The sequence below is a fragment of the Mytilus edulis genome, chromosome 6 (assembly GCF_963676685.1).
Source record: "Mytilus edulis chromosome 6, xbMytEdul2.2, whole genome shotgun sequence".
In the NCBI taxonomy this organism is placed as follows: Eukaryota; Metazoa; Mollusca; class Bivalvia; order Mytilida; family Mytilidae; genus Mytilus; species Mytilus edulis.
The window spans coordinates 39,611,646-39,755,824 of NC_092349.1; the positions used below are offsets into that span (position 1 = coordinate 39,611,646).

The window sequence follows — 144,179 nt, forward strand, 5'->3', positions numbered from 1 at the left end:
ACCATGTAGTGGTTGTTAGTATTTTTCATCCTTAGTTGTCTCATTGGTATTCATACCACATCTCTTTATGTTTATCTTATGAGCTCCAACAAATTTCTAAAATAATATTTCTCAAAAATAGGTAAAAGTAAATACTACCTGCAGTATCAGGGAAACAAATAACAAACTCAGAATTCAAAGGATAATACACCAAGAAAATCAAAATCAACAATATTGTAGAGACAAGAAACACATATAAAACAGAGAATGAATGCACAAAGGTATTTTCTGATAATACAAAATCTTTACTAAAAGCTCTTCATATGCTCTGAAAAGCTTAACATTTCCTGCTCCAAAAATGAATGTCAAATTAACAGATATATAACATGAAATACCAATGAGGGATGCTGATGGTTGGAGTAAAATAAAGGCGAGAAGGATTTTAAAATTATTTCAATGACATTTTATTCTAAAATTTATCAGAAGACGTGACAAGACACATCTTGTGATGTGTAAATAAAGTCTTTAATAAAATATAAAAAAGAAAAAAATATATATCACAACTCAACATTACTACATATACAGCATTATGTACTAATTTTTCAATAAAAAAAGGTTATATTATTAAGCTGGCAGTACATACATGCATACCTCAGATCATGTATACCATATTTGGTTTAAAGGGGTATAGTATAAAAAAACAAATTATGATTTTTTTTTTTCAAACATCAATAATTACAAAATTGTGAAATTTTTATTTCACTGTAGGCAGTCAGTTTTGATTTGATAATGTCAACATTGATGATGTATTATTGGCTTGGGAAAATCCCATTCATAATTGACTTATTCTGTCCACAAAAAATTGTTTAATACAGGTAAAAACTATGATTTCCATATTTCTTGTAATCTATGACATGAAATCAAACAGATCTCCTATAACCAATAAAATTACTGAAATTATTTTGGAATAGCCCTAAAACTTACTGTTTAAAAAATACATACAAGTTTTAATTTTTGTATTGGTATATATAGTGCATACCAGTGTATGGTGCATAAAATTGAGGAACTAAAAGTTGTATGAGCAGAGACATTTCAAAAATACTCTTTTCATAGTTATTGTTTTGATTGATCTTATAATTCACAAATGTTTCATATAATAACATGATAACAATAATTATTGTCATCCGCCATTTCTCCTGGTTTGTTGAGATCTGTGGAATCAATGAGCCCCCAACCATAATGAAGTGACATTTTCATTTGTTTTTATACACAATAATTTAGTAAATGGAAATGAGTCTAGGTTTTTACATCTATCATGACCATGCCTGTTTTCTTCCATGTTGCTGAAAAGAAAAGTGAACATGTTAGAAAATCAATTGACTTCATCACATACCTATCATATTGACCTAAGAAAATATTTGGTTTTCTTTCGGTCTGTCCTCTGGCTAAGGTAATGTATTTAAGCAAAAGACTTGATCACAATGGAAATATTATAATAAAGTGATCTTGTTGTCAGATACCTTCATCTAGTAGAAAATGGTAAATGACAAATCCAAATTTAAATTGAAAGTGACATGTGTTTTATGTTTTTATATAGCATCTTAGTTAAAATTTAATAAAAGATTTTGTAAAATAGTACTCTCTCTCATCTATGCTTGGGAACCATAGCTATTTTAGTCCTCATTATATCTTTTCATAATTTTTAGACCAAATTAGGTACAGTTCCTCTGTTATATCACCAGGAAACATAATGAATTAGAGTTTTAAAGAAACTATTTTGGTAAATTTCAAAATCTTCAAACTTGACCTGCATTTCCTGCATAATTTTTGAAGACAAAAAAGGTTGATATTGTTTGTTATTGGTACAAATTTATACCACACAAAAAACAAGAGCTAAGGTCCAAATGCTTTTGCTGGTAATTTTTGTGCGTCTACTTGACCAGTATTTTATAATTGATGTGTTAAAATATCACAAGATTTAGTCAAGTGGTACATTATCCACAAACCAAACAAATGCCCATTTATATAGTGACTGTGGGCATGATTGGCCAAATTCTTGACCTGTTAATGTTAAAACCATCAAAATCTAGCTTGACCTGTATTTCAAGGTCAACGACATTGTGTTCAAATTTCAAAATATTTGGTCAAGAAGTGTAAAAAATTCTTAAGAAAACTTTATGATGTCTGAGACAAGTGCAAAAGTTAAAAAAAAAAAGAAAACATCACAAAATATTAATAGAGTTTTAAATAAATTAAACAAGTTTAAAAGTTGCAGATGTTCTTTGAAATAAGTATGTGATAACCATCTTGTATTCATCTTCACTTTTTGCACATGTTTATGTAGCAACATACAGTATACTAATAAAACATGTATATAATAGAGTGAAACAAAAAATGATAAAAACAAAGTTTATGAATAAAGAAATCACCAAACATAAAAAAACCTTTTTCGATGTCACAGATTTGCTTTGTTAAATTTTCATGTAAAATGTAATGCATTGTTGATTTTTATACAGATAAGAGTTATAACTCAGAGAAGACAAATTTTAAAAGCTTAAGGGGGTTTGTATGCATGAAACCAAACATATTGTAAAATTTGAAAAAGATGAGTCAATCATCCTACAATGCAAATATGTCAAACTTACTCTAGGTGTAAATCCTTTTAGTCTCATTCTTTCTGTTTCTTGTCGTAAGAAATCATCATATTCTTCATCTCCTTTTTGATCTTCATTAAACTCTAAAGCGTCCCTCTGTTTTGCTCTCTCATCTTGTTCACGACGTGCTGTCACCTGTAAACCGAAATGAAATTTGTCTAATTTATAAACAACAAAACTGAAATATGGCAAAGACAAATTTATTGAATTATCAGCAATGTTTACTAATATTTATGTTTCTATCCTCATTTGAATCACTTTGAAACACAGTCTAGAAACAGACAGTGTTTCAGCTGTATCATTACAGCTATATCCTAAGTTTTAAATAGTGCATAAAATTAAAGTTTGTTTACTGTGAAAGTACTTTAATTAGTGGGTATCAATTTTCGTGGTTTGAGCAACATTTACATGTTCGTCGGTTTTTAAATTCGTAGATTTAAGTTTTCTATGAAAAAAAAAATTGAAAAATTGAAGCCCCTAATGGCTTCAATTTTTCAAATTTTTTTTTCATAGAAAACTTAAATCTACGAATTTAAAAACGAAGGTGACAAGTTGTCTGGAATGAAGGAAATGCAAAGTAAACATTGACCTGTCTAAATCGTTGTGACCACACTAATTAACCCGAGATAGAGTGATCAACAGACTAAAGATAATTAAAGGTGTTGATTAGGTCATAAGCATGTCAACTAAAGAAAACAATTACATAAACAAATGCTTTAAACGTATCTTGAATTGTAAAATATGTTTTATCAAAAGCCATTTATTATTTCATGTATGTACAAGATCTAGAGTTATGAGTATATAAAATGAACACTTTATCATAGCATATCAATACCGGAAATCTGTCTTTTATCGATCAAAATATTGTTTTATTTGATTTAAAAGATCAAAAATTGTACAGCTAAGGTTTTAAAGATTAAATGGGTCTAATCCTGCCTGCAGTTGTAGTTCATAGTGCATTTGCCCTGTGACAACTATATTAGTACTCTCAGATTTGGCGATGTTCAATATGTTCTCTAGATCATATCAGAAGTCAAACCTACATGTGGATATTTCCATGCCTCGATTTTGACAATGGTTGGTTTTTTTTCGTTGGACACTTAAATTCGTGGATAAAGTCATCCACGAAAACCACGAAAATTGGTTCCCCACGAACAAAAGTACTTTCACAGTATTATGTTATGTTAACTGTTTGCATATCATATAAATGGACATAACTCAACAGTAAAAGTTAATTTGTACTTGATCTAAATTTTGTGGTAACAAGTATTCCATATGCATTTCACAAAATAAGGTTGAGGCAAACTTAAGTTAGAGAACCAAACGCCTGAAACGGTAAAATTCAGATTTTTTTTCCATTTGTAAAGGGACATTACTTTAGAATGATTAAAGTGATGCCACAGAATTTTTAGTTGATCTTAGTTTTGTGGTAATAAGCATAGTGTATAAAGTTCATAGCAATTAGTCAAGGCAAACTAAAGTTAGAGAACCAAAACGAAAATTTAAGAAAATATTTCAATTTTAAAGGGCCACAACTCTAGAATGGTTAAAGTGACGTCACTGTAATTCACACTTGATCCATGCTTTGTGGTTATAAGCACTGTGTATAAGTTTTCTAACATTTTTTAATAATTTAATTTTGGATGTAACACGTCTTCTGATTGGCTGACGTTATTTTGTTATGAGCCCATAGACATAATTTAGTCATGTGACCGTGACGTCATCAACGTTTTTTCATGGTTTTCTACAGTTTAAAATGAAATTTAGAATTAAATTATAAGAAATGACTGTAATATTTTTTCTGTCTATTCGAAATAACATAAAAAATGTGGTGCACACTGTTAAATAACCCGCTACACGCATTATTCAGTGTGCACCAAATTTTTTATGTTATTTCGAATAGACAGAAAAAATATTACAGTCATTCCTTAACTAATTTAGTTAGAGGAGAAACTATCAAATAAAGATGTGCATTAACCTTGGCCTAAATCTTCTACATATAATTGTTCTATCCTAAAACCATTTTAAAACCAACAATGGCTGTCTAATGATGTAATAATTGTTTCTGGTTTTAGCCTTATGTGGCGCCTTGTTGACAATATAATTTTTCTTTGCTGGTGATCCAATTCTAAGTACTGGTACACATATCTCTCATAGCTGTTATCCTCTTGCAGTGACCGCTCTATATTCATTTTTTTAAGGCTTGAAGTCACCATATACTTTTGTAACATTGGGATCAAGTATATTTGAATATATAACTAGAGTGTGTCCATAGCACATGAATGATCCACTCACACAATCATTTTCTATGTTCAATTGACCTTGAAATTGGGGTAAAAGCTCTAATTTGACATTAAAATTAAAAGATCGTAGTATAGGGAACATGTGTACTACCTTTCAAATTGATTGAACTTCAACTTCATAAAAAACTAACTTGACCTAAAAGCTTTGACCTGAAGTGGTGAAGACAGAGGGACAAACAAACATATGCAGAGACTGAAAAACATAATGCCCCTAGGTGGGGCATAAACAGATGTGTTTTTTCTCTTACATATTATTAAGCTCTCATTCTCACTTTGACTTTTAAGTGCTTTTTGGAAATTTAGCTCTTCAAATGTTTTGATTCTTATACATCCTTGGCTTTCAAATATACAGCTTTAAGCGTTCCTGATGAAGGTTAATTCAGAAAATCTTTATGGACACATCAAATTTAAAAGTTTTATTTTCACTTTTTTGCTTTTCCTCTTTAAAAATAAATAAGTTAGATGCTCTTCCTTTTAGAATTCATTTTGTGCCCGCCCTAATTTTGTGTGGTGTTATCAAGGTTTAGGAATGTTAAAAACATGTGTTGGATTTGAGCCAAACTTTTATGACAGAAACAAGTCTTAATTGTAAATTCTGAATTATATACCTGTTCTTTCAAATTTAATTTAAGTGCTTCTTTTTGTGCTTCTGTCTCCTCTTTCTCTCTGTGTGTCATCTGTTGTGCTATCTCCATCTCACGAATTAACAGCTCTCTCTGTTTTAAAGACTCTTCCTGATCTATTCGGTTTTGTTCCATTCTATCTTCAAGTTGCCTTTGTCTGTCATCCATCACCTGTTATAAGTAGTTTCATAATTCAACTTTCATTATAAGCTGGCTTTAAAATATTTATTTTTTATGTGTTTCAAGTAAAATTTAGATGGCATTTTAAACAGTTGAAGGTTAAGATAATTTTCTCATTGTTGAAAGTCTTGGAACAATGCCTTTCCAAAATACTGAGCAGTAAATCTAACACAATTCCATATTTTTTGTCTAGTTTTTTTTTCTTCAATTTTATTACATGGGGTAATAATTTAACCATTTCTTTAAGTATATAGTTCTTACTTCGTGCATCAGTCTTGCCCGAGCTGCTCGTTCTTTCTCCCATTCAGCTTCTCTCTTGTGCCACATTCTAGCTGCTTCTTCTCTGTGTAGACAAAGAAGTTAATATATTAGGGACTCACAATCTACTATTCTTTGTTTATGCTTTATCTACTTTTGAAATCATTTTTATTGTTAGGCCAAAATATCAAAATTGTTCAAAGAGGATGGTAAAGGGTTATTTTTGTGCAATGTGTTTTGCCATTTTTATTTCATGGCACCCTATTTACACCCCTCTTCAAAGACATTCTAAACTTTTTACCCGATGAAAAGATTTAACAAACCAGTAATTTGGCTTCTTGAGCACTTAGTTCATTTAGGGTAACTTTCATTAAGAAAATATTTTTTACATATAATATACATTTTGTCAGTCAGATTATTGACTTGCAAAATAATATCTACTACCAAATAGAAAGTCAAAGTTGTTTTCAATTTTATGGTACATGTGTACATTATAAGAGCAAGTTATGAAGAATGACATGTCAGCATAATAAAACACTAATTCAATATAAACCAGATTTCTGTTCCGAAAACCTTGTTAAAAATCTTTTACATGAAAAACCAAAATAGGAGTTACAAAACAACATCGAGTAAAATTATGCGAAAGTTTTACAAATTTTGTCAAGTTGTTCAAGAGCAGTTGCAACATTACTATTTACAGTCTGCTTCAACAAGCGATGGAATTTATATACTTATATTTTCCAAATAACTAAATCTTAGAAAAGATTAAAAAAATAAAATAAACAATAAGATACTTTTTCTTTCTGTTGACTTTAAATCAGTAGAGGAAAAAGGCATATATCTAGGCAAAAGAAAAAGCTAAATAAAATTCTTGACATCTTTGCAAAACAAGAGGCTGTCACAACGACAGCAAACCGGATTTATTAATATTTATTTGTGTCCTGGCAATATCACAAGAACCATTACTGATGAATGGTGAAAGTGAAAATCGTCAATATCAAATTTGACCTCCATTTTGTCATCAGTATCAACATCTTAAAATTTGAAAAGCTTAGATTGAATGGTTCATGAGTAAATGCAACAACGTGAATGGAAACGCCATTACACAATCTTTCAAGAACCATAACTCCTGAACGGTAAAAGTCAAAATCGTCATTATTGAACTTGACCTCTAATTTGCCATCAGTAACATTATATAAAAATTTCAAAAGCTTTGGTTGAATGGTTCATGAGAAAATGCACGGACACGACTGGAAACACCATTTTTCAATCTTTCAAGAACCATAACTCCTGAACGGTAAAAGTCAAAATCGTCATTATTGAACTTGACCTCTATTTTGTCATCAGTAACAACATATTAAAATTTGGGAAGCTTTGGTAAAACAGTTCATGCGTAAATGCACGAACACGACTGGAAACACCATTTTTCAATCTTTCAAGAACCATAACTCCTGAACGGTAAAAGTCAAAATCGTCATTATTAAACTTGACCTCCATTTTGTCATCAGTAACAACATATTAAAATTTGGGAAGCTTAGGTAGAACAGTTCATGCGTAAATGCACGGACACGACTGGAAACTCCATTTTTCAATCTTTCAAGAACCATAACTCCTGAACGGTAAAAGTCAAAATCCCCATTATTGGACTTGATCTCCATTTTGTCATCAGTAACAACATATTAAAATTTGGAAAGCTTAGGAAGAACAGTTCATGCGTAAATGCAGGGACACGACTGGAAACTCCATTTTTCAATCTTTCAAGAACCATAACTCCTGAACGGTAAAAGTCAAAATCGCCATTATTAAACTTGACCTTCATTTAGTTGTCAGTAACAACATATTAAAATTTTAAAAGCTTTGGTTGAACGGTTCATGAGTTAATGCACGGACAACATTTGATTCCCGCCCGCCCGCCCGACCGCCCGCCCGACCGCCCGCCCGACCGCCCGCCCGCCGTACATCCCCAAATCAATAACCGACATTTTTGTCACAAAAATCCGGTTAAAAATGGACTAAAACAAATTTTGAAATCTCTTTTGGCCATAGTTCATGAAATATATGACTATTGGAGGTGTTTGTAACTTAAAGGTAAACTTTTTCAATATAAGGAATGTCCAACTTACTGATAAAGCATATCAAGTTCTGCTTCTCTTGCCTTTTCTAACTTTATCTGGTCTTCAATAACCTATGCAAAATAGTAAATATATAATATACAACACATTCTAAAGCATGTTACAAAAAACAAGGCCATTTATGTTGATTTTGGCAAAATAATTAAATGTTTGTTTCGAACTTACAAATATACAAAGCCCAAAGTAACTGAACAATGATTGAGAAATAAGGCAAGCTTTAAAATACTTTTGAACATTATACTACACTATCTTTTTACAAAAATTACAACGACTAACGAGATGGTGAGCTTTGGGACCACATAAGCCTATCAACTGACCAAACCTTAAAACTGTCTTATTCAAAGTTACTGTTGTCAAAGTCATTAAAGATGGAATTTTTTAGGGAATAAATATTGATTCAAGTCAGAAATAAACACATTTATTCTCAAACAAGTCATTTGCATGATACAGGTTTTGTTCTTCTTGTATGTTTAATAATATCAGATTATTACATGGCATTTTTCATATCGCATGTATTATCAGCCCTAGGTTCAATATCAGCCCAAGAGCCGCATGGCTCGAGGGCTGATATTGACCGAGGGCTGATAATACATGCGATATGAAAAATGACATGTCATGATCTTTTTATCATATGCTTCAACAGTAGAGAAAAATAACAGATTCATTTATTGATCCTTTTACGTGGTTCCCGAAGTTTAAAGAGTAAAAAAGTTCACAGCCGTCTGACCCAAAAATTGATACCTTTCTATCATATGCCTCAAAAGAGAGAGAGAGAAAAAAAACATTTTAATATGTACGAATCGACAAAAAAATAATTTAACAATATACATCTAATGATCATTGTTTGGAAAAGTCAACTTTTTAAAGAAACTTTCTAAATAATGTTTCAGAAAAACTTAAAAAATGTATTTATTAAATAGTTTGTTTGTTTTTTATTATTATTATTATTTTATTATTTTAATCTATATACTTTCCAGTATTCAAGTAATTGTTTTGTACACTACTTTCTAATGTTTTTCACTGAAAACGTAGCATTGAGGTTTTTTTTTTCCGGAATTGGCAGAGTATTACCAGAATGCCATGTGATAACGTTACGGAAAGGCATGTGATAACAATCAAAGCATGTGATAAACTTTTCATATCAGCCCGCTAAGCACCAATTCGAAAAATATGGAATTTACGTCAATTTAAGGCTATTATCATACGGTAAAATTTATATGTTATTTAGTCTAAGTATATGATAATGATATAATATCAAACCTCTAACAGGACTGATTGTGCTAGATTTTCATATGATGAATATATACACAATCTTTCAATCAATTTAATTGGGGTCTGAAGCTTGCATGTATGTAACTGTTAGTAGTCTGTTGTTAATTAATGTTCATCATTGTCATTTTGCTTAGTTTTTACTGTGACCTTTTCTAACATTGTACTAAATAAACTCCTTATAGACTTCTTTTAAACTGAATTCTACTGTGCATATTGGGGGGTGTTTTTTTTTAAATTCCACTTTAGCTAGAGGGGAGGTGAAAATATCCAAAAACATGTTTAACCCCACCACATTTCAGGAACCTCTGGTTTTGTTTGTAAATTTTGTTTTTTTCATTTTGGTTCATTCATATGTTTCAGAGTTTAGTGTGATGTCCATTATTTGGTGAACTGATATATATTTTTTAAAGCAGCTGAAAATGAAACAATTTGACATCCCTGCAAATTGTTTCTCCACCTTTCATCTCACCATGACTACGTCAAATTCAATGTACCACTTTCAGTACTTCAGTAATTAATTTCTGAATGAAAATTGTGCTGACGAAGCCTGCCTTGTAGGCAAAACATGTAGACCATAGCAAATAAAATTGCAGACCATTTGAAGTGTTGTTGATAATTTTGAGTATTATTTAAATGTTGCATTCATTTGCATAATTTGACAATAAAATTGAGAAAGGAAATGGGGAATGTGTCAAAGCGACAACAACCCGACCATAGCGCAGACAACAGCAGAAGGCAACCAATGGGTCTTCAATGTAGCGAGAAACTCCCGCACCCGGAGGCGTCCTTCAGTTGCACCCTTAAACATATGTATACTAGTTCAGTGATAATGAACGTAATACTAAACTCCGAATTATACACAAGAAACTAAAATAAAAAATCATACAGGACTAACAAAGGCCAGAGGCTCCTGACTTGGGACAGGCGCAAAATTTTGGCGGGGTTAAACATGTTTATGAGATCTCAACCCTCCCCCTATACCTCTAGCCAATGTAGAAAAGTAAACACATAACAATACACACATTAAAATTCAGTTCAAGAGAAGTCTGAGTCCGATGTCAGAATATGTAACAAAAGAAAATAAACAAAATGACAATAATACATAAATAACATTAGACTACTAACAGTTAACTGACATGCCAGCTCCAGACCTTAATTAAACTGATTGAAAGATTATGTCTTCATCATATGAACCCTGCATACTAAGGTATCCACTTCAGGGACTCTATCGACATGATTCACACAGGCATTGGTGCATCAAACAGAGTTTAATTCTTTTTAAATAATGTATAACAATGTATTGCTAATTATATAGTATGATCATCAAATATAATCTTAGGTAAACACTCAAGAGAAAAGAATGTCATAAATCAATAGTGTTCAATGACCAGAATTTACTTACAGTTGTACTGTCAGATTAATTTGTAAATGAATTAAAATCTCAAGAGATCATGTTTTGACATTTTTGTAATGGTTCAACTATAAATAATGCAATGAATATGATTTTGTTAACCTTGGGACCATAAATCTATTTTGAGATAAAAAAAAAAAATCAACTCATCAGGAGTATAAATACATATAATTGTATGGAACAAAGTTCAGGACCCTGTTGAAATTTCTGCTTGTTCTAAATTTTGAGTCAACCAGGTTTTGGACAGCAAGAGTTAACAATTTATAAACATTGAAATCCATAAAAAAAATTAACAGTTCTTTGAAAAATATGAAGTGTTACAAACCTGTTTCATCCAAGCTGCATCTGCTCTGGCTGTTTCTTTCCTTGCTGTCTGTACTTTTTCATCTTCCTGTTCTTGTTCCGCCATAGCTTCTAATATCTGTCTGTCTTGTTCCTAAATTTAAATCAGTTTAATCAATGCACTTATAAATGTTAACAAATTTTCTTAGAAACACAATATCTGAAATTAATTTCTTAAATTCTATGCAAAGTCTTTAACTGTTTAAAAATTAAGTTGATACGAGTTGAACCCTACAGAAAGAATCATTTTTATTTTGTATTTTCAATAAATCAACAACTTATACATGTATATCCATGCATACATTGGCATAAGGTCGATTTGACTTATACATGTATATGTATGCATACATTGGCATAAGGTCGATTTGACTTATACACGTATATGTATGCATTCATTGGCATAAGGTCGATTTGACTTATACATGTATATGTATGCATACATTGGCATAAGGTCGATTTGACTTATACATGTATATGTATGCATACATTGGCATAAGGTCGATTTGACTTATACATGTATATGTATGCATACATTGGCATACCGTCGATTTGACTTATACATGTATATGTATGCATACATTGGCATACCGTCGATTTGACTTATACATGTATATGTATGCATACATTGGTATAAGGTCGATTTGACTTATACATGTATATGTATGCATACATTGGCATAAGGTCGATTTGACTTATACATGTATATGTATGCATACATTGGCATACGGTTGATTTCTATCCAACACAACTCATTTGTTAATAGATATGAACTCAATCACTTTTGTCATGGAAGAACAATTGAGTATGTAAAAGTCAATGCATGCAGCCTCATTGATCAACTCCTATTGTATGAATTGAATAAAATGACCTTCTAATTATAGAGGCTAGATAAATATATTTTAAGGTGCATGTGCCAATCAAGATGACAACATTCAATTGTAATTTAACAGGTATAAGTATTTTTTTAGTCAAATAATTTCAGACAGAAAACTTAAAATGAGATATTAGGATTTTTCTGGTAAAATATTTGCTATCCATCCTCTTTGACAAATCATCACAAATCAAACTTTAGTTATACTTTTTAACACTGTTATTTATTTATAATTCATCATTTGTCATGGACAAATAGAGAGACTGACAGCAATTGTCAATGAATGATAGATGAACAGACAGTGTGGATCCTATCCTCAATGTCAGCACCAAATATTTGTGGGTGGGGAAGAAGGGGTATAATAATAATTCTTTTTACCAGTTCTTCTAAAATTCTTCTGGACTTTGCCATCATCTGTGTCTTGTGTTGCCTAAGCAGCATCTTTCTATATAACAATAAAATAAACTTATTCTATGAAATCTTAAAAAAGACATAATATGATCTATCATTCCTCCCCTACAATTGAAAATAAGTACATGTTTATCTATGGTTTTTTGTTTCTATAAACTTTTTTTTTATTGCCAATTAAAGACATTTTCACTACTCAGTGAAATAATAAATGATATTATTTGAATATTTATAGAAAAATGGTCATGCTTTTTGTTAATCTTCTGTGCTTGACATCCCATTGATGTTTATTTCACTGTTTTATATCTGCTGTATGGATTTGATAAAATAACTTATATCCCTAAAAATTTAAATCCCATCATAATTTTCAGAAAAAACAAGCTAGAAATTAAATCTCTGCATGATTTGAGATATGCCAAATACAGTGATTTTTCTAGTTTATATGTTGTTCTTTGTTGTTTGTGCATTTTGTAAAATTATAGTAAATTTTGCTGATCTTTTATTGTTTAAAGTTTATAGAATAATTATCTCTGTCTATCTAATCAATCAACATGTACAATTGTTTTCTGCTTTCCACATTGCTGGTGTACTTTGTGCAAACAATTAGGCTTTTAAAAAAATCATAAATACTATTCAATTGAAATAAGTAGCTGATAAAATATCTTGAATATGAACAATTCATATCGATAAATGACAATTAATTATTATTCTAACTAGATGTGTCAAAGCGACACGAATGGCCCCGTCTCAAGAGGTTGAAAAATGTGCAATTTCAATAACACATGTGGACACAAACATGATGGTAGTCTCACATATCAAGAATCAGCTCAAAATCTGGAGGCGTATAGAAAAAAAGTCTGTATAACTGTGATTTTCAACAATTTTTAATGTTATAAATTCATAATTTTGGCCAAAATTAGCAGAGCATTAAAAAGTTGAAAGATCTGCAATTTCAATAACACATGTGGACACAAACATGATGGTAGTCTCACATATCAAGAATCAGGTCAAAATCTGGAGACATATAGAAAAAGAGTCAGTACAACTGTGATTTTCAGGTTCAATCCACCATTTTCTACATTAGAGAATGCCTGTACCAAGTCAGGAATATGACAGTTGTTATCCATTCGTTTGAATGATGTGTTTGGACTTTTGATTTTGCCTTTTGATTTTTGATTTTCCTTTTTGAATTTTCCTCAGAGTTCAGTATTTTTGTGTTTTTACTTTTTTTCAACAATTTTCAAAGTTGTAAACCCAAAATTTTGGACAAAATTAGCAGAGCGAAACAAAACTTAAACTTGATCTGTAACTAGTCATGGTTTGCTCACATACTAAAAATCAGCCCAATATCTGAAAGCATTTAGAAAAAAGGTCTGTATAACTGTGATTTTCAAAAATGTATCATAGTCCAAAGGCCGAAATTACAGCAAAAAATTGCAGAGCGGAAGGAAACTTAAACTTGATCTGTAACTCATCATGGGTAACTCACATACCATAAATCAGTCCTATATTTGAAAGCGTTATGAAAAAAAGTCTGTATAACTGTGATTTTCAACAATTTATCAAAGTCCATAGCCCCCAATTTTGGCATAATTTAGCCAAGCAGAACAAAACTTAAACTTGATCTGTAACTCATCATGGTTAACTCACATACCAAAAATCAGACCAATATTTGTAGGCGTTTAGAAATTTTTTTTGTATAACTGTGATTTTCAACAATTTATTAAAGTCCAAAGCCAGTAATTTCGTCAAAAAATAGTGGAGCGGAACAAAACTTTATCTTGATCTGTAACTCATCATGGTTAACACACATATAAAAAATCAGCCCAATATATGAAGGCGTTTAAAAAAAAACTCTGTATAATGGATTGTTGCGGAATGACGGAATATGGGAATTTCGGACAAAGGTAAAACTATATGGCACCGACATGTCTTCAAATAAATTTTCACTCAACTGATGAAACTCACCCTACTTCTCTTTGTTTACGTTGAACTTCTCTTTCCTTTCTTTCTTCCTCCATGTTTTCTAACTCCCATTGTTCCTTCAATAACTGATCCTGTTCTCTTTTTAACATCCTTGCCTGTAATTATAGCATGTGTCTCATTTAAAAGTAAACAATTTACAAAGTTAATTTGATAGGATTTAAACATGTTAAAAAATATGTGTTCCACACCCAGTCAAACAGTTCATCAGGAAACCTATAAGTTGAGTATCATCTTGGTTATCTGTTGGACATTGGAAAATATAGAAAATAGTATTTGAATTTGTATTAATGTAATAATTTTATTAACTGAATGAAAATAACTCTTCATTAATTATATTGTGTGATCAATTCAAGTGCCTATTTAAAATAACCTTCATTAATTATATTGTGTGATCAATTCAAGTGCCTATTTAAAATAACCTTCATTAATTATATTGTGTGATCAATTCAAGTGCCTATTTAAAATAAGTTGAGTATCATCTTGGTTATCTGTTGGACATTGGAAAATATAGAAAATAGTATTTGAATTTGTATTAATGTAATAATTTTATTAACTGAATGAAAATAACTCTTCATTAATTATATTGTGTGATCAATTCAAGTGCCTATTTAAAATAACCTTCATTAATTATATTGTGTGATCAATTCAAGTGCCTATTTAACCTTCATTAATTATATTGTGTGATCAATTCAAGTGCCTATTTAAAATAACCTTCATTAATTATATTGTGTGATCAATTCAAGTGCCTATTTAAAATAACCTTCATTAATTATATTGTGTGATCAATTCAAGTGCCTATTTAAAATAACCTTCATTAATTATATTGTGTGATCAATTCAAGTGCCTATTTAAAATAACCTTCATTAATTCTATATTCTTTATTAACTTTGAGCCTTACGGCTCATCAGTATAATCAAGTACATGTACAGTGTATATACATATGGCATATTACAAACAATATAAACAATATGCATATTAAACAATAGATGACGTCAGAAGTTTCATCAATACAAAATATCTTTTATTACAATAAACTGTTTCTTAATTTAAAAGAGAAATGTATATACTTTCCCAAGTTACAAAGCTGTTTTGTGTGATCAATTCAAGTGCCTATTTAAAATAACCTTCATTAATTATATTGTGTGATCAATTCAAGTGCCTATTTAAAATAACCTTCATTAATTATATTGTGTGATCAATTCAAGTGCCTATTTAAAATAACCTTCATTAATTATATTGTGTGATCAATTCAAGTGCCTATTTAAAATAACCTTCATTAATTATATTGTGTGATCAATTCAAGTGCCTAATTAAAATAACCTTCATTCATTTTTGGAAGAATCAGGTTTTATTGGCAGGTCTTTGATTGTTTCTGTTAAATTCACACATTCTTTATACTCAGTCGAAATATTTTATTTCCTCAGACACAGCAGGTACAAGAGGTCAAAACATAATAAAGTATACATATAAATCGACAGCAGAGTAGTGTACGATAATAGCACATGATTTTCATGACATTGAGATTATATATATTACATATTGAGTTTAAAGGATTACATATGTACAGAATTCTTTCTTATTATTCAGTGATTGTGAGTTCATAAATTTATATAAATATATAAAAATTGCATCTACAACTAATAAGTAATCTTTCTAAGGAAAGTACATACTTTCCTATACACCTTTATGTTGCAAAATGAAAGTAAACCGATTAATTTCTGCCTTGAAGGATATTGTAAGTAATAATTAGGTACAAGATTTTGTCTAAGAAGTGATACACTAGGATGAGAACAAACACACAAATAGTGATATTCGTCGCCAATATTTTGATTACATAGATGACATATCCTATTTTCTTTTAAAATATTTTTCCATCTTCCCGTTTCAATTGGGAATTTAAGATTTGAACATCTAAATTTAGCCATATACAATCTATCAGTATTTCCCAATCGAAGTAGATAGGGTTCTAATTCAAATATACTTTTGAATTTACCATAGAATTCCCCTCTTGAAGAATTATTAATTACAGAAAACCATTGTTGTATAAACTGATCAACAAGTTTTTGTTTGACAAGAGATTTCAATATTTCTCTATTCATAGGTATTGGATCATTCCATATAAAAGTAAGACCACATTCATCAAAAATAGATTTAATGTACGTAACCCATTTAAAATGTGTGGGTTTACTCTGGTGAAGTAGTATCATAAGTCTATATAAAGTATTAGATAATTCATTCTCACTTGAGAACATATCATTCCAAAACATAACCATAGATAGCTTAATAGTAATATCAATGGGATAGTGACCAAGTTCCCCGTAAACCATAAAATTTGGCGTACTTTTCCTCACGTGCAGAATATTTTTACAAAACTGAAAGTGCATCTGTTCCAATCCCTGTTTATTTTCAAATCCCCATACTTCACTAGAGTAAATCATTATAGGCAGGATAAGACAATCAAAAAGCTTTAGCTGTATATCTACGGGTATTGCAATATTTCTTATCTTTCTATATAGTGCATACAATGCTTTATTGGACTGTTCCAATAATTTCTTTCTGTGTGCTTGATATATATTTTGTAGACTGTGGTCTATTGATGAAGAAATGTTGCCCTCTAGTTTTCAAATAAGAAAAGAAAAAAAATATTGCATAAAAAACATAAATTACCTCATGTTCCCTTTCCTTTAATTCATACATTTGTTCTTGTACAATATCTTTTATCCTTATTTCTTCTCGCAATTTTTCTTCTTCTTTCTGTCTTTCTGACGCTAAAGCCTGTAACCTCTCCTCTTCCATTTGTTTTTCAAACTTTTCCTTTTCTCTTCTCTCTTGATCTAATTTCTAAAATTATAAGATGTTAGTACTTTATAAATACACATGTTCTTTATTGAAACTATTTCATATCAAGTCTTAAGCATTTTTTGTCAAGGTTTAACTGAACCTCACATGATGGTCAGGACAAATATAATTAGTATATACATTAACATTTGTTTCAAATGATTAACCAATTTACATGATAGCATCACCATGGAAATATCAATGGTTTGAAATTCTTTATCTGCACTATTAACTGTTGTGAAACCCTAAAAATCTATCGACTCTAATGGAAGAAAATTGTCTATTTTTATTTATATAATATAAATGACATCAGAAGCTCACAACACTACAGTTTTTTTCTACATATTTCGATTGGATAAAAATTGGTTTCATGGATAAATAAAATTTATCCTTGCATCATATATTTTATGTTTTGGCATCCCAGGTGAACTTATCCCTTATTTTGTAAAAAAAAGTTTTAAATGAAGTTTCAGCTTCTGTTTGATGATGGAAAACAGTTTTTTCCAAGAAAACGACCACATAAGATTTGAAATTACCAGAGTTTTCTTAGACCTTTTTTAACAGTTTTTTTTTACCTTTTACCTGAAATTTCGTGGGGAAGTGGGGAGCAGACTATGTACCAGTTTAAACTATACAAGCCCAATTACGGTATACCTTTCTCATTTTTTACTTTTTATGGTGTTAAGAATAATGTTGTTACAATCATGATAATGGTTAAAGGATTCTTGATGAAAAAGTGGTAAAAAAAAACTGTTGATACTCCTTTCAGAAAAACATAGTTTGGGCTGTTTCTGATCCTGAGTACTTAACATTCCCTTATTACTTGGTCAAAATATAATGTCTGTAAGTGGAAATGTATAATTATAAAGATATATAAAATACCTGTTCTTTTTCTTCTACTTGTCCACTCCATTTACCAACCACATGATCTTTTAACTGCTCTGACTCAATCTGTTGAAAAGTAAGTAATTTTTATCAGTACACTTCATAGCTCAATTGCAAAGCCATTATTGTTCTCTTTGTTAATGTAATTTTTCATTTAAGATTTCTACTTAGAGCTCACTTGAACTTTAAGAGCAAATTCAGAAATTAATGCTCGCATTTATCATCGTCAATCATTGATTAATTAATAAATTGACAGCAGCTGTTAATCACTATAAGCATGGACAGTATAGAACTATACTGTAATTTTGTTGTTGGGATAACATGTCCACTCTGTTTTTTTGTTAGATGTATTTCTATTTGAATCCATCTGATGAGTTAATAGATATAGGAAGATGTGGTATGAGTGCCAATGAGACAACTCTCCATCCAAATAACAATTTAAAAAAAAGTAAACCATTTTTTTTATCTAATTTTTATATTCCAGAAAAAAATAATTGCGGTCATATGTTGGTATCACATCATCATCCGTGTCGTAGATGGTGCATGTCATTTGGTTTTTGCACAATAACTTTAGTATAAGTAAGTCTCAAGATTTTAGAAATTAAAAAGAAAATTTCTTTAAATCTGTCTTTTTTTTTTGCGAAAAAAAAGGGGGAGGTGGTCAATTTGCAACAGCATAGTGTATTTCACAAAAGCAAAAAATTGAATATAAATTCAGATCATACATGTATAACCATTTTCAAGTTCTTTGACTACAGTTATTCTGTGTCAGAAACCAGTTTTGTGTCAAATATTTAATTACAATCCAAATTTAGACCTGTATTAAATGCTAATATTGTGTTCATTTTGGACCCAACTGTTGAGGGTTGGATCTCTGTGGTCGTATCGAGCTGCGCTAGGCGAAGCAATTTATTATAGTTTATTCTTATTTTGTACTGTTACACCACTGTCCCAGGTTAGGGCAGGGTTGGGATACCGCTAACATGTTAAATATACACTCGCCACCTGTATGTATGTATGTGCATGTCCCTAGTAAGGAGCCTGTAATTTAGTGGTTGATGTTTGTTGATGTGTAACATATTTATTTTTTGTGAATTTTTGTACATAAATTAGGTTGTAAGTTTTCTCGTTTGAATTGTTTTACATTTGTCATTTAGGTTTTTTTTTATAGCTGACTACAAGGTATGACTTTTCTCATTTTTGGAGGCCGTGCGGTGACCTATAGTTGTTAAATTCTGTGCCATTGGATTTCTTGCAGAGAGTTGTTGCATTGGTAATTTTACCACATCTTCTTTTTTATATTCCCACATAATCAAGCCAAATGTCATTTTCATAAAAGGGGTCCATGACTCGTTTTCAAGCTAATGGTAACCAGATGCTCCACAGGGTGCAGCTTTATACGACAGCAGAGGTCAAACCCTGAACGGTTGGGGCTAGTATGGACACGACATTCAAACTGGATACAGCTCTGAATTTGGATTGTGATTAAATAGTTGACACAGCATAGGTTTCTGACACAGAATGAATGTGGTCAAATGAACTTAAAATGTTTTTTTTTTGCTTTTGAGCAATTCACTATGCTGTTGAATATTAATCCTTTGATATTTTAAGAAATTTTCTTTTTCATTTCTGAAATCTGAAATAAGAAAAATTGAACCCCACCAATTTTTTTTTCACCTCCCCCTTTCCCTTATTCCAAAAATGATCTCAATTCAAATTTCTAATGAAGTTTTCAACAATAACTACTCATTTAAATACATCATAAAATATAAAATGTCATAGTAATGATTTAAGTTGATTTAACTACTATTCTGGACAAAGAAAGATAACTCCAATGCAACAAATTATATTGGCAAATTTCCAATGAAGTTCATTAAACTAAAGTTTTTGGCAAATTTCCAATGAAATTTATTAATAACAAAGTTTTTGGCAAATTTCAAACATACATAATTTAAGAGCAGTTTAGGTGAACTATTAAAATGAGTTTCAATTACCAACCTTACACTGCTTTTAAATTATGTTTTGTACTTAAGGTGGTACCTAACACTTTCACTAAAACTAATTTGGCTATGATGTTTAATTTTGATAAAATTTTGACAAAGTATTTACTTTGACCCTTTAACAAAAATATAAAAATTTCAAAAATTTTGAACCAACCGTTTTATCAGAAAAATTACACTGGTTATACAGCAGTTTGACAAACACCAATTTTGATCTTTCAGAAGCTTATTATTCCCTTTACAACACAACGTTATTAAAACGTTTAGGCTGATTTTACAGAGTTATCTCCATGTAGTGTTAGGTACCACCTTAAGTAATTGTCCATTAACTTGGAAACCCTTTTCCCCCTTTTTTGCACCTTATTCCTTAATGGTTTGAGTCATAACTCCCAAAGACAATTATTACCATCCCTTTGTGGTATTCCAATATCCAAAATCTAAATACATGGTTAGATTCATCATATCAAAGAACCCCAAGAATTCAATTTTTGATGAAATCAAATAAAGTTCAATTTTGCACCCTTTAGACCTCAATGTGGACCAATTTGATAACCGGTCCTAAATATTAAAAATCTAAATAAATGGTTAGATTCAGCATATTGAAGAACCCCATATATTGAATTTTTGTTGAAATCAAACAAAGTTTAATTATGGAACCCGATTTGGAGCAACTTGAAAACTGGGCCCATAATAAAAAAAACTTCATACCCTTCTTAAGTCTGGATTATTCAGTTTCCAATATTCATACAATTTTTCTTCTGCCAACTGTAATGTAAAAGTAATTGCAGATTATAGAGAAACAAATGAAACAACAAGTTAACAATCTTGCTAAGTGGATCATAGACTCTAACTATCTCATTCAATTTGGGATGCAAGAGAAAATTATAATCTGGCATATTGTATAAAAGTAAAAAAAATACTGTAAATCTAAGATTTTTTTAAAAATGCTTTTATAATTGCTGAAATTATGACTGGATACATTTTATCAAACTATTTGAAATATCACTCTAATTTTGATACAGACAGAAGAGGGGAATATCAGACAGGCAAAATAATAGAAGGATTCACAAGACCAGAAAGCGTAATGGCACTGCTACTATCATAGCCTACAGGGTATCACAATATCCACTGGTAAATACAGAGTTGTGGCTTAGGCCAGATAAAATTTTCTGTGTAAGATCAGGGAGATCAGAAATAGTATGATTGAACAACATTATTCAATAGTAAAAGACACTAATTTAAGATTAACCAACTGTTAATAACAGAAATTTCCATTGCTTGACTTTTTAATTAAAATTTATGACGTTCACTGCAAAGAAAATTAATAAAAAAAAAACAACGAACAAAGTGTGTTAGTAAAAACAAATGATATAATTTATTATAATAACTGGTTAAACCTGTTTTCGTTTTTCTTCCCTAGCACTTCTCAAAGTATCTGTTCTTTCTTTCATGTCTTCTAGTCGACTATAATTATCCCTGGAAAAACCTTTCAGTTCTGCCTGTAACATAATAATTTATTAACATAAACATGGTTTGTAATGACTGTGTAAAATATCATACTCTTATTTTCAATCTGAATGAAATATTCCTTCTTTCTTTTTTTTTAACACTTGAATATAAATTTATTGCACTAATGGAAATATTCCTTAATGGAACATGTAAACCATAAAAATAATTCCAAATAAATAAATTTCATCAATGAATGTTTGAACAATCTAACAGTTCAGTCAGGGCTTTAAACATGTTTCAATGTAGCAGTAAAATATATGAAAGTAGCTTAAGAAATCTAGTAGGTTCACTTGTACTTGTTATGTCTGGTGGTGTAGAGCAGGGCTGTAGATGTAAAGGACAAACTTGACATTGCTCTTCTGTTTCTCTGTGAATTCACTAGTAAATCAAGTGACAATCCAAATAAACTAATTGAAAAAAAATATTCTAAAAGGTTATCCACTTAATTTGAATGTAGTTAGACCTTTGAATAAAGTCTTGATTGTACAGGAATTTCATACAGGTGCATGTAGTTAAATAGATAAACTACTGTTATTATTGTGGATTCATTATTATTTGTTGGCTACCAAGGTTTCATGGGTACAGGTGAACCACAATTTCAAATGATTAATGAATATCATATTTTCAATATGCTTTGCATAGAGATTGACACAAGAGTGCACACGCTGAAATGTCTCGCCTTCTATATTAATCATTAATATTATGTTGATAGTCCTAAGTATCAGGGATCTCCATGGATGAAAATTGAACCATGGAGGAACTTTCACCATTACAAACCGTGTCTACGCTGTAGTGTAGCGCGATCGGAAGTATTTTATCCCTCCGTACAAGGAATGGTGAACATGCTAATTCATTGCTTATTTAAATTATATTTATTTGAATTTTCATTCTAGAATTAAAGTATCAATATGTTCATTTATTGCCGTTTTTAACCATTCAAATGCCAAGTCTTCATGGTCCCCCCCTTAGTCGAGAATGACCAAAGCTGTCATGAAGGTCCCCATGTAGATTTCTTGTATTTTTTGGTAATTGTTATGGGGGTTAAAAATCATATGATGTGGAGCTTATTTTTCGTGGACACTGTCAAATTCAGAACTCATTACCGGTATGGCTGATTTGCAGCAACAACAAAACGATTCGTACGGGTTATGTAAAAGGTTAAAGAGATTTGTAAAGCAAATGAAAAGGTTTTTAATGACTTTATCTGACATATTGATGCTGTGCAACATGCATCTTTCGAGTCTGAATAGAAACCGGAAACGCGGATGTATCAATTTGATTGTAATATACGAAATGAATTCGGAATTACGATACGATATTTCTTTACAGGAAATATTTATAAGTTTTTACTTTTAAACTTTTAAAGTCATTCTAAATTATTGTTACAGCAGTACTCGAGTTATTTGTGATGAAATAATATTTACTGTTTTGCGTCTTATTTTGTACTTCTTAAAAAAGGGGGATGCTGATTGCGTAAGTCAAAATAAAGCACGTGTTCGACTTGTTAAACTATTTTCTTTGTAACTGGATTATTAATTTATTTATTTAATCTAAATTATCATAATCATTTGCTGAACTTAGTTGATTAATTCGACAAATGGATCGTCTATCCTCAGATAGTATTCTCCTGCCCAGGAAACACATGACGTCCTTGCGACGTTATGTATTGGTCGCTGGAAGGTCATGACTGACGTTACGTTAGTACGACGTTGTTGCAACGTTGTGAGAATGTAATTTTACGTCACGTCAGATACGACGTAGAACCGACGTCAGGACAACGTTATTAGGCAGCAACCATTTGATTTTCTGGGGGGGGCTATGGTTTTTTTTGGAAAAAAAGTTTGTTTCCAGGTTTTGGTGAAAAAAATAATTTGTTTTGGACCCTGAGTAAAAAAAATTGTTTGTTTCACCCTCAGCTGCCACTATATGTAATGCTAAAATTGAAAGAAAAAAATTGTCTTCGGTTTGTCGCTAAAAAAATAGATTGTTCTTCGCCAAAGGCGAAAAAAAAAGTTTGCACAGAAAAAAAAACCATAGCCCCCCCAGAAAATCAAATGGTTGCTGCCTTATTGTTTTTAATAACGTTTATATTACGTTGTTGCAATGTCATATTGCGACGCATCTGTCACGTATCTGTGACGTTATAGCAACGTCGTCATATTTTTGGTCGATAAAATATTAAGTTGATTTTTACGCTATAATAAAAGAGGAACCATGTTTTTTGTCATCAATAATACATCGGAATAATAATAAAAAATAATAAAACAAGAATGTGTCCAATGTACACAGATGCCCCACTCGCACTATCATTTTCCATGTTCAATGGACCGTGAAATTGGGTAAAAAATATAATTAGGCATTAAAATTAGAAAGATAATATCACAGGGAACATGTGTACTAAGTTTAAAGTTGATTGGACTTCAACTTCATCAAAAACTACCTTGACCAAAAACTTTAACCTGAAACTCGCACTTTCATTTTCTATGTTCAGTGGACCGTGAAATTGGGTCAAAAGTTTCATTTGGCTTTAAAATTAGAAAGATCATATCACAAGGAACATGTGTACAAAGTTTCAAGTTGATTGGACTTCAACTTCATCAAAAACTACCTTGACCAAAAACTTTAACCTGAAGCGGGACAGACGGACGAACGAACGGACGGACGAACGGACGCACAGACCAGAAAACATAATGCCCCTCTACTATCGTAGGTGGGGCATAAAAATAATTGCAATATGTACTGTACATCGATCAAATATATCACGTAATTAAAACGTTGTAGCAACGTAATTGTCGACATCCGTAAAATTTACAATAGCAAAATTTCTTCTTTTATTATGTACTAGATTTAATTTGTCTTGTTTGTATTGGTAGAACTAATGAACAATATTTGATATGAGGCAGGCATTACCTGTGAAAGGGGACGAAGTCTGTACGAATTTATTCATGTTAAAAAAAGATACAGAAATACCGTAACGTTTCCGATTTTGGTTCCGTTGTTAGGGCTTTTAGTTGTGACGCTATTTAAGTGATGACGTCATATTCAAAGTAAACGCCATTCACCAAGCCACTACACTTAGATTCAACGTAAGTACATTTTATCTGTATTCTTTAACTGTTGTTTTTTTCTTCTTACTTTTTATAAAGTTTTTATTATAAAGAAACAGAATGATGTTCCCGTAAAGTTTTGACGTCATAAAACAAAACATCTGACGCCACAATGGAAAAGTGATTGTCAAAAGTTAGAGAGGCCGGTATATATGTCAAAATACAGGATTTGGTGTTTCAAGCATGATTTTTGTGCTCCAAGCATTATCACTACCAGCGACGTCACAATGTGCAAAATGATGTGAGAGGTGAATTTATTTGACAGCAACGTCACAATCGTGACAATGCGGGTTTTCTTCGTATAAATGTCGGAAAATATCAACCGCTCGTCAAAAAGGTTCACATTGTGCCTTGGGGCTGATATTTTACGATGTCAGCATGTAGAAACCCGATAATTTATACATATCGCACCACTATTCTGGTTTTACGTGCATGATGTAATATATAAAACCATTTTAGAAGAGAGACATGATAGGCCTAGATAATAAATTAAATTTTGTTGTACTCTTGCTTTATAAATTATTTTTACAAAAAACTTTTGCTCATTTCGTCTGCAGAAACCTTACACACGTGTAGCTAATTTGATACTAATTCAGGTCAGGATAGCAAGCTACCAGTTGTATGTATTTGCCATGTCATGTTAACTTTATATACAGACACAGTGATGGCATACCTTGAAAATAACTCAAGTGTATTTACAATATAAAGTCTTGTGCATTGAACTCATAAACTAAAGAACTGATAAAAATTTAGTATGAATAAATACAAAAGATTTTTTACAAAAATCAACTTTGTAGTTTTTAAGTTCTGTGTCATTTTGGTCTCTTGTGGAGAGTTGTCTCATTGGCATTCATACCACATCTTCTTTTTTATATTTATATTTCTGTTTTTAAATTAAGGTTGTGTTTTTTTTAATTACATATTTTAATTTTTATTATTATTTGAAAAATCCGGATAATTTTAAACATTTTTGACATTTTACTATGTTTTACAATTTGTATAAATTTGTTAAATAGGTACACTGTATATATTTGTATATAGTGTCTCATAAGCCTATGTAGGCTGGGTATTTGTCTTATCTTACTATTGTGCAATGTATATTATATATTATCGCTATTTTGTGCATTTTTTCTTTGATCTTTTTTTGTGATAATTTTCATATCATGCTTCTCGCTTGAGATGGAAAAATTATCGCTAGAAACTAAGGAGGCCACGTGGCGTTGCTAACCAAATTGACATGAAATTGACAACGTCGTCATAGGTAAAATAGCGATAAACAGATTATCATTAGTCATCTCAACTCGATTGCTTTTCTCACTTTCGCTGTACCAGCTCAAGCGAGAAAATCAATCTCGTTGAGATGATCAACGATAATCTATAATTATCTGTATGTATAAACATCAGTAGACGAGTATGTGACACTTTAATAAAATAAATTATTATTTATATTTATTTATTTTTGCAAGGGACAATATAATTTACCAAAAAATCATTCCACTACTCCTTTAATTATTATTATTATATGTATATAATGATTGAATAAATAGTCAACGATTAATCTGTATTATATATATATGTTCCAGACCGTATCTATGAGTTTTTGGACCGTATGCTTACTTTTTCAAAATACTCATACGGTCGAACTAATATAAAGAAGTTGTTCAAGTTTAATGCAAATGCATATATAAACAGATCAAGATAACTTAACTCTCAAAATTTATATAAAAAAGTTCAAATGTAATTGAAATAAAAACTTTATATTTTAACTATTTAAAAAAATCACGCTAATTAAATCTGTTAATTTCTTGTATGTCTTATTTCACATGTCGACCAGTAATACATTAATTGAATTATGTGGCCACTGAAATTGAAGATATCGGAAGAAAACATAATGTGGAAGGACACTATTTCATATCAATTTTAGAAACAAATATGTAAATGCAAGGGAACATGCATAAACAGCAAACATTTAAACGCAAAAAAAATACGTCCATCTAATTGTAATAATAACAATTTGTAATACTAAAAATAAAGATTGTTCTAATGGTTGTCTAAATGTAAACCATATAATCCAATAACATGTATGGTCAGCTCGTACTCGACAATACGCGTATACTCATACGGTCCGACCGCACGCGTATGGTCGGACCGTACGAGTATACGTATATACGGTCCGGACTGTACTCGTACAGTCCAAATACTCAATGGTCTTGAACATATATATGGCAAATTTGTAAATGTAAAACATACATTTATTGATCATAATTTTCAATTATATATTTTTTTTTTATTTTGGCAGTGGCTTATTTGCCGGTGAAACAGTAATTATGATCTGATTATAATATCTCGATTAAAAGCAAGCTATAAATAGCTTTACCATAATTCATGGAGTTTTTTCTTCAGATTTCCAAATTAATGAAACAAAATATTCTGTTCGAGTACAGGACAAAAAATATTCTGAATCCAGATTCCACCCATACCTTTAATATAGTGTTAGATTTAAAAAAAAAATTTATTGATATCGTTGAAAAATTAAATAAAATTGTTTGCACTTCACTGACTCAAGCAAAAACCATGACCCTCCTTGAAGTTAAATTGTTGCTCCCTGACAGTCTACAGTTTCTTTTTAAATTATATTTAATATCACTATGCAAATTTTATTAATGTCAATTTTTGTAGAACTACATGTACCCCTCAGCAAGGACATCAGATATTGAAGAATTGATTGAGGAAACCCTAAAACATACACCCCCAAAACCAGGCGGAACACGCTATAAGGTAAGAATACCCTTATTTCCTCCGTATAGTGCAACCTATATTGGAATATTTCCCAAAATTATTATTGTTTGTATTCTATGTTGTTGTTTTTTTTTTAATTCAGTACGAAATTGTTATAATAGATATGCATTTGTAACTAGCATTGTGAAGATCAAGATACTCTTTTGGGACAATAAAGGGTAACATTAAATTTAACTGAATATATACATGTAATTATGTGGTTTATGTATTTTTCAAGGAGATTTGGAAAAGCCACGTCTTACACACAGCTACATAGATCTAGTATTTATTTGCATTAATGTTTGACCTAGAATAATTACAATTTAACTTTTTGTACAAATAAGTTTTTGTATTGTCATTGCAGGAACCAACTGTAAGAGGATAATCGCAACAGCTACGGAAATACCACCACCAGGGACCAAGGATAACATTTAAAATAAACAAAGTTAACGATCAATTCTTCACTTTTTGATATACAGATATAGGAAAATGTGGTGTGAGTGCCAATGAGACAACTCTCCATCCAAATAACAATTTAAAAAAAGTAAACCATTATAGGTCAATGTACGGCCTTCAACACGGAGCCTTGGCTCACACCGAACAACAAGCTATAAAGGGCCCCAAAATTACTAGTGTAAAACCATTCAAACGGGAAAACCAACGGTCTAATCTATATAAAATTTAAAAAAACGAGAAACGAGAAACGCGTATAAATTTCATAAACAAACGACAACTACTGTACATCAGATTCCTGACTAAGGACAGTTGCAAACATTTGCAGGCATTATTTACTTTTCATAAACCTTTTTTTATAACTTTCATGGGTGGGTATTTAGCTATCCAGATATTATATTCAGAACGTGAACATGCTTAATGAGAAATGTATACTACGATGAAATAAATTAAATATAAAAAAAAGAAGATGTGGTACTATGATTGCCAACGAGACTCTCCACAGGAGACCAAACAAAACAGAAAATAACTAAAGAGGTCAATGTACTGCCTTCAACAGTGGGCAAATCCCATATCGTAAAGGCAGCAATTAAAGACGGGTTAAAGAGACCGGGGCAACATCCCTCTTATAGAGTAACATATATGATAAATGCATATTATTTTTACAAGCACTATCAAAAACTGCATACGAATAGGCAGCCACTCAGCTATAGATGACCCTAGGATTCATTTCTGTTATATCACAATAACTGAAAGTTCAAACAGTAGTTCGATTGAAGCTACAAAAAAAAAGATGATGATGCAGAATATACAATTCCTTCAGAGAATAACACCAACATATATCATCTAGAGGTCACCTCATGGTCCCAAACACAGTTGATACTATGTGTGTGTATATACGATCATTTTTTATAGCATAATATAAAAGTGCAAGTATATTACGTCGACGTAATGTGATATTAACGTTGTAGAAACGTAATTTTACGTCACCACAACGTTAATGTATGATGTTTTGATAACGTTATATAAACGTTGTTGTAATGTCAGGAATAACGTTGTAGAAACGTAATTTTACGTCACCACAACGTTGATGTATGACGTTGTGACAACATCGACATAACGTGATATAAACGTTGTTGTAATGTCAGGAATAACGTTGTAGAAACGTTATTTTACGTCACCACAACGTTAATGTACGACGTTGTGACAACGTCAAGAAAACCATACACTTTTACGTAAATACAACGTAATAACCTGACGTCAATGCGACGAAAACATGACATTGTCACGACGTAATTATGACGTAACATTGTTAGCTGGGTGTCTGGTTTGTTGATCTACCTGTGCAAGCTCAGGTACAAGTGATTAGCGATCTTAATCCGGATATCCCTCAGGCGTTAGAACTATGTTGGATTATAACATAAAAAGCCTAAGGGTTATGCAATTACATGCATTTGATTATAATTGATAAAAAAATGGCGTCGGGCTACAAAAATGATGAAGTTTTGAACGATGGCGGAAGACAATTTAACGATGGCGCAAGATAATTTAACGATGGGGCGAGTCATTTGACGATGGCGCAAGACATTTGAACGATGGCGGGGCGCCATCGTTAAACAGGCCATGGAGATCCCTGAGTATAAAGCTAAGCTTTAATACAACTGTCACATAAACTTAACATTAACCAAGTCCAAGATAACTAAACAAAGACCAATGAACCTTGAAAATGAGGTCAAGATCAGATGAACCATGCCAGGCAGACATGTACAGCTAACAATGCTTCTATACAACATATATAGTTGACCTATTACTTATAGTTTAAGAAAAATAGACCAAAACACAAAAACTTAACACTGTGCAATGAACCGTGAAAATGAGGTCACGGTCAAATAAAACCTGCGCGACTGACATAAAGATCATAAAATATTTCCATACACCAAATATAGATGACCTATGGCATATAGTATTAGATAAAAAGACCAAAACTCAAAAACTTAACTTTGACCACTGAACCATGAAAATGAGGTCAAGGTCACATGACATCTGCCCGCTAGATAGGTACACCTTACAATCATTCCATACAACAAATATAGTAGACCTATTGCATATAGTATGAGAAAAACAGACCAAAACACAAAAATTTAACTATAACCACTGAACCATGAAAATGAGGTCAAGGTCAGATGACACCTGCCAGTTGGACATGTACACCTTACAGTCCTTCCATACACCAAATATACTAGCCCTATTGCTTATAGTATCTGAGATATGGACTTGACCACCAAAACTTAACCTTGTTCACTGATCCATGAAATGAGGTCGAGGTCAAGTGAAAACTGTCTGACAGACATGAGGACCTTTCAAGGTACGCACATATCAAATATAGTTATCCTATTACTTATAATAAGAGAGAATTCAACATTACAAAAAATCTGAACTTTTTTTTCAAGTGGTCACTGAACCATGAAAATGAGGTCAAGGACATTGGACATGTGACTGACGGAAACTTCGTAACATGAGGCATCTATATACAAAGTATGAAGCATCCAGGTCTTCCACCTACTAAAATATAAAGCTTTTAAGAAGTTAGCTAACACCGCCGCCGCCGCCGGATCACTATCCCTATGTCGAGCTTTCTGCAACAAAAGTTGCAGGCTCGACAAAAACCATGAAATCAAATATCCACGAATATACAAGTTTTCAGCAATCCACGAAAATTGATACCCATGAAAATAAATGAATCTACAAGTACTATACAATTATGTTAGAATAGCGGTGTCACTTACAACTAGTTCATACTTATTTTTAGTCCTTTTCTCAAGCCTGTGAATGATGTGTTTACAGTGTTTTTTTGTTTGTTTATTGATATTTACAGTAAAAACAAGGCCACATGTTTTCTCAAATTTTGCCATCATGTAGCTTTTCATATAGAAATAGGGTTTTGCTCATTGTCGAAGGCAATACAGTTACCAGAATTTGTCACATTTTAGTAATTCTACCACATTTCCTAATTTTATATGCCATAATTATCTATAAAGGGGACACCTAAAAAATATTAATGAAGATAATATAAAACTGACCTCCCAACTGTTTCTTTCTTCTCTTAACATCTGTCCTAACTTTAATCTCCTTTTCTTTAACCTTTCTGTCTTCTCATCTTTGTCCTGTATAGCTTTGTATTTGTCCATGCTGGAAATTGATTTACTTTAATAATTATTTTGAAAGGATTAGTCTGTCAGACAAACATGACAAAGAAGCAACAGTAGTCCTCAGTGGTCCTAAAAGGAATGTATACAATGCAATCATTTGTAGAATATAGATCATATCCTGACCAATGTTATGGTCAGAGACATCTTCAATGGAACTCAACAAATCATCATGGGCTGCGGCATCAATGTGCCAAATATCAAAAACATATTTCAAAGGAAAAAACAATAATTTAAGAAATCAAAATGTAAAACTAGACAAAAAGATGTCCCTACACACAAATCTGAAGTAATTGTATTATAATAACAAAGTTAGGACTTTCTTTGAGATATTATTGTGTCTGGGAGACACAAATGATGCCCCACAGATGCAAAGATTTAGTGTTATTTTAAAATATATGATTGAAGGAGGAGTCATCTGGATATGCTATGTGTTATGATATTGTAATTATTATATTTATTTATGTTGGCCTAATAGTTGTGTACAAAATAATCTTATAACTGTAAAGTTTAAAAATCACCATAACAACCATAGATACTGATGGAATGATTGGAACTTTCAATTTGACTTTACATAACGATTCCAGAATTATCATGATGCGTTATTTAAACTCCTAACATTGTTCTAGAAACTTCCGTTTTACAGTTTTCTAGAACTTTTCTTTCTACAGTGTTCTAGAGACTTCCGTGACAACTATTTACAGACACTAAAGTTAAACGTTCAGACATAAACATAGACAAAGATATCGATAGACATGAATATTCTCAGCAGTTGGATTGACACCTTTATATTACAAACAACATCATACTAGATTATGACCTTAGTATTGGACTTGGATTGGATTCCCGAGAAGATTTCGGGATGAAGAAAAGATAAAAGATTGGACATACTTTGACAGCTAAGTTGACATTTCTTTTTGTGTAATACTTCTTGTAAACTTGTGTATAATAAATTTTGTTAAATTATATTATTGATTTGTGTCTTTTTTTGGCTACAATTTAAGTGATTCTGGCCGTAGCATACATGTACGGGTATGCACCTTATGAATGCAAGTACATGTATATACTACAAAAAACGACAAGTTTAACTATCTCCCAACAGAGCAAATACCAATTCCCAATCTTAATAGTCTTATTGCATGATTGCTAAGAATCTTTTATTTTGAACCTTGTGTGAGCCTTGTCAAATATAATGAATAACATAAGTTTGCTATAGTACATGTAAGGTATCTTTTTAAGATCTATAGTGGCCTTGATTCAATATGTTACAGTATAGTATATACCACACAGGGCCGACCCCACGCCATCTCTATACCGAGCAAAAAACGAAGAATTCCAAGAAGCCAACAAACAACTGATACCATCAATTACTGCCAAGAAACCACCAAACAAAAGGAAACTTATATGAAGAACAAACAGAGGACTACATTCCTACAACAGGACGGCCAATATATCAAGATTTATATGTACCATCATTCTGTGCCATCAGAAAATTAAATGTAAAATTATTTTAGTGTGAAACCTTAAAAAGGATCTTTCAAAAGTAAATGGAGATGACACAAAACAGCCAAGATAGATTTCCAGTACTATTTAAAACCTGCAGGAAATTAAAGTTAAAAGAAGTAAGATACAAAGAACATAAATCCTTACCACCACCATTTCCAGTTCAACCAACATTGCCAAGAAATTTTGCGACAGTAAACCACTTTACAGCATTCCCGACGCGATTGGAAGTAGTACCTCCGGCCAAAGGGAACCCAGTTGAAGTGGTAGGGGTGTGCCCTACATTTATAAGTGTTGTCCAAATTAGGAAGAAACTTTATAAAACTGTACACTGACATTGTACTTACATTCATGTTACACAAATTTAATTTCTATTTAAAAACACATTTTATTTATACACTTACCATTATAATAGTTTACAACCATTTTAAAGTTAAAGACAATTCGAAAAATTATAGATTAACTCTAAATTTAGTAACTTCATTTGCATTGTACTATGTTTGATTCATTTTCTGTTCAACATTACGAGTATCCCATAGCAACGTCAACAATGGACAATTATGAAGTCACATACATGATACCATTTTTTTGTACTTCAGGGGTTCTAATTTTTTATACTTTGTCCTGATGAAGCCGATCTAATCGGCGAAACATGTCGACAATAAAAGATGCAGTTTACTTAAGTGTTGTTGTCAATGTAGCAGTATAGTATATTGTATAATCTTCTAATTATTTATTTACCTTGACCTCATGCTTTGTTCAGAGCCCCAGTTTGATTGCTTTTTAGCTTCCATGTCAGATTTCTGAAAATAGTTAACAGCTGTACCCCATCTTTCCCTGAACTGGTCATTGTGGTCTCTGTGTCGTACAATAGCTTGTTCATAAATATTCTTTCTTGTTGTCCAGTAGCGAGGAGTAGTTGGTAGTGCCATTATGAAAAATCAAATTATCTAACGGTACCTACAATATTTGAAAACATTTGCTTCAGTTTATTGTATGAAAAAAACAAAAGTTTGGCTCAATTCTTCAATGTTTATGTATGATAAACTGGGCTGGTGATAAAACTGCCAAGGACTACCTGTGTCAGCCAATTTATTAGAATATATATATATAGACAATCAGAAAGCTCAGACATTGGAATAAAATCTAACAAAACTCAAAAATGCAACAGAGATTGCAAAATCAGAAAATTGCTCAAGACACAGAATCAAAAAGGGAATTTTTAAGGGCATACAGTTACAGGGGAGGTAATGATGTTGCTAATGTAAGTTGTTATTTTCGTGACGTCAAACTATGACTTATCGGGAAAAGATTTAGTTTTCGACTGATTTTTATCATTTAAACTAATTTAACTTGAAAACGAGTCCCCTCTTTTTTAAAATGCCATTTGGTTTAATTTTGTGAGAAGATTATGTGTGCCAATTTTCATGAAAACATAAATAGTGCAATTTTTATAAACTTGATAAATATACAGCAAACAATGATGTTTTTTTTCCTACATTCATGAATATTTGATAAATATGAGTTATTTCTGAATAAAAAATGTATAAATTTTTATGATACTTATAAAATACAGAAAATACAAATTATTTAACAAAAAAACAATTAGTTTTTATCTTTTAAAACAAAACAGTTATGTCTTTCTTTAATCAGGTAAAAAATAGTCTATATTGAAACTTTTATCAAAATGTAAATACGGGATCAAAACTGTATGGTACATGTATGCCCTTAACAACTAAAATTAGGTGTTCCAAGTTTGTATACATGTAGTTATAATTTATATTATGATTTTTTTCCACAGTTGCTTACAAATTATAAGTTTTTAAAATCTTTTTGCTCATCAGTTGCTTACAAATAAATTATAAAAAATCTTTTTGCCTTTTTGCTAATCATTCATTTCATAATCATGATCAGTTGCTTACAGATAAGTTTTAACCAGATGCTCCGCAGGGCGTAGCTTTATACGACCGCAGAGGTTGAACCCTGAACGGTTGGGGCAAGTATGGACACAACATTCAAGCTGGATTCAGCTCTAATTTTGGATGGTGATTAAATAGTTGACACAGCATAGGTTTCTGACACAGAATGAATGTGTTCTAATGAACTTAAAATTTTTGTTTTCTCTTAGAGCAATTCACTATGCTGTTGAATATTAATCCTCTCAAAAAAATGTTTGAAGAAATTTTCTTTTTTATTTATGAAATTTCAAATGAGAAAAATTGAACCCAATTTTTTTAATCACATCCCCCTTTCCCTTATTCCAAAACTAATCTCAATTAAAATTTCTAATGGAGTTTGCAACAATAACTACTCATTTAAATATATCATAAAATATTAAGATGTAAAAAAACTGCTTGTTATCACTTAATGGTAAAGATTATTTTAATTTATCAGTTGGTAGTAAAAAGTGAATATACATTGTATATTGTATATAACAAAGATTTAAGTTGATTCTGGACAAAGAAAGATAACTCCAATTAAAAAAAAATCTTGCTATTGCACAATATTTTGCAATTAGATATTTCTTGCTTACTATTCTGGACAAAGAAAGATAACTCTAATTAAAAAAAAATTTGCTATTTCACAATATTGTGCAATTAGATATTTCTTGCCATTGCGCAATACTGTGCAATTGAAAAGACTTGCTATTGCACAATACTTAATATAATAATTTTAGATCCTGATTTGGACCAACTTGAAAACTGGGCCCATAATAAAAAATCTAAGTACATTTTTGGATTCAGCATATCAAATAACCCCAAGATTTCAATTTTTGTTAAAATCAGACTACAATGTAAGTTTAATTTTGGACCCTTGGGACTTTAGTGTAGACCAATTTGAAAACAGGACCAAAAATGAAGAATCTACATACACAGTTAGATTTGGTATATCAAAGAACCCCATTTATTCAATTTTTGATGAAATCAAACAAAGTTTAATTTTGGACCAACTTGAAAACTGGGCCAATAATCAAGAATCTAAGTACATTTTTAGATTCAGCATATCAAAGAACCTAACTGATTCATTTTTTGTCAAAATCAAACTAAGTTTAATTTTGGACCCTTTGGACCTTAATGTAGACCAATTTGAAAACGGGACCAAAAGTTAAGAATCTACATACACAGTCATGACAGTTAGATTCGGCATATCAAAGAACCCCAATTATTCAATTTTGATGAAATCAAACAAAGTTTAATTTTGGACCCTTTGGGCCCCTTATTCTGTTGGGACCAAAACTCCCAAAATGAATACCAACCTTCCTTTTATGGTCATAAACCTTGTGTTTAAATTTCATGGATTTCTATTTACTTATACTAACGTTATGGCGCGAAAACCAAGAAAAATGCTTATTTGGGTCCCTTTTTGGCCCCTAATTCCTAAACTGTTGGGACCTAAACTCCCAAAATCAATACCAACTTTTCTTTTGTAGTCATTAACATTGTGTTTAAATTTCATTGATTTCTATTTACTTAAACTAAAGTTATTGTGCGAAAACCAAGAATAATGCTTATTTGGGCCCTTTTTTGGCCCCTAATTCCTAAACTGTTGAAACCAAAACTCCCAAAATCAATCCCAACCGTTCTTTTGTGGTCATAAACCTTGTGTCAAAATTTCATAGATTTCTATTAACTTAAACTAAAGTTATAGTGCGAAAACCAAGAAAATGCTCATTTGGGCCCTTTTTGGCCCCTAATTCCTAAAATGTTGGGACTAAAACTCCCAAAATCAATCCCAACCTTCCTTTTGTGGTCATAAACCTTGTGTTAAAATTTCATAGATTTCCATTCACTTTTACTAAAGTTAGAGTGCGAAAACTAAAAGTATTCGGACGACGACAACGACGACGACGACGCCAACGTGATAGCAATATATGACGAAAATTTTTTCAAATTTTGCGGTCGTATAAAAATCTTTTTGAACCTCATGATTTTTAGTTGCTTACACAGTAGTTACAGATACAGATACATGAGGTGGGCAAATATTTATTTTGTTCCAAAATGTTTTCCCACAATTATCAAAGGAACGTCACTTAAGTTCTGGTGAATATAAAATATTAAAAACGGTAAAATTTAATGGACTCAAATTTCCGGAACGTTCGATTTACATTATCTGGAAATTCAGGTCTGTCAAATTTCGACTGATTTAAAATTTTATATTCACCGGAAGTGAGGTTTCTTTCATAATTGTGGGAAAACATTTTGAAACAAAATAAATATTTTCCCACATCAAATGGAAATGTACCTTATTTTATCTTTTCTTTTGAATATTTCTGGAAATATTTTACATCAATAAGCACAAAAAAGGTAGGACTTTGTAACTACATAAAAATTTCTAACTGGCTATAAAAATTTCATGTCAAAAAGTTCCCCCCCCAAAATTTGCTCTCAAACTCCAGACGTAAAAAATGGCTTCACGGCCTAGCCAAGATCAGATGTGCATTTCATATTAGGTCTATATTATAGGCTTGTAAAGACAAGAAGATAAACTTTACATAAGTAATACATCTTTGAACTGAAGAAGAGAATGAAGGATTTTACAAGGAATATCAAATATCATGTATAGGTGTTACCGTTTTGAAAAAAAAACACTAAAATACACGCTGAAAATTGGCAAAATTTCACGTTATGTTGTTTCATTTAAAATTTTACTGTTTTTGTCAATTGATAGTTAATAAGTGAACTTTATTTGAACTACATTATTGGTTCCCTGTTATAGACAATTTATTCATCTTTTTTTTACTGGTTGTTGCAACAAAAAATATTCAGTGGTTACAAAGTTATGATAAAAAGTTGAATACTATGCGTTTGTTATGAAATTTTGTACTTTTGTTTTCAGCTTGCTCAGTGTAGTGATAAAAAAGAAAAATAAATCACATTTATGCTATTATGTGTTTTGTTTTCTCTTCTAGTATATACATTATCAAATTCTACCTCTTTATCAAAATTGCAGAACCGTAGCTGGAGATATATGTGATCAAAGTTGGATATACAAATAAAGTGAAAAAATGTCTTGTCCGTAGACATGCATTCCCTACTAGTAAACTGGAAGCATAATAGGGCTCTTCACGGTTAGTTCGGCCATATTGGATAGGGGGCAGATTTTCATAATAGAGGTAAAAATGGTGTGAAAAATACGGGAAAACATCATTAAAACAGAGCTGTTGCTTGGAAACACACATAGGATTTCCCACTTTCATACCATTTCCACCTCCTTCCAAAAAATCTGCCCCCTATCCAATATGGCCGAACTAACCGTGAAGAGCCCTATTACATTAATGTTGCATTGCTAAGTTCCTGTTCTTTTGTAGATATGAAAACACTACTAACATTTTTTTCTACCATCTATTAATAGAGGGAAAAAAACAAAAATATGTCAGAATGTCTTGTCCTTAGACACATATCTTGTCTGTGGACATGTCTTGTTATCAATATTGCTTAGCTTTATGGGTCTTAAGTAGTCCTATGAGTTGTTTAAACTTAGAAATATCTTATTTTTAAAGCAATCACTTAACTTCTTGTTGAAAAAGAAACATAGAAGATAACAATTGGGTGCGAACGTGTTACGCGTAAGGTGTAAATGTGGTTTTGGAGCGAGCGAACCCGATACCATCATACATGTGTAATCTTGTTCTTTTACACTTACACTGGACTCGAATTCGTGGATTTCACATTTATTTCAATTGGGAATTTGAAACCATTAGCCCAATTTAATGACTACTGTACGGAGTTTCATAAATAAAAGTTCATGATTATTTGTTTAATCTTATTTCTTACTCGAAACAATGTCAGTTAGGAAATCTGTAGCGAATGTCAACAGGAAATGTCTTTCTTGAAAAACAACATAACCACGCATGCGTTTGATAGTTAATATTCAAGTCATATCGGGCGAGTTTTGTATCTGATTCCGGATACACAAGACAAGAAATAAATTTGGGTCATAAATCATTTTGTAAATTGATATGCTGAAAAAGGCAATGTTTCTAAATTAATGATTTGAAACGAATAACATAATATAGATTGGCTATGATAATTATTTCAGTTTACAATTTTTCGGGGGCTTGTTTTTTCGGATTTTTCGTTTTTACTGACTTCAATTTTACATTGTTTTTTTATTTCATTTTTTCAAAGTTAAAAATATTGATTGCATGTTTACTTCAGTTGTGGATAGGTACCAAGGAGCACATCGTTAGTAATTGCATCCTTGAAGGCTTCTGTAGTTGTGTTTTTGCCCAGCTAACACATAATATTTTCATGATATTATTGACTGGTTATATATATGTTTTTCAAAAATATTTACCAAAAAATATTCTAAAGACATTTTTTTACATCAGAAATTATGCATTAATGATATTTTAACAATAATATTTCGTCCCAATGTTTGATTGCTAATATAAACACATTTTTTGTAAATATTTTTTTATAACGAATAATAAATATTCTTTGCTGATGTTTTTAAAACGTTAAATAGACAGTTTTATAAATGAGAACAATTGTATGTCGAGGAGATATTTCTTTGCAATATTCAATCAATATCTGATGGACATTTTTATATTACATTTAATATATATCTTTTTTAGATGTGTAAAAGAAATATTTATAAAACATTTTTGATTTACATCTATGTAAAGCATAGGTTTGATGTATAATAAAATATCTTTTTGATGTAACATCAATATACTTTTCTTGTCCTAATCAAAAATATAAAAATGGTAATATCTAATGAATATTTCAATAACATCATAACAATATATTTTTTCGATTTTATTTAGAAAATATTTGTAAGATACTCTTCAATTGATAGGTGGTAATCTACTGAAGATATATATTATAATATCAACCAGTAGAATTTTTGAATTGACTTATAATCATTCAATTCAATGCCTCAACTTTTTATTAAAATGAGAATAAGGTTGACAGACTTTATTTAAAAAAAACATTAGGTAGACCTCAATAAAACATTTCCTAGACATTAGAAGAAAATTTTGTCCAGATGTTTGAAAGATGTTGTCTGGATATTTTCAATAGAAACTGAATTATATCAAAATTATGTTATTTCAATATAAAATTAAGATATTTAAAAATAATGCTCTTTAAACATTCAAAACAAATATTTCCAGAAAATATGCTATTCACATGAGTACAGCCAGACATATCACGTCAAAAACATGTTTTTGAATGATATTTTGGTGATATTTTGCAATATATTTTAAAAATATCAATAAAATGTTTTTGTGCTACCTGGGTGGTTATGTCTATAACCATGATAACAGCATGATCGACACCGAACAACCGCAATATATAACAAAATGCAAGATTGAGTGGGTTAAGCTCAAACTTCAAACAGCACAAGACCTAACCGTCGGCTCATTTTACATGCCACATAGAAACCACTTTCACTAGAAGAACTTGAAAAATCCCTTGAAAAAAAATCACAGAGGAAAAAAAACAGTAACATCATACTAGCAGGCGATTTTAACTGCCCAGACATAATGTGGGACAACCTCACCATTAAAAAAGATGCGCAAGATCCAGAAGTTCAAATAACAACTCATAAACATTACAACACAATTCGGTCTTACACAATTCCAATAGGAACCAACAAGGGAAAACAATCTACTGGACCTTGTACTTACAACAAATCCGTCGCTAATGAAAACATCAACGAACATACCAGGTATATTTGATCACGCCATCATCATAACCGACACTGACATCAAACCGTACTACTCCAAATCCAACCATCGAAAAGTAACTTCACTTGGGCAAGAGCCAACTGGAATGAAGTAAATAAAGACATCGACTCACTGACAACTCAAATACGGAATAATATCCAAAACAATCAAAATGTCAACGAAGTTTGCTTGACATTCAAAAAAACACCTCTTTGCCAGCCTAGACAAAAATATCCCATCTAAAATAATCAAGTCAAACAACAGACTACCATGGATAACCCACAAGATTAAGAAAATGCATAAGAGAAAACAAAACCTGTACAACCAAGCCAAAAAAACGAAATATTGGACTAATTATCGCCATTACAAAAAAATCCTGCAAGAGAGAAATCAGGAAAGAAGAACACAACTCAAAACAACGCCATAATAGAAGGAATGAACAAGAACAACTCAAAATCATTTTGGACATACCGAATAGAGTATTAAAACAATGCGCCGAACATCTGGCACCAATAATGACTTCAATATTCCAGCTATATCCTCAGACAGTTGTACACTACCAGATGACTGGAGGAATGCCAACATCTCTAGTATATTTAAAAGGGGAGACCAACATGCGGCTGAAAATTCCAGGCCCGTCTCACTGACGACTTCAGTACCCTGTAAGCTACTTGAGCACATAATATGCAGACACATGCTACTAGAAAAGTATATAGTAAAGTATTCATGGTATTGACATCATTAAACCACGGCTTCAGATCCGGATATTCCTGTGAGACCCAACTTGCCATCACAATCCACGATATGCTTCAGTCATACGACAAAGGAAACCAGGTATAACCATAGAAATCCTGGATTTCTCCTAGGCATTCGATACTGTACCTCATGATGGACTCCTGCACAAAATAAACCAGTACGGAATTAGAGGATACATACACAAATGGCTAACTTCATTCCTGACTGAAAGACAAATGCGAGTCCAACTTGATGGAGAACACTCAACTAATGCATCAGTCGAATCTGGATTCCCCCAAGGAACGGTACTAGGACCAATCCTCTTTCTATGTCGTATAAATGATCTACCATAAGCAGTAAGCTCGTCAGTCGGACTATTTGCAGACGATTGTTTACTGTACAGAGAAATCAAAACCAAGGCCGACGATGATCACAACAAACTACAAGAGGACCTTAAACATGTTAAATCACTGGAAAAATGGGCAGACGATTGGGGTATGCGCTTCAACGCCAAAAAATGCTATATGCTTAGTCTGAAAAATAAAAGCCTGCGGTTCTACACCCTAAATAACCACACTCTGGAACAAGTAACATCTAATGCTTACCTAGGGCTACAAATTCAAGAAGATCTTAAATGGAAGGAACAACTAACAAACACATGCAACAAAGCAAGTTCCACGTTAGGCTTCCTTAGGAGAAACTTACAACATTTTCTTAGGGAATGCCGGAAAACAGCATAATAGGCCTATAGCTCTCGTAAGATCTATTATGGAGTATGGATGAATTATTTGGGACCCATGCATATACCTCAAAAGACATCGATAAATTGGAATCTATACAAAAAAGAGGAGCGAGATTTATTACTAAGGGCTACAAGTCAAGGGACGAAGGATGTATGACCAAAATGCTATCAGAACTTCAGCTTCCGTCACTACAATTAAGACGACAACAACAACGACTGAGCTTCTTTTTCAAAGTGGTTGAGGGAAAGATACCAGCGCTTCCACCAGACGATATTATCAAATTCCACAGACCCAAACGTCAAATAAAGGTAAACACATTCGATAACTTTGTAACCAGGAACATTATAGACAAACAAGTCCGTAACAACAAACGAGCGGTCATAGTTCCAAACAGACTGACCAGTACAAAAAACTATTTGTGCGCACTGCGGTCGATTGGAACCACCTAGAGGATTCGGTAGTGTGCGTCACTGCAACCGAGGAGTTTAAATCCGCACTCCTCAGCAAGCGCGACTAACTTATGCGCAGACCAACCCGTCACACAATAGCCGAAAGGAATCTGTGACGTACTCATCCATATGTATACAGAAGTGGGAAATCATGACAGGTACAAATGTTGCCGGAAGCCGATAATTCCTAGCTGGCACTATTATACTAAACGTATAATTATCAGGAGTCTCAGACAATTTGTTCCAGTCTTTAATACCGGTAGTTGGACAAAAGAAGAACAATTTGTAGCTGTCTTTGTTGCTTTGGATTTGACGGTTTGCATCTTTATTGGTTGATCTTGTATTTAAATTTACTGACTCTGCTGATTTTGCGATGCAATGGCAATCATTTTCATTTAGAATTTTGTGGAACATTAGCCTTGTCCTGACGGTAACAGGCGTTCATATCCTCTTGAAAATGCACACTGAAGCTACTAATCTGTTTCTGTTTGCCCATTTTTATGCTCAGATTACATGAAACAACTAACGGATGACTGAGTACAACAGGACCGTCTGTATACACTTGTTTTTGCAGACAGTGTGGAATACTTGAATGCACTTTTAATCCCAAGAGGCATATATATTAATCTCTTACTATCATACAAAAGAAGAGACAGTATGTGAAATGAAACAGCACAAAAGACATAGCAAAGCGCTTTTTATACTTAGGGAAATGGCTGATAACCGTTAAAATAGCCCCCCCCCCCCAAAAAAAAAAAAAAAAAAAAAAAAAAAAAAAAAAAAAAAAAAAAAAAAAACTAGGACCCTTCGTTCAACTCATTTTGCACATTATTCTGAGTTAATCTACTTTTCTTTAGATATGAATAATACAACTACTGACAACTGATTTCCTCTCTTAGTCTCTTAGGCGCCTGAGAATACAGTTATTTCGCAAACAAAAAAAATATAAAAAAATATAAAAATTAAAAGATAAAAAAGAATATTTTTTTATAGATATAGTAATATAGGAATAGGTGTGGAAAATGAACAAGACGAAAACGTTGGAAAAATACATAAATAGAATTATCCGTAACATTACATCCCTACCTATATATTTTTTTTATTAAATGTAACATATGAAAAATATTTGAAAAGTTAATAATATATTTCTTTTGTAACAGTCAGCAACGTGATAAACCAAGAGCATAACTTGGCAATTATATATTCTCTAATATAAATCATTGGTTAATAGTAAATATAAAAAAAATAGTCATTAGCTAGTATCCATTAAATAACAGGTTTCAAAACTTTCCATACGGGAATTGTTATATTCAGGATTTTTTAAAAACTTTTTACATCTATCATACTGTCAGACAGACTCTAACTGCACTTACGGATATCACATATACCCCGTTGCTAGTTCAGAGATATCTTTCAGATTCATTTTAATAGCTTGCAATGAGAGATTCGTTGTCAAACATCTAGAATTATACATTTATTGTTTAATATAAAGAAAAAAAAAACCATGTTGTAGGGGTTGTTGGGGGATATATTGTACGGTACCAGTCTCCAAAAAGAAAGTTTTAATTTATGCATTGGGAGACGTATTTCACCAGAAATGAACCAGTCATCAATACCCTGTAGAAAATGCATTTTGTGCAGTATTCACAATTCCAAAAGAGATGTTATATAGACTCGTTTACTGTTTTCCAAAATATACATAAAGGATAAACAGTAAGTTTTATGTTTTCTAATAACTAGATACTGTTTTGTTGCAATATTGTTCAGTCAAACAAAAAAGAGTTATCTCTCTTTCCAATGATAATTCCCATAAGAAATTGAAAATGCTGATTTTGAGTTTTAGTCGAGTTAGATTTGATGGGACTTTTTTCTTTGTATATTTGGGGCTTATATATAATGCTATAGATTACTGAGAACTAAAACATTTTCTGTTGCGATTACTGTGAGGTTCAAATGCAAACTTATAGTTTGACTGGACAACATAGCTTGTAAGATCATTTAGTGAACGATTTTGCTGCCTCCTTCACCATGTTCACTACCGTATGACACTGTTAAATTTTAGAAAATCTGTTGTCGATGTTGCTTAATTTGGTCAAATGAAACATATAATCGATTTTGGTCTATTAAATCAACTTCAAATCTAAAACCAACTTTGAACCATTCATGATAAAATACTGGTTTCTTCAATTTGAATAATAGAAAACAAAACTATATATCAAACGAAACATACTAGATATAAAGTGAGAAACAAGTTTTTTTTTTCATTCGTAAGAAATACTGCTTCATTGCTTATTTCAGAGTTCGAACCCTACACGTGGTAGCTAGGTTACAATCCAATCTAAATTGACTAAGATTGACAGTTTCCTTGTCGAAGGTCGGTGGTTCTCTCCGGGCGTCCCACCTTTTTACACACACAAAATGCTGGGCGCCACGAAAAAGCAAACAATGATAAAAGGGGCATCAAAAACCAACAATGAATACACCAATCATTGTACATCTTAGAAGTTTCACAAACAGACCATATTTGTGTTACCCGCGAATCTATTAAGTTATTTGAAATTGAATTTAACAATAGCAATTTTCCCGCATCGTATAATGATGAATCTGGATAACACTGTAATATGCGCCGCTGGACATGAAAAAGTTTAACCTTTAATAATTTTGATTATGCAGAAGAATAGACGAATTTTAAAGCAGAACTATTTGAAATTTCAGTTAGCTATTTAAGAGGACTGTAATAAGGGGACAACCATTTAATATTCTATTACAGGACTGTAGCTTACATAAAGGCAAACGCCTCATGTAGGAAATTTCAAAAGCAAAAACTTGTCTTCTTATCAATTTTCTTTTCTGTTCATCCTCTGACGCGTTCGTAGCCCCCGTTTCTCATGTTTCTCATTTATTTTTAGTCAGTTTTAGTGGTATTTGTCTATTTGTTGTTTTGAGTTTTATCTGTTCTCGGGTTTGTCTTCTGTTCATTGATTCTCCTTCTTTATTCTCTTAATGTTGCATTCCAGTGCAATTTAGTAATTTTGTTTTAAACTTGAGTTTTATTTTATTTAAGGACTTTTTATCTAATTTTACAAACTTTAAGTAAATTGAATCCCAGTTTATATGAACTACATCAAGTTGTAATTGAAATGTGTTATAAAAACTTAGCTGACATAGTTATATCAATGATAATCAGACACCTCTTTACTTAATTTGGAGAAAAAAACTTGACTAACAAATAATTGACAGGTCATGAAAGATTTTCTACAAGCCAAAACACCACTAAAACTTTAACAACAGGCACATACTTAACTTTGTGAATTACATTTTTTGCTTTATCCTAAATATTGTTTTTTTATAATGTCCCTATTCGGCTAAAAACTAAAATGCTTACACTGAATCTATATATTTTGCTTTGAGACCAAAATATCATGTCGAAATAATGATTAAAAAAGTACTAGTGTTTCAGATCTAGAAATAACTGAGAAACGCGCAGATTGCATGATTTTGCTTCATTTTTCTATAGCTTCTTGTGCCTTTAGCGGCCCCAAACACTTCGCCGAATTATTTTTCGGCCCAGCTTTGATATTTAAAAGTGGCAATCTTTTTAGAAAAGCTATTACTTGTAATAATTTCCAGTCAGTAATTGATTATCTCCCATATGTGAAACTCTTCAGACATGGCTTCGATGAAATTATTTTCGGTTTGTCGATCTGGTAAATTTTGTTATTTCAAGTCATTCTTTTTCCGCTTGCACATATGTTGTGCACATGAATAGTGACACCTTTACAATTTTTTTCTGGCAGAATTCTTTTTAGACATACATCTTCATCAGCAGCAAAGGAGTTTCGCATAACAGAAAAACACTACCTTGAAGTTCACCTTCATATAAGTTTATTTAAGGTTCATCATAAAAAAACGGACAAATATGGCTGTGTTTACATGCCAAAAACTACTCTCAGACTTACCTGTAAAGTTGGGAAAGTTTTAATGGTTAGCATCCACTAGATATATAAAAGTTAAATGCATTTTATGTTTCAGAAAGATAAAATCTCTTTTGGATTTTGATGGGCATTTTTTTCCTTCATGCATAAGGTGTGAAAATGAACTAAGTTGAGGTACACCTTCGAGATGCTCCCTCATGTAAAAAAAGGGTTTGTATTGTTTTGATTGTCCTTAATTGACATGGACAAGAGGTATCTTCACAACTACAGGTGAGTTAAAGAGTTAATCTGATTCAGTGAGTGGACAGTATCAAAGTAATTCAGGAGTTTGTTTATTTTTACACCGTCTGCAGAAAGGAAAAAAGAATGCCCATCAAAAACCAAGAAAGATGTTTCTTAAACGTAAAATGCATTTAACTGTTATATATCTAGTGGATGCTAGGCCTTAAAACTTTCCAAACACCATAGGTAAGTCTGTACACAGAGTAGTTTTTGAGGTGAAAATATGGCCATATTTGTACATTTGTTATGCTTTTTTGTAAATTTATTGGGGTGTAAAAGCGTTGATCAAAGTACATTTTGTATGAAGCCCTTACACTAAAAATGTGCGCACGGTCAACGCTTTAACAACCCTATAAAGTTACAAAAAAAAGCATTCAATACTTATAATTACATTTTTACCTATAGGATCATGAAAACACGCCTTTTATCAAGTTTTTATTTCATTTACCTGTGCACTTTATTGTGGGACCTCGTGTCATCATGAATGAAAAGTTGCATTGTGTAATGCAATTGATTAAGGAATATCACAAGATTGCTAGTTAGCCAATCAGAATAACGTATTATAATGAAACATACATTTAATGTAATTATATACATGTATATGCAAAATTTGTGTGTCGAATACTAGAAGGAAAAAAAAATCATGTTTTATAAAAAGGAATCATAATCCGAAAATGTAAAAATAAAGTTGATTTTTCCTAATACTTCAAACCGTGAAGATAAATGCAGGTCCGTTCGAAACAAAAACATGTGCCAATTCATGTTCGTCTGCTTTCACACCCCACATGTTCTCACCCTACACATTCATGCCAAATTTTCATTGGTTTTGTGTTTAACAATTTTGTAATTGAGTTTTAGTAAGTGCATAGTTATAAATATATTTTTTTTCATCGTTGCTGAATACAATGGTCTTGACCATGTTTTTTTTGGTGTTGAATAAATCTTAATCATGTTTTGGTTAGTTTATTGCTATAAATATTTTGTATATTCTATATTTGTAAAAAAAACTGCTACAATGATCATGACATGTATGTAGCACTTTCAGTAGAGTGGGGTGCTAATTTTTGCCATAGTTTCCATGTTTTCTGCACCTTATGTTCAGGTCTTTATGTTTTTGAAGTATTCTGATATTTCTATATGAAGATAGCATCAAAAGCAACATATTCTTAGCTTAAAAACATGTTTCTTTGAAAAAATTATCTGAAAAGTTAGATTAAAGGCTATTTGAAATTTCCTGATGTTTTGACACATATTCTCCGTTTTTTACGCATCTATGTGAAACCAAATAACTACAGCTTTAAACAATATTTATCAAATCAATTTCATTATATATGAATAGCAGACATTTCAAAGGTGTATAAAACTGAAATTTTTTAAGGGCAACCAGTCAAAGAATTTATACTAAGAAATACTTCTTTGAAATCCTGTTTTATATTCAGGAAATTGGCCAAAAATCGTTGTTAAATTTTTCGGTCCTTAGGTGTTGAAATTTTGTCTTAGTTTAAATAATAATTATATTTGTTTTTAATTAAAAATATAATTTACCGGCATATTTCTTCCATTTCAGCCAAAATCTCAAAAAAGCGAATATTAGGTGCCCCACTCTATCTGTTTAGCAATTTCAATGGGATTAATTTAATGTCTTTCATTTTTGGGGTTCTAACCTTGTATTATACTATGTTGGTTATTGGGCCCTATTTTTGCATTGGTCTACATTGATGTTATGAAAGGGTCCAAAATTAAACTTTCTTACTTTGTTTGAATTCATCAAAAACTGAATTATTGCAGCTGTGTGATATGTTGAATCTTTTTGTGCATTTAGATTTTTTGGTTTTTGGGTCCTGATTTCTAATTAGTCCATATAAAGGTTTGAGGGGTCAAACTTCGATTGATTTCAACTTGAATTAATTTTTTTTTTTATTTGCTGAAAATAACCATGTTGTTAGATTTTGGATATTAGACCATTCTATGTAAATTAAATGTCCCATTTCAAATTTCTTTGACCACATTTGTTATGTATCAGAAACCTATATATTGTCAAAAATTTGATCACACTGCAAATTCAGATAGTATCAAGCTTGTATATTGTGTCCATACTTGCCCCAACTGTTCAGGGTTTGACCTCTGCTGTCATATCAGGCTGCGCTCAGCGGAGCATTTGATTTCCCATTGATTTCTTGAAAACAGATAAAATATTTTTTCTGTATGCATGCAAGTGTATAGTTTCAAGCAATTCTTACTTTCAGCACAAAATGTAATCTGGAAGAGCTTACGTCCAACAAATGTATTAATCAAACAGTCAAGAACTATCTCAGCAGGATATAGTAAGTATCAGTTTAGTTAAGGTAACAGGCAGTCCAATATAAAAACAAGCAGATGGGTAAAAATACTATGATTTTTAATGAGACAACTCTAAACCAGAGACATTATGACATAGAATTTAACAACTATAGATCATGTTACAGCCTTCAACAATAAGCAAAACCTATATTGCTGAAAAAGCCCTGAATTAAATGACAATTGTAAAACAATTCAAATGCCCTAATTTATGTAGAAAACAAGGAATGAAAAACAAATATGATATATAACAAGTCAACAAACATCAACCACTAAATTACAGGCTATATATACATCCCCACAACAAACATCAACCACTAAATTACAGGCTATATATACATCCCCACAACAAACATCAACCACTAAATTACAGGCTATATATACATCCCCACAACAAACATCAACCACTAAATTACAGGCTATATATACATCCCCACAACAAACATCAACCACTAAATTACAGGCTATATATACATCCCCACAACAAACATCAACCACTAAATTACAGGCTATATATACATCCCCACAACAAACATCAACCACTAAATTACAGGCTATATATACATCCCCACAACAAACATCAACCACTAAATTACAGGCTATATATACATCCCCACAACAAACATCAACCACTAAATTACAGGCTATATATACATCCCCACAACAAACATCAACCACTAAATTACAGGCTATATATACATCCCCACAACAAACATGAACCACTAAATACAGGCTATATATACATCCCCACAACAAACATGAACCACTAAATACAGGCTATATATACATCCCCACAACAAACATGAACTACTAAATTACAGGCTATATATACATCCCCACAACAAACATGAACCACTAAACACAGGCTATATATACATCCCCACAACAAACATGAACCACTAAATACAGGCTATATATACATCCCCACAACAAACATGAACCACTAAATTACAGGCTATATATACATCCCCACAACAAACATCAACCACTAAATTACAGGCTATATATACATCCCCACAACAAACATGAACCACTAAATACAGGCTATATATACATCCCACAACAAACATGAACCACTAAATACAGGCTATATATATATCCCCACAACAAATAAGACAATAAATACAGATCCCAGAGTACTGACAGTTCCATGGTTACTGACAGCTAGTCCAAACCCAAAAAGAATGTTATTAAATGTATATATTTAAGTAATAATTAAAAAAACGAAGTTCAAGGAAAATTCCAAACAACTTTCTGTTATTTTATTTATGTAACACATCAAAATATATTGCATAAAAAATGTAACTTGTATAAGGCCAAAATAAAATAAAAATAATACATGTGTTTCCCCTAACGTGTTGTAAAAAAATAGGGTAGGTACTGAGGTAGGTAGGCAATATAAATTTTATTTTACATTTTATAGCTGAATACTACTAGGGAATCAGTCTGACTTAAACAGTGTTTGATCCAAAATGGCATAAAAATCTTAGGGTAGGCACTCAAATTTAGGGCAGGAAAATAGGGTTAGCTGAAAAACAATGTTTTAATTTTTATTGCCATAATGTATGTTTGCAAAAATATTAATTCAATTGAAAGCCATCCCAATTTTCCTTCATTGGAATACACCTTATACAGATGTACAGTTGTAAAGATATAGTGAAACAGAAGAAGCATATTAGTTTTAGGGTCAATAGTTCAAAGAACAAGTTCACTGACACTGTTACCAAAAAGAGATTTTTTTTTAAACATTCGACAGTTCACACTGTTACTAAAAAAAAATTTAAAGTTGGCATCAGGATGTTTTCCCACTATTTTTACACACACATTCAGGTGGAAAAATAACAATACATCATTTGTACTAGAAGATAAATATTTTTCCCTTGTCATGCTTGTCATAGGAATTTGTACTCTTGAAATTATTTTTGTTTTCTTAATAAATATACAGTTTATGGAGTGTAATTTGTCAGTGCCAGTTTTGTACTTTTAAATTATTAATATGCTTTTTATACGACCGCAAAAATTGAAATTATTTGGTCGTATATTGGTATCACGTTGGCGTCGTCGTCGTCGTCCGAATACTTTTAGTTTTCGCACTCTAACTTTAGTAAAAGTGAATAGAAATCTATGAAATTTTAACACAAAGTTTATGACCACAAAAGGAAAGTTGGGATTGATTTAGGAAGTTTTGGTCCCAAGATTTTAGGAATTAGGGGCCAAAAAGGGCCCAAATAAGCATTTTCTTTGTTTTCACACTATAACTTTAGTTTAAGTAAATAGAAATCTATGAAATTTTGACACAAGGTCTATGACCACAAAAGGAAGGTTGGGATTGATTTTGGGAGTTAAAGTCCCAACAATTTAGGAATAAGGGGCCAAAAAGGGGCCTAAATAAGCATTTTTCTTGGTTTTCGCACCATAACTTTAATATAACATGTATAAGTAAATAGAAATCTATGAAATTTTAACACAAGGTTTATGACCATAAAAGGAAGGTTGGTATTGATTTTGGGAGTTTTGGTCCCAACAGTTTAGGAATAAGGGGCCCAAAGGGTCCAAAATTAAACTTTGTTTGATTTTAGCAAACATTGAATAATTGGGTTCTTTGATATGCCGAATCTAACTGTGTATGTCGATTCTTAATTTTTGGTCCCATTTTCAAATTGGTCTACATTAAGGTCCAAAGGGTCCAAAATTACACTTAGTTTGATATTAACAAAAATTGAACTCAGGGTTCTTTGATATGCTGAATCTAAAAATGTACTTAGAATTTTGATTATTGGCCCAATTTTCAAGTTGGTCCAAATCGGGGTCCAAAATTAAACTTTGTTTGATTTCAGCAAAAATTGAATAATTGGGGTTATTTGATATGCCAAATCTAACTGTGTATGTAGATTCTTCATTTTTGGTCCCGTTTTTAAATTGTTCTACATTTAAGTCCAAAGGGTCCAAAATTAAACTAAGTTTGATTTTAACAAAAATTGAATTCTTGGGCTTCTTTGATATGCTGAATCTAAACATGTACTTAAGATTTTTGATTTATGGGCCCAGTTTTCAAGTTGGTCCAAATCAGGATCCGAAATTATTATATTAAGTATTGTGCAATAGCAAGAAATTTTCAATTGCACAGTATTCAGCCATAACAAGAAATCTTCAATTGCACAGTATTGTGCAATAGCAAGAAATTTTCCATTGCACAGTATTGTGCAATAGCAAGAAATCTTCAATTGCACAGTATTGTGCAATAGCAAGTATTTTAAATTGTACAATATTGCGCAGTAGCAAGACATTTTCAAAAATATTTTTGAGTTATCTTTCTTTGTCCAGAATAGTAGTTGAATCAACTTAAGGGGTAAATTCAGTAAAAAATCTCCCATTGACTTTAATGCTAATCTATGTGTGGAAATAAATTTATACCTGATTTACCTTTAGAAATTAAAAACTTTCATATATCATTCATGAAAGTACAAATGTAGTCCTATCTTTTGCAACAATAAAAACATAGGGTCATGCAGCATTTTTGGGCATTCACATGGCCTTGTTTACAAACAATGTAGATTCGCACGGAATTCCTATACTGACCCCCATTACTTTTCAACCCTGTAGGGAAAAAAAATAGTACATTCAGCATTTATTTTTTATTTTTTTTCAACTCTAGTTTTGATCCATCTACCATAAAATATTTATTACAAACATTATCTACCAATCAGAAGAGCACATGACTTCACTTTTAGACAGAAAGCTCTCCCCCAAATGGGCGGTCCCTGATGACGTATATTTATTTACTGAATTTACCCCTTAATCATTGTTTTATACAATATACAATGTATATTCCCTTTTACTACCAACTGATAAATTAAAACAATCTTTACCATTCAGTAATAACAAGCACTTTTTTTACATTTTAATATTTTATGATGTATTTAAGTACAGCTCTTTGTAAGAACCAGGCAGAGTGCGATACATGAAGGTTTCAGATTTTTTCTATAATTGGCCTAGTAGAAGCAATAAATGAATCCTGCTCAAAAAATAATTTTGAGTGGGAAAATATGAGTGGTTGCCATGGTAACGGACACACAATTTGTTGGTTGTTAAGCGTGATAAAATCTTTCAAATATCAGCTAAATCACCACATTTCAGAGCCTGATTATGAATAGAATCATGCATTTTTCATTAAATTTCATATGTAACATTGATAGAACTTGGTTTAAGCTTCATTTTAGTGAAGATTGCATGTCAACCAAATTTGTAAATTTTGTGAAAAATTTTGTGAAAAAATGCATATTTTCAACTTTTCTGAAATTGGGATTTTTGCTGAATTATCAAATTTTCTCTGGTGTTTTTCAGAAAAGTGCAATTGTGTACAGAATAGTTAGCACTTTAGTTATGAAGTTTGGATACTTCTTTACCAAATTGAATAGTGAAATGCGTGGGATTTTTTCAAGTTTTATCACCATAGCAACCAATTTTTCCTTGGAAACGGAGTTTTTATTTGCAGAATATTGCAGTTTAAGAGCTTAAATGTCCTGAATTTTTCATAACCGATAAGAAAAAATACACAAAAGCTAACGCAAACTTTAAATTACTATCGTCAAGTGTTGTTGACTTCAATTGTTACCACGGAAACACATATTATCCATAGCAACATCCACTCTGAAATTGCATAAAAAGAAATTTATGTAAAAAAATACATAAATAGAGGGTGTTTATTTTCAAATTGGAGTTTGACTGCATGCTTTGCGCCACTTACAGTCTTTTCTGTTCATTTTATAAGATTCAGCAAATGTAATATATAATGTTATATTGGGGTTGGAAGGTGAGAAAAGGGGGGAGGGTAGGTTTATTTTTTAAAGATATCATACATGTAGATTCTTGAAAAGATTATGTTTGGTCGGAGAGCCTGATTATAAATAGAATCATTTTTTTTTTTCAGAAATTTCATATATAAGATCGATAATCTATAACTTGGTTTTACCTTCAGAGCTTAGTTAAGGTACATTGTAGTTCAGATTTTTGTCAGATTTTCGGAAACCTCAGGTTTTATTCGTTTGAAAAAAAATGGCATTGACCCCCATTTATCTTTTTATAAATCTTTTGTATAATGATAAGCCTTCTGTAAAAGTCTTATAAAATTTAAATTATTCTTTGATTTTTTTGAGAATGTAAACTTGTCAATGATAAAGCTATGAAAAGTCAAGAGAGAATATTTTCCCGCCAAAATTTCAATGGCTAATATCTCGAAAACCAGCACATCGATCTGTATATTTTTTTACTCTTTTGATTCCTTTATTAATTTATCCCCTATCGATATTCACTTATATTTAAATTGAAAGATCCAAAATAATGTCATACAATTGTGAAACTCCAAGTCAAATAAACAAATTTATCTTGTTGCTTTAAAATGAATTTTTAATAAAGAAACATTTTTTTTTAAATCTCAGAATATGATCAAGATTCTTTGATAGAAAGTCATTGAATTTTCATTTCAATATAATGAAGTATTTTTAAGATGCTTGGGTAGCAATTTGAATAGAGAGAACATAATTTTATTAATAAAACATCTTCCTTCTATATATTTAATGCCAACCTACTTTACACAGTTCTCAAACGAGAGCTTACTTTGGAAGTATATTTATATTCGGTTATAGCAGGGTTGATTTTTGTTCTTCCGTATAACCTCAATTTACTCAATTTTCTTTGTAATATATATACTAGTAGTAACAATGATATCGTTTCTGGGGGCCTTTATAGTTCGTTGTTCAGTGTAAGCCAATGAATGCTCCGTGTTGAAGACCGTACTTTGGCCTTTGATGGTTTACTTTTAGGAATAGTGACTTAGATAGAGAGTTTTCTTATTGGTATTCATACCACATTGTCTTATATTATTCTGCTCATTATTAAAGTCAATGATATGATCTAAATATTCAAGCATTTTACTTTGCAATGACTACAATGGTGATTCATTTTAATATATACAGCCTCCTCTATTAATAACTACTGTTTCCTTTGAATCTTAAATAAGAAATAAGATCAAACAAAGGTTTTCGTTATTTCGCAAAGGTTTGCGTTGTAACGCAAACATTGGAAGAAAAATTTAAAAACATGTGTGGCGCTAATACGCTTCCGTAGATTTTAAGAACGGTAGTGCATATGTTAATTAAGAATCGGTGCTCACCCATTACATTAAGAATTGAAAAATGTCAGATACTCGTAATGTACAGCTGATAGAGTTGAGGATGAGCGTAATTTTTCAATCGAATGCTCACTTCATAATAATTTGAGGGAGGAACTCTTTCAGCACATTTCTAGCACATCTCGATGTTAACACAAGAAAACTTTAATATTATGGGGAATACTGACGATTGTGTTGTTAAACAATTATAGTTCTTTTGAATAATGTAGTACATGTCTTGATACTGACTGTTATTTGATATATATAGTTGTTTTTCTTTTTGTTTTGGCTTCGATTGTGACTGAGGCTTATGGTGCTATAAAGATAATTATATCATATTATTATTGTAAAGTCTTTATGTTGATCCAATCATTATACCGCCGCTTCAAAAAAGGGGGGTATACTGTTTTACCTCTGTCTGTCCATCCTTCCATCCGTTAGTCTGTCCGTCAGTTCATTCCTCCGTCCCATGAATATTTTCGTTGCATTTTTTTTCATGAACTACAATGTACATTACAAGGATTTCTGAAAGGTTTATTGAAGTCGGCTATATCGTGTGATAAATTTTCAGATTCATTACTCAACCACTTCCTGTTTACCGAACACTTTTCACATGACAGCCAAGTTAAAAAAAAATCGTCATATTTTTCTGAGGAACTACAATACAATGATTTCTGAAATTTTGTTTCAGGGTTTATATTAGTCAGCTATACTGTGTGCTGCTTTTTCAGATTCACAACTCAACAAGGGAATATTTGGGCGGGGTACAGGCGCGGATCCAGAGGGGGGGGGGGGGTGTTCCGGGTGTTGGAACCCCCCCCCTTTTTTTTGGACGATCAATGCATTTGAATGGGGACATGTAATTGGAACCCCCCTTTGTCCTGGGTTAGGAACCCCCCCCTTTTTAAAATGGCTGGATCCGCCCCTGGGGTATCATCAGTTGTTCGCACCATCACTGGTTGTTTATATGCTCTTTATGGACCCTTTAATTTGGAAAAATGTAATATTCTGTTCTGTTTTATTCTATAAACAGATTTCGAATTGAGTATATAGAAAGTATTCGAACTACCTAAGGGACGACATCAAAAGATTGATGTGTGATAATAAAAACTTAAATCAACTAGTTTGGGGGTGGGGGGTCAACATTGCTGCAAGTTTTGTTAATCCATAAATCAATTTTTCCCAAATTAAGTTAAGAGGGGGGGGGGGGGGTGGTGGGTCAGTGAAAAAACTATATGAATTAAGTTTTTTTTATCCTACATTGAACTTTTGATGTCGTCCCTAAGCCTTATGTTATAAATACGGAGTTATTTCTTTAAAAACATTTTATTATATCTAAACGTAATAATACAGACAGACAATTTTTGTTTATCCTATTACCCTTATGCTTGATTTGATAAGTGTTGGACTTATGGGTTGTCGGAGCAATGGATTGTCAGACTATTGGGTTGTTTGACTAATGGGTTGTCGGACCTGTCGAACTAATGGGCTGTCGGACCAATGGGCTGTCGAACTAATGGGCTGTCGGACCAATGGGTTGTCGGACCAATGGGCTGTCGGACTAATGGGCTGTCGGACTAATGGCGTGTAACCGTCTCATTAACAATTATACCACATCTTCTTTTTTAAATTAACAGAAAAGATAAAAAAAAATCTACATGAAAGTCGAAAAATATAATATTGTATGTATGACAAAAAGAGGGCTCCAGAAAGGTTCTCCTAAGATCAAATGGTCACTTTTAGAAATTTCTTTAGTTAACCAGGCCATATAAGGTAAATTATACAGTTAACAGTGACATGCACCAACACAATTCAAACTTGATCTCTGTGTGTATACATGTTTCATAAAATTTGATTGAGGCAAACTAAAATTATAAAATGGAAACCAACTTTGTGACGACTTATGTACTGACGAACATGGGTTAAACCTACCCCCCCCCCCCCCCCCCCCCCCCCAATAAAAGTGTTTATTTTAGTTTTTGCCCTTATTCCTTGAATCGATCAAATGTGTGCACAAAGAGTGGGACATTGGAAATTTATTCTTTTATTGCACATGGGATAATAACGTCTTGTATTCATGAATGTTTACAACTTGTTTGGACTAGAAAACATTGATAATTACAAAGAAAAATAAGATTGGTATGCACTGCGCTGTTTCTAGTGTTGCAGTTAATTGAATGTGTGGAATTTGTCTTCAAATTATTACTGTTATTAATCTTGTATTTATGCAAACATTCTCATTTTAGTGGTTCCATTCCAAACCTCGGGATTAATGCAGTCTTTTGTAAAGGTTACAGAGACAGATACAGAAAATAAGGGCGTTATTCATGTAAAGGTTAAAAAAAACGTTGAGAATAGCAAAACAATTTTTTTGAAGATTTATCCTAAAAAAATGATACCTCTATTTACAGTTTTACTATCTTAAAGGAGAGGAGGGGGATTTCAGAAGGATAAGAAGTGTGCTTCAGCTGAATCCCCCTCCCCAACACACACACACACACACACACACACACACAAGATATTATGTAAATCGGAATCTTGAACTTGTGAGATATATGTAGAACGACGCATAGTAAGGAATGATTCATTATTGATACAATTATATTGCTTGATAATTTTGATTTGATAGTTTTGCCGGTAATAGCATAATTATTTTACCGGGATTAGCACAATTCCAACTTAGCAGATGTATTCTATTTGTCTATCTCGGAGATTCTGAATTCCAATTGCGGGATAGTAGTACAACAAAGCAGTTATTAATGATATGTTAATAGCTACATTACTTAAAACCATAAATTACTTAAAACCTTTACTAAATTTTTCCATAGATATTAAGATTTGGTATTGAAGTTTGGTTGTTAGAAAACTTATTTCAAACGGGATAGCACATCCTCATTTTTACGGAAATGTTGTTAACCGTGCCCAGAAATTTAGAAATGATCCATGTAAACTTGTCGCTCCTTTAAATAAACTTATTCTAAAAGGTTGCCTATTCAACACTGTAATAAGATAATTGAATATTGTTTTTATTGGTATATATATTGATTTTGTCATCAGTAAATTAAAAGCTAACTAAATATTACAAGTATGTTACACACATATTCATGGATCTACAATCTGTCAATACCTGTAACATGGCATTGCACAAGGTCATGTTTTTCTCTGGCTGTTTATGAAGTCTTTACACTAAATCCATTGGATGTTGGATGTGTACAGATTGATAGTTTAGTCTTAGATGCATGATTTTTTTATTGGTTGTTAGTGGTTTTGATCTAGCTGTCAGATAACTGCGAGTACTCTCAGATCTGTTCATTGTGTCTTTTTGTATCAGGCTGTATAAGTACCCGTCCACGTCCACTTGTATGTTTATCCATCTGATGAGTAATGCCTTTTTTCAACTGATTTTTATAGTTCGTTCTCATGGTGTACTGTTATACCACTGTCCCAGTTAAGGGGAGGGTTGGGATCCCGCTAACATGTTTAACCCCCCCCCCCTATTATTTATATACGTGCCTGTCCAAAGTCAGGAGCCTGTAAATTCGGTGGTTGTCGTTTGTTTATGTGTTACATATTTGTTTTTCAATTATTTTTTTACATAAATAAGGCCGTTAGTGTTCTCGTTTGAATTGTTTTACATTGTTATATCGGGGCCTTTTATAGCTGCCTATGGGGTATAGGCTTTGCTCATTGTTGAAGGCCGTACGGTGACCTATAGTTGTTAATGTCTGTGTCATTTTGGTCTTTTGTGGATAGTTGTCTAATTGGCAATTATACCACATCTTCTTTTTTATACATGTATATATTAAGAGAATTCCATTATACTGGACTTCCAATATTAGCGATCAACCATTGACTATTATTATTTTTTAAATCACCACCAACTTAAAATGTGTTCAATTTGCCTGTCCGTCTATCCGCCCGTCCATCACACTTCAGTTTCAGTATAGAAATGCTTCGACCAAATGATTCTATTATTGGTTTGTTAATATAATTTAACGGGTCAATTTTGTGATTTATGCTGGTGGAATAGCATCTCAGACGGATGTGTGCCATAAGAAATTAAGAATTGTCTTACAATTGTTAGCGCCATATCTATATTGCCTTTCCATAAGCCAGGTTGACCCATCTATTGCAATCCCATGAAGTTCATCATCTGTTAACCTTAAACCAGATGCTCCACAGGGCACAGCTTTATACGACCTCAGAGTTTGAACCCTGAACAATTGGGGCAAGTATGGACACAACATTCAAGCTTGATACAGCTCTGAATTTGGATTGCGATTAAATAGTTAACACAAAATAGTTTTGTGACACAGAATGAATGTTGTATAAGAACTTAAACTTAAAAACTTAAAAATTGGAATTTTACTTATTATGGTCCAATATCCAAAATCTAAATACATGGTTAAATTCAGCATATCAAAGAACCTCAAGAATTCATTTTTTGTTAAAATCAGACTAAGTTTAATTTAGGACCCTTTGGACCTTAATGTAGACCAATTTGAAAACGGGACAAAAAATTAAGAATCTACATTCACAGTTAGATTCGGCATATTAAAGAACCCAAATTATTCAATGTTTGATGGTATCAAACAAAGTTTAATTTTGTCCCTTTGGGTCCCTAATTACTCAACTGTTGGAACCAAGCTCCAAAAATCAATCCCAACCTTCCTTTTATGGTCATAAACTTTGTGTTTGAATTTCATAGATTTCTATTTACTTATACTAAAGTTATGGTGCGAAAACAAAGAAAAATGCTTAATTGGGCCCCTTTTTGGCCCCTAATTCCTAAACTGTTGGGACCAAAACTCCCAAAATCAATCCCAACCTTCATTTTGTGGTGATTAATATTGTGTTTAAATTTCATAGATTTCTATTAACTTCAACTAAAGTTAAAGTGCGAAAACCAATGTGTCTTAGGACGACGAAACGCAATTATCTTTTCAAGTATCTACTTGTATGCAACATTTTAAAAAATCAACTTACCCCATCCCCCCTTTTCCAAGCCCCCCAAACTCCAATGTTTCATTACAGATTACATTTATTGAACAATCTGAAGAAAAAAACCCAGACAAGACTGTGAGTGAAGCAAAGAATGAAGTCATTTGAAAATAAACACCCTCTATTTATATATTTTTTTACACAAATTTCTATTTATGCAGTTTTTTAGTGGATGTTGCTATGGATAATATGTGTTTCCATGGTAACAATTGAAGTCTACACCACTTGACGATAGTAATTTAAAGTTTGCGTTAGCTTTTATGTATTTTCTTATCGGTTATAAAACAATTCAAGACATTTAAGCTCTTAAACTGCAATATTCTGTAAATGAAAACTCCGTTTCCAAGGAAAAAATAGGTTGCTATGGTGATAAAACTAAAAAAAATCCCACACATTTTTCTATTAAATTTGGTTAAGTAGTATCCAAACTTCATAACTACTGTGCTAACTTTTCTGTACACATTTGCACTTTTCTGAAAAACACCAGAGAAAATTTGATAATTTCGCAAAAATCCCAATTTCAGAAAAGTTGAAAATATGCATTTTTTCGCAAAATTTTTCAAAAAATTTACAAATTTGTTTGACATGCAATCTTCACTAAAATGAAGCTTAACCCAAGTTCTATCAATGTTACATATGAAAATTAATGTTAAATGTATGATTCTATTCATTATCAGGCCCTGAAATGTGGTGATTTAGCTGATTTTTGAAAGATTTTTCTACGCTTAACAACCAAAAAATTGTGTGTCAGTTACCATGGCAACCACTCATATTTTCCCACTCAAAATTATTTTTTGAGCAGGATTCATTTATTGCTTCTACTAGGCCAATTGTAGATAAAATCTGAAACCCCCCATGTATCACATGTATATGGCACTCTGCCTGGTTCTTATAAAGAGCTGTACTTAAAAATAAGTAGTTATTGTTGCAAACTCCATTAGAAATTTGAATCGAGATCAGTTTTGGAATAAGGGAAAGGGGGATGTGAAAAAAAAAATTGGGGGGGGGGGGGGGGTTCAATTTTTCTCATTTCAGATTTCATAAATAAAAAGAAAATTTCTTCAAACATTTTTTTGAGAGGATTAATATTCAACAGCATAGTGAATTGCTCAGAGGCAAAAACAAATTTTAAGTTTATTAGACCACATTCATTCTGTGTCAGAAACGGTCAAACCTATGCTGTGTCAACTATTTAATCACAATCCAAATTTAGAGCTGAATCCAGCTTGAATGTTGTGTCCATATTTGCCCCAACCATTCAGGGTTCAACCTCTGCGGTCGTATAAAGCTGTGCCCTGCATCTGGTTCCAATAAAGAATATGTTAATTCCAATGTCTAACATTAATGATGAAAACAACTGTTGGTGTTAGCTACATGTAACTTTGGTCAGCACTGATCACATTCATATCAGCAAGAAATTTTTATCAGTATGATTTTTTTTGAGAAATATATATATAAGTCTGATAACTTGGGAATCTGTTGATATTTTGTTTCCCGTGACAGTGTAGGCATGTGAAGGTTTTTATACAACCCCAAAAATTGCGTCATCGTCCGAAGACACATTGGTTTCCGGATAATAACTTTAGTTTACGTAAATAGATCTTCATGAAATTTTTTCAGAAGGTTCAATACCAAAAAAGGAAGGTTGGGATTGATTTTGGGGATGATGGTCACAACCGATTAGGAATTAGGGGCCCAAAAGGGGCCCAAAACAAGCATTTTCCTAGTTTCAGGATAATTACTTGTGTAGAAGTATTTCAATTGCTCTGAAATCATACTGCAATGTTTAAAACCACAAGTAGAAGGTTTGGATTCATTTTAGGGGTTATGGGGCCAAAGTTTAGGAATTAAGGGCAAAAAAGGGGTCAAAACAAGCATTTTTCTAGTTTCAAGACTAACTTATGTGTAATTGTATGGATCTCTCTGAAATTGTACCACAATGTACCATATAACAAAGGGGAGGCTGGGATAAAGTTTTGGGTTAATTGCCCAAAATATGTAGGAATTAGGGGCCAAAAAAGGGCCAAAAAGATGCATGTTTCTAGTTTCCAAACAATCATGACAATAACTTGTGTTTAAGTGTATGGATCTCTCTGAAATTGTACTACAAGGTTCAATACTGCAATGGAAAGCATGGGATTGAGTTTAAGGGTTATTGCTTCAAGGGGGTTTCAAAAAGTTGGGGGGGGGGGGGATTTTTTGTTTACCATTTTTTGTAGGGCTTCCTTTTTTTTCAAAATTTTCTAGAAGAAATCTTCAGTTGCACAGTATTGTGCAATAGATCTTTGGCCACATTAATTTTGTGACAAAAACCTATATTATGTCAAAAATTTGATCACAATCCAAATTCAGACAGAATCAAGCTTGAATATTGTGACCAAATTTGCCCCAACTGTTCAGGGTTCAACCACTGGGGTCGTACAAAGCTGCGCCCTGCGGAGCACCTGGTTTAATGTTTAAATCATAAGTGTTATGTTTACTTTTTTCCAGAGGATGTAAGTGAGAAAATACCAACTCCTGATGATGGCATGGCAGAAATCAGTAGTTATAACCTGAGGGAATTCTTTATGTCAGATCTGATAGGTGGTGAGTATGCAGTAGTCTGCTTATAACCTGAGATAATTCTTTATGTCAGATCTGATAGGTGGTGAGTATGCAGTAGTCTGCTTATAACCTGAGATAATTCTTTATGTCAGATCTGATAGGTGGTGAGTATGCAGTAGTCTGCTTATAACCTGAGAGAATTCTTTATGTCAGATCTGATAGGTGGTGAGTATGCAGTAGTCTGCTTATAACCTGAGAGAATTCTTTATGTCAGATCTGATAGGTGGTGAGTATGTCGTAGTCTAATTATAAAATGAGGGAATTCTTTATGTCAGATCTGATATGTGGTGAGAATGCAGTAGTCTTATTATAACCTGAGGGAATTCTTTATGTCAGATCTGATAGGTGGTGAGTATGCAGTAGTCTTATTATAACCTGAGAGAATTCTTTATGTCAGATCTGATAGGTGGTGAGTATGCAGTAGTCTTATTATAACCTGAGGGAATTTATGTCAGATCTGATAGGTGGTGAGTATGCAGTAGTCTTATTATAACCTGAGGGAATTTATGTCAGATCTGATAGGTGGTGAGAATACATAGTATTCTGATTATAACCTGAGGGAATTTATGTCAGATCTGATAGGTGGTGAGAATACATAGTATTCTGATTATAACCTGAGGGAATTTATGTCAGATCTGATAGGTGGTGAGAATACATAGTATTTTGATTATAACTTGAGGGAATTTATGTCAGATCTGATAGGTGGTGAGAATACATAGTATTCTGATTATAACCTGAGGGAATTTATGTCAGATCTGATAGGTGGTGAGAATACATAGTATTCTGATTATAACCTGAGGGAATTTATGTCAGATCTGATAGGTGGTGAGAATACATAGTATTCTGATTATAACCTGAGGGAATATATGTCAGATCTGATAGGTGGTGAGAATACATAGTATTCTGATTATAACCTGAGGGAATTTATGTCAGATCTGATAGGTGGTGAGAATACATAGTATTCTGATTATAACCTGAGGGAATTTATGTCAGATCTGATAGGTGGTGAGAATACATAGTATTCTGATTATAACCTGAGGGAATTTATGTCAGATCTGATAGGTGGTGAGAATACATAGTATTCTGATTATAACCTGAGGGAATTTATGTCAGATCTGATAGGTGGTGAGAATACATAGTATTCTGATTATAACCTGAGGGAATTTATGTCAGATCTGATAGGTGGTGAGAATACATAGTATTCTGATTATAACCTGAGGGAATTTATGTCAAGATCTGATAGGTGGTGAGAATACATAGTATTCTGATTATAACCTGAGGGAATTTATGTCAGATCTGATAGGTGGTGAGTATGCATAGTAGTCTGATTATAACCTGAGGGAATTTATGTCAAGATCTGAAAGGTGGTGAGTATATATTAGTAGTCTGTTCAAATAAGAAAAGTGGTATTTTTTTCTTCATAAAAAATGATGACTACATCTTCCTTTTGAATCTAATTATGCATTCATACATAAAAAAAAAAGGAATAAAGAGGCAGAGTTTTAAAAATTTCATTTGTTTGTCACACCAATGATCTACAAGGTTCAAGGTTTTGCTGGTCTTTCAAAATATAGGGGTCCTTCCATTATATTTCAAGGTTCAATCTTTCACGTATTTTTTGGCCATATGTAACATATATCTGCCTACTATCTGTTTACATCAAAACTGTCAAACAACTTTTTATAGGAGTTTTTGCAATTAAACTAGGTTTATTACCCTTTTCTCATCACTTGGTATGCATACCTTTATTGTTAAAAAAGTCTTCTTCTTGTTAGTCTTATTAGTAGCACCAAACATCTTTCAAAACAGGATTTTTTACTGATGATGGTAGGTTTAATAATTCATATTAGTATTAGGTCTTCTTTCTCTTTTCAGGAGTGAGCTTGGCAGTATCTGGTGTTCTTCGGGAACCAGCAACTATAAATTATCCTTTTGAAAAAGGGCCATTAAGTCCAAGATTCAGAGGTGAACATGCTTTAAGAAGATATCCTTCAGGAGAAGAGAGATGTATAGCCTGCAAATTATGTGAAGCTATATGTCCTGCACAGGTAAAATCCATTTTATGAAAGTTTTTCACTGATGTTATTTTGCTTACAATTGTCTTTAAACTCTCTTCAAGGTCACTTGGCACTCATTATTTTTCTCCCCTGTACCAGTAATGGCCAGGATTTGAAAAGCTCTGTTCCCCAAATTATAGCACTGAACCTATAATGCATTCTAGTATAAATAATTTAAATTAAGGTGCATACATCTTATATGTTTCATGTATTTCACAGCAAATCTTATATGGTGACATTCTATTCAAAGCACAAAAATGTTGTCATTCACCTTAAAGGCTAACCAAACTTTCACACAAACTTCTTCAGAAGGGATTTAGATACAATACTGTTGTCAGGTCATTAAAAATAGCTTTTTTTTTAATTCATAAGGTCTGCATTGGAAATAAACACATTTATTTTGAAACCAGTTTCTGACATGATAAAGGTACTGAACCTCTAACGGGAGGGACTCATGGGACTGTGCTTGATATTCATATGTTAAAGACATAATCTTTCAATTAGTCTAATTGAGGCCTAGAGCTGGCATGTCAGTAACTTATAGTAGTCCTTTGTTAATTTATGTACTGTGAAAGTACTTATATTCGTGGGGAACCAATTTTCTTGGTTTTTATACGACCGCAAAAATTGAAAATTTCTTGGTCGTATATTCTGATATTGGTATCACGTTGGCGTCGTCGTCGTAGTCAGGAATTTGGGTTTTCGCACTATAACTTTAGTTTAAGTAAATAGAAATCTATGAAATTTAAACACAAGGTTTATGACCACAAAAGGAAGGTTGTGATTGATTTTGGAAGTTTTGGTCCCAACAGTTTAGGAATTAGGGGCCAAAAAGGGCCCAAATAAGCATTTTCTTGGTATTCGCACTATAACTTTAGTTTAAGTAAATAGAAATCTATGAAATTTTGACACAAGGTTTATGACCACAAAAGGAAGGTTGGGATTGATTTTGGGAGTTTTGGTTCCAACAGTTTAGGAATTATGGGCCAAAAAAGGGCCCAAATAAGCATTATTCTTGGTTTTCGCACAATAACTTTAGTATAAGTAAATAGAAATCAATGCAGGCCTCTACAATAACTTTTTTTTCAACTTGTCCTGTAGGACAAGTACATACCAAAATTTACTTGTCCGAATGAAATTGCTACTTGTCCAAAAAATTTCTATTAAAAATAACCTTTGTACATTTTTAGTTGATTAAAGGAGCAAAACGAATTTAAACAATATAACTGAATTTGATATATTTCTTTTGAAATACTTTTCAAAAATATGAGTCAAGTACAACTGCGAAACTAGTCATATCACAGGAATTAGGTTCTAGTTTTCATCAATGCCAGTCTCATCAGACTCTAAACATGAGGCACCATCTGATAGGCCAATGTACACTCATTGGGTTTGTATCCTGTTTTTTTTAAGTTGAAAAAAGCTTTATATTTAAATTCAATCAATAAAAAGAAGAAGATAAGCCATCATAAGATCTGATTGCCAATGAGACTACTCTCTGCAAGAGACCAAATGACACAGAAATTAACAGCTACAGGTCATCATATTGCAAGTATTGTTTTTTTCTACTTATGATCAAATATGATTTTGTGAATTTGATGGTAAATAAAAAAAAAAAAAATGTTTTGAAAAATCGAAAAAATTACCGGTATGGTATTTATTATAAAGGAACAGAATAAGGTAGCAAAATGAGGTACTGTTTTGTCTTGGTCCCGAAATGTTTCCTGCCTTGTCAAACTGTCTAACAATGATGTCTACTAAATATGTCTCCTACTGTCTATTAAACTTGGAGCTGAATCTTTCGAGGTGACGAACTGTCCTGTAAAGTTAACTTATCTACAAAGTGCATCATTGCTTCGGATCAGTAAGACTGGTTTCCGAGAATAGTATACCTTTTACCTGTTAAAAAGTACCTGACAAAGAAAGAACCAGTTAAAAATTATCGATTGCAAGTAAACATGTTGAAGAAAAAGGCTTTGCATTTGAATAAACAGAATACAGAAACATGTCAAATTAATATTTGTTTTCTTGTTTTTTGTTTATAAATACTTTGTTCATCAAAGTTGGATTAAATTGATTTTCTGCAGAATAATAATGTACTTGTCCCGACGGACAAGCTTGATACAGCTTTTACTTGTCCGACCTTTTTCCCTCTGGTACCGGACAATCAGACAAGCGTTATTGTCGAGGCCTGCAATTCAATTTAAACACAAGGTTTATGAACACAAAAGGAAGGTTGGGATTGATTTTGGTAGTTGAGATCCCAACAGTTTAGGAATTAGGGGCCAAAAAGGGGCCCAAATAAGCATTTTTCTTGGCTTTCGCACCATAACTTTAGTATAAGTTAATAGAAATCTATGAAATTTAAACACAAGGTCTATGACCATAAAAGGAAGGTTGGGATTGATTTTGGGAGTTTTGGACCCAACAGTTTAGGAATAAGGGGCCCAAAGGGTCCAAAATTAAATTTTGTTTGATTTCATCAAAAATTGAATAATTGGGGTTCTTTGATATGCCGAATCTAACTGTGTATGTAGATTTTTAATTTTTCGTCCCGTTTTCAAATTAATCTATCTACATTAAGGTCCGTATATTTATTTACTGAATTTACCCCTTAATCATTGTTTTATACAATATACAATGTATATTCCCTTTTACTACCAACTGATAAATTAAAACAATCTTTACCATTCAGTAATAACAAGCACTTTTTTTACATTTTAATATTTTATGATGTATTTAAATAAGTAGTTATTGTTGCAAACTCCATTATAAATTTGAATTGAGATCAGTTTTGGAATAAGAGAAAGGGGGATGTGAAAAAAAAATTGTAGGGGGGGGGATTCAATTTTATGATAAAATTTTTTTTCAATCTTCTACAAACATGACTCAATGGTTATCTGTATAAAATGTATATATTTAGCTATAATACTATGAAACTACAACAAGACTTTACTATTTTGTGTTAAAATAAGCTTAAAAAGTCTTATTGCCCAGTATTACCCAGTATTACCCATTTCAGGGAGTATTGCCCAGCCCAGGAAAACCCGGGAATTCCCGCCTGGGTTTTCCTGGGCGGGTAATACTTTGCCAACCCTGATTTTATCATTTAAGATTTCATAAATAAAAAGAAAATTTCTTCAAACATTTTTTTGAGAGGATTAATATTCAACAGCATAGTGAATTGCTCAAAGGCAAAAAACAAATTTTAAGTTTATTAGACCACATTCATTCTGTGTCAGAAACCTATGCTGTGTCAACTATTTAATCACAATCCAAATTTAGAGCTGAATCCAGCTTGAATGTTGTGTCCATACTTGCCCAAACCATTCAGGGTTCAACCTCTGCAGTCTTATAAAGCTGCGCCCTGCGGTGATCTGGTTTATGGATGACTTTATCCACTAATTTGAGTTTCCAAGGAAATAAAACAAATGTGTTTTAATCAAGACATGGAAAGATCCCCATGTAGGTTTGACTACTGATATCATATGATCTAGAGAATGTATTGAAAATCCACAAGTCTGAGAATACTATAATAAAAATCACAATGGAAACGCACTATGAACCACTGTAGGCAAAATTATACCCATTTAATCTTTAAAAACCTAAATTGTACAACTTTTGATCTTTTAATTCTCATAAATAAATATTTTTGATCGATGAAAGTCAGATTTCTGGTATTGATATGCTATGATAAATGATCATTTTATATCCTCATAATTCTTGTAAATATGGGGGAAAATAATTTCATGCTGGGGTTGCTTTTGATAAGAATTACTTTACCACATTGTACAATTAAAGATATGTTTATAGCATTTGTTTATTTAACTGTTTTCTTTAGAAGACATGCTTATCGTCTAATTAAGGGCGCATTACGTTTGCGCACATTTGGGGATCAAAATGTTTTAGGTCTGCGCGCAGCCTTTGATTACATTAGCGCGCATTTATCTTACAGGTAAACTCAGGTAAAAAAGGGAATATAATAAAATATAAATAATATAAGAATAAATGACTAAAATTTCAAAATAAATATGACTATAAATGATCATTAACTTTGAAAATATCTTTTCCTTGTTCATATTGAATTCTGAGGCAAAATATAAAGAGTTCATTATAAATTCCGTTATAACTTAGAGCATTCATGTAACTATATTGCGAATTTTTCATAGGGAACAAGTATCCTGAATAGTGATCGCTTTTAAATTCATAAACAATTTAAGTTAGTTTGTGAAGTTTTGTCAAGGCACGAACATTCGAAGTTTTTTTTAAAGTAATTCGGGGGTAAATTCGATGGATATTATACTTTTCGTATTGATAGAATATAATGCTACTGATTTATTCTGCTTGAAATCCCAGTCCCACCTCTTCGTGAGTGAGTAGGTGACTTACACTAACGGAAAGGGTACTTTTACTTAAAAATAATGGAATAAATAAATAAATAAGTATTATTACCAAAGCTTAACTTAGTTTATCTGTCAAATAAATGCGTGCAATTGTAATTAAAAGCTGCGCCCAAACGTAATGATTTTTGCGCGCAAACGTAGTGCACCGCTAATTAAAACCTTTGATGGTCTTTAATCTTTTGATCACTCTATCTTGGGTTAATTAATGTGATCACCATGGGGTCAACGTTTACTTTGCAATTTCCTTCAATCCAGACAATTTGTAACCCTCATTCCTTAAGGCTTAAATTTATAAATTTTTATTTTTTTTAGAAAACTAAAATCCACAAATTTAAAAACCCATGAACATTTAATTGTTGCTCAAACCATATCATTTTGTGTAGTTTCTTCTGTTACCTCTTCTAACATCAGACTTTGAATTCTTTTAAACTGAGTCTTACTATGCCTATTGCTCTGTGTTTGTTTATTCTACATTGGGTAGAGATTTCGGGGAAGGGGGAGATCTCACAAGTAGATGAAAGAAGATCACCAATGAGACAACTTTCCATCCAAATCACAAAACATGTTTTTTAACCTTACTGCATTTTAGTGCTCATTCAGTGTCCTTAGCCTTAAGCCTTTGTTAGTCTTGTATTTTTTTCATTTTGGTTCATTTTATATGTTTTGTAGTCTAGTATGACATATTTGCTGAACTAGTACACATTATTGTTTAGGGGTTAGCTGAAGCTCTGGATGGTTGATTTTTTGTAGTGTTCAAGACCCATTTTCCATTCTCAATTTGAAGAATGAAATCTATTAGAAAGCACAAAACAATGTGTATAATGCCTTAGCGAGAGTAATACTTGTCTATTATTAAAAAGATTGGTGTAATGACAACATTGACGATGCTTTGATTACTAGTATATTTTGCTATTCGATTTCAGATATTTTGCTGATTTATACTATAGTATGTAGTCTTATTTTGATCAGTTGAAATTAATGAATTTTTGTTCCAGTTGTTCTACCTTTGATAATGCCACTTTGACTAAAAAAATTCCACAGTTAAACCAAAGTTTGAAGTAGGCTAAGCTTGATTTTAAAGAATAAGGAGATTATAGCTGTATAGTACTAAGCTTGGCCCACTTCAAACTTATGTTTAACTGTTGCAAATTGAGTTTACCAAGCTACATCAAACAGCCATTGATAAACGGCAATTTGCGACAGTAAAACCAAGTTTATGTATAATGGCAAAGCATAAAACACAATACAGTTATCTCTATTATAATGTGACTTTATTAATAAGTTCAATTTTAAATATTATGTTAACTTCAAATTTAAAAAATAAAAAATCCCTGAAACTATAGCATCTTAACATTGAAATATCATATCCAGCGTTAAACTTAAACACTTTATGTCTTTAAAATTTTTGTACTCTATAGAACTACAATGTATAAATTGACAGTAATAAGATTTTATGGCAAACAAAGGGACTGTTTAGTTTATTTTTCAAGATATCACAAATATATCATAAAATTCTGGAATTCAAAAGGTTGCCTAAACCTAAGATACAGACAATGTAGACTGCCTTACCTAAGATACAGACAAGGTGGACTGCCTTGCCTAAGATACAGACAAGGTAGACTGCCTTGCCTAAGATACAGACAAGGTAGACTGCCTTGCCTAAGATACAGACAAGGTAGACTGCCTTGCCTAAGATACAGACAAGGTAGACTGCCTTGCCTAAGATACAGACAAGGTAGACTGCCTTGCCTAAGATACAGACAAGGTAGACTGCCTTGCCTAAGATACAGACAAGGTAGACTGCCTTGCCTAAGATACATACAAGGTAGTCTGCCTTACCTAAGATACAGGCAAGGTAGACTGCCTTGCTTAAGATACAGACAAGGTAGTCTGCCTTACCTAAGATACAGGCAAGGTAGACTGCCTTGCCTAAGATACAGACAAGGTAGACTGCCTTATCTAAGATACAGACAAGGTAGACTGTGGAATCAACCCCCCTCAAAATTAAGGAAGACAACCAATGAACACTGTTACAAAGAAATTGCATAGGAATTAGATATAAACCCTCATAGTGCGGTGACAGAAGTGTAAAAAGTCGTCTAGATCGCGAGTTTAATCTCCCCAAATAACACACGGCTAAACATGGTCTTAACTTAAAGACAAATATGTCTTCTTTAGTTTTTGCCCTGTCGTCAGAATTTCGTACGGTCACTTTTTTCTAAAAAGTTGTTTTAATGACTGGTAGTATATTGGAGACTTTCAACCCCCCTTTTTCAAAATGAAAAAATGGGTAAGTTTGCTTACATTTAATTGAAATAGTTTTTCCTGAAGCAATTTTTACATCTCAAAATATGCTATTCAGTATTTTATTTTCTTCTAATCTATAAAATTTGTGAATTTCAGACTATTTAAAATTGAGGTAATTTTAATTGCAAATTCAAACTCAAACTTTAGTTTCTTCTTTATACATGTAGTAGTAATAAAAATGATCCCATAATATTTTAAGCATATAGTATTTAATAAAACTAATAAGTGATAAAAATTTCGGAACCAAAATATGAAAAAAAACTTAAGAAATCAATGGAAAAAGAATGGAGTAAAAATCTTCAATTTCAACACGGAACTCAATCACGTGCATTCCGTCCCATTTTGTGTATTAGTCAATAATTTGCTCTCAAATGATATATGAAATTACTACCTTTTTGCTATTATATGCACATATTTTCAATTAAAGTGCACTGATATATGCCATATACTTTGTTTGTATATGTTTATATTCTATTTTTTTTCCCTATAAAACATCAAAAAACTTTGTCAGAAAAGTCTTATTGTAAATCAAAATAATGACGGATAGTTTCAGTAAATATTCCGTGATATGTCAAGTCCTTTGCAACTTGCTCGATTAAGTCCAAAGAACAGACAAAAGTCGTTAAATTTTATGCAGTGAATACAAAATATGCTAAAAAAACCTCGATTGAAATTTTAAGTCAATTTACCAGTTTAGGGAAGTCGACTTTTGTATCTGCATTGCATAAAAAATTGGATGAGGGGAACATCAAGATGTTTCATGCGATAGCTGTTAATTTGAAGAACTCCGTGCAGGAAGTTTGACGACATACAATTATCTGACTGTAGTCATTCAGTTTCGGGTATTCAGTGTACACGTTCTAGAATGCAGTCGTTCATCTGGAGCCCTTGTATATTTTGTTGCAACAAAACATTTTAGAAAGATAAAAAATTACTCAAGTTTGAATCAGATGAGCGCATTAAAAATGTTTTATTCGTGTCAGATAAAGTTAAAGTTGAAATAGTTTCCCGTCCATCTTTTAAACTCCAAGCACTCTGTCATTTTGGTTGCATTACAAAATATTTGCTAAAAACGAAAAAAAAAAAAAATCCAAACCCGTGGAAGCAGATATTTCAGAACACGATGCTGCTTTTACTAATTCTATTTTGGCTATTGACAACGATTTAATGGTCATTCCTCATGGCACCGTTACTTGATAAATATAGATCATTTCTTCAGGCTGATTCTAATTTAAAATATTCTTCATGAAAAATGCAGTCTAAACTCATTTATTTCTATAAAAATTCAGTTGTCAAACAACTTCAACAAGTTCAAGGCAAATATAACATATTATTTAGTAGCAAATTAACTATTTTAGATGCCATATAAGCTTCTAGTCAATTGAAAACTGACCTCAAAATCTCAATGTCAACTGTAATAGACACAAATAACGGACAGATATTTAATTCCGCTGCAAGTTTACTTAGAAAAGACATCGAAACTCCAAAGAAGACTACCCAACTTTGGATGAAGTGTTTCTTCCTTCTTTATTCAGTCAATGCCTTCGTATTTATTGCAATTCATTCTATGGTTACTCAATGAAACTGCATACCGCCAAGACTATTCTCAGGAAATGGCACCAGAGAAATTGTGGAAATGCTAAGCAATTGTTGAGGCAATCTTTTTTATTTTACTCCTTTTCATTTAGGATTGGCTTTACAAATGTACCGTGAGTTTGGTTCAAAACACCTTGTTGAAACATTGAATGCCAATGGATTTTATGCTTCTTAAAATAAAGTGCGACGCTATCTAATGTGTTGCCAACCATGATATTCAGCGAATTCAAGATAGTGTGTACTTCTCGTATGATGTTTCCCCAGCATCTTTGCAGACAAGCATATGGATGTCATCACACCTTCCTAAACCCCCTTATAGATCTCTGTTATTATAAATCTTGGATGAATTGATAGGGATGGTTTGAAGCTGGTAATTTTTAGGAACAAATGTCTTCGGACTTCCTACAATGCCTTGTTTGTACTTGTAAAGAAAAACTCAAAATAACGTGTTTGCTTTGAGCAGAACCTTTCATGTGCAGACCTGTGGCCATGAGTGAAATGTGTAGAAATATTAAAACAAAATGTTAGAAATTATTATAAATTAAGGAATGTATCTCCCTCATGCAAAGCTCTGATTCATTTCACGGATTTGGCTATACTTTTTGGAACTTTTGGATTATAGCTCTTCGTCTTTAATATAAGCTTTGGATTTCACATATTTTGGCCACGAGCATTACTGAAGAGACATGTAATGTCGAAATGCGCATCTGGTGCAGAAAAAGTGGTACCGTTATTGTTATTGTGACAGTTGATGAAAATGAACATGATGGAGATAAGGGTTGATTTGGTATAAAGCTTGTTGTACTGGTACACACGAATCCAGTCCCGAGGTTAGGGGATTGTTGGCGTGCCCTTAAAAAAGTTCAATCCCGCCACTATCTGTATGTGTCAGTTTTAAATTACGATACGGTAATGCAGTGTTTGTTTCTATATACTATATTGGTTTCTTTATTATTTATTTTGTACATTAATCAGGCCGTTAGATTTTTTGTTTGTTTTACATTATTCGTTTCGGGAATTGAAGACTTTGCAGTATGACTTTTACTCATTGTTGAAACCCGTACGGGACCTATAATTGTTTTATGTCTCATTTGGTCCCATTTGGAGAGTTGTCTCATTTGCTATCATATCACATCTTCTTTTTTTATATGGAATACTTTTGAAGTCTGTGGTACGTTGCAAGGGAAAAAAGGGGGGATATAGTTACAAAACCTATAATGTAATAAGTATTAACCAGAGTTAAATACACAACAAAAGATAATACTATGGAAGCAGTAATAATTGTGAAAAAAAAGCAACGAGTAGTCTATAAAAAAACCTGAAGTATGATCCGCAAATTCAATTTGAGGTCATATTTGACTGTAGTGTTCTATGGCTTTGGTTTGATACCTCACCCAATATGATAGTTTAAAAAATAATTTTAAAGTATTGTCCTGCATGACACTTGATTTTTACCTGAAATTGATATTTTTCTAAGGTTTATGTGCTCTTAACATTTTATAGGTTGAAAACTTGATTTTTGAAGTTTTGTTTATATAAACGGTCGTTTTAGGATTTTTTTTCATAAAAAATCTCAATGATTAAGGTTTATGTATAATAACAAACATTACTAAAGCCGAAACAGCATCATTTGTATTTAGGTAGAGTTTAGAAATAGAAAAAAATGTCAAAATTGAAACCCACCCACATTTTCACAAATTTTTACATATGACCTTTGACCTCAATTTAAAAAAAAATGTGACCATATCAAGTCCTGACGACAGGCATATTATTATAGTACACGATTTCCTCTTTCCAATGATATATTATGTAGGTGTGTGTTCGGTGGGGAGATTAAGTTCCAAAAAATCTGCCTTCAGTCACCGCACTATCAGCTTTTAGTATATGTTTACAGTTACACATCGGACATATTTTATGCCTTTTCACTTTGATTCTAGTGTTTATAATTTTAACTGCTGTCATGAAATTTGTAAGAAACAAATTAATTTTTTATTTTTCTCTAGGCAATAACAATTGAAGCAGAGCCAAGAGCTGATGGCAGCAGGCGTACAACAAGATATGACATTGATATGACCAAATGTATTTACTGTGGTTTTTGTCAGGAAGCATGTCCTGTTGATGCTATTGTTGAGGTATGGAAATAGCTATGGAAGAAAACATTACATTATATGACTAAAGACCATATCAGTACAGTTTCCACATCACTGAAATAGCATTTTTGGGGTCTTTAATTAAAGCTATTGCCCTTAAAATATTACTTTAATCACTTTAACTAAATTTGTTTATTTTTTTCCTGAGACTATTATATAAACAGAGGCGGATTTAGGGTGGACCCCCCCCCCTTTTTGGGAAAAAAATTGGTTGCTTATATAGGGAATTACTGAAGCATGACTGGAGCGGGCCCCCTCTTAGGTCAGTCAGTGGGCCCCCACTTATGAAAATTTCTGGATCCGCCACTGATAAAGAAATTTCAAATGAAATTTTTCAACACACATTGATATACATTTAACAGCAGTTGAAAAATGTATGGAAGATCCTATAGAATTTTCCCTATTCTGATTCTATCTAACCAACACAAAAGTCTTCAATTGTTATTCTGATATCCAATTTGCTTGATGCTATCATAATGATAAAAGTGAAATGCCTTTGTACGTTCTTTAACGACTTTAACTTTTTCAGGTAAGGTTTTTGTTCTTGTTCTTGCTTTGTTGCTCCAAAAGCCTCTTGACATTTGATATTTATGACTTTGCAAAACATGTGCCTCTCAGTAGATTAGCTCACTCCCACATCAATTAAGTTTTAACTAGGAAAAATGATGTAATATATAAAGATAATTGTATGTTATTTACCACGAGGTTTCATACCACAAAAAGACAGATGTACATAAAAAAACTATCTACCATTGATTTTATTATTGCAATTTTAATTTTATATTACATTCTTGAAGCAGTACATCGTTTATTGCAAAATTAAAAAATGGCAACCCATGTGCCAATTTTTGCTGGAAATTGAAAAGATAGTTTTTCACATACTTCAATTCCATTTTCCTTTTTTAGCTCACCTGGTTCAAAGGGCCAAGTGAGCTTTTCTCATCACTTGGCGTCCAGCGTCGTCGTCCGTCGTCGTTTACTTTTATAAAAATCTTCTCCTCTGAAACTACTGTCCCAAATTTAACCAAACATGGCCACAATCATCATTGGGGTATCTAGTTTTTAAAATGTTTGTGGTGACCTGGCCAACCCACCAAGATGGCTGCCACGCTAAAAATAGAACATAGGGGGTAAAATGTAGATTTTGGCTTATAACTCCTTAACCATAGCATTTAGAGCAAATCTGACAAGGGGTGAAATTGTTTATTTAGTCGAGATCTATCTGCCCTGAAATTTACAGATGAATCGGACAACTGGTTGTTGGGTTGCTGCCCTTAAATTGGTAATTTTAAGGAAATTTTGCCGTTTTTGGTTATTATCTTGAATACTATTATAGAAAGAGATAAACTGTAAGTAGCATTAATGTGTAGCAAAGTAAGATCTACAAATAAGTCAACATTACCAAAATTGGCAGATGACCACTTTTGGAGTTATTGCCCTTTATAGTCAATTTTTAGCAATTTTCATTTATTTGGTAAATTTTTGTAAATTTCAAAAAATTTTCCTCTGTATCTAAAGGGCCAAGTTATTACAGATGGAGAAAATTGTAAGTAGCAAGAATATTCAGTAAAGTAAGATCTACAACACACATCACCATCACCAAAACACAATTTTGTCATGAATCTGTGTCCTTTGTTTAATATGCACAAAGACCAAGGTGAGTGACACAGGCTCTTAAGAGCCTCTATTTACTTTTATGTATTCTTAAGGCAACATCCCTCCTGTAATAATTCCCACAAACTACAAATTTAATGATCATAAAAAAGTAAGCAGTCTTCATTTGTCTCAAATATTATAGCATTATAAAGGTGAGGAATATCTATGTGTCAATCAACATGAATTTTCATCTTGCATTCTGAAATTGATATTTTTTTTTGTATTGTTCAATTAATGTTATACATGCCATTTCTTTTCTTCCCCAGGGTCCTAACTTTGAATACTCGACAGAAACAAGAGAAGAACTACTGTACAACAAAGAAAAGTTACTGGAGAATGGTGACAAGTGGGAGGCAGAAATAGCTTCTAATCTGCAGGCAGATCATCTGTATAGATAAACTGTAATTTCACTGTAGATCTAATATCCTGACAGACATTTTAAATTGCCTCAATATGCTCTGACATTGTGATAAAAGTTGTATTTATGAACTGAAAAATAAACAGTTATATGAGTTAAATGTCATTTGCATAATATATACATTGTAAAATTATTACTTAAGTAATAATCTGAGGTATTTAATGCACACCTGAGCCCTGCATCAACCAGACTATAGCACAGTAAGAAAGATATTTTGCCTATTGTGTTAATGAATTGTGTGAATGTCCACATTGGTCAAAGCAAGTCGATGTTTTATTTTAAAATCTCATGTGACCCTCCTCCCCTTGAACGAACATTGGAGTTTAAGGGTTATCCTAAATGTGCATATTCCATGATATATACCAATTTGATTGATTGATTACTGTTGTACCCCATGACACGCTTTGGAAATATTTGGACAATATGCAATCAACTGCTCCAGGAAGTTTTCTTGTAGGATAAAGATAGGGGATAATACACATTTGAGAATTAAAATGATGACAACTTTAAAATTATTGACTCTTTTGATATTCAGGTTTTCTACTAAATTGTTTGTATTTTGATAGAAGGGAGATCATTGATTGTTTCTTGTCAATTTATTCACGATATTCATTTAAATTCACAACAATTAAGTTTCCTTTTAAGTCAGCAAGTTGAAAAACTATTATACAACAAAATCTCTAAGTGAGCTTTTAAACTGACATAAGCAATTAAGTACTTGACATATTGTTAAGACACATGTACATGTCTATTGTTTAACACTATATGTTGCCCTCTAGATGTGCTGATTTGGTTTTTGTCGATTGATTGCTGTCTTATTGGCATACAACCCACATCTCCTACAGTTTCAGTTTTGTTTTTATTGTCCAGCCTGTGACTTCTATCGCAGAAAGCTGAACATAGGGATAGTGATATGATGGCAGTGGCGTTTAATATCCTCTTAAAAGCTTAATATATCTGAAGGTAAAAGACCTTATTCTTTCATACTATGTATATAGATGCCTTATGTTATGAAATTTCCGTCTGTCATAATATTTTTAGTATTCTTAATTTCTCTCTTATTATGAGTGTTAAATAGGATAACTTTTTTTTTTTTTTTTGCATACCTTGCAAGGTCCTTAAGTCCTTTAGACAGTTTTCACTTGACCTCAACCTCATTTCGTGGATCGATGTACAAGGCTTAGTTTTTGTGGTTCAGTCTATACCTCAGATACTATAAGCTACAGGTCTACTATATTAGGTGTATGAAATGATTGTAAGGTGTACCTGTTCAACTGGCAAGTGTCATCTGACCTTTACCTCATTTTTTATGCCCTACCTACGATAGAAGAGGGGCATTATGTTTTCTGGTCTGTGCGACCGTCTGTTTGTCGGTCTGTCCCGCTTCAGGTTAATGTTTTTGGTCAAGGTAGTTTTTGATGAAGTTGAAGTCCAATCAACTTGCAACTTGGTACACATGTTTCTTGTGGTCAAATATGGTATGATCTTTCTAATTTTTAAGCCAAATAAGACTTTTGATCCCAATTTTACAGTCCACTGAACATAGAAAATGATAGTGCAAGTTTCAGGTTAAAGTTTTTGGTCAAGGTAGTTTTTGTAAAATTTTGGGATCGTATAATGGTATGGTGTAGTCGTCTACGTCATTGTCATCCAAAGACACATGGATTTCCGGAAAATAACTTTAGTTTAAGTGAATAGATCTTTATGAATTTTTTTCAGAAGGTTCAATACCACAAAAGGATAGTTGGGATTGATTTTGGGGAACCGTTAAGGAATCAGGGGCCAAAAGGGGCCCAAAACAAGCATTTTTCTAGTTTCAGGATAATAACTTGTGTACAAGTATTTCAATTGCTCTGAAATTATACTGCAGTGTTTAAACCCACAAGTAGAATGTTGGGATTCATTTAAGGGGTTATGGGGCCAAAGTTTAGGAATTAAGGGCCAAAAGAAGCATTTTTTTAATTTCTAGACAATAACTTGTGAGTAATTGTATGGATCGCTCTGAAATTGTACCACAATGTACCATATAAAAAAGTGGAGGCTGGGATTAAGTTTTGGGTTAATTGCCCAAAATATGTAGGAATTAGGGGCCAAAAAGAAGCATATTTCTAGTTTCCAAACAATCATGACAATAACTTGTGTTTAAGTGTATGGATCTCTCTGAAATTGTACTTCAGGGTTCAATACTACAAAGGTAAGCATGGGATTGAGTTTAAGGGTTATTGCTCCAAGGGGGGTTTCAAAAAGTTGGGAGGGAATCTATTGTTTACCATTATTTTAAGGGTTCCTTTTTTTCAAAATTTTTCAAAATTCGAATTTTGAAAAGTTTCAATAAGAAACCTTCAATTGCACAGTATTGTGCAACAGATTTGTTAGATCTTTGACCACATAAATTTTGTTGCAAAAACCTATATTATGTCAAAAATTTGATCACAATCCAAATTCAGACAGTATTAAGCTTGAATATTGTGACCAAATTTGCCCCAACTGTTCAAGGTTCGACCACTGGGGTCGTATAAAGCTGCGCCCTGCGGAGCACCTGGTTGATGAAGTTGAAGTCCAATCAACTTGAAACTTAGTACACATGTTCCCTATAATATGATATTTCTAATTTTAATGCCAAATTAAAAAAATTACCCCAATTTCACGGTTCATTGAACATAGAAAATGAAAATGCGAGTGGGGCATCTGTATACTTTGGACACATTCTTGTATGGTTCTGTGGTTATAGTGTTAACTTTAGTTTATTTGTTTTGGACCTTTGTTCTAATACTGTATGCAATGGGTTAACTATATTTGTCTATGAAAATATTTTTAATGATGTGCATGTCAGTCTGGCATATTTTATTTGACATTGACCTCATTTACACTTCATTGCTAGATGATAAAATTTAGTTTTTAGTCTGTTTTTATAAATCTATTAGCAATAGGTCAAGTTTATTTTGTGTATTGAATGATTATAAGGTGTATATGTCTGTCTAGCAATTATCAACTGACCATTACCTTTTTTTCGTGGTTGAATTTGTTTCTTAGATACTACATTGTATATACAAACAGTCAACTATATTGAAAGCATGTAATGGTTATAAGGTGACCATGTCTCTCTGGTAGGGTTCATCAGAACTTGGCCTCATTTTCATGCTTCATTCATCAATGGTAAGTTTTCCTGGTTAGGTTTGTTTCTTTGATGTGCACTTTTAAGCGCCACGTTTTGGCTATTTCGTGGATTCGAGCTCACAACCTCAGTGTTGAATGGCCTAGTGGTTACAGTAGTAAATCTACTAAGACCGCTTAGTACTGAGGCCCCTATATGGACAATGACAAATCCACTACAAAGTAACAGCACCTCAAAAGAAACATTCAAATCATATTTGGTTTCAGTCCATTTAGCTGTTTGCTTGAAGGAGACATTTAAAATTCAGAATGGAAATGGGGAATGTGTCAAAGAGACAACTACCCGACCATGGAGCAGACAACAACCGAAGGCCACCAATAGGTCTTCAATGTAGGGAGACACTCCCACACCCAAAGGCGTCCTTCAGCTGACCCCTTAACAAATATGTAATGTACGTGTATACTAGTACAGCGATGATGGACGTTATACTATTTTTATACATTTCCCATTTATAGCGGTCCTTTGTTAAACTAAATCCCCCATTGGCAGCAATCTTGAATGGTTGATGGATTTGCAACAAAGCAACACCACTTGGTCAGCACCTCATGAAGAACATTCAACTGGTCATATCTTAAATTACCGTGGTTCAGTGGTTCTCTAAAAGAAAACATTTTTATGACAGGTCCTATATTAAACTAAGTCCCTACTGGCTGCCATTTTGGATGAAAGATATCCTACAAAGTAGCAGCACCTTATAAGGAACATTCTTGCCATGTTTTATTCCATCTCATTTAGCGGTTCTCATAGAAGAAGAATTGTGTACTTCCCATAGGTCATATTACTCATATGTTAAACTAAGTCTCTCTCTGGCGGCCATCTTGAATGATGAATCGGCTTCAAAATAAGTACATGTTTGGTTTCATTCCATTCAGTGGTTCTCTAAAGAAAACGTTTGTATGTATTTTCCATAGGGTCCTATGTTAATTACTTAGTACCTTAGCTGTATTTGGCAAAACTTTTAGGACTTTTGGTCCTAAATTCTTTTCAAATTCATACTTTATTTGGACTTTTTATCTTTTTTGGTTTCGAGCTTCACTGATGAATTTTTTCTAGACGAAACACGCATCTGGCTCAAATATAAAATTAAATCCTGGTATCTATGATGAGTTTATTTACAACCACTGGGTCGATGCCACTCAAGTTCTGTGGAGTTTTTATTCCCCGAGGATCAGTCAACAGTTCTGTTTTGACATGAGTTATCATTGATATGGTCATATTATAAATTTACTGTTTACAAAATTTTTAATTTTTTAAATGCTAAGGCTATTCTACCTTAGGAATAGATTACGTTAGCTGTATTGGCAAAAACTTTTAGGAATTTTGGTCCTCATTGCTCTTCAAATTCGCACTTTATTCGCCCTTTTTATTTTTTTGGTTTCGAGCGTCACTGATTAGTCTTTTGTAGACGAAACGTGCGTCTGGTGCAAATATAAATTTCCTGGTATCTATGATGAGTTTATCTATATGGCAATCGAAGGTCAACTGTCTCGACAGTTAATTAGATGGCGTTTAGACTAAAAATGCCCACCACGAAACAAAGCCACATGTTCTCGAGCCCATGCCTTGTAAGTTGTTTATTTTACTTTTTGTGATTTTAAGAAATGTTTCATATTGTTATTAATCAAATATGAGAATTTGTGTTAAATCAGTGAACATCTGACAGCTAGTGCCCTTCTAAACTGAAATTTAAATTTTCTATATTTCGTCAGCAGACCTTGTAGACAAATATGACAATAGTGTCATCGGATGTTATCCAGCAAAATAAAAAAATCCTGACATTTTCGGGAAAAACCCCACGGCAGATTAAAACATCACATATGGCCTTGATGACATGTGACATAAGAAAGATGCGATCACCAGTTGAATAGTCAGCTATCTAAACATAAAACAAACTGTGCTCACTTCACTTGTTATTCAAAAGTCGAACAGATAAGATGACCCATCATATTTATCACACACTAAAAGTTGTCGTCGAAACTTGCTTATGTAAAGCGCTTGAGGTTTGTTGATTCCGTCCCTGTCACTAAGAATAACACGACTGCTTCTTCCATCAGGGGCAATAAGTACCACGTTGTTTGAAGCTCTTCCAGCAACATAAACGAACCCATTTGTATCTGTAGCTATTCCAAACGGCTCGCGCAATTGCACATTTCGATAAGTCCAGATTTCAGACCCCTTCATGTTCATGCAAATGACTGTATTCTGTCCGGTAACGGTGCAATAAATTTTGTCCATATACCATGTTAGATAACGCAAGCGATCGCCCGGAAATCGAACCCGGGAAATTATTTTACCCGCTACATCAATGAGAAGAAATATACCGCTATTAACAAGTCTTACTAGCATCTTGCCATCTTTATGGTCAATTCCAAAGCATTCACCATTTACGTTTATCTTCTTTATTATTTTCCCTGTTGGAAATTCAGTTAAAATTATCATCTTTGATGTTCGTGCTGATACAGCAATCTTATCGTCTGTAATACATGTAATATCGAACGGACCATTACCCGTGAAATCAGCAACAACGCGACTTTCGCTGCCATCAATGTTACACGCAAGTAAACGTTCATGTTTCCAATCTAAGAATAACAGTTTACCATGATCTAATATTTCACAACTAGAGATGTCAAATCCTTTGCTATTCTTCAATTTTATTTTCTGCTGAAGCCTCAACTTAATCTGTTCAATTCCTGCAACTTTTGGCAACACAATTTGCGATTGTATCCTCTTTCCTAAAATGAGGCTTAAATTTCTTGGACTTGTCTGAACGAGTACGTCACCAAACACTGAAACCTTATCTGTAAAAGAAGACAGAATTTCCGAGTAGCTTAAATGAATATCTGAGTTGTAAAAATTTTCGTCTTCTTGCAAAATAACCAATGTTTTGCCTTCTTCGTTAACCTTTTTTTCTAAATCTCTCATTCCAATAAAGTTTTGAAGGTTACTCGCAGCTTCTTTCATCAAACTTATTTCTTCTTGAATAGCATTGGCTTTAAGTTTTCTTTCATTCAATTTATCGATAAGGTTTTCAATTAGAACTTTCGATGCATCATGTTTTCGACTTAAGTCTTCCAAAACGGTTCCTTCAATCTTATCTAAATGATCGTTTATTATTTCGCGCATATGTGTTATTGTTTGAATATGTTTTGTTTTTTGCACCTCTAGTTTAGATAAATTTTCCTCTCTTTCTTTTGTCAACTTAACAATGTTATCAACAATATCTGAAAGATTTCTTTCGATTTCATGTAGATGGTTTGACGATTTGACATCCTTGACAACATCATGAAGAGGTTTTAATTCCAAACACGAAGAATGAACATCTTTTGTACAATCAACACAACATGGTAGGGCGTGTGATGTACAGTAGAATTCATGCTCAAGTTTATGAATATCGCAACGGTGTTTTACAGAAGCAACATATGACGGGAAATGATGATAATCCTCGATCTGAATTACATGGTGATTAGCGGTTGATCTGGAGGCGCCATGGTGTTCATGACAATCTGTACAAAGCCCATCCTCACAGTGAGGGCACCATTTAGTGGCAGGTTTTGAAATAGATCGACGCTGACAGACGTCACAAGAAACTGATCTAACGGTACTGGAACTCTTCTCCATTATCCTAGAATCAGAAAAAATGTTGTCAGTATGTGAAAAACGTATCACAGAAGCATTTTAAGAGTTCAGAAAGTCGGATTTTCTATTAACATCAAAATGTCGCAATCTATTCCACAAAAGATATTGAGACAATGAAAACATACTTCTAATGAACATCGCACTTTTTATAGAAGAAATCTAACTAACACTTTTACAGAACTGATAAAATATATGATTCCATAAACAAAATCATACCTGTAAATATTTACCATTTTTAGGGGCACGATCGCACATTATTTGTTCCGCAAACCTTGCTAAATAAAATATACTTATTCATAATAATAATTTTATTTGCAAAATACACTCATTTTGGTCAAGCAAACACAAATACATTGATGAAAGAATAATTATTGTGTTCAGCTTGGAAAAAATTATAAACTATTTTCCATGGTAATAAGCACATAAAGTGCAATTCTTATCATTACAATGTAAACTGCATTTAGTCATTTTAGGTATCAAAACACTGATGTTGGAAGTTTTAATGAGTGCCATAGTTTTTTTTAAAGATTTTTTTCATAATATAGATTGAAAAAACGTGAAGTACTCCCTAAAATGGGAACATTAATTAAGAAATAAAGAAATTTACTATTGTGCCTTTCAAGTTTAATCCGACATAGTAATTATGCATCGATTATTTGAATTTCTATCGAACTTGTTAATATTGGACACATAATTAAAGTGCATATATTTTTCTTTTATTTGATTTTTGCGACTAGTTTGTGTGGCATATTGTTAGTTAAGCTTCTTTCCGTTCTAGCACAAAGATAGTAGTAGGACTTTAGCTTACCTAAACAGATCTCTGGAAAAAAATTCACATCCGTGTTGTTAGTGCGCTAATTGAAATGTAAAAAATAGGCACAAAAGTGCATAAATTAGAAAAACATCTAATATTTTATCTTATATCGCATTAAACTTTGTTTCATTCCATTCTAACTTATAATAATGGTTCTGCGTTGACATAGGGACTGAAATAGGATCCTATGTAGAGCAAGTAAGTCAATAGATTACTGTAAAAGATACTTATGACAAATGTAAAACTACTCAATTGTGTAAACCACTACAATAACGAAATATATATATATCTGAAGTTTCTATTTAACATGTGCGGATAGAAAAATCACACTGTAAGTGTATAAGTCATTTACTTAAACCATGACCTTATATTATTACAGCTTTTACAAGGCATGCATTGCACAGCATTGATTTTCAACGAGTTCACTGCAGTGGACACAATCTTGTGTGTAAAGGACTAACTGTAAAATATTTATATAATTATCAGCATGATTTCATATAAATATGTTAGCGGTAATAAGTGAAATTAGGCATTAAGCTTAAATCCTAGGCAATACGCTAATGCCTAGGCAGTATTGCCTAAATGATGTTAGGAATTAGTCTTAAATCCTAGGTTTTAAGCTTAAATCCTAAAAAATGAGTGCAGGCATTAAGCTTAATGCCTAAAATATAAATGCGAGTAAATAAAGGACATTTAAAATTGAGAATGGAAATGGGGAATGTGTCAAAGAGACAACAACCCGCCCAAATAAAAAACAACAGCAGAGGGTCACCAACAGGTCTTCAATGTAGCGAGAAATTCCCGCACCCGGAGGCGTCCTTCAGCTGGCCCCTAAACAAATATATACTAGTCCAGTGATAATGAACGCCATACTAATTTCCAAATTGTACACAAGAAACTAAAATTAAAATAATACAAGACTAACAAAGGCCAGAGGCTCCTGACTTGGGACAGGCGCAAATGACATTTATTCATTTAAATAAAAATATATTTGTAACATAATAACATTATGAGAACTTGGGCCTGTTTATCGAAGCTCAGCCTGTCCTAAGATTGGTCCTTTAAGATATTCGTATGACAGTAATTATAATAAAGTTAGGACCGACCAACGAAGATGTGGTATGATTGCCAATGAGACAACTGTCTACAAGAGACCGGAAATAAAATCACTAATAAAATATGTTATTTAAAAAAAAATGAAACTTGATAGAAATTTGTGTTAAAATCATTTTGTTAAAATTTACTTATCCAATAAAAAAAAATGGAAAATGGTGCGAGCAAAACATCATATCTTAATTTTGTCTACTTTTACCAGTTCAACTAGTGAAGGGTACATATTTTCAAATGAATATTATAATTATTCTATAAAATCTCCCCCCTTTTTAATAGGATAGAATCACTTCTTTTTAAATCTTTTTAATATTTTGTAATACCACAAAAACATGAAAAAAGTATGAGTTATTTCTCGTTTTTTTAACTTCTAAAACTACTAAATAAGCTTACTAAATTTGAAGATCTATCAAATGAATGCATATCTATACATGTAAGATAAGAAATATAATTAAGAATCGACTTTATATCAAGAATAAATCACCTAATATGCAAAAATTCCAGAGTTTACTTATTACCTAAAATTATGTTCGGCAATAGGATATGAATAATCATCATCAAATTTCAGGAAATAAGCTTAATGCCTGAAAATTTCAGGCAATAACTTAATGCCGTGGCGTTAGCTTATTGCCTAGGATTTAAGCTTAATTTCACTTATTGCCGCTAACATATACATCACAAAATACATCCGATGTACTGCGTTGAAGGCGTCGAAGAAAGGTGTCACTCAACTACAGAATACTCTTTTTCTATAGTATTGCTGGGCGAGTGGTTAAGGGTGTAAGACACCGAACAGGCGCAGTTATAACTAAACCGCGGTTCGGAGTAACGTCTACTTAAACTATATCTTCAATGCTTTTCATTTTGATGTCAATTTGTTTTTTAGAATCTTTTTCCCCATGGTTTTTAATATAATAAAGGGCTTCTAATTTTTGAATATTGCTGTAAATGGGGAGTGATTAGTGGAAAGGGGAAAGACAATCTTTTGTAGCGTTTTTTTTCTGTCGTCGAAATCTACAAAAGTATTAATAAATATGAAGATGTGGTATGATTGCCAATAAGACGTACAACTCTTCATGATTCTTTTATAGCTTGTTATACTGTTTGGGTTTTGTTCATTGTTGAAGGTGGTGCAGTGTCCAATAGTTATTAATTTCTGTACAACATAAGGATACACTATAATTATATAGATCAGCTGATAAAAGTTCTTTGTTTTGCGTACGGCGAAGAGTGGTAATATCGGTATACTTGCAGGTCCGCAATCCTCCGTATTATTATATTACAATAAACGCGGAACTCGTACAGAAATTCAAAAAGTACTATCTTATCTTAGTATGCAAATGTAACTAAGAACATTCTTAGACAATAACAAATGCAAATTTATCTAAAAACTATTAAAAAATCTGCTTCTCAAAGGCATAATAATTGAACATCATGTGTAGATTTTACACTAGCCATCAATCAATAAAGATCATCGCACTTCAGCGTCCCCATCGCACCTCCTCTGGGGTTTTTTCATTCGTCGTTTTAAGGCTAACAAATTTGACCTTGTTATTTTAGTAGTATAGATATATTGTATCATTGCTGCTTGTAAAGTATTCATGTATGTTTATTTAGCGAAGTATTCATAGTGTGTTAATTTACGTTTTTTTTATTGATATTTTAGTCGTGTGTTTTTCTATGTTGTGATGCTATACTATTGTTTCAGAAAAAGGGAGCAGGTTTGGTACCATTAAAACGTTTAATATCGCTGCAAATGTTTGCACCTGTCCTAAGTCTGGAATCTGATGTACAGTTGTTGTCGTTTGTTTATGTAATTCATACGTGTTTCTCGTTTCTCATTTTTTTTTTATATACTAGTAGATTAGACCTTTGTTTTCCCGTTTGAATGGTTTTACACTAGTAATTGTGGACCCTTTATAGCTTGTTGTATACGGTGTGAGCAAATGCTCTGTGTTGAAGGCCGTACATTGACCTATAATGGTTTACTTTTATAAATTGTTATTCGGATGGAGAGTTGTCTCATTGGCACTCATACTACATCTTCCTATATCTATATTCAGGATGAAGAAATGAGTAAGACGAAAATAGTTTGCTTTGTACTAGAACACCACATTGGTGGAGATCCTTTGGGTCTCATTATCACATTTAAATCAAATTATGGTGTTCCTATCCTGATATGCATGTAAGACTTGCCACAATTAAACACCATTCCATCAGGATGACGATACTTTTCCTGTTATACTACATCATCAACCGTACATGATATGTATTCCAAGTCTTATAATTTGAAACAGAGTTACCTCTCTTTATCTTATCATTGATATGTTGAAAATTAAAATTCCAAGATACTATATTTAAATTGTCGTTTTCTTTACACTAAAATTGTATGTTTATCGACCTTTGTTAGACCGCTCAGTAAATTTGTCCTGGAATATGCAGACATAATTATATATTTTGTTATAAGAATATGATATTAATACTGTCAAAACTTGAACAGGCTACAATAAAGCGGATATTTTTACATTTCCAACTAAATAAATATAGGAAGATGTGGTGTGAGTGCCAATCAGACAACTATCTCCATCCAAATAACAGTTTATAAAAGTAAACCATTATAGGTCAATGTACGCCCTTCAACACGGAGCCTTGGTTCACACCGAACAAAAAGCTATAAAGGGCCCTAAAATTACTAGTGTAAAACCTTTCAAACGGGAAAACCAACGGTCTAATCTATATAAAAAACGAGAAAGTCTTTCAAAATACAAAAAACAAAACATTAAAGAAATAAAAACAAACAAACTCATAGCGCTATAGTGGACGAATAGTCGTACTGTATCGTGCAGAATTTAAAGAAGTGTTTTAGAACAAAGAGAGGCGAAAGGTACCAATGGGATATTCAAACTCGTATAAGTCGAAATCAAATTCACAGTGCCGTGGCAAAAAAACCCAGAAAACTACCAAAAGAAAAATAACAGTACACATAACACAACATAGAAAACTAAATACTTAGCAACACGAACCACAGAAAAATGCAGTGGTGATATCAGGTACTCCATTATGGCAAGCAGACCCTTCTCCAAATGTGACAGCATGCAGTCGTGTAACTCATAACTCGTCTTCAGACAAAAGATTTTTTTATATTGGACAGCACATTTTATTGAATAAAAACAAATACCTTTGATTACTTTCGAGGATGAAAAAAGAACGTTCATGTCTTTGATTGCAAGGATTTCATCATTATAGAATTAAATGATCGAGTTCCTACATTTGGAACAAGGCATGTTTTTCTTAAATAATGGTGCTTGGACAGTTGACGGTTAACCATTTTTTAACTGACTCGGACCCCAAATAAATAAATAGTTGATGATTGTGTATATTAAATTACAAACTTGTGTTCATGTCACTTGGTAAAACTAACAATGTGCCAAATGATTTCCAAGGATAACAGTAAAATTAAGAATAGAAAAAAATCTAATCTATATAAAAAAAAAAAAAATCCAGAATTTTACTCTTTTTATAAGCACGTTTACCATTGACCTTTTAATCCAAAGACGAACAAGCGTTTTGTTCATATCAAAGGTCACTTTTAAGCAAAGTTGGTGAAGGTTTGACAATCGTGCCCCATTTTCAGATCGATCAATAGCTGTTATGACCTTGATATTTGGTTTCCTCAATGACGAAAGGGATCTTTTTTTATTTCATAAATCATTATCAACGATTTTTTAAATCTCTGATTTATGGTTTAAAAGAAATTACAGTCTTGTTGGTACTATATGACCCTTTCCTTTGGTTTACTGATCATTTATGCAAATAGTATAGTGGGATCTTCATTATTCATCATTATTTTGTTAAAGTTATGATTTTAATATCAGTCAAGATTCTACTTCGTCAAAATTATCTCCCAATGACGCCAGTTCATTTTTACAATCGTAAAAATTGAAGCCATTGTAGGGATGACGCGCTGCTAATTAAGCTCTTGAAAACCGATAAATTTATCCACATAGCACCATTACGATCCTTATAATGTAAGTTGTATTTTATAAGACATATGTATCTACTAGCTAATGATCATCAGTTATAATGTACTTGTCTCCATTGAGTCAACTTAAAACTATTGTTGGATCGGTTGTCAGGCAGAATTTTCGAAAACTAATAAACATTTAAAAAAAAATCTAATTAAATATTTCCTGGAAGGGCAGACTTAAACATTTCAGTGTTTGAAGACTATAAACCCTAATTATCATACACAAACAAAGAATTTTTTTTCGAAGATGTGCCTAACCCTAGTTAAAAATCTCATATCAAACTTAAAAGTCTGTTGTCAAGTTCTTTTAGTTAAAATTTTCTGTTTGAACACACCTACTCTGTTTTTGTTTTTGTGATTCATTAGAAAGGCATTTCACTTGAACTATATATTTCATCTTTTAGAACTATGAATTTTGATGTTATAAAGTCAACATATATATATGAACATGATAGAATCTGAAGCGAGATGATTTATCAAATACTCTTGCTTTATTCGTTTTCAAGACAAAATATTCAACTCAAACACGCCCTTACATAAAAAGGTGCACTCGATTTTCTTTTTACGATACAATTGTTACCCATTTTTTGGAATTCTTTCTTGAGTCACACAATGACAGAAACGAAAATTTAGGAACAAATAGATTGATATGTTCTCCGGTCGTGTCTTATGATTAGTTAAGAAGGAAAGTGTGTGTCCATGTACTTAACCCCAGTTTAGCGGTGTTTATGGTTAGAAGGAAAGTTTGTGTCCATTTACATAAACAAACTTATCATAGATACTAGGACCAAAGGAGTAGGTCCGGTAAGGGCCGAATTTGGCCTCAAATTTCAGGTTCATCTAACGAAAGATTTTGCACATTTTTTGAACACTAAAGTGTCTATTTCAATTGATTCAATTAGTTTATGTGAAAGTTTTTAACTGATTTAGTCATTAAAAAAGCCCAGATTCAAGCTTAAATATGAAAAATCTATCAAATATGTAAAAAAAAACCGTCACTTTATAGATGGTTTTTGTCAAAAATGAAAGTGGCCGCATCCGTGTTCATCCTCAACCTTTATATATGCTATGTATTATCATCAAATACAACTTGCATTTCAGTATTATGAATGAACACGAATGCGGCCACTATCATTTAAGACGGAAACCGTCTAAAATTTAAATAAAATGCTAAAATTGTGTAGATTTCAGTAATTAAGCATGACTTAATGATGCTAGTAACCGATATATGTGCATTGTATTGTCAAAAACAGCCCATATTTATGTAGCAGCAGCATTATACTTTCCAGTAAATAGCTTAAAGATTACATTTTCAAAATTTTGTAAAACTGCTATATTTTGGGGCCAAAAAAGGGTCTTACTGAACCTACTCCTTTAGTATATACGCCAGACGCACGTTTCGTCTACAAAAGACTCATCAGTGACGCTCGAATCAAAAAAAGCTAAAAAGGCCAAATAAAGTACGAAGTTGAAGAGCATTGAGGACCAAAATTCCTACAAGTTTTGCCAAATACAGCTAAGGTAATCTATGCCTGAGGTAGAAAAGCCTTAGTATTTCAACAAATTAAAAAATTTGTAAACAGTAAATTTATAAATATAACCATATCATTGACAATTCATGTCAGCACAGAAAGGGCTGACTCCCCAGTTAAGCGGTGTTTATGGTAAGTTAGACGTCACGTGTGTGTCCATGTATCTAACCCTAGTTAGGCGGTGTTTATGGTTAGATTGAAAGTGTGTCTCCATGTAACTAACCCCATTTAAGCAGTGTTTATGGTTAGACGGAAAGTGTGTGTCCATGTACCTAACCCCATTTAAGTAGTGTTTATGGTTAGACGGAAAGTGTGTGTCCATGTACATAATCCAAGTTAAGCGGTGTTTATGGTAAGACGTCACTTGTGTGTCCATGTACCTAACCCTAGTTAGGCGGTGTTTATGGTTAGACGGAAAGTGTGTGTCCATGTACCTAACCCCATTTAAGCAGTGTTTATGGTTAGACGGAAAGTGTGTGACCATGTACCTAACCCCATTTAAGCAGTGTTTATGGTTAGACGGAAAGTGTGTGTCCATGTACCTAACCCCATTTAAGTAGTGTTTATGGTTAGACGGAAAGTGTGTGTCCATGTACATATTCCGTGTTTATGGTTAGACGTCACTTGTGTGTCCATGTACCTAACCCTAGTTAGGCGGTGTTTATGGTTAGACGGAAAGTGTGTGTCCATGTACCTAACCCCATTTAAGCAGTGTTTATGGTTAGACAGAAAGTGTGTGACCATGTACCTAACCCCATTTAAGCAGTGTTTATGGTTAGACGGAAAGTGTGTGACCATGTACCTAACCCCAGTTAACCGGTGTTTATGGTTAGACGGAAAGTGTGTGTCCATGTACATAACCCCAGTTAGGTGGTGTTTATGGTTAGACAGAAAGTGTGTGTCCATGTACATAACCCCAGTTAAGCGGTATTTATGGTTACACGGAAAGTGTGTCCATATACATAACCCCAGTTAGGTGGTGTTTATGGTTAGACAGAAAGTGTGTGTCCATGTACATAACCCCAGTTAGGTGGTGTTTATGGTTAGACAGAAAGTGTGTGTCCATGTACATAACCCCAGTAGAGCGGTGTTTATGGTTACACGGAAAGTGTGTGACCATGTACCTAACCCCAATTAAGCGGTATTTATGGTTACACGGAAAGTGTGTCCATATACATAACCCCAGTTAGGTGGTGTTTATGGTTAGACAAAAAGTGTGTGTCCATGTACATAACCCCAGTTAAGCGGTATTTATGGTTACACGGAAAGTGTGTCCATATACATAACCCCAGTTAGGTGGTGTTTATGGTTAGACAGAAAGTGTGTGTCCATGTACATAACCCCAGTTAGGCGGTGTTTATAGTTAGACAGGATGTACGTGTCCATGTACATAACCCCAGTTAAGCGGTATTTATGGTGAGACAGAAAGTGTGTGTCCATGTACATAACCCCAGTTAAGCGGTGTTTATGGTTAGAAGGAAAGTGTGTGTCCATGTACATAACACCAGTTAAGTGGTGTTTATGGTTAGAAGGAAAGTGTGTGTCCATGAACATCCCCCAGTTAAGCGGTGTTTATGGTTAGACAGAAAGTGTGTTCATGTACATAACCCCAGTTAGTTGGTGTTTATGGTTAGACAGAAAGTGTGTGTCCATGTACATAACCCAAGATAAGCGGTGTTTATGGTTAGAAGGAAAGTGTGTGTCCATGTACTTAACCCCAGTTTAGCGGTGTTTATGGTTAGAAGGAAAGTTTGTGTCCATTTACATAAATAAACTTATCATAGATACTAGGACTAAAGGAGTAGGTCCGGTAAGGGCCGAATTTGGCCTCAAATTTCAGGTTCATCTAACGAAAGATTTTGCACATTTTTTGAACACTAAAGTGTCTATTTCAATTGATTCAGTTAGTTTATGTGAAAGTTTTTAACTGATTTAGTCATTAAAAAAGCCCAGATTCAAGCTTAAATATGAAAAATCTATCAAATATGCCAAAAAAAAACGTCACTTTATAGATGGTTTTTGTCAAAAATGAAAGTGGCCGCATCCGTGTTCATCCTCAACCTTTATATATGCTATGTATTATCATCAAATACAACTTGCATTTCAGTATTATGAATGAACACGAATGCGGCCACTATCATTTAAGACGGAAACCGTCTAAAATTTAAATAAAATGCTAAAATTGTGTAGATTTCAGTAATTAAGCATGACTTAATGATGCTAGTAACCGATATATGTGCATTGTATTGTCAAAAACAGCCCATATTTATGTAACAGCAGCATTATACTTTCCAGTAAATAGCTTAAAGATTACATTTTCAAAATTTTGTAAAACTGCTATATTTTGGGGCCAAAAAAGGGTCTTACTGAACCTACTCCTTTAGTATATACGCCAGACGCGCGTTTCGTCTACAAAAGACTCATCAGTGACGCTCGAATCAAAAAAAGCTAAAAAGGCCAAATAAAGTACGAAGTTGAAGAGCATTGAGGACCAAAATTCCTACAAGTTTTGCCAAATACAGCTAAGGTAATCTATGCCTGAGGTAGAAAAGCCTTAGTATTTCAACAAATTAAAAAATTTGTAAACAGTAAATTTATAAATATAACCATATCATTGACAATTCATGTCAGCACAGAAAGGGCTGACTCCCCAGTTAAGCGGTGTTTATGGTAAGTTAGACGTCACGTGTGTGTCCATGTATCTAACCCTAGTTAGGCGGTGTTTATGGTTAGATTGAAAGTGTGTCTCCATGTAACTAACCCCATTTAAGCAGTGTTTATGGTTAGACGGAAAGTGTGTGTCCATGTACCTAACCCCATTTAAGTAGTGTTTATGGTTAGACGGAAAGTGTGTGTCCATGTACATAATCCAAGTTAAGCGGTGTTTATGGTAAGACGTCACTTGTGTGTCCATGTACCTAACCCTAGTTAGGCGGTGTTTATGGTTAGACGGAAAGTGTGTGTCCATGTACCTAACCCCATTTAAGCAGTGTTTATGGTTAGACGGAAAGTGTGTGACCATGTACCTAACCCCATTTAAGCAGTGTTTATGGTTAGACGGAAAGTGTGTGTCCATGTACCTAACCCCATTTAAGTAGTGTTTATGGTTAGACGGAAAGTGTGTGTCCATGTACATATTCCGTGTTTATGGTTAGACGTCACTTGTGTGTCCATGTACCTAACCCTAGTTAGGCGGTGTTTATGGTTAGACGGAAAGTGTGTGTCCATGTACCTAACCCCATTTAAGCAGTGTTTATGGTTAGACGGAAAGTGTGTGACCATGTACCTAACCCCATTTAAGCAGTGTTTATGGTTAGACGGAAAGTGTGTGACCATGTACCTAACCCCAGTTAACCGGTGTTTATGGTTAGACGGAAAGTGTGTGTCCATGTACATAACCCCAGTTAGGTGGTGTTTATGGTTAGACAGAAAGTGTGTGTCCATGTACATAACCCCAGTTAAGCGGTATTTATGGTTACACGGAAAGTGTGTCCATATACATAACCCCAGTTAGGTGGTGTTTATGGTTAGACAGAAAGTGTGTGTCCATGTACATAACCCCAGTTAGGTGGTGTTTATGGTTAGACAGAAAGTGTGTGTCCATGTACATAACCCCAGTAGAGCGGTGTTTATGGTTACACGGAAAGTGTGTGACCATGTACCTAACCCCAATTAAGCGGTATTTATGGTTACACGGAAAGTGTGTCCATATACATAACCCCAGTTAGGTGGTGTTTATGGTTAGACAAAAAGTGTGTGTCCATGTACATAACCCCAGTTAAGCGGTATTTATGGTTACACGGAAAGTGTGTCCATATACATAACCCCAGTTAGGTGGTGTTTATGGTTAGACAGAAAGTGTGTGTCCATGTACATAACCCCAGTTAGGCGGTGTTTATAGTTAGACAGAATGTACGTGTCCATGTACATAACCCCAGTTAAGCGGTATTTATGGTGAGACAGAAAGTGTGTGTCCATGTACATAACCCCAGTTAAGCGGTGTTTATGGTTAGAAGGAAAGTGTGTGTCCATGTACATAACACCAGTTAAGTGGTGTTTATGGTTAGAAGGAAAGTGTGTGTCCATGAACATCCCCCAGTTAAGCGGTGTTTATGGTTAGACAGAAAGTGTGTTCATGTACATAACCCCAGTTAGTTGGTGTTTATGGTTAGACAGAAAGTGTGTGTCCATGTACATAACCCAAGATAAGCGGTGTTTATGGTTAGAAGGAAGGTGTGTGTCCATGTACATAACAGCAGTTAAGCGGTGTTTATGGTTAGAAGGAAAGTGTGTGTCCAAATGCCTAGCCCCAGTGAAGAACCTCTTTCGATATATACATTGTAGTAATTTTATGACACCGCTTCGAGTTCCTGTTAAATTAAGACTAGATGTGCAAACTAAGAGCTAGATACCAGATAAAGAATGTCAATTGTGACAAACCGTATGTTGACTTCTATAAGTCTATATTGTTGTGTCCTTGTTTTGTTGTTTATACAAAATTTTCCCCTCACCTCTTTTTATTCATAATAAATTATGTCATCAATTTTCATTCATTCAAGTATACAGTGTATTAAACCCACATTACACCTTTGATTTATTTATGTCGTTAGAAAAAAACATAGACCGAACAGCGACGCAAACAACCGGTCATTATATTGAATATTATTAGCTCTGTATTTATTTACCACTTTTACGTATTCATATCTACTTAGCCATTACATTCTGAAGTAGAGCCGAATAATAGCGTAACGCTGTCCTTATATACGAATGCAATGAAACTTGTACGGCTTTGTATATTAATCCGCGGCCTACTATTGCTTCTATACAATCTTCTACATTCATTAAATCTTGACCAGTATATGAACTTAACAGTTGAAATGTTCCTAATCTGAATTTAAATATAATATAATAACAATTTAGAGTATACACAAGGAGTGAATGGTGGTAAAATAGTGTTCATTAATGCGTATGTTAAAATAAGCTTTCCTAATGGTCAAATAGTACTAGCACACTGTGTAACGAATTTATCTTGCCGACTACTTTAAAATGTGGCATTTAGAATAGTGGCCTATCAAACTGATCAAGTCTTTAATATAAGAACTTCTCCCAACAATAGAAATTTGTAATGTGTTTTCTTCATTTATTTCAACCGTTCATCACAGCATTTATATGTACTATGGTCCTGGCATGTAATGTTGTCATTTTAATGTTTTATTTAACATTGCCATAAAAGCGCGAGGTTTGGCTAGCCAAAAAACAAGGTTCAATCCACCATTTTTTCTTAAAACGTCCTGTACCAAATCAGGAAAATGGCAGTTGTTATCTTATAAATTCGTTTTTGTGTGTGTTGCATTTGTCGCTTGTTTTTGTTGCCGACTTCGGTGTTTCTGTTGTTTCGTTTTTCCTCTTAAAGTTCATATGTTTCCCTCGGTTTTACTTTGTAACATTGATTTTTTTCTCTTAATCTCTTTATGAATTTCGAACAGCGTTTTACTACTGTTGCCTTCATGAAATCTCAAAGCTGTCATCCAAGGTAATATTCTTGTTATTGGAGATCTTAACGTTAGAGTCAGTAATCATTTAGATTTTATTTCTAATGAAAATGATATTCACGATGATCTTTTAAATTTATTGCCAGATGACTATCTGGGTGATTCACATATATATAGAAATTCTTTAGACAAAGTATTAAATTCTCATAGAAAACAACTAATTGATTTATGTATTGCCTCCAGACTCAGAATACTGAATAGTAGATTTTTAGGTGATCTTTTTGGTAATGTAACATGTTATAAGCATAACGGTTCAAGCACTGTGGATTATGCCTTGTCTGACATGGATTTGATGTCCTCTATCGAATATTTTTATATTGGCGAACCAACATATATGTCAGATCATGTCCCTATATCTGTAATACTGAAATGTAATATATGTCATACAGAACGTAAAATCATAAAAACTTTACTCAGTTAGGAGTGAAATATAGATGGGAGAATACTTCAAGAGATAAAATGATTGAAGTACTAGGGGAAAAATTTATTATACAACAAATTAGAGATTTTGAACAAACTTTTTCAGGAATTGATAAGGCAACTTCTAATATAAAAAATATTTTTGAGAACCTAGCAAATAAATCCTGTAAAATTGTAAGATATAAAAAATATAAACAGAAAATACAAAATAGAAAACCATGGATAGACCATGAAATACGTGATCTTAAAAAAACTATTAAAGCAAAAGGAGCTAAACTCCGACGAGAACCATTTAATTTAGAGCTAAAATGTATTTTTTTACACATGCTAAAAAACTTTAAAAATTAGTAAAGAGAAAGAAACTTATTTTTATAAAAAAAAGAACTTAGATGAAACATTATCAAATTTGCAAGAAAAATATTGGGAACTCCTTAAAAAATTAAAAAATAAAGACACTAAACAGGATGCTTGTTCAAATATTAACTTAAATAACTATGAAAAACATTTTTAAAATCTTGGTAAAGCTGAAAAATTTGATAATTCCTTTAAAGAAAAAGACTGGACCTGACTTAATATCTAATGAAATTATAAAATGTAGTAGCATTGTAACAGTTACAGCCATAGTTAAACTTTTTAATCTTATTTTATCATCTGGTATTTACCCTACCAGCTGGAGGAAAGCTTTTATTGTTTTAATCCACAAGTCTGGAGACAAAGAAGACATATCGTCGCTGGGCTTCTAAAATGTTGTAAATAACAATTTTTTCAAGAAAAAAATATCTCACAAACAGGCTTTGAAAATTTTGGCAAAATGCATGCTTCCAAAATGTCGTATGTGAACTTGAACATTTTTGTAAATAGCAGTGAAATAAAAACTTTGACATTTCTGGATTATCCAAGAACTTAAATTATTTTCACAGAAATAAAGAAATGTACAATTATTTTTTCCCCAAAGCCATTCTACAACGATTTTCAAGTTTTCATACAACATTTTGGAAGCAAACTTTACAAAGAACTGACATTGGCAATTTTGTAATATGTCTTATTTCACACATTTTGATTGGTCTAACTGTATGCTATTTTGTAATACCAAAGATTTCCTCCCGCCCAGACCATTGGTGTCAAAAAGTATTTTTAGCCAAAAAAGTCATATACGACATTTTAGAAGCCCAGCGACGATATGTAACTATAGAGAAACCGTTCGTCGCACGATACTGGTGTTACCTAACGTTACACACTCAAAGACGTAATCCAAAATAAAAACGTTGGAATGCATGTTGTTCAGATGGCTTTTTACAATAAATTTTAAAGGATAGATTTTTTTCCTAAGAAAGGATTAATTGTTTTTTCTTAGATAAAAGATGTTAAGCTTTAGTTGTATCAACAAATAAAAAATAAAAAAGTAACTTGTATTGAAACCATTCGTTTTATATACATTTTAATTATGAAGGCAATCGATTACTTTTTTTATGGATAAACTATGCACTGCATATGCACTCATCTTTGCACTCCAGAATGTCTAGGCGAAAGGACTACGGCATATCTAACATGTCAGTTCTGCACAAAAATATGCAAGGAGATTAGCGGGAACAATTATTATTGCTGTTTTTTTTTTGTGTATTAATTTGTATTATATCGGATCCTACTATTATAGTCCGGAAAACACTTCAGTTCCGCGAGAAAATCTCTCCCAACTCCTTCTCTTTGAAACGGTAGAGCTTCAACATAAAACATTAATTTTAAAGTTTTCTTATTAAGCAACAAAATAAAATAGCTGTATTCCAAATCGTCTGTGAAAACTGCAATAATATATTTTATTAAATAACGTCAAAATCGTATGTGGGGACATTGTATTAGACATTTTAGTTTTATCTGATATCTCGTATATTAGATTTAATTTATGGGAATTTAATATCAAAATAGAGATAATTTTTTGTACTTTTATCCATTATAATTTTTTTTAAGTAGCGAATGGCACTGCATTAAATAAACATCATGAAAAAAACAGAAAACGTAACCCTACGTTTAATTTGGTTTGAAGGGGACTAAATGTCGGACATTGCTATTCAACTCGAATAATAAGAATTTATTTTAAAAATTCCTGATTATTGCATGAGGCGAAAGTGTGATCTTTGTACAAAATACTAGTATAAGAATTATTTACTTTCGACATGGGGATTGCTCTTGAATTCCCATTTTTGGGACAATTTAACAAAAATTACGGCAACCTTTCGTGCATGGGACACAAAATTTGTATCGTCTTGATCCCTTTTTTTTATATTTCCGTCTTTTCGAGAGAAAAAAATCGACATTACGTCATCGCCCAATTATGAATTGCTTGTTCTAGACAAACTTTTATATCGTTTGGTAATAAAATTTACATGTTTTTTACGGTATTCAGAATTTCACAAAACTAAAAGTGTAACGCGGGACAAGGAAATCATATTGCAAAATAAAGGTTTTATTGAGTTTTAATTAATGAAAATGGTCTGTTACATAAACAAAATTGCAATAATCTGAAAGAAGATTTTAAAAGCTTTAAAATGATATACAACACTTTATAATATCAATTTTTATGTTTAAAAATTAATAAGATGAATGTGTCTTGTCCGTGATTTTACCAAAGTAACACCAGTAGCGTGCGACGTTTCAGAGGTATTTCTATTTTAAACTGTCTAGCAAAATTATATAGCTCTATTTTAAACAAAAGACTAATAAAACATTATGAAAATAAGTTCTCCAGTCATCAATTTGGATTCCGTTCAAATCATATAACGTCTGATAGCATATTTATTTTAAAAACTCGTCACCAAATACATAATGATTTGTACTTGAAAAAAATTAAGACAAAGCTGTTTGCTTGTTTTGTAGAATTGCGTGGTGCTTTTGACTCTGTTTGGCATAATGGCCTGTTGTATAAATTGATAAATGATGGTGTTGGTGTAAAATTTTATAATTCTTTGAAAAATATGTATAGCTTATCCCAGTCTGCACTTAAGATTGGTAATGAACACTCTTTGTTTTTTCCCCAACTATTAGAGGTGTAAGACAAGGGGACGGTTTAAGTCCTACTTTGTTTAATTGTGTGAAACTTGTAACCCTCCAGTTCTTGACACTTCAAGTGTCCAAACTCTCAGTTACGCAGATGATTTAGTGTTACTGTCTGAGACACACCAGGGGCATCAAAATGCATCAGACAAACTAAATAAATATTGTATTAAATGGCAGTGTAAATACAAACAAGACTAAAATTCTAGTTTTTCAGAATATTTATAAACAATCCCCACCCCTCTTGTTCAATGATAAATTTTTGACTCAAGTTAATGACTTTAAATTTCTAGGGAATTTTATTAAATATAGGGGAATTTTACAAAAACTACTGTAGAGCTGTCTAAAAAAGGTATTTTAAAAGTTTTATTTTTATTGAGAAAATATATGTCAAATTTCAATTTTGTTCCCACTAATTTGTCATGTAAATTATTTGATACTCTTATAAGACCTATTTTGACATACAACTCTGAAATTTGGTCTATGGATAATTTTCAGTCAACTTTTAGGGCATCAAATAGAGCTGCTGTAAATATTAATTTTATACGTAGACAGTTACTCTCAAAATTTAGACTGAGTGATCATTCTCTAGGCATTGAATTGGGAAGGTACAGAAACATTCCAAGCGCACAAAGATTATATAAAAAATGTGGAGTCCTAGATGACGAATTTCATTTCTTTTTGTATTGTGACATTAACATATCATTGCGTTCTAATCTTTTTGCTTATCTAAAAGAATATGTACCATTATTTCAACATCTTGATACATTTAATAAACTAAAACACATTCTAAACCCTATTCCTGAACTTGTTTGTCATATTGGAGTCTTCATTAAGCAGTCTTTAGAACTGAGGGAGTCAGACCCATGTCAGACAAGCTCATGATTGTGTTTTATACATCAATTTACAATTTAAACTCTTAAAATATGTTCTATTATATTGTATTGTATTTCATTGTATTGCATTGTGTTTAAAATGTAAAAATGTTTGTTTGTATTGCTTGACCCTTATGGGTATAATTTTGCAATAAAGATATTATTAGATATTATTTAATCATCACCAATTTCTTCGTCTCTTGTCCGGGCGAAAAGTTTCAGATTTTTCCTCAACACCATTTTGTTTTTACAACTGGACGTAATACCGCTACTTATCGTATATTGAAATTTATCACTACCTACTTATCCCATATTTAAGGGCATACGATACAGTTTTGATCCTGTATTTACAGTTTGATGAACATTTCCATATAGGCTATTTTTTGCCTGATTAAAACAAATATGTAATAAAAAATATACCTTCATGCGCTACTTTTTGAGTTAAATAAGGTCGAAATTTTGTATATTTGCTCGAAAATTCGGAGTATTTTCCCTTTCGAAAAAAAGCCATGCCTTTTTTGTTTTAAAAGATAAACACAAATTGTTTTTTGTTAAATAATTTGTAATTTCTGTATTTTATATGTATCTTAAAAACTTATGCAATTTCTATTCAGAAATAACGCATATTTATCAAATGGTCATGAATTGAGAAAAAAAACGTAATTTTTTGCTGTATATTTATCAACATTAAATTTTTAAAAATGCAATATTTACAGTTTTATAAAATTTGGTTCACATAATCCCCCTGCAAAATGAAACAAAATGTCGTTTTAAGAAATAGGGGTCCATGCACTCGTTTTCAAATTAAATCAGTTTGAATGATAAAAATCAGTCGAAAAATGCATCCTTTCCCGATATGTCACAGTTTGACGTTGAGAAAATAACATTTTTCGTTAGCAACAAAAACAAATACAAACTTGTTAGCTTTAAATGTGCTTCGTGAATTTATTTCAATCTTTCATCCTCCCTTTCTTCCTCTGTCGAAACTTTAAAGATTTTTTCTCAGTAACGTTTTGTTTTTATAAAGGGACTTAACATCACTTCTAACGTGTATTGAAACAAGTCCCATTTAATAGCCTAATATAGAATATACATGGTTTCCACGCGGTTGCTTTTAACCAATCATATTCCTAAAAATGTATAGGAGGTAAGACAATGCCTCTTATTATGACCATTGAATAAAAAAAAATTAAATTGCAAAAAAGTTTTTGAGATACTTTTAATAATATGACGTTACAATAGTGAAATTGTTGTACGTATTACATATTATATCAGAATTAAGACAAAAGGTCCAAATCTTTCACTCAAAATATGAAAACCTTTCAGTTTATTACTTTTAAAGGGACACCAGATACGAAATCTGAATTTTTTAATTTAAATATGATTTTTTTTTCAATCATAAACGAAAGTGAAATTTTGTCAAATTAAGCTAAGAAACATTGATGATGAATTATTCACTTGCAAGTGAATAATTCGACATCATTGATATCATATTTATGTTTCCTTTAGTTTGACCCCTTAGTTAAAGGTGGATAACGGATGAAGTGTGCGTCTTCGGTTATTTAAAGGAAAAGAATGTCAACATTGAAAACTTTGAGTTTCTTTGTTATGCATGCTTTCCTATGTTCTGAAACATTTTGGCGGGAATGTCAAATCCACTTTAAAACTTATAATTGATTATACGGAAAAGACTACCTATCAAAATTCACGTAAAAAAAATCCAGTGTATATGCTGTGATTCGAACTCAAGACCTTAAGCATTATCAATTCACGACACATTTTCTTTTTATCTTGATAAGTCACGACACATACCACTACACCAGGACGACTGGATACGAACTATCAGTAATTTAACATACTTAAAGGAAGCAAGATCTTTTTATAAGTGGGGCGAGTTGGCAGACCTTTATTCAGGGGGATTTAAACCTTTTTCGTTAATAAGTGAGTTGTCAGACTGATTGTTCAATTTGATTTTACACTTTTGCAAAAGTGGGGCGAGTCGATAAACAAGAGTGGGGCGATTTTTTTTTATAAAGTGGAGATATAGTGTGGGCCGATTAGCGCTAGGGTCGAGTTGACATTGTTTGATATCTACTCATCTTGTTCGGGGGTCATAAAGGGTATACATCATATAATAATATATAAAGTATATTATAATGGTTGTTTGGCATTCTAAACTAGATTTTATGAATTGTAAATGGTTTTTCGTCTAATCTAAAACAGCTGGGATGTAAAATAGTTATCCCACTCAGACTTGGTGTGTCAGTGTTAGATCACCCTCTGGTCTCTGGCCATCGGGGGGATCTTACACTGGCACACCGCATCCTTGTGGGATAACTATTAATGAAAGGTACACACAACAAATATAAATCATTTAATTGACTGATTCTATCCACAAAAAGGCATTCTTATTCAGGTAAGAAAAACACGATTGACATACATTTTTAATCTTCAATATAAAATTAAACATACCTGGAAAATCCACTTGCACGAGTTTATGCGTGTATGACCATCGGAGGTCTTCGGGGGTCAACTCGATAGTTCTAAATTATATAGCGTCAAGACTAAAATAAACACAAAACGAAGCTACATATTATCGATCCCATGCAATGTAAATTGTTTATTTTAGACTTTTTATAATTTTGATAAATGTTTTACATTGTTATAAATCAAATATGAGAATTTGAGTCAAATTGGTAAATATGAATTTGACAGCTAGTGCTCCTTTAAATGAATGACACAGTTTAAAAAAATACTTATTTTTAATAGGTCAATATTTATAACATGTATAAAGACTTCGGAGTTTTATGGCCTACTACTTCATCTTAGTAAACTCAACCATTCATAAAAACTACATTCCAAAGTCGTTTAATTCAATATTGATCATTTAAATAACCAAGTCATGTTGAACTAAGCTTAATATAACAGTATTCACCTTAAACAGTACACGTTATAAAACTACTCCACTTTTCATTGTCGGTGATTCGTGGATTTTTTTGTACGAAATGGAATATATTTCAAATAATTCTAGACATTACAATGTGATAGGCCTAACAAATATCCTTTTACTTTATACCTTAATACTATATAATACTAAGCCTCAAAGTTTTAAGCTGATAGTATATTTTAATCGTATTATATATAGCAAAACAAACCAACTTATCGACCCTTTAAAAAACTTATTCGAAAAGGTTACCAATTCAACGCTGTCATTAATTCTTTGAATTATTGTTGATATTCGTATTAAGTTTGTTTTTATCAGTAAATGAAATACCATTGACATTGATCTACAATCTGTCGATTCCTGTATATTGGCATTGCACAATGTCATGTTTTTCCTATGATCTTAACACTTAATCCATGTTGAATGTGCACTTATTGATAATTTAGTCTAAGATGCATTTTTTTATCAGTTAGAATTTGCTATGAAATAGCTGTCAGCTATTGAGAGAACTCTCAGATCTGCTCTCAGCGTTCTTTTGTTGTTGGGATGTACAAGTACCCGGCCACGTTCCCTCTATGTTTTTGTTATATGGATTTTTATGCGTATGCATCTCGTGAGTAAAGCCTTTTACAACTGTCTGATATATTTTACATCGCGATGACAGTGAGAACATTCCTATGTATTGTTGCAACAGAGATTTCTACTTACATAACTTTCGTTTTTGACCTCAAACCTATCTTCATTATCATTTGCAAAATAACATTTATTTCTTATCGCCTGTTACTAATTCATTTCTTTACTGATTACTAACAAAAAAAATATTATGATATAGACTAATAAAATGAAAATATTGTGTCGTTAGAAGAAATATATATATATAAGTAAAAAATCGTTGATATTTTTGCACTGTTTAGAAGAATAATAATTATAGCGTTAGTTTTCTCTTTTTAATTCCTTGTATATTTGTGATTATGCGGTATGGGGTTTGGACATCGCTGAAGGCCGTGTGGTGACCTGAAGCTTTCAATGTCTGTGTCATTGGTAATCATATCACATCTTTTTTCTAATGTTTATATATACAAGAAGTTACTATAGTTATTCAATTTAATAAACTTGAATAGTGAATAGTGTAAAAAATTACAGTTCACTCTTCATGAATTTTGAATAGTGAAAAGTGAATATATACTTCTAGCGATTAGTGAACGTACTTCAGCCCGGTATATTTATATTCTCCTTCCCTGAAGTTGGCTGTTAACTTTCTTTGAGTGTAATAACGTACAATATGACAATAAGGCTTTATTCATAATAATATGATTCCTGTATTTTTATCACGTTTAAAGCCTTTTAAAACAACTTTTAAATCCTGAATTTGAGCTTTTGACAGAATTCAAAGTACATATGTAGGTGACTGTATAAACCAAGCTTTAAATTTGCGAAAAATGAGGTCCATGTCCATCAAAGGTTACTTTACCATTATTTGTAGATGAAACGCGCGTCTGGCATAAATACAAAATGTTAAGCCTGGTATCTACTGTATGATGAGTTTATTTATAACTATGTTTTCTTATGTTTATATTTGTAATTCTTCATTGTCTGTTTTATATATGTTTGAAATTGTATTTGTGTTTGCTTGACCAATATGGATGTATTTTGAAATAAAATTATTATTATTTAAATGTTTCCACAAAAGGCCACCAGTATACAAATATGGGGAGTTCCTAATGGGGGTTATTTTACAAGATGGTATCTTCATAAGGTAAAAGATGATTTTTTTCTGTACTTTCTTTATGTGTAGACAGATGTACATCTACATTAGGATCATACTCGATGTGTTCAGAAACCTGTTATTCAGTAAAGTTGTCGTTTGCTGCTGTATATTGATACGGTATTTGTTTTTCGTTTATCAGTGTTTTTTACATAAGTGAAACCCGTTTTGCATTTTTCGTGTCGGGCCTTTTATATGTTACTATCAATGTTAGTTTTGCTCATTGTTGATGGTCGTATTGTGGTCTATTAAAAATTAAATTGACATGTCAGCTTTGAAATTTGAGTGTTGCGCACAGAAACAAATAATTGATACTGCTTCAAACTAAGCAACGCTTTTATTGAATATCAACTTTTGTTAGCTAGGACGCCAGGAAATAATTCAGGATATATATATTATCAAGCAAATAATAAGTTTTTAACACAGCCCAATTGAATATATATTTTATTTATTAAAAAAAAATCTTCCCATGCGCTAAAACTTAAACATTGAGCTTATATCTGAGTTTGGTGCTCTTTAAACGGCTTGTTAATAATGTGATACTTAAGCCTCTCTCAATAATACAAAGTACACAATTTTCAAATAACACTGACTATAAACATTCATGTTTCTTTAGTCGTTGTTGGGAAACCAGAAGAGAATTCGGGTGTAAACATCGTCAACTTCCAAAGCTATAAAAGATTACAATAAACTATGATAATGAAATGAGTAATAAATTGTCTCATAACAAAGAAAATAGTTCGAGATGATAGATTTTATTGAGACACATAACTTTCAGGACTAAGGTTGTCAGTTTGGCGAGTTTAGATTCTATAGTTGTGTTCAAACCAGGGGAAAATAATTGAATCAAGAGTACACTATTAACTTGTATAATATGATTGATTGATTGTTGGTTGCTTTACGCCGCATTAGCACAAAAAGGCTATATCGCGGCGATGTAATATGACAAATTGCTTATGAGCCGATACAGAAGGCCCTATTGCTCTGTCAAAAGTGAAGTGACACAACTGTTCTTGCCTGCCCCACCACTTTTAGTGAGAGAAAAACAAACAATATTGAAAAACAATAAAAATGAAAATGATAGGGAATACAGACTATAAGAAAAATGTAGTTTTACTAGTCACTTTCAGAAGATTGTCCATCTGTTCGGTCTACTCCCACTGATAACAATGTTAACGTATATATCTAGCCATATGCAGTAATAACATATGGCGGTAATAATTAAAAACCTTTAAAAATAGGTCTTTTAAGCAAAAAAACTTATATTTTAAAAGGATTTAAAAAAAAATTTCAATATAATTTAAACTTTAACAGTATTTAACCAATAGATTAGTATTTGTTTCGTCAATGCTTGTCCGTTACGTTAAATCAAATGTTAAATGCAATTATCACCTCATTCAATATAGTCATTGTATAGGTGGCATTCATTTTCTATCAAAACAAATAATCTTTATCTTCTTTGGAATGTAAGATTTGCCTTCGGGGTCCATTCATATTAATCTGGTATAATTTATTTACAGTCACAATAAAGCAAGCTCATATCTGTTGATAATCTCCCTTTTGTGTCGTGTCCGTGAAATATCAGTTTGAGGTGAAAATATCTCGATCAAAATCAATATCAAAATACGGCAAGTTCTTATTGGAAATTTTATTGATACGTTCACCCTCACAATGCAAGTTAATTGCTTGATCAACAATATTTATAAATACGTGATTAAGCAGAAAATATCAAACAAACAAAATATGAGCAGCGAAGCGTAATCGGATAAACAATTGAATTTAAAAGTGAGTACATTTCTCGGTACATTTCATAATGCATTTTGTTGAGACTACACCCATGGAGTGCAGAAATTAAGGTCAGTTTTTGTTTGTTTATGTTTAACAAAGGTATTTACTAGAACAACACAATCACACACTTAATTCTCTAGACCTTATACTTACAAGCAAACTTAATGGTAACTTTTAACACATTGTGACTTTGATGCAGAGTTGGCCCATTCTGTGGCACCATAGTCAATGACAGCAAATCTAAAACTTAACTATAATTACAGAATAACAAATCGAATAACACATGCATTATGATATTTTATGAGGGTTTACGTCACCACTACGGTTATAAGTATAAGTGCAAGTTTTACGCTGATATACATTACTTCCGCTCAATGTGACTTTGTTTGCTGCTTCTAAGAACGATGTTGTGACGATGTTATCGGCCGACTCCTCAGACGATTCCTGTTTGGTCAATGAAATCTGCAACTGTTACAGTTTGCAAAGTCTTTCCGATCTTTTTTCTCGTTGTTATAGTAGTGATTTCGTATGTATTTAGTCTTTTTTCTTTCTTGGCCATGAATCTATTTGTGCTTATCTTACTGAAGCACTTTTTGCGGATGTTTTGGGCAGTTTATACCAGTACACAGGACACTCTATTAGGTCTTTTTACAGTTCATTTTGGGGATACTCTATGAAGGAGGGTTACCGTTTTTTTCTCTTCTGGTACAATTGTATACGGTGTCAGCTTCATAATTATAATATTGAAGATTACGAACTGTTGCATTCGCGGAGTATGTGATTTAAATTTTTTTTATCATAGTTACACAACACTTTTTTTTAATTTGTAGAATACTTGAATGGTGATATTTACTTAAAAAAAACAACAAATGATTATGGATATGTATATTGGTATCAATAAAGTAAATTTATTTTGTGGAGAACAGTTGGTGTGAACTGTTCTATAGAGGTTTCAAGTGTGTTTGACTTGTTACCACAACTTGTGGTAAGTGGTAACATGTTTCATTGGATTATTGTTTATGGTAAAAATGGCCATTAATTTTTGTTACTGTCTATTGAGGTTTTTATTTGCCAAAATGATACGTACAAGTATAAAAAAGAAGATGTGGTATGGTTGTCAATGATACAACTGTCCACAAGAGACCAAAATGACACAGACATCAAAGACGTTTTGTAGTTACACTACGGCACTGAACGATAACGTTTTATATAGTTCATACTTGGACATACACTCTACGAAGAAGTGTTATACAGTTTATACCGGGGTACTCAATGTATAAGTGCGTTTTGTGCATTTTATATATAGGATACTCTATGAGAAAGTTTTGTGCATATAAAACTGGGGATATTCTATGAAGGAGTTGTTTGCAGTTTGTATTAGGGACAATCTGGGGACGTTTGTACAGTTCATTTGGTGGACACTCTGATGACGCTTTGTACAGTTTATACTGGTGGACTCTTGGGACGTTTTGTACTGTTTATACTGAGAACACTCTGAGGACTCTTTGTACACATTATACTGGGGCACTCTAGGGACGTTTTGTACATTTTATATTAGGGACACTCTGGGGACGTTTTGTACAGTTTGTATCAGGGACACTCTGGGGACGTTTTGTATAGTTTATACTAGGGCAATCTGAGGACGTTTTGTAGTTTATATTAGGGACACTCTGAGGACGTTTTGTATAGTTTATACTTGGGCAATCTGAGGACGTTTTGTACATTTTATGTTAGGGACACTCTGGGGACGTTTTGTACAGTTTATATTAGGGACACTGTGGGGACGTTTTGTATAATGTATATTAGGGACACCCTGGGGACGTTTTGTATAGTTTATACTGGGGCAATCTGAGGACGTTTTGATCAATTTGTACTGGGGAAATCTGAGGACGTTTTGATCAGTTTATACTGGGGCACTCTGAGGACGTTTTGTATAGTTTATACTGGGGCAATCTGAGGACGTTTTGTATAGTTCATACTGGGGCAATCTGAGGACGTTTTGTATAAGTTATACTGGGGCAATCTGAGGACGTTTTGATCAGTTTATACTGGGGCAATCTGAGGACGTTTTGGTCAGTTCATACTGGGGCAATCTGAGGACGTTTTGATCAGTTTATACTGGGGCACTCTGGGGACGTTTTGTATAGTTTATACTGGGGCAATCTGAGGATGTTTTGATCAGTTTATACTGGGGCAATCTGAGGACGTTTTGATCAGTTTATACTGGGGCAATCTGAGGACGTTTTGATCAGTTTATACTGGGGGACTCTGAGGACGTTTTGATCAGTTTATACTGGGGCAATCTGAGGACGTGTTGATCAGGTATACTGGGGTACACTGAGGACTTTTTGATAAATTTATACTGGGGCAATCTGAGGACGTTTTGATCAGTTTATACTGGGGCACTCTGAGGACGTTTTGTATAGTTTATACTGGGGCAATCTGAGGACGTTTTGTATAAGTTATACTGGGGCAATCCGAGGACGTTTTGATCAGTTTATACTGGGGCAATCTGAGGACGTTTTGATCAGTTCATACTGGGGCAATCTGAGGACGTTTTGATCAGTTTATACTGGGGCACTCTGGGGACGTTTTGTATAGTTTATACTGGGGCAATCTGAGGACGTTTTGATCAGTTTATACTGGGGCAATCTGAGGACGTTTTGATCAGTTTATACTGGGCCAATCTGAGGACGTTTTGATCAGTTTGTACTGGGGGACTCTGAGGACGTTTTGTATAGTTTATACTGGGGCAATCTGAGGACGTTTTGTATAGTTTATACTGGGGCACTCTTAGGACGTTTTGATCTGTTTATACTGGGGCAATCTGAGGACGTTTTGATCAATTTGTACTGGGGCAATCTGAGGACGTGTTGATCAGTTTATACTTGGGCACACTGAGGACGTTTTGATCAATTTATACTGGGGCAATCTGAGGACGTTTTGTATAGTTTATACTGGGGCAATTTGAGGACGTTTTGATAAGTTTATACTGGAGCAATCTGATGACGTTTTTATCAGTTTATACTGGGGCACTCTGGGGACGTTTTGTACAGTTTATATAAGGGACACTATATATTCACATCTAAGGTTATTTAAGAGAAGCAACTAATTGCGCAGGATTTGATGACCCTTTCGGTATAACTGAGTTTATCGGTTGTCTTTATGCTTTGTATTGTCCAATCTCCAGTCTTCTATAAAGGGTTATGTGTACTGCACTTTTTCTTTTTGTCGTTTAACTTTTATCTCTTTAGGAAATGTAATTTTTTGTACGCTTTTTTATTCTCTATAGTAAATATTTGTTGATATTTTACTTGTTTTTACTAACTTACTGTATTTTGCTCCTATACATACTATTTTACAATAACAACGGTTTATATATACTTATTTTCCACTAAGAATAGATGCACATCATAAGAGGGAATATTTACTTTGATAATCAAAACACAATAATGTACATATAGAAAAACGGAGGTCTATTTCCCTCTTCTTTTTTAGCTCACCTGGCCCAAAGGGCCAAGTGAGCTTTTCTCTTCACTTGGCGTCCGTCGTCCGTCGTCGTCGTCCGTCGTTAGCTTTTACAAAAATCTTCTCCTGAAACTACTGGGCCAAATTAAACCAAACTTGGCCACAATCATCATTGGGGTATCTAGTTTAAAAAATGTGTCCGTCGATCCCGCTAACCCACCAAGATGGCCGCCATGGCTAAAAATAGAACATAGGGGTAAAATGCAGTTTTTGGCTTATAACTCAAAAACCAAAGCATTTAGAGAAAATCTGATTATCTGATATGAGGTAAAATTGTTTATCATGTCAAGATCTATCTGCCCTGAAATTTTCAGATGAATTGGACAACCCGTTGTTGGGTTGCTGTCCCTAAATTGGGAATTTTAAGGAAATTTTACTGTTTTTGGTTATTATCTTGAATATTATTATAGATAGAGATAAACTGTAAACAGCAATAATGTTCAGCAAAGTAAGATTTACAAATAAGTCAACGTGACCGAAATGGTCATTTGACCCCTTTAGGAGTTATTGCCCTTTATAGTCCATTTTTAACCATTTTACGTAAATCTTAGTTATCTTTTACAAAAATCTTCTCCTCTGAAACTACTGGGCCAAATTAAACCAAACTTGGCCACAATCATCATTTGGGTATCTAGTTTAAAAAATGTGTCCGGTGACCCCGCCAACCATCCAAGATGGCCGCCACAGCTAACAATAGAACATAGGGGTAAAATGCAGTTTTTGGCTTATAACTCAAAAACCAAAGCATTTAGAGCAAACCTGACAGGGGTAAAATTGTATATTAGGTCAAGATCTATCTGCCCTGTAATTTGCAAATGAATCGAACAACCCATTGTTTGGTTGCTGCCCCATAATTGATAATTTTTCGAACAACCCATTGTTTGGTTGCTGCCCCATAATTGATAATTTTAAGGAAATTTTACTGTTTTTGGTTATTATCTTGAATATTATTATAGATAGAGATAAACTGTAAACAGCAATAATGTTCAGCAAAGTAAGATTTACAAATAAGTCAACATGATCGAAATGGTCAGTTTACCCCTTTAGGAGTTATTGCCCTTTATAGTCAATTTTTAACCATTTTTGGTAAATGTTAGTAATTTTTTACAAAAAATCTTCTCCGCTGAAACTACTGGGCCAAATTAATCCAAATTTGGCAAAAATCATCTTTGGGGTATTTAGTTTAAAAAATGTGTCATGTGACCCGGCCACCCAACCAAGATGGCCGCCACGGCAAAAAAAGAACATAGGGGTAAAATGCAGTTTTTGGCTTATAATTCAAAAACCAAAGCATTTAAAGCAAATCTGATGGGGTGAAATTGTTTATCAGGTCAGATGAATCGGACAACCCGTTGCTGGGTTGCTGCCCCTGACCTGAATTGGTAATTTTAAGGAAATTTTGCTGTTTTTGGTTATTATCTTGAATATTATTATAGATAGAGATAAACTGTAAACAGCAATGATTTACATCAAAGTAAGACCTTAAAATAAGTCAACATGACCCAAATGGTCAATTGACCCCATAAGGAGTTATTGTCCTTTAAAGTCAATTTTTAACAATTTTCATAAAATTTGTAAATTTTTACTAACATTTTCCACTGAAACTACTGGGCCAAGTTTATTATAGATAGAGATAATTGTAAGCAGCAAGAATGTTCAGTAAAGTAAGATGTACAAACACATCCCCATCACCAAAACACAATTTTGTCATGAATCCATCTGCTTCCTTTGTTTAATATTCACATAGACCAAGGTGAGCGACACAGGCTCTTAAGAGCCTCTAGGTTTATTATCCTACATTGAACTTTTAATGTCGGCCCTAACACTGCAACTCTGCAACTTTTTCACTATGAAATTTCTTAACAGAATTGTCATGGTTCAATAAAACATATATTTTACAAGACAATCTTAATGTAAAGTATGTGTAATGGTATTTTTTGTGCCGTCTGTAAACCTTGGTCAATAAACAGAAAACATTTGACACCCTTTTGTTTTGTTTAAAACGAGTATCAAATACTGTTATCTTAACCAAAAAAATATGATATTCAATATACTAGTAAAATGATCAGGAAAATATTCCACAATTCGCCAGAACGTGGGACAACAGGAAAATTTACTGTTTGAAGCACGACTTTTTGCAGACAAATATGTAGTAGTAATCCTATAGTTTCAACTTTATATTTATGGTATACATATTCATCTGACAATAAATAAGTCACTCTCATATACATATGTTGAACTATATACACTGAAATGATTACAAATTGTAATTTACAACCTGTACGAATCGCGAGGGTTCTTTATAACACTTCTCAAACATTCGTTACAAAATCTTGTACGTTTCCGTTCCTACACCATGTACACTGTGAGAATGTATGTGGTATCATTAAAATTCTATCAACATTGAGGGCCTGTCATATAAAGTAATAAAATGCACAAGTTTTATTTACTTCCAGCATATATGAACTTCGAAACAAAATACATAAAGTGCAGTATTGCACTGCATGCGTGCATTTTGTCATTGTGTCAAGTTGAATTTTTAATTTTAGTATTACATGTATGAATTTAAATTTCAAATGTATATCCGACTCATTACCTTAACAGTTCCCAATCTTTATAAATGTTTTCAGATTCGTCAATTTTTACTGGATATCAACACAAACGAATTCTGATAACTTGATTAATTATGCTAATTCTGAATTAAATTAGATATAAAAAGAAGATGTCTTATGATTGCCAAAGAGACAACTCTCCACAAGAGACCAACAGACACAGAAATTAACAACTTTAGGTCACCGTTATGGCCTTCAACAATGAGTTTTAAATTATCTTTTGCTCATATCATTTTCAAGGCGATTTTTTAGTAATTTTCGATTTTTTGGTGAAACGTATGCAAATGTTTAAGTGTGGTTGCTCAATGCTGGCTTTAATTGTGTCTATTGTTTTTATGTTAGTTTGTATATTTGTACTAAAGCCGTTTGTAACTGATTTTTTAAGTTTGATCTTATGTTGTGTGCTGTATTAACACCAACACTCTGCCTCATTCTTTATCTACCTGCCCCAAGCCAGGTGCCTGCAATTTAGGAATTGTCTTTAGTTCATGTAGTTTTTGTACATTTCTGTAATATTTTGTTTGTGGTAAATTGTATATTAGATTAGACCGTTAGTTATTTCCTTTGAATTGATATGTTGTTGTTTTTTGTCGGTCCTGCGACTTTTGTCGCAGAAAGCTCTACACAGCGGCGACGGCGGCGGCGTTAGCTAACCTCTTAACAGCTTAATATTTCAAAAGGAAGAAGACTTCGATTCTTCATACTTTGTATATATTTGCCTTATGTTATGAAGATTCCGTTTGTCATGTATCCTTTGTCCTTGACCTCATTTTCATGGTTAAGTGGCTACTTGAAAAAAGTTAAGATTTTTATTACTCTTAGTTTCTCTCTTAATATGAATAATATGAAAACTATATTTGGTGTGTGCGTACCTTGCAAGGCGTCTTGCCCGTTAGACAGTTTTCACTTGACCTCGACCCCATTTCATGGATCAGTAAACAAGGTTAAGTTTTCGTAGTTAAGTCCATATCTCAGATACTATAAGCAATAGGTCTCCTATATTTGGTGTATGGAATGATTGTAAGTTGTACATGTCCAACTGTAAGTTGTAATCTAAACTTGGTCTCATTTTCATGGTTCCGTGTTTATAGTTAAGTTTTTTGTCGAGCCTGCGACTGTTGCCGCAGAAAGCTCGACATAGGGATAATGATACGGCGGCAGCGTTGGTTAACTTCTTAAAAGCTATATATTTTAGAGGTATAAGACCTGTATGCTTCATACTTCGTATATAGCTGCCTAATGTTACGAAGTTTCCGTATGTCACATGTCTGCCTGTCATGGTTTATCTGACCTTGACCTCATTTCCATGGTTCATTGGTCAAAGTTTAGTTTTCTTGGTTGAGTCTGTCACTGTTTCTTAGAAACTAAGCAATAGTTCAACTATATTACGTGTATTAAATGATTGTAAGGTGTACATGTATTTCTTGTTTGGTGTATATGACCCTGATCTCATTTTCTTGGATCATGTTAAGTTTATGTGATAGCTGTCGTAAGATTATATTTAGGACTATTAACATACTATCAATGGTTAGTAAAGAAGGCGAGCCATTTCCGCGTGTTTACCTTTGTTTTCATTGCTGAAGGCCGTATCACCACACGGTGACATTTGAATAGTCTAATTGCCAATCATGCCAATCTTCATATTCATTTATACCATAGTCAGATAACTACCTTTTTTGTTGTTGAATGGATTATCATCTTTAGATATTCGTAATGATATCCTTACACTGACCCTCACCGTACCACAAAAAGGGGTAGTTTCAACAACGTTAAGAAAGTTCCTACATATTATAATACTGGTTCTAGAAAAGGCCAAATACTTCACGACAGACTCCGGTTGAACTGCAGTGGCTTAAATGAACACCTTTTCCAGAAAAATTTTGTTCTCTCCAGTCGAGAGCAGCGAACACTATCTGCTAGAATGTCATAATTGTAGAGTCATCAGGACACAAAACATTTCTACACTACCAAGATATAATATACAAACATTATTATCAGGTAGTGAACTCATCAGTGATGAGGAAAATGAAAATATTTTTTCTAAGTTGTGCAAAGATTTATTTTCACGAAACATAACAACTATTTTTATGTCGATTTCGATTAAGATGTTGAAACTTTAATTTAACGTAACTTTATTTTCGAAACATTTACATATTTCTCAGCTACATGCGAGACTATAATTATAAAAAATGAGTTGATCACATTTTTCGATCAAACTGACTTCTGAGTAACGGGAAAACCACAAAATAAGCATGTTAAATATGAATTGAAAATCATATTAGAAGAGTTTCTTATACTATGTTCCTTATTTTTTCATATTTTTTTTTCAAGGGATACGGGTTTATATAAGTTTTTCTTGTTTCCGAATCCCAGTATTTATATTGTAAAATGATATTTCGTGCACTTTTTGAAAAATAAAATATTGTTTTAACTAAACTAATGTTAATAAAACTCACAAACAAAAAGCTACAAAAAAATACCAGTTAAACATAAAACTGCATTTTTGATATATTTTTCTATTACAGACTTCTCTTCATCTGAAATACAATTAAATATATTAAAAAAAAACACTCTGATTTACGTATATTGATGTTTCTTGAAAACATAACTTAACTGTTGAATTTGACATTAATTACCAAATTATACATTCACTATAAAAAAAATGTTATATATATCAAAAGCCTAGTAAGAAAGAGTTTGTAAATAATCGTTCTACCGAATTTTAATGTGATCCTAGCACTTAACATGCTTAATGATAAAATGGAAGTCTTTATTTCTTTTCAATGCTCTCGGGAAGGCAGCAATTTTAAAAGTAGTAAATAGATCTGTGTGGATAAAAATTGTCTGATGAAAAAGAGGTTATTTATATACTCAATCCATCAACACCATCACAAGTAAAAAAAAATGGGGTTCAACATTTAAAATGTCATTAGAACTGAGGACAGGGGAAACTGGACTATTTACTGTAGTTAAATGATTGTATATGATCATATATATAAGTATGTGAATTTTAGTTAAATTAGTTACTTATTTTGTATTTGTCACAAACTTTAATATTAATGAAGTTTATATGGCAATAAATATTTAAATTTGAATTTGATAAAATTGATTGATCACAGAAAAGTAAAACACACTTTATGAATATTGCATATTTTCCCAGGTGAACGATCCAGGCTCCGTTTAGCCTCTGGATTTCGCAATTTAGAACCAATTATTCACCTTTTTTGTCAATAAATTATGATTGACATATTTAACTACTGTTTTATGGAGTGCCATATTTATTCTGCATGACAGACTATCTTAATTTCACGCGTCATATCTTTTAAAAATGGAAACGTCTCTCATTGCCAAATACCGATCCTATTCATATTTTCTGAATAAAAATTTAAGGTCGACCTATCCATTTGTATGATAAGCTTCTGGTATGCGATAGAATTAGAAAGGATCAGGACAAAATCGACCAACCGAACCATTTAAAAACAGTCTCATACATAATATTGACAGCCGGTTTAAATAGCTATTACACGCCTTCCGTGAACGATATGTAAAATCTTTAACTTGTCAAATATTTCTCAAATACATGTGACATTTATCGCGACAGGTGAAGGCGAAATAATTTTACGTATTGTCTTTTATAGGAATTGGATGGTACACACTGAGAAAAAACCCAATATAAACAGCACTTGTGAATGACTGACTATTTGTGGTTTATTTAAATCGAATCGACACAGTTTAAATATGTCTCGATTTTTTGGAAAGAAGGATAAAAATAAGGATTCACAGAAATTTTATGTGGAATTTTTGGGGTGGATCGAATCTAAAGGACTTCGTGGTAGGAAGTACACAGACCCAGTAGTAGAAAATCTTCGTCGGAAACAGGTGAATTGGCACAATCCTCCTAAATTTACATTGCAGGTGAGCAATCAAGAAATTAAAATTTCTCAAGACATTGAAGAAAAAAAGAAACGTAAAATAAAAACCGTGAACTATCCCATTATACCGACTCGTGATGTTACTTACATAGCACAAGCTACAAACCCAGATACGGGACGACCTGACGATATAGTGGCATGTATATACTTAGGTTATGTACCGAGAACAAACAAATACGTTCACGTGCACGTATATAGGTTTGATACAGCCGAAACCGCAGCGCAGTATGTGAAGTTGTTAAATGGCATCATCTCAGTACATACGGACAGGACAAAAGAAATTGAGAGGAATCTTGTCAGCAAAGGTCATATTCATGATTCTAGGTTAATAGAATCGGATGGATATAGCGACCCACGAACAGATTCGGCAGCCGATTCCGGGGCCAGTACTTTCAGCGAGAACTCTTTTCCAGATATGGATGATATTGAACCAGATTTACAAAGTCTCAAGGAAGTTATGGCGTACGACAATGTAACAGACGAACTTAGACAGAGGCTTAATGTTTCGAAAAAAGAAGGAGTGCCACTTCTCCTCCCGCCAAAAGACTATGATACAATAAGTCGTGCTAAGGGGAACTTGGATCGCGTCGAGAAACGTAAATGTTTAAACGAAACAATAGTTGGTGTGAATGTGCAACAACAACGTTCAAGAAATGGTTCCGATGAAAGCGGTATAGATTTATCGACGCCTTCTGACGATTCTGAAGATAAAATGTCGGAAGACCGAGATAAATTACATAATGAACTTGACAGTCCCATCTCATCGCCACCGCTTAGTGCCCGAGACAGTTACAGAGATGTTTATCCGCCTCAATCGGCTAGGGGCCCGGGTACACCAAGAAGTGTTCACGAGCATAGGATTCTTACCCGTAATCTATCGTTCCATTCAAATTACAGTAACCAGAGCTTCCGAAGTATAGGATCTGCGTCTTCAAATGACGGAAGCGCTGTGATATATAAGGGGGAACGAACATCAGAACGACTGGACGATCTTCCACCAGATTATGATGAGGAACCAGTACAAATGCGTAAAGGGGGCATGAATTGGAGAAACACCAACTTAAATGCTTCAATGCCAGACCAGCGATTTCAGAGGAATGCTTTTAGTGAAAATCTGAATAAATCTATGCCATCACATGTACTGAAAAATGAACAAGTATATGCAGTTGTTAACCAGAAGCGAACACTATCTAGTACGAACAATTCACAAAACATGTATTCGCCTCGATCACAAGTTAATCAAGTTCGCCGTGTACATTCCATGTATAACTACAAATGATTTTATATCGATATTTATGATCTATAACATGATTATTACACGATAATATCATTCTAGGACCATCCTATAAACCTTAAAGTGCTAATACATTTCAGAGAAGGTTTTGAGCCAAGAATGAGCACAGAATCAAAATGGCAGTGTGGAATATTCAGGAACATTTGTGATATTAAAGGGAAACTTCGCAAAAAAATCAAAAATTGATATTATGTTCATTCTGTATAAAAATGTTCAAATTCATAGATATTAAAGTTTTATTCCGCTAGATAAGCGATCACCATCGATTTTAAATTTAGAGTATCAATTCTCCGAGATCCGCCATCTTGTCTTCTTTCCCGATGAATAAAAACGATATGTCTATAAACCACAAAGAAACAAAACTACAGTAACCGATGTAGTCGTAATTGCGTGTCGATATCTTGTCAATCGTACGGTTGTTTAATACGACTAACTAACTTGATACGGAAAATATTCTTACTTTTTTTAAATTACCATGGTCTGTTGTTTTTAAACTGTTGATATTGGAATTAGGTGAAAAGTCAAAGTTGAAATCATAAATAAGTGTTCCGTGAAAATTGTTTTCGAAAATCTAATTTGTTCATAATTCTTTAAAGTAATAAACTTTTTTCAAATATATTTTGATCTTCCCTTATCTGATCACCAGCATGGCTAAAGGTATTACTTCCAAAGGTATTGTGAGGGGTGTGAGGTGACACGTCCAGGTATTCAAGCGATTTTCTGTCGGGCTTGCAAGTTCATGCATCGTTTCACTTCTGCAGGTATTGATCAGTGTACACGGCTGATAACTTATAACTTATAACTTTCCATTTTGAACTATCAGATGTATAATATACAACTCTGTCTTACTTGTCATTACTAAACTCATACGCTTGTTTATAAATAACATTTCTGGTGTAAAGAATATAATTCATAATATATAAATAATACCCAAAAAATAAGATTTGATGAAATTAAAATCTATTTAAATATTTTTTCCAAGGGTGAATTTGGGAAAATGTAATATATAGTCATTGTCAATAGTGAAGGACAGATTGGAACAGACCAGAAATATTGATTTAAAAAAATGTACGCACTTGCCGACGATTCGTTTATACGACTGGATATAAAGTTACGGAACTATAGCGCAATTTAAAATATATACGTGTATACATTGAACATAAGAAAAAAACATATATTTTGAATAAATAGGGGTAAAAGTGTTGTAAATAGACTAGCCAACGTATGCCAACAGTATGTAATCATCGAATGTCGATAGACTACAGTTGTATACCAAAAGAAGAAGAGAACCAATTTGATTTAAATACAGGTCGATGTATAACTTTTGCTTTGGTTCATTGAAGCTGTGGACCTAGGAAAATCACAGATTTATATTTCAATAAGATTGTTCTCAAACAAAGGAAGGAATTCGTCATCACAATTGTTATATATGCCACTGGACGAACACTAATTATCCCCAGGGGATGTGAATATTTTGCTGGGAAACTTTTGAGTATCAAAGTTTCAAATTAATTTCGGGATTTATTTTCTTTCTTGGTATTCAATAACCGAAAAAAGAATAAATTACTTGTTCGCTAAATAGGGATATTCTTGTCAGATAAAAGAATTTTAGTTATATTTAAAAAATAGGGAAATATGACATTAAATTGGTTCTGTCTTTTTTTAAACATCGTTAAAACGATGTGTGTCTAAGGTGAACGCCACAAGAACCCTGTAATACTAGTACGAGAGTATAGCATGTAAACATTCCTTCTCAATAATATGGTTGTATTGGAAAACTTTTCATACAGATTGACAACTCATTGTCCGATATGCATGTAATATTTGCCACATGACGCCAATAGTTCTTTCTACCATCATCACCTTATTCCTTGATATTGCTGTAAACATCGATGGTTCACACCCAAACAAAATGGGAGTAATGAACCTTCAGAGCTTCTCCGTGTTATACACTTGTGAAATATATAGACGAAATTTCTGTATTGAAATGAATCTACATCTCACAAACAGGATTTTCAAATAACGATTTTGAGTAATCACCTTACAAACCAATATAAACGTATGGCAAGATATAACCATGAAGGAATTTAGTTTTTGTCAGAACTCATCACTATATCATAAACGTATACGTATATATATGCATACAGTTTCAAATATCAAGAACAAGCGTTCGATGTCGATAGTCTGTTCTCTAACTGTTCAGAGTTCTTGGAAGCCTTCATATTCCCCGTCTAACGATGGGAACTCTTTCTGATTGTGTTGACTATAAATGCTTGTATGGTAATTCTGTCGTTTATCTGTACAAGCGGTTGCATTTCCTCTCCTTTCCCAACAAACAAACGAACGAAACGCAACTAGTCTGATTTCTCTGGAGCTCATCCTCAATGGCTCTTATACGTCAGGAAACTTACATGTATACTAATAATGATTGTTTCATGAACAACGATGTATGAACGAACTATTATAAATTCGTCAATATCTGTAATGCATGACTAAAGTATAACTTTTATTACAACTACTGTATTACTTATTTGGATTAATGACGGCTATCATGTTCAACATTGTACAACTATTATCATAGAATTTTAAAAAAAATCCTCAAAAATCCTCAAAAGATATAATGCCTTAGCTTAGATAATTAGTATTCTTTTCACAAAAAGTTCGTGTAAATGATTGTCAAATGAATTTAATTATGTAAGAATAAAATGTTAAAAAGAAACTAAAAAAAAATTATGCATGTTGTATGTTGTATTTTTTTGTCAATTAAAAACTTTAAAATTGCAATAGTTTTATTAGCATTTAAACACAGCCAGATTTGAATACAAGTTAAGAAATTCCGGTAAAGTCAATGATATCAAACAGATGTACAATGGTATATCAAATTGGGTAATATTGCATTTAGTTTTTATTAAAGATTAAAACTACTATTTTTTTCTTCATATTTGAATCTTTACGCCAATTGCCGCTAAGAAAGTAATCAAAAATTGTTTCCTTTTATTTTTATACACTTTCGGAATTACGAATCTGAATTTTATTTTCAATTAATTTACACAATTTAATTATTGTATCTTTATTCTCATCGTGTATTTAATCTTAGTGTATTAACATCATGACAGCATATACTCTAATCCTTTCTATTTATCCTTTCCAAATAACAACATTTATACCTGTGTACGCTTGAACTCACACCTGCGGCTAAATAGCTACAAGGTAAACGAATTGACCTCAAGCCGAGAAATATACAGTGACCTTTACAAAATAATATACACACTCTGCTCACACATTAGTTGCATTGAAATGATTATCAAAACAATAACGGTAAATAGAACTGAAATATTTTCAGTTCAATATCAGTAAAAATGTTCAATAAATATTGTATGAAAAAAATCTCAACAATAATTAATTAAATTTATTCAAAAACATTTACTAGAGATAATTTTATAGGAGTTTAATTCAATCAATACAAAACGGTATATATATGCATATTCACTTTCGTTCATTCTTATATTGTGGTTTATAACTTCGACCATTCGTCAGCTGTGCGCTTTTAATTACGTATATTGTTGATAAGCTATAAGAGTTAAACAGATTTTATTTTTTCCCAGAATTCAATAAATCGGGCTAATACGTCACGACCCACTCGAGAATTCAACCAAAACAGTTACAAATACTTGATTTTCTCCGTTATTAGAAGGAATATAAATTTAAAACTTTGCAAATGTGTTTTTTATGTTAAGATGAACATAATTAGATGATAAGTAAAAAATCGCGGAATTTCCCTTTAAATTTGCATTTTTACAAAATCGTGACAGAATTTATGTAACGATGATAATTATATTTATGTATGTATTTATAGATAATGGTAAACAATTCTACTTTTCATTGTATATGGTTATATCAATATTTGACATTCCTTTGATTTAAATATATTTAGTCGGTTGCACTGCATCATAAATATAAAAAAAAATTACCTAGTATATTGTTTTCACATACTAAGAAATATTTATTATAAACTTGTATAAAACATGTAGCGACATTAGTTTTAGCAACTATCTGTAGGACCGTTTAAAGAAAATAGTTCAAGGAATTTTTTTTTTCTTTCTTTTGGATTTAATCGTTCAGAAAAGGAGTGCTTAACATTTACGAAATAATGATACCTAATACATCTGTGGTTGCTGTTATTTTTATCCATCACATTTACATAACTTAATTTTGGTCACTGGAGCGTATAATACATCAAGTATTTTATAACACCTGAAAGAAAAGACGCTATTTCTGCAGTTGCTGCTTAAAATTTATAACTTAAAATTTTCTAAATATTTATATTTATTCGAACTTTTCATGAAGTGAAGAGTTTTTTCATTTTGTTTTTTTCTGTAAAGTAGAAATTGACCATTTTTGTGACAGGTGTTTTGGTCGTAAAGGAATTGTAAAGCATTACATTCGTGAAATACATTTAATATATCTATACGGATTCAATTTTTAACCAAATCAGATAAGACGTTTCAAGTTACAAGTATTGTTTGATAAATACGACAGATACATGTTTTGTAAATATAAAGGCAATAAATTTACTTTGTTTAAAACTTGAACAGAAGGTGTCCTCAATATGATATTTTGAAAATTTGCCAAATATTTGTTAAATACAGTAGTCACGCCTTGTTCTTCGATACAATCTATCTTATTACGAAACGTGTCTTTTTGTCAATTTTTCCATTTCAATTGAGTATATTGTTTAGAATTAATCTTGTGTATTAATGAAACAATAACTGTATACACTTTATGAGTCCTTTCAATGTTTGTCACATTGACACAATTTATGAGTTGTTTCATGTCGAAGCAAATACATGTTACGTGTTTTTGTTGCACTGCAGAATCTTGCCAAAAAAAAATACACAGAAAGAGTCGGATAAGGGTAGTTTGGAAAGGGTAGTCGAGAGATGATGGTTAAGCTTGTTTTGTTGACAAAGTCCATTCATGGATAATACTAAATGTTTCCTTATTAACAATAGCACAAAGTAAAATTGATATTTTCAGTATTGGAATATTTTTTTACGGAATAATTTTTAACAAGAGGTAACATCTACCTCGTACAATTCTAAAACACGACCACTTATTAAGACTTTGTGCATATAAAATTGTACAATTCTTCCATGTTTTGTTACTAATTGTTAATTTCGTTGCGTTATTTATTTGTTAAAATGTACATAAGTTCTCTTGTTTATGTGTAATCTTAGTCCCATATAATAATATTTTTTTTCGCCCTGATTTCAATTAAGTTAACACGCAAACTGTCAAGGTATAATGATTATTGTTAACTAAACCAGTTGTATGTTCAAATATATATATTGTTATTGTTTTATAATAAATATTATTTCTTATATATAGATTATTTTTTCCTCAAGAAAATAAGAAACCGGTAGCTTACTATAATTTTTAATACAAAGTTACAAGTGCTTGTGTCATAAGTATTATACAATTATATCAGATACATACAATTATAATAATAATCAAATATATTGGTCAGTACAATAGACCACGCCATATAAAACCACTAACACAAGACTCTTCCGAGAAAATTAGACTACAAACATTTCGTTTACAGAACTTTATTGCATAATGAAAACCTTACTGGACTAAGCAGTACAAAACAAAACCTGTATACAGACGTCAACGAATGTCATAGTACTTGATGTAGACACGACTTGTGGGATTAAACATGTTTTAGGTGTACACAAACATCTTGCTTTTCGTTTCTAAACCATATGTCGAAAAATGAAACGTGTAGTAAAAACAACAATATAGAGCAGCTACTAACCGTACTAGTGACAACAAACATTAACATGGAATTGTTGAATCATTTAAACAGCAAGGATCAACGGGCTCGCCATAAAGACAGTCACAGCTGTTGATTATTAAAACTACCGCTCACCATTAAGGTAGTCACTGTTGTTAATTGAATACTGCCGCTTGCCATCAAGGTAGCCACATCTTTTGATTGAATACTACCGCTCACCATTACGGTAGTCACTGTTGTTGATTGAAATTTGGCGCTTGCCATCAAGGGAGCCACAGCCGCTCACCATTAAGACAGGCACTATTGTTAATTGAACACCGGCGCTCGCCATCAAGGTAGCTTCATCTGTTTATTGAATACTGCCACTCGCCACCAAGGTAGTCACAGCTGTTTATTGAATACTACCGCTCGCAATCAAGGTAGATAACGTGTTGGTTGAATACTGCCGCTAAAAAATTAGGAACAAAACTAACAAGCTTCGTTAAGTATCATAAGAGTTCAAATTGTCATTTCATTGGTGAAAATCAATTAATATTTCGTTTAACGATTAACACAATTAAAAAAAGGATGCTGATTGAGACTGTCAAAATTATTCGAATGCAAACAAGTGTAAAATGCATGTTCTGGTCCTTAAAATTGCTCAGTATATAAGCTGCTGGTAAAATAAATATTCTGGTCATTTTCATTGATAAGTTATCTGTTGGTGATCTGCATGTTCTGGTCATTTACATTGATAAGTAATCTGTTGGTGATCTACGTGTTCTGGTCCTTCACATTGATAAGTTATCTGTTGTTGATCTGCGTGTTCTGGTCCTTTACATTGCTAAGTAATCTGTTGGTGATCTGCATGTTCTGGTTCTTTACATTGATAAGTTATCTGTTGGTGAGATGCATATTCTGGTCATTAAGATTGCTAAGTAATCTGATGGTGACAGATGCATGTTGCGGTCTATTACATTGCTAATTTATCTGTTGGTGATCTAAGTAATCTGTTGAAGATCTACATGTTCCGGTCTCTTACATTGCTTAGTAATATGTTGGTGATCTGCATGTTCGGGTTCTTTACATTGCTAAGTAATCTTAAGGTGAGATGCATGTTCCAGTCTCTTACATTGCTAATTAATCTGTTGGTGATCTAAGTAATATGTTGGTGAGATGCACGATCCAGTCTCTTACCTTGCTAAGTAATCTATTGGTGTTCTGCATGTTCTGGTTCTTTACATTACCAAGTAATCTGTTGGTGACACTAAGATGCATGTTCCGATCTATTACATTGCTAATTAATCTGTTGGTGATCTAAGTAATCTGTTAACGATCTGCATGTTCCGGTTATTTTCATTGCTAAGTAATCTTTTGGTGAGATGCATGTTCCAGGCTCTTACATTTTTTATTAATCTGTTGGTGATCTGCATGTTCCATACCTTTACATTGCTAAGTAATATGTTGGTGAGTTGCACGATCCAGTTTCTTACATTGCTAAGTAATCTATTGGTGATCTGCATGTTCTGGTCCTTTACATTGCTAAGTAATCTGTTGGTGATCTAAGTAATCTGTTGGTGACACTAAGATGCATGTTCCGGTTCTTTACATAGCTAATTATTCTGTTGGTTACACTAAGATGCATGTTCCGGTTCTTTACATTGCTCATTAATCTGTTGGTTAACTTAGTAATCTGTTGATTACATTTACATTGCTTAGTAATAAAATAAACGGTACCAACAATCTTGCATCAGATGCGCATTTCGACAATACATGTCTCTTCAGTGATGCTCGTGACCAAAATATTTGCAATCCAAAGCATAAATAAAAGGTGAAGAGCTATAATCCAAAAGATCCAAAAAATATAGCCAAATCTGTGAAAGGAATCAGAGCTTTGCATGAGGGAGATACATTCCTTAATTTATAATAATTTCTAATATTTTGTAACAGCAAATTTTAATAACACAATAAATCCGTATTTTCATGCCAGTACCGAAGTACTGGCTACTGGGCTGGTGATACCCTCGGGGACTAATAGTCCACCAGCAGAGGCATCGACCCAGTGGTAGTAATAAAATAAACGGTACCAATTTTTCTTGCACCAGATGCGCATTTCGACAATACATGTCTCTTCAGTGATGCTCGTGACCAAAATATTTGCAATCCAAAGCATAAATAAAAGGTGAAGAGCTATAATCCAAAAGATCCAAAAAATATAGCCAAATCCGTGAAAGGAATCAGAGCTTTGCATGAGGGAGATACATTCCTTAATTTATAATAATTTCTAATATTTTGTAACAGCAAATTTTAATAACACAATAAATCCGTATTTTCTGTTAGTGATCTGCATGTTCCGGGTTTTTACATTGCTAAGTAATCTATTGGTGAGATGCATTTTCCGGTCTCTTACATTGCTAATTAATCTGTTGGTGATCAAAATAATCTGTTGTTGATCTCCATGTTCCGGTTCTTTACATTGCTAAGTGATCTGCATGGTCCGGTTCTTTACATTGCTCAGTCATATGTTGGTGAGATGAATGTTCTGGTCTCTTACATTGCTAATGAATCTGTTGGTGATCCAAGTAATCTGTTTTGATCTACATGTTCCGGTTTCTTACATTGCTAAGTAATTTGCTCATGATCTGCATGTTCTGATCCTTTTACATTGCTAAGTAAATTATTGGTGAACTGCATGTTCTGGTCCTTTACATTGCTAAGTAATCTGTTTGTGATCTACATGTTCCGGTCTCTTACATTGCTAAGTTATCTGTTGATGATCTGCATGTTTGGTCCTCTTACTTTGCTAATTTATCTGTTGGTGATCTGCATGTTCCAGTCCTTTACATTGCTAAGTTGTCTGTTGGTGATCTGCATGTTCTCTTACATTGCTAAGTAATATGTTGGTGAGATGCACGATCAAGTTTCTTACATTGCTAAGTTATCTATTGGTGTTCTGCATGTTCTGGTCCTTTACATTGCTAAGTAATCTGTTGGTGACACTAAGATGCATGTTCCGGTTCCTTACATTGCTAATTATTCTGTCGGTGACACTAAGATGCATGTTCCGGTTCGTTACATTGAATCATTAATCTGTTGTTTAACCTAGTAATCTGTTGACGATCTACATGTTACGGTCTCTTACATTGCTTAGTGATCTGCATGTTCCGGTTCTTTACATTGCTAAGTAATCTTTTGGTTAGATGCATGTGCCGGTCTCTTACATGGCTAATTAATCTGTTGGTGATCTAAGTAATCTTTTGGTGATCTAAGTAATCTTTTGGTGATCTACATGTTCTGGTCTCTTACATTGCTAAGTAAATTATTGGTGATCTGCATGTTCTGGTCCTTTACATTGCTAAGTAACTTGTTGGTGATCTATATGTTCCGGTCTCTTACATTGCTTAGTAATCTGTTTGTGATCTGCATGTTCCGGTTCTTTACATTGCTAAGTAATCTTTTGGAGATTAACATGTTCCGGACTCTTACATTTCTAAGTAATCTGTTGGTGATCTGCATGTTCCAGCCCTTTACATTGCTCAGTAATCTGTTGGTGAGATGCATTTTCTGGTCTCTTACATTGCTAACTAATCTATTAATGATCTGGATGTTCTGGTCCTTTACATTGCTAAGTAATCTGTTGATGAGATGCAAGTTCTGGTCTATTACCTTGCTAACTAATTCGTTGGTGAGATGCATGTTCCAGTCTCTAATATTGCTAAGTAATCTGTTGATGAGATGCAAGTTCTGGTCTATTACCTTGCTAACTAATTCGTTGGTGAGATGCATGTTCCAGTCTCTAATATTGCTAAGTAATCTGTTGATGTGATGTTCATAACCCCCATTAACAGTTTCTGGAAGGACAAAATTAGCTTTTACTACTGAAACAAATTTCCTATACGATACTACTCAATGGGTCTTTTACGATGACATCGTAGACCAATGACACTGAAAAAGGGTATAAGGTCAAAAGTCAAGGCCATGTTCCAAATAGCGGATTGTGTGTGTTTTGTCCATATTATAAGGGTTATATGTGTGTTTTAGAGCTTTTCAATGCATTCTATGTCTATTGAAACATATATCTTACATTTCGAAAAGGAAAACCCTCTTAATTGAAATTTTTATTGTGTATAAATTTTGAAATTCGTTTGTTTTCAGATTGTAATGATAATATGTGTTAAGCTAAAATTCTATCGACTAAAAAGCAGTTACTTCTAATGAAATGGTTATTTGATTGAGATTTACAAAACCTTAATATATCATACAAGATGGTTGACCTGAGAGTTCATGCATACTTTATAGATAAACACTTGTATTCTCTATGTACATATGTATATATTGAATTAATCCTCCTTTTTTTTTTAAATAACTTCATTCTAAAACGATTAAGTATTTGGTCCAATTTTTATGAATGTAAGAACCAGAGCAAATTAGTATCGGATTATTAAATCTTTACAATGTATTTAGGTCAACAACATAAAGACATACAAGCAGATTGTTATCAGTACAACCGTTCCTTTAATATGGTGTTAAGGTTGACTTTAAAATAAATCCCGTCTAACTGACTCGAAACGAGTTAGAATCAATTTCAATTTTTACGATTTATATAATTAGCAATATTTCAAAAAAAATAAAATAAACCTAACTAATTGAGATTAGTTTTGAAAAAGGGCATACTACAAAAGTTAAAGGCTTATACTTTACCATTATTATATAGACGACGTAACAATGAGCATCTATCCTACCATACAGTCAATAATAACATAATAAATAGTTGTGGTGGAAACACATTGAAGCAGTCAAGATATGTCCCGAAAACTTCAGGGAAATTCAATGTGTCTAGGAAATAACTTGTTTATGATCATAAGATAGTATTAATAAGAAAATTTTGTGAAAAAAATCCTGTTTATTTGTATTTTACTTATAAATGGACTTAGTTTTTTTTTTTTTATCAGTTATCATTACATTCACTATGTCTATGTGGTTAAAGTTTTGAAAATTTTAATAACTTTCTGAAAATATCCTGGATATCTACCATACTTTGACAGAAGCTTGTTTATGTAGACGAAATGCACGTCTGTCTTATCAAATAATAAGCCTGGAGTCGGTTTCACAAAAAAACTAACGACTTAGATTGATCGTAAGTATACTGGATTGTACATGAATTACGATCAATCTTAGTCGTAAGTTTTTGTGTGTGAAACCGACTCATGGTAGCTTAGATAACTATTTACACCACTGGGTCGATGCCACTGCTGGGGGACGTTTCGTCCCCGATGGTATCACCAGCTCAGTAACCAGCACTTCGTTGTCGACATGACTATCAATTATATGGTCATTTTTATAAATTGACTGTTTGCAAAAGTATGAATTATTCGAAATACTTAGGATTTTGTTATTCCAGGCAAAGATAACCTTATCCGTATTTGGCACAACTTTTTGGAATTTTGAGTCATTGATCAGTGCTCTTCAACTTTGTTTGGCCTGAACGTTTATGGTGAGTCTTATGTAGAAGCTAGAATGACATTCTATAAATACAAATTCCTGTTTATTATATTTTACTTATAAATAGACTTAGTTTTTCTATCAGTTATCATTACATTCACTATGTTGTTAAGTTTTTAAAATTTAATAATTTCTTAAAATATCCTGGATATCTACCATACTTAGACAGAAGCTTACTTATGTAGCCGAAACGCGCGTCTTGCGTATTAAATGATAAGCCTGGTACCTTTGATAACTATTTACACCACTGGGTCGATGCCACTGCTGGTGGACGTTTCGTCCCCGAAGGCATCACCAGCTCAGTAGTCAACACTTTGTTGTTGACATGAATATCAATTATATGGTCATTTTTATAAATTTACTGTTTGCAAAAGTATGAATTATTCGAAATACTAAGGATTTTCTTACCCTAGGCATAGATAACCTTAGCCTTATTTGCACAACTTTCTGGAATGTTGAGAATTCAATGCTCTTCAACTATGTACTTGTTTGGCTTTCTAACAATTTTGATCTGAGCGTCACTGATGAGTAGTATGTAGACGAAACGCGCGTCTGGCGTTTTAAATTATAAGCTTGATACCTTTGATAAATATATACACCATTGGGTCGATGCCACTGCTGGTGGACGTTTCGTCCCCGAGGGTATCACCAGCTCAGTAGTCAACACCTCGTTGTTGACATGAATATCAATAATATGGTCATTTTTATAAATTTACTGTTTGCAAAAGTATGAATTATTTGAAATACTTGGGATTTTCTTATTCCAGGCATAGATAACCTTATCCGTATTTGGCACAACTTTTTGGAATTTTGAGTCATCAGTGCTCTTCAACTTTGTTTGGCCTGAGTCTTATGTAGACTAAACGCGCGTCTGGCGTATTAAATTATAAGCCTGGTACCTATCTAGAAAGACATTTTGTAAATACAAAATCCTGTTTATTATATTTTACTTATAGATAGACTTAGTTTTTCTGTCAGTTAACATTACATTCACTCTGTGGTTAAAGCTTTTAAAATTTCTGTGTAATTTGGTCTCTTTCTAAAGAATTGCTTCATTGGCAATCATACCAAATCTTTTTTATTATATTTCTACCAAACTTGGATAGAAGCTAGTTTATGGTCAAAAGCTAGTATATAGACGGGAATGTATGTCCTGCTCTTCCGTATATTACTTATTAATGTTTTTTTCTTCCTATTAACATTACGTACAGTCTGCAGTTAATGGTTTAAAAACTTATTAGATTAATAAACCATCCTGCATTTTTACCAAACTTTGACAGAAGCTTCTTATAATCAAAAGATAGTATCTAGAGGAAAATTTTAATAATTTTTCCCCCATTTTTATTGATCCTGCGATTAAAGCAAAATTAGGCGAGACACGAGGTTCCGGGTAACCAGTATACATGTATTTTTTTTAAAACGCGGACAATTGGCCTGGCTATGTGTGCAAATTATCGGTATCCAGATTTTATGAACGTTTCACCTATTTTATTTTTTGGATTAATAAAATAAATATACAGAAAGAAATAACCGTTTTTTGACTAAAATCAGAAAAGTGTGATAAAAAAGAATTATTTCAAAAGAATATTTACACAAATCAAAAGACAAGTAATATATACAGGATATTTGAAATGCTGTTCATATTAAGTCCGCACGTTTTAAACTTAAAAAGATAATACTGTATGTCTTTCCAAAGGATAGAAAGATCCATGAAACTGTAAATGTAAAAAAAATCCTACCCCATCTATCTCTAAAAGTAGCACATGAAGGTCTTTTTTTAATTACATATTTGAAATGTGAAAAATGGTTTGTATGCTAACTTTTGTCAAAAATTCACCGTGAAATCAAAAGGGTACCGTATGCCCTTCCTCAATTATTACTTTTGTTGATTTGTCAAACTTTGACGTTGCACACTATTGTCAATTATAAATAGCGTTTGGGGATAGACATAAAATGAAGCTAGAATGAAGAAACAAAAAAGCACTTGATTTTGAAATTGCAAGCAATAGCGGAAGACACCTTCATACCAAAATTGCCAGGGTTACGGCAGCCATTTTAAAAATTTCAAAGTCAAACAGCGCATCTACACATGCTAAATAACATTTTTGAAAAGCTGCATTAAGTTTGGAGCATTTTGTTTACCCCGGAAATAGATTGCCTAAATCGTTTTTGAAACAAATTTTTGATCGGAGAAGTTTGGTTATCGATTTTCGTCTGTAGCTTCGTATTTGTTATGGCCTCAGAACTTTTTTATTCGAACTGCACTACTCAGTCTTATGTACTTCCATGTGTAGACACAATTATAATCTTGGTATCCATGATTAGTGCTTATTCTTTTCACTGAACAGATGATATGACTATTACAGCTGATGTAGCTTTGATCAATCAAGTGTTAGGTGTGTAAACAGTTCGATGTTACTAAACTATAAAAAGTTAAATATCAAAAGTCAAATAATCTCGATATGAATATTGTACCAATATAAATGTATAACGATAATAAATTCTGATATTACTTAGATAACATCACAGTTAACAATCACTTCTTAAATTGGGACAATTTATGGGGTAGATAAAGAACCAAATTGTTCCAATAATCAGCTAAGAATTAAGACAACTTACTGATAAGAATGAAAATAACAAATATCTACAAAACTCGTTCAGGAAAGGGACACGAATGACAACGAATGGATCTTGTTTAACATTCCATTTATTTAAATGGGAGTAATGAAACATTTTAAGAACATGTCACTGGTACAAAAATGTGTACATACTACTTGTAGAAAAGTAAAAAAAAGTATAATGCAAATATGGAGCAAGATCTGCCTACCCTTCCGTAGCACCTAAGATCACCCCCGGTTTTTGGTGGGGCTCTTGGTCAGTATTTCTCACTCTTTAGTTTTTTTATGAAGTTATGTTTTCTGTTTGAATTTTCGCTGTTTTCGTTTTTGCCATGTTATTTGTAGCTTGTTTTCGACTTATAAGTTTAGATATTCCTTTTGGTGCCTAACTACGAACCACTCGTTTAGTACTTCACTTTTTCCGCTGATGCCATGAATTCCGTCATCAGATTGAATATTCTGTCAATTTTGGGATGTAATTTTGAAAAATATAATAAAAGTATTATTCGTGTATTTAACACAAGTAACAATGAGAAACTCCAGCATACTAATCACTTGTTTTCAACATTGCACCACGTTTTATTCTGGGGCTAATGGTTTATATTTTTAACCGACAATATATGTTTCGAATTTGGAGGTAGAATTTTCCAGCATGTTGTCAGCATTCTTATGGGAACAATTTATTCACCTCTCCTGGCCGACTTTTCCTTTTTTCAGTCCTTCGGTCACATATAAAAAATGCAGGAAGAACATATAATTTTCTCAACTCATCAACAGTAATACAAAATAATTACCAATCCTGGAAGTTTATACGAGCCGGCTAAAATTATCAATCCCTTAAATAAACTTATTCTAAAAGGCCTTCAGTTTAACACTGTCATTAAATTTTTGAATATTAATATTAATTTGTATTGGTATAAATATCAATTTTGTTATCAGTAAATGACAACCATGATACAAAATATTATTGTTATACATGCATATTCACATTCACTGTACTACCATTTGTTGATACCTAAAGTTTGGTATTGCACAGTGTTATATTTTCTCTTATTGGAAATGACATCTCTACGCTAAATACAACGAATGTTTGATGTGTACTGATTGATATTTAAGTCTTAGATACACGGTTGCCTATATTTTGTTGTATCCCCTTCATTGACACTTATATATTGACACATATACGGTATGGGCGTATTGTCTTAATCGCAATCATACCAAATCGCCTTATTGTTATTATTTATTTTTTATATATCATACGATATTCAAGAGCTTGCAGCTGTTTATAAACAGATTTTGAAAAACCTCATCGGTGTGTAAGCAATACATTAATGAGGCAGTGTTATGTCAAAGAACGTCTCATTATTTTTCTCAAACAGTTCATCGGAAAGTATCGACCCCTTTTAGATAAATGTTCAGTGTTTTCACAAATAATACACGATGGTCTTGAGTTATAGATTCTAGGACTGGTCTTGAAGATGTGTTATTTACTGTACAGTGTTCCCATATTTGTATTTGTGCTATTATGTTTCCTTTTGTCATATGACTTTTTACGCGACTCGATATTTATACATCGCGCTATCATGTTTTTATTAGCTAGGGCGTTCCTAGTGCAGGTTGGTCCTGATGTGCGATTAAAACGCAAGAAGTTTTTACAGTTTTGTTTCGATTTTACTTAATCCAATCCATGTTTTTCATTTCGGTCCTTATATTGTCGTCTATACGGTATGGGTTTCACGTACTAAATTTGAACTTTGGTGGATAGTTGCCTTATTGGCAATCATACCACTTCTCCTTATTTGAATATACCCTTGGAATTCGGTATTTTTGTTTTTTGTACGTTTTTAATTAAGGGCGTTCAATGTTGTACATTTATCGTACCATTTTTGAATTGACATTGAAGGTCGTTTTTTTTTGTCAATACATTCCCCCCCCCAAAAAAAAATGAGTTTTTTTTAAGCAAGTGTCTATGGCAAGATTTGTCTGCACTACCGAAAAACTTCTGACCCTTTCGTGACCTACAACTACCAAATACAAAGAAAAAAATCAATGTATTTACTATGCAAATCCTGAAATACTATTGTTGCTGTATCCACAATTTGTAACGTAATATGAAATAAAAACAACGAAAAACTCATGATTTTTTAATAAAGTAAGAAATAATATATATTGTTTTTAAAATTTCATGATAAAGATATGAGATGCGGACGGGTGTTCATCGCGCATTCAGCCATTTATGTGTAAAATTGATACACAAATAGATAAATATTAAGAACAGAGAGTGCAAGAAATTTTCAAAGCTGGCAAAGCTTTAAACATACGTATTAAAGATGTTCAACTCCAGTACATTTTCGGATCCATGACACACTAATAGCAAGTTTACTAAAATATAATATGCTTGATATGAACGTGTATCACCTTGTAGGCGACGCAACGCATATCACCCTAACCTCCGTGTGAGCTTGACCTTTGACATCAATATCAAAATAATGGATTTCTTATACACAGGATTGCAATCAGGCGCTGCCAATGAGTGGGCTTCTCTAACTCTAGTAAGTTCTGTTTCACGTCGTAAATTCAGGTTGTTTTAATCTTCAATATGAAATGCTTAGAAATGTCAAATAGTTATAGCAGAATCAAATTCTAGCAAACAAAAAATAATAGAAGCAGCTAATTTTGTTCTTGGTGTTTTACAAACTAACGGTACAGAACTTTGATGAAAACTCACAACGAACGTACAGATAAAATTCGACGAACGAAGCACAGTGTGCAAGGTCCAGAATCAACTATTCGTTGGTTATACCCGTGTATATGCATGCATCTACGACTAGCTTGCATTTTAAATTACAAATATCAACAATTTTAAATTCATTAATATTTGTTTAGATGTTGCATGTCGAATTATCATATAAAACAACAATGAAAATTCATCGCACCTCTAAAAATGCCATATCAGAAATTATCACACTGAAATGAATCGCATTCAGTAATCATCTTTATGTATTTAGCTGCTTTTAATACACGTTTTTTTTTACTTTAATCCTCTTATTGTGCATTAAATAGTTATAATCTAATGAATTAGTATTAAAACATACTTTCAAATCAACTTATTTTGTATTTTAAAAAAGCAAACAAACGCAGTTTCCCCATCATCCTTTATTTTATAATAGATATACCCGCATGCGCATACGATAGTAAAAATGAACTGGCTGGATACACTCAAAATGAAAACAACACGTCTTAAATTTCATTAAACAACACGTCTTAAATTTCATTAAACAACACGTCTTAAATTTCATTAAACAACACGTCTTAAATTTCATTAAATTTCATTAAACTGATCAAGTATAATCGCGCAAATTTTGTTTCTGTTATTGACTATATATGCTTATTTTTAGGATTGTAATTGATTATATAAATATATGGTTTATCACAGGTAGTATTAAACACAAATACTGTTATAAGTTGTTATAACTACTTTATTAAAATTGTGGCTTTGTTTTTATCTTATTTTTTGGCTTGGATTAATTATATCTACCCTATCATTCCAAAATGGGAATTTGAACTAACGATTTAAGGATTGTCAATGAACCAGTTATATCAAGAAAAGAGTAAACAGCTTTGCAGGTTATTATGTAGTCGTATAATTATAACACAGGGTAGTTTGTTTGTGTACGTCAAACTTAGGAATTTTCGATTATAAACGTAACAGGGAGTACTTATCTTGCTTTTGAGGTTATATTCATTCTATTGAAGTTCTCGGGTTTATTGTATAATTAACTTAAATCCACATTCCATTATCGGCGATTTAAATTATAGTAAAAAGTGGTTTTAGTATTCTTGATTTAAATATACTTTATGAATGAATTTTATGGTGGTTAAGAATAAACATGTTAAACGCAGTAATTGTACAAATTAGGGATTAAAGCGAATGGACATGTTTTCAGCAAAATAACAAATTGAATGTAAAAATTCCTATACAATCCCGTTTATTGTAATTCTATATTAAATTCATGATTAATTTGTGTTTCAGGTATAAATAAAAGTTTTAACGATACCCAAACATGACTAACACGAAGGCAGGTGTACATGTGGTTCTTCGAACGCGTGTCTGCCATTCAAAATGTTAATCCTGGAATTTTTGATGATTTTATATTCGACAATTGACAGATATCATTCTATGCATCCTTGAAGTCGAAATCGGCCGAGTAAAATGAATTACGAATCAAAAGAATAGAGATCGTTAGTTAACACTAAAGTATATAAATACCACATACAAAATAGATTAAAAAAACCAATTAAGAAACAAAAGATATGACATATTAAGATAATTGTTGTCTTGGCGATTGACTAAGGACAGACACGGAATAGGCTAGTTATTTTTGTTTTGTTATAGATATAGAGCTTTTCCTTATTTTCCTTTATTCTGAATCAGACCAGTGGACTAACGAAACATCCACATATACCGTGACAGTACAACGAGTACAGGAACGCTCTTTTAAAAACATAACTCTATATTGGGATACTAGATAAACATACACACAAAGCCATACACAAAACAACTTCGAATCAACGAATGCTTGAAGTAACTGCAAGGAAGCTCGCAACAATTCTATATTGGCATACTAGATAACATACACACAATCATACAGAAAAACCTAAATAAACAAATCAAAGAATGCTTGTAGTAACTGCAAGTAAGCTCGCAATAATTCTATATTGGCATAATAAAGTATCATACTCGCAAGCATACACAAAACAAAAATAAACGAATGTTTGTAGCAGCGCAATAATTCTATATTGACGTACAAACAATCATACAAAAAAACTAAATAAACAACTTCGAATCACGAATGTTTGTAAAGTTACTGTAAGTAAGCAGGCTATGCTTCTTTCATTGTATTGTGGAATAACAATGAAAAAGCATGCTCAATTTGTAATTGCAAAATATAGGAATAACAAAATGTGTACGTTGCGTCCTAAAATTACGGATTTGTTGGTGTAACACAATCAAGAGTCTCTCTGGTCTTTAATAAAGTTTTCCGCAATTTACACACGACTATATAAAGTAAAGCTGGAGATTATAGAAAGTATATACCCTCTTCAAATGATAATATAGGTAAATAGTTTTCTAAATTGTTTGAAAAACCTAAGTTATGAAATTGTTACCAGTTTGACAGCTGATTGTATCAGATATTCACCTAATTATCCTCTATTGTATATGCCTGAAGATGCCAAAACTATTCATTTATCTATTTTGCTCTTCAAATGACATCCGTGTCGTTTACATAATTCTTTTTACATTGTATTTCAACCATTGATCTTACTAAATAGGACACTATTCAATATGTCGGCACGATTTTTGGCCTTCGCACAAAACTTTATTTCCATGCAGGTCAAGTTGAAGGCAACACCTGGATAGTGTGTGATATTATCGTGTATTTTAATGCTTATACTGTTTATGAGCATCTTTAACATGCAGTCAACTTTATGAATTTTAAAATAAACTCATCATAGGACATCATACTAGGACTAAATTTTATATATACGCCAGACGCGCGTTTCGCCTACAAAAGACTCATCAGTAAAATACACATTGATTAAAACACTATCCTTACGTTTACATTTGGTTAAAACTCTTTGCTTACGTTTCGCATTTCGTTTAAACTTTACGTCCTTCGGTTAAAACATAAGCATACGTTTACATTTGGTTAAAACACTATGCTTACGTTTACATTTGGTTAAAACACTATGTTTACGTATTTAAAATCATGTTTAATCCACCGTTTTCTACATTTGAAAATGACTGTACCAAGTCAGGAATATGACAGTTGTTGTCCATTAATGATTATACTCTGGTTTGTTGCTATATGTTATATTAAAGGAGCACTAGCCACGAGATACATAAACAATTAAAAAAGGGATTGTCATGATCAATCATAAATGAAAGTGAAACAGAGAAATAATAATTCGCTTTTAGCAGCCGGTATGGTTCAATTTTGTAAAATTTTGTTGGCAAGTGAATAATTTGACCTCACTGAATCCGTATTCATATGAACTTCTATTTAACCCCTTAGTTAAAGATGGATAACGCACGAACATATTGCAATTGTGCGTGTCAAGTTATTGAAATGAAAAGAATGTCAACATTGAAAGTGAAACAAAGGTAAATCATTTGATTGACTGGTTCGATCCCAAAAAACTAATTGTTATACAGGTAAAAACCATGATTAAAATATACTTTAAATAAAGATACAAGAAGATGTGGAATGGGTGTCTATAAGACAACTATACATTCAAGTCACATTTTGTAACAGTAAACCATTACAGGTCAAGGTACGGAGCCTTTAAGGTGGCTTACACCGAACAACTAGCTATAAATAGGCTAAAATGACTAGTGTAAACCATTCAAACGGGAAAACCAACGGTATAATCTGTATAAATACGAGAAAAAAAAAACACTTGTGAATCACATCAACAAACGACAACTACTGAACATCAGGTTTTTATAATATGAAATTAAATAAACCTAGAAAAGACACGTTCGTTTTCTATCTATATCTTTATCTACATTATATAGCTTAAATGTCTATCGGCAATTTTCGGTGGTCAACTCGATAGTTGATTAGATGGCAACTAGACAAAATGCACACAAAACAATGAGAAAAATCATCGAGCCTATGTCTTCTATGTTGTTTATTTTAGACTTTTTATAATTTGAATAAATGCTTTATTTTTTTAAAAACCAAATATGATTATTTGATTCAAGTCGGTGAACATGAATTTGACAGCTAGTGCCCCTTTAATTAATATTTGTATAACAGTTATATATATAAAACAGATCATCTTAATAAATCTTCAGGGAAATTTTCATTCATTGATATACTCTTTCTATTTTACTATTCTATTGATAGTGCAGTGCAAATGCATGGTGGACACTCTTCTTTAATAATTCGTTTTTCTAATAGACTGGATTGGAGTAGGCATTTGTATTTTCCATTTTTGTATGCAAAACGTTGTCGAGATAATATTCTTCCACATGCGTTAATCCAATTTTTCGGTAGCTATGATTTTTTATTGATATATATATATACATGTAATTATATTTCTCATGACAAAACATGTCCATATCATATATATATATATATGCTCTTAAAATTATTTTCATGCATATTTAGTGATGAAATTAAAATAAAACAAGCGATAAGGAATGTTTTTTTGCACTCGATAATATCCGCGTAATTATACGAAATACGTTCGCGTTGATCAGTAAAACGACGAGGAAATGTCTATGGCAATATAACAAAAAGATGTGTACTAAATCACAACAATTGACATACTAGTATATTAGTTTTTACTGTACGCTCATTTTTATTTTTACATCTGTATTTCAGTTTGTCAGTATCAAATGCTGGGTGATTACAACAGCCTTTGTATTGTTTTTGGTTTTTTCCTATACCCTGGTCGTTGTCTCGTTTTGACCATCTTTCATCAGTAGGTTAGTCATATGTCAAATTTACCTGTATAGTAAAATAGTCCATTTTTTCTAAACATATGTTTCTATTCTATCTCCTTAAATTTGAATTGTTCATACATTTAATTTATGTCTCGCGTCATTATCACATATTATATAATAAAGACTACTTTTGTGCATATAATGTTTTGATTCTTCACTAGAAAAGAGTTTTATGAAATTGTTTCTATACACCTGGTGCACACTGTTATATAAAGACATTTTTCTCTGAACTTTTCATTGAAATTTTGAAAGAAAGTTGTTTTGTCATTGTGTAATATTTTACAATTGAATCAATGGGCTATATATCATGTATAACCAAACACGAATACCACTGTTTAATCATATTAAAAAAAACCCTGTAAGTACGGAATGATTGACCTGTAATATTTTAAGACTAATTATTTTCAGCTTGATTAAGGTGAATGTTGATAGGTGAGTTGTAGAAGAATGAAAATGTATCTATAAATAATCAAGATGTTAAAGGTTTTATGTATCCGTGGTATCTGTCAAACAGATATTCCCAAACGGTTACATTGGTTTGCAAAATTAAAATGAAGTTCTTTGTAGGCAATAATTCTATATTTGCAAAAGTATGAATTGTTATAAATACTAAGGATTTTCTTATCCCTGGCATAGATAACCTTAGCCTATTTCAGACACCTTTTCTGAATTTTGGGTCATCAATGATCTTCAACTTTGTTTGGCTTTCTTTACTATTTTCATCTGAGCGTCACCGATAGGCTTTATGTAGACGAAACACGAGTCTGGCGTATTAAATCATAAGTCTGGTACCTTTGATAACGATTAGCAAGTCGAAATGTTCTATTGTATTGTTTATTTGTGTATTTATCTGTCCTCAATGTTCTTGCATTTATTTGTACTGTAGTCTTGTCATGTAATGTTGTCATAAAAGCGCGAGGTTTGACTAGCCACAAAACCAGGTTCAACCCAACATTGTTTTCTTAAAATATCCTATACCAAGTCAGGAAAATGGCAGTTGTTATCTTATAATTCGTTTCTGTGTGTGTTGCATTGTCGTTTTGTTTTTTGTTGCACTTCAATGTTTCTGTTGTTTCGTTGTTTATCCTCTTATAGTTGATGTGTTTCCCTCAGTTTTGTAACCAGGATTTGTTTTCTCTCAATCGATTTATGACTTTCGAACAGTGGTACACTACTGTTGCTTTTATCTATAACAAGTGAATTCCGATATATATGGAAAATAAATCTTTAGGATATTGTATGTCAACTTGAAGACTGAGATACATTCTGCAATGCGAATTGTACATGAATGTTGTCAGTACAGAAAATTGTAAGGTTCAAAACAACCGGATGAGACAAGTCATTTATTTAATCATTTATCGTAATTCTTTGAGAACCAGTGTCGATTCTGATCAAGGTTTTACCAGAATATAAACATAGGTACAATAGATAAACATATTATCTAACAGCATGTACAATTTGACCCTCATTACCAAATGTGTGTTGATGTTAAATTTGGTGGTCATGTTATTGAAAGATTGATGTTTGTGTGTGTTTTTTGTCGAGCCTCGACAACTTTAACAAGTGGATCTTAAAAATGCATAACTTCAAAAACCTTGATTGTGTGTGTTTTCTTTAGCGCTATAAGTCTCCAATCTCTGTACAATAAATTGTTTTTAAAGGGTAGTTTGATAGCCTAGTTATTGATATTGAGCATTAATAAAATTCTGATCCCTCTATGATCACATGTCTTGATACTGTTAAGTGAAGATACATTCACATTGACAAGGTCGTTATGGGAAGCCGATGTACACACACACACACATATATATATATATATATATATATATATATATATATATATATATATATATATATATATATATATATATATATATATATATATATATATATATGTGATCCGATGGATAAATCTGTTGTAGAGTTGTCACTGACTCAGACGTACTTATAAATATAATTATTTTCTGTATTTTCTGTATCTTGCATTAATTTGTAGGATCCTTTACTATAGATAATTGAGCTGATCTGTAACAATAACATCTCCATGCCTTATATATCATGTACTGTATTACGACGCTAGATTAAAACTGACGAGGAAAGGTAACACACGGCCACCAAAAGCTTTATTATTGTGAAGCCCAGGTGGTCGTGTGGTCTAGCGCACCGGATACAGTGCAGGCGATTCGGTGTCACGATATCTCAGTAGCATGGGTTCGAATCCCGGCGAGGGAATAACAAAAAATTTGCGAAAGCAAATTTACAGATCTAACATTGTTGGGTTGATGTTTAGACGAGTTGTATATACACAATGTACACAGCCATGTATCACCATCACTCCTGGTGATCCGATGGATAAATCTGTTGTAGAGTTGTCACTGGCTCAGACGTACTTATAAATAATTATTTTCTGTGACTGTATCTTACATAAATTTCTAGGATCGTTTACTATAGATAATTTATCTGATCTGTAAAAATAACATCTCCATGCCTTATATATCATGTACTGTAGTACGACGCTAGATTAAAACTTACGTGGAAAGGTAACACCCGGCTACCGAAAGCTTCATTTTTATGAAGCCCAGGTTGGCGTGTGGTCTAGCGGGACGGCTACAGTGCAGGCGATTTTGTGTCACGATATCTCAGTAGCATGGGTTCGAATCCCGGCGAGGGAAGAACAAAAAAATTGCGAAAGCAAATTTACAGATCTAACATTGTTGGGACAGGGTTGATGTTTAGACGAGTTGTATATATATATATCAATATTGTTTTCCTCTATAAAGTTGTCATCCAAATTACTACACTAAAGACATTCCCTATAGCCCGGCAGTCAGAATTAAGCAGATATATTTCATCTGTGACAAAGTTATATACACAAAAACTTTGCGGTCACTTAAAACCTGGGACTCCGGATAAAAAGATATTGAGAGAGGTTTCTCTCATGTAAACAACATAAACTGAAATAAACTTTTACAGTTTAAAGAAAAAAGGTCAACATATTTCATTTTTTACGACTGAAGAAAATAGGTGATCTGCAAGGTAATTCATGTAATATGCCACCATACATTATGTACTGTGTTATAAACTTAGATGAAGCTGAGGTTCAAATCACTCGACTAACGCTGGACTACATCTGATGAGGAGTTGTACAATATCTTATTTTATAGCGTAGTTAGTCGAGTGGTCTAGGCAAAAGGATACATAACAGTTGGAGTACCATCGATGTCAAAGAAGCATTTGATTGAATTCAGCTCAGAAAAGGACAAAATTATTTTGTTCTGACACGTAAATTAAAAGGGTCATGATAATAATTGTCAACGGGAATTTGAGAAAGGTAATTTTAAATATCATTTCAGTACCGAAGCACTGACTACTGATTTGATTATACTCTTTGGTAATATCAGTCAACCAGAGAAGAGGTATATCACTGTTGCCTTTATTTATGGACCCAGTGATTGAAAAGAAAAAAATGGAACATTCTAGGCACTTTTCTTGATAAAACTTCA

The 144,179-nt window shown here is 32.6% G+C and overlaps 5 protein-coding genes and 1 long non-coding RNA gene across 8 annotated transcripts in view; 4 read left to right on the top strand and 2 right to left on the bottom strand.

Moving 5' to 3' along the window:
* Positions 1-419: 419 nt before the first annotated feature.
* On the bottom strand, positions 420-38,574 carry LOC139527628 (trichoplein keratin filament-binding protein-like). Its single transcript, XM_071323160.1, has 15 exons — positions 38,473-38,574; positions 33,440-33,658; positions 31,070-31,178; positions 21,540-21,641; positions 20,851-20,907; positions 18,140-18,208; positions 17,087-17,260; positions 14,402-14,514; positions 12,404-12,470; positions 11,138-11,248; positions 8,121-8,182; positions 6,001-6,082; positions 5,545-5,730; positions 2,625-2,768; positions 420-1,322 (listed from the first exon to the last, which is right to left on the bottom strand). The coding sequence occupies exons 2-15, from the start codon at positions 33,628-33,630 to the stop codon at positions 1,293-1,295; spliced, it is 1,497 nt and encodes a 498-aa protein (XP_071179261.1). The 5' UTR covers positions 33,631-33,658; positions 38,473-38,574; the 3' UTR covers positions 420-1,292.
* On the top strand, positions 27,439-28,199 carry LOC139526088 (uncharacterized). Its single transcript, XR_011665122.1, has 2 exons — positions 27,439-27,536; positions 27,901-28,199. It is a non-coding gene; the product is annotated as an uncharacterized lncRNA (long non-coding RNA).
* A 7,291-nt stretch (positions 38,575-45,865) lies between the features above and the next one.
* LOC139527629 (NADH-ubiquinone oxidoreductase subunit 8-like) lies at positions 45,866-77,312 on the top strand. Its single transcript, XM_071323161.1, has 6 exons — positions 45,866-46,004; positions 48,761-48,838; positions 62,512-62,607; positions 64,501-64,673; positions 74,992-75,120; positions 77,061-77,312. The coding sequence occupies exons 1-6, from the start codon at positions 45,968-45,970 to the stop codon at positions 77,190-77,192; spliced, it is 645 nt and encodes a 214-aa protein (XP_071179262.1). The 5' UTR covers positions 45,866-45,967; the 3' UTR covers positions 77,193-77,312.
* A 4,931-nt stretch (positions 77,313-82,243) lies between these two features.
* Positions 82,244-85,004, bottom strand: LOC139527630 (uncharacterized). Its single transcript, XM_071323162.1, has 2 exons — positions 84,832-85,004; positions 82,244-84,009 (listed from the first exon to the last, which is right to left on the bottom strand). The coding sequence occupies exon 2, from the start codon at positions 84,003-84,005 to the stop codon at positions 82,302-82,304; it is 1,704 nt and encodes a 567-aa protein (XP_071179263.1). The 5' UTR covers positions 84,006-84,009; positions 84,832-85,004; the 3' UTR covers positions 82,244-82,301.
* Positions 85,005-103,798: 18,794 nt separating this feature from the next.
* On the top strand, positions 103,799-119,381 carry LOC139527631 (uncharacterized). Of its 3 annotated transcripts, none has more exons than XM_071323165.1 (2): positions 103,799-103,817; positions 117,677-119,381. In XM_071323165.1, the coding sequence occupies exon 2, from the start codon at positions 117,777-117,779 to the stop codon at positions 119,247-119,249; it is 1,473 nt and encodes a 490-aa protein (XP_071179266.1). In that variant the 5' UTR covers positions 103,799-103,817; positions 117,677-117,776; the 3' UTR covers positions 119,250-119,381. The 3 variants fall into 3 exon arrangements, with proteins under 3 accessions (XP_071179266.1, XP_071179264.1, XP_071179265.1); XM_071323163.1 differs by lacking the exon at positions 103,799-103,817 and adding an exon at positions 107,717-107,966; XM_071323164.1 differs by lacking the exon at positions 103,799-103,817 and adding an exon at positions 107,717-107,895.
* A 24,742-nt stretch (positions 119,382-144,123) lies between these two features.
* The window catches only part of LOC139527633 (uncharacterized), an 11,646-nt gene continuing 11,590 nt past the window's right edge, over positions 144,124-144,179 (top strand). The window contains exon 1 of the mRNA XM_071323170.1: positions 144,124-144,179. This exon is cut by the window's right edge and continues 399 nt beyond it. The gene's annotated coding sequence lies outside the window, so the exon portion shown is untranslated.

Bases quoted from the DNA above. Each gene is read 5' to 3' on its own strand.
- LOC139527631 (XM_071323165.1), top strand. From the start codon at position 117,777: ATGTCTCGATTTTTTGGAAAGAAGGATAAAAATAAGGATTCACAGAAA.
- LOC139527628 (XM_071323160.1), bottom strand. From the start codon at position 33,630: ATGGCACTACCAACTACTCCTCGCTACTGGACAACAAGAAAGAATATT. The intron at 18,209-20,850 runs GTATGAAGTTTT...ACTTTTCAACAG, and splicing joins ATAATCCAGACTTAAGAAGG to ATTGAGTCAGAGCAGTTAAA. The intron at 11,249-12,403 runs GTAAAAAGAATT...ATTTAAATTTAG, and splicing joins GAAGAATTTTAGAAGAACTG to GAACAAGACAGACAGATATT.
- LOC139527629 (XM_071323161.1), top strand. From the start codon at position 45,968: ATGGCTTCGATGAAATTATTTTCGGTTTGTCGATCTG. The intron at 48,839-62,511 runs GTAAGTATCAGT...ACTTTTTTCCAG, and splicing joins AACTATCTCAGCAGGATATA to AGGATGTAAGTGAGAAAATA. The intron at 75,121-77,060 runs GTATGGAAATAG...TTTCTTCCCCAG, and splicing joins CTGTTGATGCTATTGTTGAG to GGTCCTAACTTTGAATACTC.
- LOC139527630 (XM_071323162.1), bottom strand. From the start codon at position 84,005: ATGGAGAAGAGTTCCAGTACCGTTAGATCAGTTTCTTGTGACGTCTGT.